The sequence below is a fragment of the Scardinius erythrophthalmus genome, assembly GCF_964197995.2.
Source record: "Scardinius erythrophthalmus genome assembly, chromosome: 6".
NCBI lineage: Eukaryota > Metazoa > Chordata > Actinopteri > Cypriniformes > Leuciscidae > Scardinius > Scardinius erythrophthalmus.
In genome coordinates, this window is record NC_138226.1 from 45,158,129 (window position 1) to 45,282,516 (window position 124,388).

At 42.4% G+C, this 124,388-nt stretch overlaps 15 protein-coding genes across 31 annotated transcripts; all 15 read left to right on the forward strand.

Moving 5' to 3' along the window:
• Positions 1–3,841: 3,841 nt before the first annotated feature.
• LOC308692767 (uncharacterized protein) lies at positions 3,842–6,869 on the forward strand. Of its 2 annotated transcripts, none has more exons than XM_081369121.1 (4): positions 3,842–4,196; positions 5,004–5,135; positions 5,390–5,527; positions 5,783–6,869. In XM_081369121.1, the coding sequence occupies exons 1-4, from the start codon at positions 4,112–4,114 to the stop codon at positions 6,688–6,690; spliced, it is 1,263 nt and encodes a 420-aa protein (XP_081225247.1). In that variant the 5' UTR covers positions 3,842–4,111; the 3' UTR covers positions 6,691–6,869. The 2 variants fall into 2 exon arrangements, with proteins under 2 accessions (XP_081225247.1, XP_081225248.1); XM_081369122.1 differs by having other exon boundaries at positions 3,843–4,196; positions 5,816–6,778.
• Positions 6,870–13,176: 6,307 nt separating this feature from the next.
• LOC308692768 (uncharacterized protein) lies at positions 13,177–16,196 on the forward strand. 2 transcript variants are annotated; one of them, XM_081369123.1, is made up of 4 exons: positions 13,177–13,548; positions 14,352–14,483; positions 14,753–14,890; positions 15,146–16,196. In XM_081369123.1, the coding sequence occupies exons 1-4, from the start codon at positions 13,464–13,466 to the stop codon at positions 16,027–16,029; spliced, it is 1,239 nt and encodes a 412-aa protein (XP_081225249.1). In that variant the 5' UTR covers positions 13,177–13,463; the 3' UTR covers positions 16,030–16,196. The 2 variants fall into 2 exon arrangements, with proteins under 2 accessions (XP_081225249.1, XP_081225250.1); XM_081369124.1 differs by having other exon boundaries at positions 13,196–13,548; positions 15,278–16,117.
• A 4,081-nt stretch (positions 16,197–20,277) lies between these two features.
• LOC308692769 (uncharacterized protein) lies at positions 20,278–23,353 on the forward strand. Its single transcript, XM_081369125.1, has 4 exons — positions 20,278–20,639; positions 21,448–21,579; positions 21,847–21,984; positions 22,240–23,353. Exons 1-4 carry the CDS (start codon positions 20,555–20,557, stop codon positions 23,067–23,069), a joined length of 1,185 nt encoding a protein of 394 aa, XP_081225251.1. The 5' UTR covers positions 20,278–20,554; the 3' UTR covers positions 23,070–23,353.
• Positions 23,354–29,369: 6,016 nt separating this feature from the next.
• Positions 29,370–31,056, forward strand: LOC308692770 (uncharacterized protein). The gene is made up of 3 exons (XM_081369126.1): positions 29,370–29,501; positions 29,771–29,906; positions 30,162–31,056. Exons 2-3 carry the CDS (start codon positions 29,891–29,893, stop codon positions 30,968–30,970), a joined length of 825 nt encoding a protein of 274 aa, XP_081225252.1. The 5' UTR covers positions 29,370–29,501; positions 29,771–29,890; the 3' UTR covers positions 30,971–31,056.
• Positions 31,057–35,230: 4,174 nt separating this feature from the next.
• LOC308692772 (uncharacterized protein) lies at positions 35,231–38,220 on the forward strand. 2 transcript variants are annotated; one of them, XM_081369130.1, is made up of 4 exons: positions 35,231–35,580; positions 36,389–36,520; positions 36,790–36,927; positions 37,183–38,220. In XM_081369130.1, exons 1-4 carry the CDS (start codon positions 35,496–35,498, stop codon positions 38,055–38,057), a joined length of 1,230 nt encoding a protein of 409 aa, XP_081225256.1. In that variant the 5' UTR covers positions 35,231–35,495; the 3' UTR covers positions 38,058–38,220. The 2 variants fall into 2 exon arrangements, with proteins under 2 accessions (XP_081225256.1, XP_081225257.1); XM_081369131.1 differs by having other exon boundaries at positions 35,261–35,580; positions 37,381–38,145.
• Positions 38,221–42,294: 4,074 nt separating this feature from the next.
• LOC308692773 (uncharacterized protein) lies at positions 42,295–45,457 on the forward strand. Its single transcript, XM_081369132.1, has 4 exons — positions 42,295–42,668; positions 43,491–43,622; positions 43,893–44,030; positions 44,286–45,457. The coding sequence occupies exons 1-4, from the start codon at positions 42,584–42,586 to the stop codon at positions 45,200–45,202; spliced, it is 1,272 nt and encodes a 423-aa protein (XP_081225258.1). The 5' UTR covers positions 42,295–42,583; the 3' UTR covers positions 45,203–45,457.
• Positions 45,458–49,439: 3,982 nt separating this feature from the next.
• On the forward strand, positions 49,440–52,521 carry LOC308692774 (uncharacterized protein). 3 transcript variants are annotated; one of them, XM_081369135.1, is made up of 5 exons: positions 49,494–49,813; positions 50,622–50,753; positions 51,023–51,160; positions 51,416–52,204; positions 52,259–52,399. In XM_081369135.1, exons 1-5 carry the CDS (start codon positions 49,729–49,731, stop codon positions 52,309–52,311), a joined length of 1,197 nt encoding a protein of 398 aa, XP_081225261.1. In that variant the 5' UTR covers positions 49,494–49,728; the 3' UTR covers positions 52,312–52,399. The 3 variants fall into 3 exon arrangements, with proteins under 3 accessions (XP_081225259.1, XP_081225261.1, XP_081225260.1); XM_081369133.1 differs by having other exon boundaries at positions 49,440–49,813; positions 51,416–52,521; XM_081369134.1 differs by having other exon boundaries at positions 51,449–52,399.
• Positions 52,522–56,538: 4,017 nt separating this feature from the next.
• On the forward strand, positions 56,539–59,514 carry LOC308692775 (uncharacterized protein). Its single transcript, XM_081369136.1, has 4 exons — positions 56,539–56,910; positions 57,719–57,850; positions 58,120–58,257; positions 58,513–59,514. Exons 1-4 carry the CDS (start codon positions 56,826–56,828, stop codon positions 59,385–59,387), a joined length of 1,230 nt encoding a protein of 409 aa, XP_081225262.1. The 5' UTR covers positions 56,539–56,825; the 3' UTR covers positions 59,388–59,514.
• A 4,131-nt stretch (positions 59,515–63,645) lies between these two features.
• On the forward strand, positions 63,646–66,695 carry LOC308692776 (uncharacterized protein). Of its 4 annotated transcripts, none has more exons than XM_081369138.1 (4): positions 63,646–63,998; positions 64,821–64,952; positions 65,223–65,360; positions 65,649–66,621. In XM_081369138.1, the coding sequence occupies exons 1-4, from the start codon at positions 63,914–63,916 to the stop codon at positions 66,530–66,532; spliced, it is 1,239 nt and encodes a 412-aa protein (XP_081225264.1). In that variant the 5' UTR covers positions 63,646–63,913; the 3' UTR covers positions 66,533–66,621. The 4 variants fall into 4 exon arrangements, with proteins under 4 accessions (XP_081225264.1, XP_081225263.1, XP_081225265.1 ...); XM_081369137.1 differs by having other exon boundaries at positions 63,649–63,998; positions 65,616–66,695; XM_081369139.1 differs by having other exon boundaries at positions 63,649–63,998; positions 65,715–66,620.
• Positions 66,696–70,766: 4,071 nt separating this feature from the next.
• Positions 70,767–73,917, forward strand: LOC308692948 (uncharacterized protein). 2 transcript variants are annotated; one of them, XM_081369585.1, is made up of 5 exons: positions 70,791–71,140; positions 71,949–72,080; positions 72,350–72,487; positions 72,743–73,531; positions 73,586–73,726. In XM_081369585.1, the coding sequence occupies exons 1-5, from the start codon at positions 71,056–71,058 to the stop codon at positions 73,636–73,638; spliced, it is 1,197 nt and encodes a 398-aa protein (XP_081225711.1). In that variant the 5' UTR covers positions 70,791–71,055; the 3' UTR covers positions 73,639–73,726. The 2 variants fall into 2 exon arrangements, with proteins under 2 accessions (XP_081225710.1, XP_081225711.1); XM_081369584.1 differs by having other exon boundaries at positions 70,767–71,140; positions 72,743–73,917.
• A 3,948-nt stretch (positions 73,918–77,865) lies between these two features.
• LOC308692949 (uncharacterized protein) lies at positions 77,866–80,886 on the forward strand. Of its 6 annotated transcripts, none has more exons than XM_081369586.1 (4): positions 77,866–78,237; positions 79,046–79,177; positions 79,447–79,584; positions 79,840–80,886. In XM_081369586.1, exons 1-4 carry the CDS (start codon positions 78,153–78,155, stop codon positions 80,766–80,768), a joined length of 1,284 nt encoding a protein of 427 aa, XP_081225712.1. In that variant the 5' UTR covers positions 77,866–78,152; the 3' UTR covers positions 80,769–80,886. The 6 variants fall into 6 exon arrangements, with proteins under 6 accessions (XP_081225712.1, XP_081225715.1, XP_081225713.1 ...); XM_081369589.1 differs by having other exon boundaries at positions 77,885–78,237; positions 79,972–80,853; XM_081369587.1 differs by having other exon boundaries at positions 77,918–78,237; positions 79,906–80,853.
• A 4,125-nt stretch (positions 80,887–85,011) lies between these two features.
• On the forward strand, positions 85,012–88,114 carry LOC308692969 (uncharacterized protein). Its single transcript, XM_081369637.1, has 4 exons — positions 85,012–85,379; positions 86,188–86,319; positions 86,589–86,726; positions 86,982–88,114. Exons 1-4 carry the CDS (start codon positions 85,295–85,297, stop codon positions 87,908–87,910), a joined length of 1,284 nt encoding a protein of 427 aa, XP_081225763.1. The 5' UTR covers positions 85,012–85,294; the 3' UTR covers positions 87,911–88,114.
• Positions 88,115–92,147: 4,033 nt separating this feature from the next.
• Positions 92,148–95,340, forward strand: LOC308692378 (uncharacterized protein). 2 transcript variants are annotated; one of them, XM_081368327.1, is made up of 4 exons: positions 92,148–92,521; positions 93,326–93,457; positions 93,728–93,865; positions 94,121–95,340. In XM_081368327.1, exons 1-4 carry the CDS (start codon positions 92,437–92,439, stop codon positions 95,047–95,049), a joined length of 1,284 nt encoding a protein of 427 aa, XP_081224453.1. In that variant the 5' UTR covers positions 92,148–92,436; the 3' UTR covers positions 95,050–95,340. The 2 variants fall into 2 exon arrangements, with proteins under 2 accessions (XP_081224453.1, XP_081224454.1); XM_081368328.1 differs by having other exon boundaries at positions 92,167–92,521; positions 94,154–95,137.
• A 5,468-nt stretch (positions 95,341–100,808) lies between these two features.
• LOC308692777 (uncharacterized protein) lies at positions 100,809–103,676 on the forward strand. The gene is made up of 4 exons (XM_081369141.1): positions 100,809–101,036; positions 101,845–101,976; positions 102,246–102,383; positions 102,639–103,676. Exons 1-4 carry the CDS (start codon positions 100,952–100,954, stop codon positions 103,586–103,588), a joined length of 1,305 nt encoding a protein of 434 aa, XP_081225267.1. The 5' UTR covers positions 100,809–100,951; the 3' UTR covers positions 103,589–103,676.
• Positions 103,677–107,879: 4,203 nt separating this feature from the next.
• Positions 107,880–122,242, forward strand: LOC308692778 (uncharacterized protein). Of its 2 annotated transcripts, XM_081369143.1 has the most exons (5): positions 107,894–108,199; positions 109,008–109,139; positions 109,409–109,546; positions 121,247–121,994; positions 122,081–122,242. In XM_081369143.1, exons 1-5 carry the CDS (start codon positions 108,115–108,117, stop codon positions 122,121–122,123), a joined length of 1,146 nt encoding a protein of 381 aa, XP_081225269.1. In that variant the 5' UTR covers positions 107,894–108,114; the 3' UTR covers positions 122,124–122,242. The 2 variants fall into 2 exon arrangements, with proteins under 2 accessions (XP_081225268.1, XP_081225269.1); XM_081369142.1 differs by having other exon boundaries at positions 107,880–108,199; positions 121,247–122,242.
• Positions 122,243–124,388: the final 2,146 nt, after the last annotated feature.

Genomic DNA, 124,388 nt, shown 5'->3' on the forward strand with positions numbered 1-124,388 from the left:
CCACCTGACTGATGCAGATTCATTTCGGCGTTGATGGTGTTGACATGGAAACGTCTGAATCCAAATGCAATGATTGGACGAACAATTCTATGAATTCTGTGACGTTTCAACCAGTATTGTCTATTGACCAATAGTCTTCTGCATTCTGAAGCATTTTAGTGAAATTGTCTTCTAGTGGTCGTTTTATTTTAGGAAGTTGCAACTTCAAGCCTATTAACAGATGATCCCTTTAGTTACCTGCAACCAAATGAGTTCTGAATGCCTGTAATGCCGAGTTCACACTGCACAATTTTCAAAGTAGTCGGGTTACTGTTCTTTTCACACTGCACGGCTATCTGGGGTAACGTTCAGTTGCTGCTGTGTGCACGATGCACTGCAGTAGTCGTGGCTGAGAGGTTATGGCGATGGACTTAAAAACCATTGGGGTCTCCCCGCGCAGGTTCGAACCCTGCCGACTGTGTGGCTCTTCGTCTGTTTGCGACAGGAATTGTGACATCTAGGAGCTTTGAACGAGCTGCTTTTTTTTTTCTTCTAACACGGACATTGGGCTCTTTTCAAGCCTGAAGTGGGCATCGTTTCAAAAGGCCCAGATCATATGTGATTTTGGCCATTCTATTCAGGCTGTCGGAGCAATGGCTTTGGCATCCCCCGACAACTTCATGGCCTTCATGTTGTGCAGCTCAAGAGACGCCGCATTATATTTTATGGAGAATCTTGGATATTAGTGTTTTGAAATGTTGCATTCGTTCTCTCTTAGAAAAGTCAAACAGAAACCTACTCATTATGTCCCAATTGCTCTTTTGTCGAAACCACCTTAGAGTTAGCAACATGCCATGAAAAAAACTCCACTCTTTCAATGGCAGTGTTCCTAGCTTTGGAAGGAGCAGCCTATCTCTCTCGTCCCTTTATAAATTGTGGTCTTCATCCTTTAATACCACAAACTTTAAGCTGACAAAGCATGAACACTTTAAGGAGAAAGTGCTGTTATATCCCTGGAGTGGCTGTTCCTTGGCAAAAGCCCAGCTAGCTCAAATGGTAGAGCATCAGACTTTTAATCTGAGGGTCCAGGGTTCAAGGAAACCTTCCCTAATCTCTTGCTGTGCTCTTCCCAGCCTTTGAGAGAGGTGGTCTTCCTCTTCAAGATAAGATGTGCCGGGGTTATTTCCCAGCATTTGGTGGTGTTTTGCCTGCTGTAATGCTTGGTTACTAGGGACTTTAAGCAACAGCTGTGGATTGCCCAACACTGCCGTTCCGGCAATGGCAAAGAGCTAAAGAGCGCAAAGATCACTAAGCGACAGTAAAGAGGACGGCATAGGGGTAATTTAATCATCAGACAAAATACAAAAAAAGGAAGTGATTTTAAAAAGGAAGAGAAGGGTTGCTTTTGGCATTTAATGATATACAGAAACGATTACAATGCCACATAACCTAAAACATAACATTAATATTCTTAATCTGTCACGTAGTAACGACTACGGCAAATCAGCTGTTCTCCCGTGGTAGACGGTCACAGTAGAACGTCGCGAGGTAGCAGTTAATGTCACGCATGCGCAATAGAACGACAGAATGCCGTTCCACCAGAGGCTGTTGCTTAAAGTCCCTACTGTCTAAGCAAGCGGTGGTGGGGGACTTTGAGAGAACTGAGCTGAAGCTTGCCGTTGACTCTGTATGTGCAGGCCCGGGGCAAGTGGAAAGATTGCTTTCTCTGTATAGCATTTAGTACTCTGCGTTTCGTGTAGGTGAAGACGTTGTTGAACTGACGTTGTTGCCAACACAATATTTTCGCCATCCACATTGATAGTTGGCCCCATTGTTCTCTGAGCATGTGACTCACTGGTGGGAGTAGTCGTGGCCGAGAGGTTAAGGCGATGGACTCGAAATCCATTGGGGTCTCCCCGCGCAGGTTCGAACCCTGCCGACTACGTGGCTCCTTGTCACTTTGTCTGTTTGCGACAGGAATTGTGACATCCAGGAGCTTTGTACAAACTCCTTTTTTCTCTAAAACGGAAAATTGGGCAACCCACATCTCTTTTCAAGCCTGAAGTGAGCAGGTTTTTGGTGTAGGCGAAGACGTCGTTAGTTTATAAATCAGTGTTTTGGCACACCTGTCCGAGTGGCGCAACAAATTCTTCTAAAATCTGATTTTATTTCGGGCATGTTAAAGGGGACAAGATGCAAAATGAATTTCTGATGTCCCCAGAGTGTGTATGTGAAGTTTTAGCTCAAAATACCCAACAGATCCTTTTTTAACAGCATGTTTAAATTGTCACTTTTTGGTGTGTGCCCTTTAAATGCAAATAAGCTGCTGCTGCACGGCAAAGGGGGCGGAGCTTCATGAGCTCGCGCTCAGTCTCAGGACAATTTCATCTCACGGAATGATGATAATATCAGAAACTCTCAGTAACGGTGTTCATTTCGACTCGGAGTCGGACAATAATGCCTACAGAGTCAGAGTGCTGTATGGAGATGGAACAGGTATAGTTTAGTTTAATTACGGTTATAACGTATTTGTCATCTGCTTGTATGCATCCACTACATACTAACTTACATACCACTGTAAAGTATGCTGTTTCGGACCAGGTCCGAATGATGATCAAAAATATACAGATGAGTGTAGTAAAGTTTATTGTACATCACACAAAAGATGAAGCGTCAGTTTTACTCCAGAAAATCACTGTAAGAGCTGAGTAAACACAGCATAAGATGTGCGTAAGGACATAAACGAATTTCGGTAGAGTTGAGGGAGCATTTTCTTTGAAAACAAAATAATTCCACCACGTCTTCAGCGTCTGCCTCAGATGTCGGGAGTAAATAGAGAGAGAGCTATGTGGATTAATACATCCAGCCACACAACACCTACAACGCTTAGGAGACATTCTCGTCAGTGCAGCAATGGCGGATGTGTACAACTCGCTGTGAACTCGATCAGGGCGGGTCTATGTTAAAACTGCAGTGTCTGTCAACACTCGTGGGCGGGGCCTGTGGCTTTAGTGACGTCACTAAAGTCGCAATCTGAAAACAGGTCGTTGGGAGACACTGCTGATGATTTATGGGGATTAATAAAAAAGGAGTGAGTGGATTTTTATCACTATTGGGTGGTTGTGTACACACACTGCCAACACACATTTATGTCCAAACAGCATGCAAAAGTGAATTTTGCATAATAGGCCCCCTTTAAATTAGCATTCGACAAACGCGAACAAACTTTTACTTATGTACACTCACAATAACAATTAAATGTTGTGCTTTTGTAAAATAAAGAAAACAAACAGGGTGCGCTTTCTGCCGTCTCGGTCTCCGTCACAGAAATGAACCAAAACTCTGTAGGCTACTTGCCTCGGTCACGATAAGAAATATGTCTATAGAAAGCTTGAGTGAACAAATATTATCTGATTATGCAATCCATACGAAACCATCCAATATTAAATTGGCTATGATATAACCATGGCTGTGTATTCCACTATATTCACTACAGTGGCTGGAAACATTGTTTTCATTCATAATTACTTGCATGGATTTACATGGCAAGTCAATCAGCAATTGAAAAATTCAGATTCAAATTCTAGACATGCCCCTTTGTCTCTTGATGTTCAATGCAGATTTATGCCCGTCTCCAGTAGAGATCCATTTCCTGGAGAGTTTAGGTGTAGGAGTTTAGTCTTAATTACAACTTGTAACTTGTGGTAGAACTCCGACTTGTACCACGTGATCGCTGTACCACCTGACCACTGCAGATTCATTTGCCGTTGATAGTGTTGCCATAAAAACAATCAATCATCTCCTAATTACGGTAATTATTACGACGTCCAACCCTAATCAAACACACCTGAACAAGCTAATCAAGGTCTTCAAGATTAGGCTATATTAGAAAGCTGCAGGCAAGTGATTTTCATTAGGGTTAGAGTTACCCAGACCCCCTTTAAAAATGTATTTTCAAAAAGTGTTTTAAACTCTTTTGGTAGCGTTTGTTGTGGGTTTCAGCTGATATTTTGATGCAGCAACAGGGGTCTTTCTTTGTAGTTTTGTGGTCCTTGCTGTCCGCCCCTCCTGACTCACTAATTCAGTGCATCTTCCAGCAGCAGAGTTGATTTTGAGATTGCAGGTCGAGAGGATGACAGCTCAAGTGTACTGCTCGTTTAGTGCTGTTTTATTGTGTCTGTCTGCTTGTTTAAGCACAACAGACGCTGGAGTCCTAGGTGAGAAGTTCTTTTAGCTTCATTACGCAGCCCGAAGAAGTGCATAAATAAAGTGCCTTACAAAATTTGATTTCCGACACATCTGCTTGCAAAAATACAGTACAGACGTCAAGTGGAAGTTCATCTTTGTATGTTGGTTTAGTTTTAATAAGCAAAGTATAAATATGCAAACTGTCATAAGTTTATGCATTTTTCATTGTACAAGTAAAACCCACATAATCACTAATGGGCACTTTTGTTTACTATTAAGCACGCACATTAGTCTTATAATATGGCTGCAAAATTGTTACCGGACTGTATCAATCCTGAGTTTAAACTTTTGCCTAAAGTCTTTTTTGGTTTGTTTTAAGAAATGCATAAGCCTACAATATAACGTGGGGAGCTAATTATAGCCGATAACTCTGCATTTTACATATATAGTGGGTTTTTATATTTGTTCTGTTTTCTGTTGAGTAGCTTATTAAAATGCTTAAACGGAAATGAGGGTGGTCATGGGGATGGCATCATTTTTGAAGATGTACACCAGTAAATTTGTATACAACAAATTAACTGATGTCAATGCTTTCTATCAGCATTGCACTATTACTCCCTCTACTACAGTGGGGTAGGTTGTAACTTCACTCTCAGTCTTTGAAACTGATTGATGCGGTTTAGTGAAAAATGGTAGATTTCTAAGCTACTTGACTTGAAGCAGATAAATGTGTGAATATTACAAAGTTTGAGACTTATTGCAAAACCCCTGACTTGCAAATGCTGAAGCAAACTATTACAGCACTCATGGTCTCCCCTAATGATCCTCTTCTGTAGTGTCTGGTCAGTGTCCGGCGATGCTGACGGTCGTGCCCTCCCGACGAGATTGCACTTCTGATAGAGACTGCTCTGGAGGACACAAATGCTGTCAATTTCCCTGTGGGTCCGCGTGTGTGCCGCCTGTTTTCAGTGAGTTTTAATTATTGATGCATGCTATACGTCTTCCAGGAAAAAAACCCTGAAAAAGTTTTCACTCAGGAATTGCTAGCAAGTTTCACAAATAATTGCAAAGAAACAGCGAGTAACACAAACTATGAAGTAGATGGACTGAATATTCCGGTAAATCCTCCTACGATCATCTATTTTTTTATTTTCTTTCATACAGTGTATGAGACATTCAGTATTCAGTGATGTGGTTTCTCTGTCATGTGTCTCTATAACAGCAAAGGCAGGGGAGTGTCCAAGCACAAAGTCTGGAGCAGGAATGTGTGCAGAGTTGTGTTACTATGACAGTGACTGTCCGAACAATGAGAAATGCTGCAGCAATGGATGTGGACATCAGTGTATGGATCCATTTGCAGGTATTTGTTATTATATTAGGGTTTGGGTCAGCTTCCTCATTTCAGTTTGTCTTGTTTTATAATTAATCGTTCTCAATGTAAAAAGTATTCAGCCAATAGCACAGGATGGCTTTACAAAATTAATTCATATGATTAATAATACGATCATGATTAATAATTAAGAGGTGTAAAACTTGGTATTTGGGTTTTGTGCTGTATCTGAGACTGAATGCCTCTAAACGGACTGACTGAAGTTGACGATCTGTATCTATCCAGTGAAGCCTGCAGCCGAACCGCCGAGGCCTCCAGGAAAGCCTGCAGCCGAACCGCCGAGGCCTCCAGTGAAGCCTGCAGTTGAACCTCCAAAGCCTCCAGGGAAGCCTGCAGCCGAACCTCCAAAGCCTCCAGGGAAGCCTGCAGCCGAACCTCCAAAGCCTCCAGGGAAGCCTGCAGCCGAACCTCCAAAGCCTCCAGGGAAGCCTGCAGCCGAACCTCCAAAGCCTCCAGGGAAGCCTGCAGCCGAACCTCCAAAGCCTCCAGGAAAGCCTGCAGCCGAACCTCCAAAGCCTCCAGGAAAGCCTGCAGCTGAACCTCCAAAGCCTCCAGGAAAGCCTGCAGCTGAACCTCCAAAGCCTTCAGTGGAGCCTTCTACCGAAGAGCCGGAGCCTTCTACCGAAGAGCCGGAGCCTTCTACCGAAGAGCCGGAGCCTTCTAACGAACTGCCGGAGCCTTCTGCTGAACTGCCGGAGCCTTCTACCGAACCTTCGGAGCCTTTAGACGAACTGCCAGTGACGCCTGCAGTGGAACCCCCGAAGCCTCCAGTGAAGCCTGCAGCCGAACCCCCGAAGCCTCCAATGAAGCCTGCGGCCGAACCCCCGAAGCCTCCAATGAAGCCTGCGGCCGAACCCCCGAAGCCTCCAATGAAGCCTGCGGCCGAACCCCCGAAGCCTCCAATGAAGCCTGTGGCCGAACCCCCGAAGCCTCCAATGAAGCCTGTGGCTGAACCGCCCAAGCCTCCAATGAAGCCTGTGGCTGAACCGCCCAAGCCTCCAATGAAGCCTGCAGGCGAACCCCCGAAGCCTCCTGTGAAGCCTGTGGCCGAACCGCCCAAGCCTCCAATGAAGCCTGCAGGCGAACCTCCCAAGCCAACTGACCCTTATGGCCAATGTCCTGGCCATAATTAATGTGTCTATGCATGCAGTGCTGATTTAACCATTGGATGTATGTTGTTTTCCCTGTTTATCACCAAATAAATCTCACACTTGTAAGACCATTTCCTTTCTTTTTCTTTTTTCTTTTTTTTAAAGTGGGAAAACAAGGAATTAGATTTTTGTATTCCAGTGTTAGTTTGGCTGTTCTCTCACATAATGGCTCATTGGAATCAATGCGTGAGATCCAACTCTCCAAAGCCACGCCTCTTTCAAAATGCTTGAACGCACACAGTAGAGTCTGTAACGTGTCACAGGTTGAAAGACTGCACTAAATTGCCTCATGTCTAAAATGCATAACATTACAGTGATAATGAACGTAAACAACTTGCAGTGCTCTAGTTGTACCACCTGACTGATGCAGATTCATTTCGGCGTTGATGGTGTTGACATGGAAACGTCTGAATCCAAATGCAATGATTGGACGAACAATTCTATGAATTCTGTGACGTTTCAACCAGTATTGTCTATTGACCAATAGTCTTCTGCATTCTGAAGCATTTTAGTGAAATTGTCTTCTAGTGGTCGTTTTATTTTAGGAAGTTGCAACTTCAAGCCTATTAACAGATGATCCCTTTAGTTACCTGCGACCAAATGAGTTCTGAATGCCTGTAATGCCGAGTTCACACTGCACAATTTTCAAAGTAGTCGGGTCACTGTTCTTTTCACACTGCACGGCTATCTGGGGTAACGTTCAGTTGCTGCTGTGTGCACAATGCACTGCAGTAGTCGTGGCTGAGAGGTTATGGCGATGGACTTGAAATCCATTGGGGTCTCCCTGCGCAGGTTCGAACCCTGCCGACTGTGTGGCTCTTCGTCTGTTTGCGACAGGAATTGTGACATCTAGGAGCTTCGTACGAGCTGCTTTTTTTTTCTTCTAACACGGACATTGGGCTCTTTTCAAGCCTGAAGTGGGCATCGTTTCAAAAGGCCCAGATCATATGTGATTTTGCCCATTCTATTCAGGCTGTCGGAACAATGGCTTTGGCATCCCCCGACAACTTCATGGCCTTCATGTTGTGCAGCTCAAGAGACGCCGCATTATATTTTATGGAGAATCTTGGATATTAGTGTTTTGAAATGTTGCATTCGTTCTCTCTTAGAAAAGTCAAACAGAAACCTACTCATTATGTCCCAATTGCTCTTTTGTCGAAACCACCTTAGAGTTAGCAACATGCCATGAAAAAAACTCCACTCTTTCAATGGCAGTGTTCCTAGCTTTGGAAGGAGCAGCCTATCTCTCTCGTCCCTTTATAAATTGTGGTCTTCATCCTTTAATACCACAAACTTTAAGCTGACAAAGCATGAACACTTTAAGGAGAAAGTGCTGTTATATCCCTGGAGTGGCTGTTCCCTGGCAAAAGCCCAGCTAGCTCAAATGGTAGAGCATCAGACTTTTAATCTGAGGGTCCAGGGTTCAAGGAAACCTTCCCTAATCTCTTGCTGTGCTCTTCCCAGCCTTTGAGAGAGGTGGTCTTCCTCTTCAAGATAAGATGTGCCGGGGTTATTTCCCAGCATTTGGTGGTGTTTTGCCTGCTGTAATGCTTGGTTACTAGGGACTTTAAGCAACAGCTGTGGATTGCCCAACACTGCCGTTCCGGCAATGGCAAAGAGCTAAAGAGCGCAAAGATCACTAAGCGACAGTAAAGAGGACGGCATAGGGGTAATTTAATCATCAGACAAAATACAAAAAAAGGAAGTGATTTTAAAAAGAAAGAGAAGGGTTGCTTTTGGCATTTAATGATATACAGAAACGATTACAATGCCACATAACCTAAAACATAACATTAATATTCTTAATCTGTCACGTAGTAACGACTACGGCAAATCAGCTGTTCTCCCGTGGTAGACGGTTACAGTAGAACGTCGTGAGGTAGCAGTTAATGTCACGCATGCGCAATAGAACGACAGAATGCCGTTCCACCAGAGGCTGTTGCTTAAAGTCCCTACTGTCTAAGCAAGCGGTGGTGGGGGACTTTGAGAGAACTGAGCTGAAGCTTGCCGTTGACTCTGTATGTGCAGGCCCGGGGCAAGTGGAAAGATTGCTTTCTCTGTATAGCATTTAGTACTCTGCGTTGTGCCCGCAGCATCCCCAGTCCAAATCCGGATGATGGCATCTTTTCGTGTAGGTGAAGACGTTGTTGAACTGACGTTGTTGCCAACACAATATTTTCGCCATCCACATTGATAGTTGGCCCCGGTGTTCTCTGAGCATGTGACTCACTGGTGGGAGTAGTCGTGGCCGAGAGGTTAAGGCGATGGACTCGAAATCCATTGGGGTCTCCCCGCGCAGGTTCGAACCCTGCCGACTACGTGGCTCCTTGTCACTTTGTCTGTTTGCGACAGGAATTGTGACATCCAGGAGCTTTGTACAAACTCCTTTTTTCTCTAAAACGGAAAATTGGGCAACCCACATCTCTTTTCAAGCCTGAAGTGAGCAGGTTTTTGGTGTAGGCGAAGACGTCGTTAGTTTATAAATCAGTGTTTTGGCACACCTGTCCGAGTGGCGCAACAAATTCTTCTAAAATCTGATTTTATTTCGGGCATGTTAAAGGGGACAAGATGCAAAATGAATTTCTGATGTCCCCAGAGTGTGTATGTGAAGTTTTAGCTCAAAATACCCAACAGATCCTTTTTTAACAGCATGTTTAAATTGTCACTTTTTGGTGTGTGCCCTTTAAATGCAAATAAGCTGCTGCTGCACGGCAAAGGGGGCGGAGCTTCATGAGCTCGCGCTCAGTCTCAGGACAATTTCATCTCACGGAATGATGATAATATCAGAAACTCTCAGTAACGGTGTTCATTTCGACTCGGTGTCGGACAATAATGCCTACAGAGTCAGAGTGCTGTATGGAGATGGAACAGGTATAGTTTAGTTTAATTACGGTTATAACGTATTTGTCATCTGCTTGTATGCATCCACTACATACTAACTTACATACCACTGTAAAGTATGCTGTTTCGGACCAGGTCCGAATGATGATCAAAAATATACAGATGAGTGTAGTAAAGTTTATTGTACATCACACAAAAGATGAAGCGTCAGTTTTACTCCAGAAAATCACCGTAAGAGCTGAGTAAACACAGCATAAGATGTGCGTAAGGACATAAACAAATTTCGGTAGAGTTGAGGGAGCATTTTCTTTGAAAACAAAATAATTCCACCACGTCTTCAGCGTCTGCCTCAGATGTCGGGAGTAAATAGAGAGAGAGCTATGTGGATTAATACATCCAGCCACACAACACCTACAACGCTTAGGAGACATTCTCGTCAGTGCAGCAATGGCGGATGTGTACAACTCGCTGTGAACTCGATCAGGGCGGGTCTATGTTAAAACTGCAGTGTCTGTCAACACTCGTGGGCGGGGCCTGTGGCTTTAGTGACGTCACTAAAGTCGCAATCTGAAAACAGGTCGTTGGGAGACACTGCTGATGATTTATGGGGATTAATAAAAAAGGAGTGAGTGGATTTTTATCACTATTGGGTGGTTGTGTACACACACTGCCAACACACATTTATGTCCAAACAGCATGCAAAAGTGAATTTTGCATAATAGGCCCCCTTTAAATTAGCATTCGACAAACGCGAACAAACTTTTACTTATGTACACTCACAATAACAATTAAATGTTGTGCTTTTGTAAAATAAAGAAAACAAACAGGGTGCGCTTTCTGCCGTCTCGGTCTCCGTCACAGAAATGAACCAAAACTCTGTAGGCTACTTGCCTCGGTCACGATAAGAAATATGTCTATAGAAAGCTTGAGTGAACAAATATTATCTGATTATGCAATCCATACGAAACCATCCAATATTAAATTGGCTATGATATAACCATGGCTGAGTATTCCACTATATTCACTACAGTGGCTGGAAACATTGTTTTCATTCATAATTACTTGCATGGATTTACATGGCAAGTCAATCAGCAATTGAAAAATTCAGATTCAAATTCTAGACATGCCCCTTTGTCTCTTGATGTTCAATGCAGATTTATGCCTGTCTCCAGTAGAGATCCATTTCCTGGAGAGTTTAGGTGTAGGAGTTTAGTCTTAACCCTCAGAGGTCGGAGATCACGCCGGCGTGATCTGCTCGCTTTTTTCCTTATGAGTTGAATTGAGACCCAAAATACTCTTTTGACTTTGATTTTACAAAACAAGTTTCATACATCAATCGATTCTGTTAAATGTGTATTATTTTTGTGTATACTCACAATAAAAACATAGTGTTGTGCTTTTCGACAAATAAAGAAAAATAAACGTGATGCGAGTTCTGCCTTCTATCTGCCAGTGTCGTCCATTCTGAAACGCGTCCGAAAATGAACAATAACTCAGCGAATACTCAGTCAAACAGGCAAACAGACATACAGGCATGAAGCTTGAATTCTCTTCTCTTAAATGAAGTAATTTATATAAAAAACAAATATTCTCATGTTGTGAAATCTGTATTAAAAGAGAGCGATTCCAGTCGACCTCATTAGAGCTAATGTGACTCCGCCTACGGAGAGCGCGCACTATTCAAACGCAAATGAATGAGGCAATCCAAGCAAACCTGTGAACGCCCACATATCAGTTTATTCAGATCATTACTTTAACACCGTCTCAGCAGCGCTGTGAGCAATAACAATAATGAAAAAAGTACCTCAGAAGTGCGGGTATATCGAGGAGCGAGCTGAGGAATACTGTAAGTTTTTTTTTCTTCTCACGTGAATCGGGTTTCTGTTTTTGATGAATGAACGGATGCGCGCTGTTTACCACAGCTCGCAAAAAGACAGTTTAAATTTAAATCGCGTGTGTGAATGAATGAGGATGTTTTAGCAAACTGTATTACTATGAGTAAAAATCGACTGAAATATGTTGAAATAAAATGTAGGCTATTTGTACGTATTTGTACGTAGCAATACGTATTAAACTGCAATTTTATATGCCCTAATATTTCATAAAAACAACGTTACAGTCAGGCGAAATATGAAAGACAACATTTTGTTGACTAGATTTGAGTACAGTTTTTACTGTAGAATATACTGCCACATAAGCTTTTGATGAAAAAAGTAGCCTACCTCAGAAGTGCGGGTATATCGAGGAGCGAGCTGAGGAATAGCCTACTGTAAGTTTTTTTTTCTTCTCACGTGAATCGGGTTTCTGTTTTTGATGAATGAACGGCAGAGATGCGCGCTGTTTACCACAGCTCGCAAAAAGACAGTTTAAATTTAAATCGCGTGTGTGAATGAATGAGGATGTTTTAGCAAACTGTATTACTATACTGAGATGAGTAAAAATCGACTGAAATATGTTGAAATAAAATGTAGGCTATTTGTATAAGCAATACGTATTAAACTGCAAATTAACATTTATATGCCCTAATATTTCATAAAAACAACGTTACAATCAGGCGAAATATGAAAGACAACATTTTGTTGACTAGATTTGAGTACAGTTTTTACTGTAGAATATACTGAATATATATATCAAATAAGCTTTTGTTTAGCAATTTTTATATATATATAAAATAAAGTCATCAACTAAGATGTTAGCTGTTCCAATTTTGGCTATATTCAAACTAATGAATACATAGATAGGCCTAAAATGTAGGCCTATAATCTTTTTTTTTTTTTACAAAGAAAGAGTACACTTGAAATATTGTTGAAATTTTAATTATTGTTGTAATTGTAACCTTTTTAATAAAATAGCAAAACATATTTACAAGATAGATGTAAGCAAAATCTTAAATGGTCAATATAAGTCTTCTTCTAATTTTGTGTCCTTGCATTGTGGCTCAGTCAGTCAGAGTCACACCTGAATGAATGGCTAATTATATAGAGTCATTATGCATAATGGGTGGGACATTTTGTATTCCAAGGTGTAAACCACTCCTCGTTCACGCCCACTCGCATAATGGCTTTCCAAGCAAAAACCTGTTTTACATCAATTTAAATCAATGTATTGTTTTATCTGAACGATAAAGCAAGACTATTTTCACATAATTTTGAAGCCAGAACTCGAAGGAAGAACATCCATTTCTCAAAAGTCTTATTCATGCACATTTATTATGAGTTTTGAGGTCTTCTTTCAGCAACTTTCATTTTTAATTTTTTCAATAACCACGCATAAGCATTATTCTCTTAAAAATAAAAAAATATACATGCATGGTGATCACATATTTTGGTAGCCCTGTTTGTGCTATATAGAGTGAATTTACACCTTTGCCACTAACATGTTTATAAATAACTGAAAAAAGCACAAATGTCAGAGCATGTTAGAACACCTCCAGTGCCCAGAAAACACCTCAGACTCCAGAGGGTTAATTACAACTTGTAACTTGTGGTAGAACTCCGACTTGTACCACGTGATCGCTGTACCACCTGACCACTGCAGATTCATTTGCCGTTGATAGTGTTGCCATAAAAACAATCAATCATCTCCTAATTACGGTAATTATTATGACGTCCAACCCTAATCAAACACACCTGAACAAGCTAATCAAGGTCTTCAAGATTAGGCTATATTAGAAAGCTGCAGGCAAGTGATTTTCATTAGGGTTAGAGTTACCCAGACCCCCTTTAAAAATGTATTTTCAAAAAGTGTTTTAAACTCTTTTGGTAGCGTTTGTTGTGGGTTTCAGCTGATATTTTGATGCAGCAACAGGGGTCTTTCTTTGTAGTTTTGTGGTCCTTGCTGTCCGCCCCTCCTGACTCACTAATTCAGTGCATCTTCCAGCAGCAGAGTTGATTTTGAGATTGCAGGTCGAGAGGATGACAGCTCAAGTGTACTGCTCGTTTAGTGCTGTTTTATTGTGTCTGTCTGCTTGTTTAAGCACAACAGACGCTGGAGTCCTAGGTGAGAAGTTCTTTTAGCTTCATTACGCAGCCCGAAGAAGTGCATAAATAAAGTGCCTTACAAAATTTGATTTCCGACACATCTGCTTGCAAAAATACAGTACAGACGTCAAGTGGAAGTTCATCTTTGTATGTTGGTTTAGTTTTAATAAGCAAAGTATAAATATGCAAACTGTCATAAGTTTATGCATTTTTCATTGTACAAGTAAAACCCACATAATCACTAATGGGCACTTTTGTTTACTGTTAAGCACGCACATTAGTCTTATAATATGGCTGCAAAATTGTTACCGGACTGTATCAATCCTGAGTTTAAACTTTTGCCTAAAGTCTTTTTTGGTTTGTTTTAAGAAATGCATAAGCCTACAATATAACGTGGGGAGCTAATTATAGCCGATAACTCTGCATTTTACATATATAGTGGGTTTTTATATTTGTTCTGTTTTCTGTTGAGTAGCTTATTAAAATGCTTAAACGGAAATGAGGGTGGTCATGGGGATGGCATCATTTTTGAAGATGTACACCAGTAAATTTGTATACAACAAATTAACTGATGTCAATGCTTTCTATCAGCATTGCACTATTACTCCCTCTACTACAGTGGGGTAGGTTGTAACTTCACTCTCAGTCTTTGAAACTGATTGATGCGGTTTAGTGAAAAATGGTAGATTTCTAAGCTACTTGAAGCAGATAAATGTGTGAATATTACAAAGTTTGAGACTTATTGCAAAACCCCTGACTTGCAAATGCTGAAGCAAACTATTACAGCACTTCCTGGTCTCCCCTAATGATCCTCTTCTGTAGTGTCTGGTCAGTGTCCGGCGATGCTGACGGTCGTGCCCTCCCGACGAGATTGCACTTCTGATAGAGACTGCTCTGGAGGACACAAATGCTGTCAATTTCCCTGTGGGTCCGCGTGTGTGCCGCCTGTTTTCAGTGAGTTTTAATTATTGATGCATGCTATACGTCTTCCAGGAAAAAAACCCTGAAAAAGTTTTCACTCAGGAATTGCTAGCAAGTTTCACAAATAATTGCAAAGAAACAGCGAGTAACATATTGAACTAAACGTGAAACTATGAAGTAGATGGACTGAATATTCCGGTAAATCCTCCTACGATCATCTATTTTTTTATTTTCTTTCATACAGTGTATGAGACATTCAGTATTCAGTGATGTGGTTTCTCTGTCATGTGTCTCTATAACAGCAAAGGCAGGGGAGTGTCCAAGCACAAAGTCTGGAGCAGGAATGTGTGCAGAGTTGTGTTACTATGACAGTGACTGTCCGAACAATGAGAAATGCTGCAGCAATGGATGTGGACATCAGTGTATGGATCCATTTGCAGGTATTTGTTATTATATTAGGGTTTGGGTCAGCTTCCTCATTTCAGTTTGTCTTGTTTTATAATTAATCGTTCTCAATGTAAAAAGTATTCAGCCAATAGCACAGGATGGCTTTACAAAATTAATTCATATGATTAATAATACGATCATGATTAATAATTAAGAGGTGTAAAACTTGGTATTTGGGTTTTGTGCTGTATCTGAGACTGAATGCCTCTAAACGGACTGACTGAAGTTGACGATCTGTATCTATCCAGTGAAGCCTGCAGCCGAACCGCCGAGGCCTCCAGGAAAGCCTGCAGCCGAACCGCCGAGGCCTCCAGTGAAGCCTGCAGTTGAACCTCCAAAGCCTCCAGGGAAGCCTGCAGCCGAGCCTCCAAAGCCTCCAGGGAAGCCTGCAGCCGAACCTCCAAAGCCTCCAGGGAAGCCTGCAGCCGAACCTCCAAAGCCTCCAGGGAAGCCTGCAGCCGAACCTCCAAAGCCTCCAGGAAAGCCTGCAGCCGAACCTCCAAAGCCTCCAGGAAAGCCTGCAGCCGAACCTCCAAAGCCTCCAGGAAAGCCTGCAGCTGAACCTCCAAAGCCTCCAGGAAAGCCTGCAGCTGAACCTCCAAAGCCTCCAGCGGAGCCTTCTACCGAAGAGCCGGAGCCTTCTACCGAAGAGCCGGAGCCTTCTACCGAAGAGCCGGAGCCTTCTACCGAAGAGCCGGAGCCTTCTAACGAACTGCCGGAGCCTTCTGCTGAACTGCCGGAGCCTTCTACCGAACCTTCGGAGCCTTTAGACGAACTGCCAGTGACGCCCGCAGTGGAACCCCCGAAGCCTCCAGTGAAGCCTGCGGCCGAACCCCCGAAGCCTCCAATGAAGCCTGCGGCCGAACCCCCGAAGCCTCCAATGAAGCCTGCGGCCGAACCCCCGAAGCCTCCAATGAAGCCTGTGGCTGAACCGCCCAAGCCTCCAATGAAGCCTGCAGGCGAACCCCCGAAGCCTCCTGTGAAGCCTGTGGCCGAACCGCCCAAGCCTCCAATGAAGCCTGCAGGCGAACCCCCGAAGCCTCCTGTGAAGCCTGCAGCGCCTCCAATGAAGCCTGCAGCCGAACCTCCCAAGCCAACTGACCCTTATGGCCAATGTCCTGGCCATAATTAATGTGTCTATGCATGCAGTGCTGATTTAACCATTGGATGTATGTTGTTTTCCCTGTTTATCACCAAATAAATCTCACACTTGTAAGACCATTTCCTTTCTTTTTCTTTTTTCTTTTTTTTAAAGTGGGAAAACAAGGAATTAGATTTTTGTATTCCAGTGTTAGTTTGGCTGTTCTCTCACATAATGGCTCATTGGAATCAATGCGTGAGATCCAACTCTCCAAAGCCACGCCTCTTTCAAAATGCTTGAACGCACACAGTAGAGTCTGTAACGTGTCACAGGTTGAAAGACTGCACTAAATTGCCTCATGTCTAAAATGCATAACATTACAGTGATAATGAACGTAAACAACTTGCAGTGCTCTAGTTGTACCACCTGACTGATGCAGATTCATTTCGGCGTTGATGGTGTTGACATGGAAACGTCTGAATCCAAATGCAATGATTGGACGAACAATTCTATGAATTCTGTGACGTTTCAACCAGTATTGTCTATTGACCAATAGTCTTCTGCATTCTGAAGCATTTTAGTGAAATTGTCTTCTAGTGGTCGTTTTATTTTAGGAAGTTGCAACTTCAAGCCTATTAACAGATGATCCCTTTAGTTACCTGCGACCAAATGAGTTCTGAATGCCTGTAATGCCGAGTTCACACTGCACAATTTTCAAAGTAGTCGGGTCACTGTTCTTTTCACACTGCACGGCTATCTGGGGTAACGTTCAGTTGCTGCTGTGTGCACGATGCACTGCAGTAGTCGTGGCTGAGAGGTTATGGCGATGGACTTGAAATCCATTGGGGTCTCCCCGCGCAGGTTCGAACCCTGCCGACTGTGTGGCTCTTCGTCTGTTTGCGACAGGAATTGTGACATCTAGGAGCTTTGTACGAGCTGCTTTTTTTTTTCTTCTAACACGGACATTGGGCTCTTTTCAAGCCTGAAGTGGGCATCGTTTAAAAGGCCCAGATCATATGTGATTTTGCCCATTCTATTCAGGCTGTCGGAACAATGGCTTTGGCATCCCCCGACAACTTCATGGCCTTCATGTTGTGCAGCTCAAGAGACGCCGCATTATATTTTATGGAGAATCTTGGATATTAGTGTTTTGAAATGTTGCATTCGTTCTCTCTTAGAAAAGTCAAACAGAAACCTACTCATTATGTCCCAATTGCTCTTTTGTCGAAACCACCTTAGAGTTAGCAACATGCCATGAAAAAAACTCCACTCTTTCAATGGCAGTGTTCCTAGCTTTGGAAGGAGCAGCCTATCTCTCTCGTCCCTTTATAAATTGTGGTCTTCATCCTTTAATACCACAAACTTTAAGCTGACAAAGCATGAACACTTTAAGGAGAAAGTGCTGTTATATCCCTGGAGTGGCTGTTCCCTGGCAAAAGCCCAGCTAGCTCAAATGGTAGAGCATCAGACTTTTAATCTGAGGGTCCAGGGTTCAAGGAAACCTTCCCTAATCTCTTGCTGTGCTCTTCCCAGCCTTTGAGAGAGGTGGTCTTCCTCTTCAAGATAAGATGTGCCGGGGTTATTTCCCAGCATTTGGTGGTGTTTTGCCTGCTGTAATGCTTGGTTACTAGGGACTTTAAGCAACAGCTGTGGATTGCCCAACACTGCCGTTCCGGCAATGGCAAAGAGCTAAAGAGCGCAAAGATCACTAAGCGACAGTAAAGAGGACGGCATAGGGGTAATTTAATCATCAGACAAAATACAAAAAAAGGAAGTGATTTTAAAAAGGAAGAGAAGGGTTGCTTTTGGCATTTAATGATATACAGAAACGATTACAATGCCACATAACCTAAAACATAACATTAATATTCTTAATCTGTCACGTAGTAACGACTACGGCAAATCAGCTGTTCTCCCGTGGTAGACGGTTACAGTAGAACGTCGCGAGGTAGCAGTTAATGTCACGCATGCGCAATAGAACGACAGAATGCCGTTCCACCAGAGGCTGTTGCTTAAAGTCCCTACCGTCTAAGCAAGCGGTGGTGGGGGACTTTGAGAGAACTGAGCTGAAGCTTGCCGTTGACTCTGTATGTGCAGGCCCGGGGCAAGTGGAAAGATTGCTTTCTCTGTATAGCATTTAGTACTCTGCGTTGTGCCCGCAGCATCCCCAGTCCAAATCCGGATGATGGCATCTTTTCGTGTAGGTGAAGACGTTGTTGAACTGACGTTGTTGCCAACACAATATTTTCGCCATCCACATTGATAGTTGGCCCCGGTGTTCTCTGAGCATGTGACTCACTGGTGGGAGTAGTCGTGGCCGAGAGGTTAAGGCGATGGACTCGAAATCCATTGGGGTCTCCCCGCGCAGGTTCGAACCCTGCCGACTACGTGGCTCCTTGTCACTTTGTCTGTTTGCGACAGGAATTGTGACATCCAGGAGCTTTGTACAAACTCCTTTTTTCTCTAAAACGGAAAATTGGGCAACCCACATCTCTTTTCAAGCCTGAAGTGAGCAGGTTTTTGGTGTAGGCGAAGACGTCGTTAGTTTATAAATCAGTGTTTTGGCACACCTGTCCGAGTGGCGCAACAAATTCTTCTAAAATCTGATTTTATTTCGGGCATGTTAAAGGGGACAAGATGCAAAATGAATTTCTGATGTCCCCAGAGTGTGTATGTGAAGTTTTAGCTCAAAATACCCAACAGATCCTTTTTTAACAGCATGTTTAAATTGTCACTTTTTGGTGTGTGCCCTTTAAATGCAAATAAGCTGCTGCTGCACGGCAAAGGGGGCGGAGCTTCATGAGCTCGCGCTCAGTCTCAGGACAATTTCATCTCACGGAATGATGATAATATCAGAAACTCTCAGTAACGGTGTTCATTTCGACTCGGAGTCGGACAATAATGCCTACAGAGTCAGAGTGCTGTATGGAGATGGAACAGGTATAGTTTAGTTTAATTACGGTTATAACGTATTTGTCATCTGCTTGTATGCATCCACTACATACTAACTTACATACCACTGTAAAGTATGCTGTTTCGGACCAGGTCCGAATGATGATCAAAAATATACAGATGAGTGTAGTAAAGTTTATTGTACATCACACAAAAGATGAAGCGTCAGTTTTACTCCAGAAAATCACTGTAAGAGCTGAGTAAACACAGCATAAGATGTGCGTAAGGACATAAACGAATTTCGGTAGAGTTGAGGGAGCATTTTCTTTGAAAACAAAATAATTCCACCACGTCTTCAGCGTCTGCCTCAGATGTCGGGAGTAAATAGAGAGAGAGCTATGTGGATTAATACATCCAGCCACACAACACCTACAACGCTTAGGAGACATTCTCGTCAGTGCAGCAATGGCGGATGTGTACAACTCGCTGTGAACTCGATCAGGGCGGGTCTATGTTAAAACTGCAGTGTCTGTCAACACTCGTGGGCGGGGCCTGTGGCTTTAGTGACGTCACTAAAGTCGCAATCTGAAAACAGGTCGTTGGGAGACACTGCTGATGATTTATGGGGATTAATAAAAAAGGAGTGAGTGGATTTTTATCACTATTGGGTGGTTGTGTACACACACTGCCAACACACATTTATGTCCAAACAGCATGCAAAAGTGAATTTTGCATAATAGGCCCCCTTTAAATTAGCATTCGACAAACGCGAACAAACTTTTACTTATGTACACTCACAATAACAATTAAATGTTGTGCTTTTGTAAAATAAAGAAAACAAACAGGGTGCGCTTTCTGCCGTCTCGGTCTCCGTCACAGAAATGAACCAAAACTCTGTAGGCTACTTGCCTCGGTCACGATAAGAAATATGTCTATAGAAAGCTTGAGTGAACAAATATTATCTGATTATGCAATCCATACGAAACCATCCAATATTAAATTGGCTATGATATAACCATGGCTGTGTATTCCACTATATTCACTACAGTGGCTGGAAACATTGTTTTCATTCATAATTACTTGCATGGATTTACATGGCAAGTCAATCAGCAATTGAAAAATTCAGATTCAAATTCTAGACATGCCCCTTTGTCTCTTGATGTTCAATGCAGATTTATGCCCGTCTCCAGTAGAGATCCATTTCCTGGAGAGTTTAGGTGTAGGAGTTTAGTCTTAATTACAACTTGTAACTTGTGGTAGAACTCCGACTTGTACCACGTGATCGCTGTACCACCTGACCACTGCAGATTCATTTGCCGTTGATAGTGTTGCCATAAAAACAATCAATCATCTCCTAATTACGGTAATTATTACGACGTCCAACCCTAATCAAACACACCTGAACAAGCTAATCAAGGTCTTCAAGATTAGGCTATATTAGAAAGCTGCAGGCAAGTGATTTTCATTAGGGTTAGAGTTACCCAGACCCCCTTTAAAAATGTATTTTCAAAAAGTGTTTTAAACTCTTTTGGTAGCGTTTGTTGTGGGTTTCAGCTGATATTTTGATGCAGCAACAGGGGTCTTTCTTTGTAGTTTTGTGGTCCTTGCTGTCCGCCCCTCCTGACTCACTAATTCAGTGCATCTTCCAGCAGCAGAGTTGATTTTGAGATTGCAGGTCGAGAGGATGACAGCTCAAGTGTACTGCTCGTTTAGTGCTGTTTTATTGTGTCTGTCTGCTTGTTTAAGCACAACAGACGCTGGAGTCCTAGGTGAGAAGTTCTTTTAGCTTCATTACGCAGCCCGAAGAAGTGCATAAATAAAGTGCCTTACAAAATTTGATTTCCGACACATCTGCTTGCAAAAATACAGTACAGACGTCAAGTGGAAGTTCATCTTTGTATGTTGGTTTAGTTTTAATAAGCAAAGTATAAATATGCAAACTGTCATAAGTTTATGCATTTTTCATTGTACAAGTAAAACCCACATAATCACTAATGGGCACTTTTGTTTACTGTTAAGCACGCACATTAGTCTTATAATATGGCTGCAAAATTGTTACCGGACTGTATCAATCCTGAGTTTAAACTTTTGCCTAAAGTCTTTTTTGGTTTGTTTTAAGAAATGCATAAGCCTACAATATAACGTGGGGAGCTAATTATAGCCGATAACTCTGCATTTTACATATATAGTGGGTTTTTATATTTGTTCTGTTTTCTGTTGAGTAGCTTATTAAAATGCTTAAACGGAAATGAGGGTGGTCATGGGGATGGCATCATTTTTGAAGATGTACACCAGTAAATTTGTATACAACAAATTAACTGATGTCAATGCTTTCTATCAGCATTGCACTATTACTCCCTCTACTACAGTGGGGTAGGTTGTAACTTCACTCTCAGTCTTTGAAACTGATTGATGCGGTTTAGTGAAAAATGGTAGATTTCTAAGCTACTTGACTTGAAGCAGATAAATGTGTGAATATTACAAAGTTTGAGACTTATTGCAAAACCCCTGACTTGCAAATGCTGAAGCAAACTATTACAGCACTTCCTGGTCTCCCCTAATGATCCTCTTCTGTAGTGTCTGGTCAGTGTCCGGCGATGCTGACGGTCGTGCCCTCCCGACGAGATTGCACTTCTGATAGAGACTGCTCTGGAGGACACAAATGCTGTCAATTTCCCTGTGGGTCCGCGTGTGTGCCGCCTGTTTTCAGTGAGTTTTAATTATTGATGCATGCTATACGTCTTCCAGGAAAAAAACCCTGAAAAAGTTCACTCAGGAATTGCTAGCAAGTTTCACAAATAATTGCAAAGAAACAGCGAGTAACACATTGAACTAAACGTGAAACTATGAAGTAGATGGACTGAATATTCCGGTAAATCCTCCTACGATCATCTATTTTTTTATTTTCTTTCATACAGTGTATGAGACATTCAGTATTCAGTGATGTGGTTTCTCTGTCATGTGTCTCTATAACAGCAAAGGCAGGGGAGTGTCCAAGCACAAAGTCTGGAGCAGGAATGTGTGCAGAGTTGTGTTACTATGACAGTGACTGTCCGAACAATGAGAAATGCTGCAGCAATGGATGTGGACATCAGTGTATGGATCCATTTGCAGGTATTTGTTATTATATTAGGGTTTGGGTCAGCTTCCTCATTTCAGTTTGTCTTGTTTTATAATTAATCGTTCTCAATGTAAAAAGTATTCAGCCAATAGCACAGGATGGCTTTACAAAATTAATTCATATGATTAATAATACGATCATGATTAATAATTAAGAGGTGTAAAACTTGGTATTTGGGTTTTGTGCTGTATCTGAGACTGAATGCCTCTAAACGGACTGACTGAAGTTGACGATCTGTATCTATCCAGTGAAGCCTGCAGCCGAACCGCCGAGGCCTCCAGGAAAGCCTGCAGCCGAACCGCCGAGGCCTCCAGTGAAGCCTGCAGTTGAACCTCCAAAGCCTCCAGGGAAGCCTGCAGCCGAACCTCCAAAGCCTCCAGGGAAGCCTGCAGCCGAACCTCCAAAGCCTCCAGGAAAGCCTGCAGCCGAACCTCCAAAGCCTCCAGGAAAGCCTGCAGCCGAACCTCCAAAGCCTCCAGGAAAGCCTGCAGCTGAACCTCCAAAGCCTCCAGGAAAGCCTGCAGCTGAACCTCCAAAGCCTCCAGTGGAGCCTTCTACCGAAGAGCCGGAGCCTTCTACCGAAGAGCCGGAGCCTTCTACCGAACTGCCGGAGCCTTCTACAGAAATGCCGGAGCCTTCTGCTGAACTGCCGGAGCCTTCTACCGAACCTTCGGAGCCTTTAGACGAACTGCCAGTGACGCCTGCAGTGGAACCCCCGAAGCCTCCAGTGAAGCCTGCAGCCGAACCCCCGAAGCCTCCAATGAAGCCTGCGGCCGAACCCCCGAAGCCTCCAATGAAGCCTGCGGCCGAACCCCCGAAGCCTCCAATGAAGCCTGCGGCCGAACCCCCGAAGCCTCCAATGAAGCCTGTGGCTGAACCGCCCAAGCCTCCAATGAAGCCTGCAGGCGAACCCCCGAAGCCTCCTGTGAAGCCTGTGGCCGAACCGCCCAAGCCTCCAATGAAGCCTGCAGGCGAACCCCCGAAGCCTCCTGTGAAGCCTGCAGCGCCTCCAATGAAGCCTGCAGCCGAACCTCCCAAGCCAACTGACCCTTATGGCCAATGTCCTGGCCATAATTAATGTGTCTATGCATGCAGTGCTGATTTAACCATTGGATGTATGTTGTTTTCCCTGTTTATCACCAAATAAATCTCACACTTGTAAGACCATTTCCTTTCTTTTTCTTTTTTCTTTTTTTTTTAAAGTGGGAAAACAAGGAATTAGATTTTTGTATTCCAGTGTTAGTTTGGCTGTTCTCTCACATAATGGCTCATTGGAATCAATGCGTGAGATCCAACTCTCCAAAGCCACGCCTCTTTCAAAATGCTTGAACGCACACAGTAGAGTCTGTAACGTGTCACAGGTTGAAAGACTGCACTAAATTGCCTCATGTCTAAAATGCATAACATTACAGTGATAATGAACGTAAACAACTTGCAGTGCTCTAGTTGTACCACCTGACTGATGCAGATTCATTTCGGCGTTGATGGTGTTGACATGGAAACGTCTGAATCCAAATGCAATGATTGGACGAACAATTCTATGAATTCTGTGACGTTTCAACCAGTATTGTCTATTGACCAATAGTCTTCTGCATTCTGAAGCATTTAGTGAAATTGTCTTCTAGTGGTCGTTTTATTTTAGGAAGTTGCAACTTCAAGCCTATTAACAGATGATCCCTTTAGTTACCTGCGACCAAATGAGTTCTTAATGCCGAGTTCACACTGCACAATTTTCAAAGTAGTCGGGTCACTGTTCTTTTCACACTGCACGGCTATCTGGGGTAACGTTCAGTTGCTGCTGTGTGCACGATGCACTGCAGTAGTCGTGGCTGAGAGGTTATGGCGATGGACTTGAAATCCATTGGGGTCTCCCCGCGCAGGTTCGAACCCTGCCGACTGTGGGGCCTTTCTTCTGTTTGCGACAGGAATTGTGACATCTAGGAGCTTTGTACGAGCTGCTTTTTTTTTTCTTCTAACACGGACATTGGGCTCTTTTCAAGCCTGAAGTGGGCATCGTTTCAAAAGGCCCAGATCATATGTGATTTTGGCCATTCTATTCAGGCTGTCGGAACAATGGCTTTGGCATCCCCCGACAACTTCATGGCCTTCATGTTGTGCAGCTCAAGAGACGCCGCATTATATTTTATGGAGAATCTTGGATATTAGTGTTTTGAAATGTTGCATTCGTTCTCTCTTAGAAAAGTCAAACAGAAACCTACTCATTATGTCCCAATTGCTCTTTTGTCGAAACCACCTTAGAGTTAGCAACATGCCATGAAAAAAACTCCACTCTTTCAATGGCAGTGTTCCTAGCTTTGGAAGGAGCAGCCTATCTCTCTCGTCCCTTTATAAATTGTGGTCTTCATCCTTTAATACCACAAACTTTAAGCTGACAAAGCATGAACACTTTAAGGAGAAAGTGCTGTTATATCCCTGGAGTGGCTGTTCCCTGGCAAAAGCCCAGCTAGCTCAAATGGTAGAGCATCAGACTTTTAATCTGAGGGTCCAGGGTTCAAGGAAACCTTCCCTAATCTCTTGCTGTGCTCTTCCCAGCCTTTGAGAGAGGTGGTCTTCCTCTTCAAGATAAGATGTGCCGGGGTTATTTCCCAGCATTTGGTGGTGTTTTGCCTGCTGTAATGCTTGGTTACTAGGGACTTTAAGCAACAGCTGTGGATTGCCCAACACTGCCGTTCCGGCAATGGCAAAGAGCTAAAGAGCGCAAAGATCACTAAGCGACAGTAAAGAGGACGGCATAGGGGTAATTTAATCATCAGACAAAATACAAAAAAAGGAAGTGATTTTAAAAAGGAAGAGAAGGGTTGCTTTTGGCATTTAATGATATACAGAAACGATTACAATGCCACATAACCTAAAACATAACATTAATATTCTTAATCTGTCACGTAGTAACGACTACGGCAAATCAGCTGTTCTCCCGTGGTAGACGGTTACAGTAGAACGTCGCGAGGTAGCAGTTAATGTCACGCATGCGCAATAGAACGACAGAATGCCGTTCCACCAGAGGCTGTTGCTTAAAGTCCCTACTGTCTAAGCAAGCGGTGGTGGGGGACTTTGAGAGAACTGAGCTGAAGCTTGCCGTTGACTCTGTATGTGCAGGCCCGGGGCAAGTGGAAAGATTGCTTTCTCTGTATAGCATTTAGTACTCTGCGTTGTGCCCGCAGCATCCCCAGTCCAAATCCGGATGATGGCATCTTTTCGTGTAGGTGAAGACGTTGTTGAACTGACGTTGTTGCCAACACAATATTTTCGCCATCCACATTGATAGTTGGCCCCGGTGTTCTCTGAGCATGTGACTCACTGGTGGGAGTAGTCGTGGCCGAGAGGTTAAGGCGATGGACTCGAAATCCATTGGGGTCTCCCCGCGCAGGTTCGAACCCTGCCGACTACGTGGCTCCTTGTCACTTTGTCTGTTTGCGACAGGAATTGTGACATCCAGGAGCTTTGTACAAACTCCTTTTTTCTCTAAAACGGAAAATTGGGCAACCCACATCTCTTTTCAAGCCTGAAGTGAGCAGGTTTTTGGTGTAGGCGAAGACGTCGTTAGTTTATAAATCAGTGTTTTGGCACACCTGTCCGAGTGGCGCAACAAATTCTTCTAAAATCTGATTTTATTTCGGGCATGTTAAAGGGGACAAGATGCAAAATGAATTTCTGATGTCCCCAGAGTGTGTATGTGAAGTTTTAGCTCAAAATACCCAACAGATCCTTTTTTAACAGCATGTTTAAATTGTCACTTTTTGGTGTGTGCCCTTTAAATGCAAATAAGCTGCTGCTGCACGGCAAAGGGGGCGGAGCTTCATGAGCTCGCGCTCAGTCTCAGGACAATTTCATCTCACGGAATGATGATAATATCAGAAACTCTCAGTAACGGTGTTCATTTCGACTCGGAGTCGGACAATAATGCCTACAGAGTCAGAGTGCTGTATGGAGATGGAACAGGTATAGTTTAGTTTAATTACGGTTATAACGTATTTGTCATCTGCTTGTATGCATCCACTACATACTAACTTACATACCACTGTAAAGTATGCTGTTTCGGACCAGGTCCGAATGATGATCAAAAATATACAGATGAGTGTAGTAAAGTTTATTGTACATCACACAAAAGATGAAGCGTCAGTTTTACTCCAGAAAATCACTGTAAGAGCTGAGTAAACACAGCATAAGATGTGCGTAAGGACATAAACGAATTTCGGTAGAGTTGAGGGAGCATTTTCTTTGAAAACAAAATAATTCCACCACGTCTTCAGCGTCTGCCTCAGATGTCGGGAGTAAATAGAGAGAGAGCTATGTGGATTAATACATCCAGCCACACAACACCTACAACGCTTAGGAGACATTCTCGTCAGTGCAGCAATGGCGGATGTGTACAACTCGCTGTGAACTCGATCAGGGCGGGTCTATGTTAAAACTGCAGTGTCTGTCAACACTCGTGGGCGGGGCCTGTGGCTTTAGTGACGTCACTAAAGTCGCAATCTGAAAACAGGTCGTTGGGAGACACTGCTGATGATTTATGGGGATTAATAAAAAAGGAGTGAGTGGATTTTTATCACTATTGGGTGGTTGTGTACACACACTGCCAACACACATTTATGTCCAAACAGCATGCAAAAGTGAATTTTGCATAATAGGCCCCCTTTAAATTAGCATTCGACAAACGCGAACAAACTTTTACTTATGTACACTCACAATAACAATTAAATGTTGTGCTTTTGTAAAATAAAGAAAACAAACAGGGTGCGCTTTCTGCCGTCTCGGTCTCCGTCACAGAAATGAACCAAAACTCTGTAGGCTACTTGCCTCGGTCACGATAAGAAATATGTCTATAGAAAGCTTGAGTGAACAAATATTATCTGATTATGCAATCCATACGAAACCATCCAATATTAAATTGGCTATGATATAACCATGGCTGTGTATTCCACTATATTCACTACAGTGGCTGGAAACATTGTTTTCATTCATAATTACTTGCATGGATTTACATGGCAAGTCAATCAGCAATTGAAAAATTCAGATTCAAATTCTAGACATGCCCCTTTGTCTCTTGATGTTCAATGCAGATTTATGCCCGTCTCCAGTAGAGATCCATTTCCTGGAGAGTTTAGGTGTAGGAGTTTAGTCTTAATTACAACTTGTAACTTGTGGTAGAACTCCGACTTGTACCACGTGATCGCTGTACCACCTGACCACTGCAGATTCATTTGCCGTTGATAGTGTTGCCATAAAAACAATCAATCATCTCCTAATTACGGTAATTATTACGACGTCCAACCCTAATCAAACACACCTGAACAAGCTAATCAAGGTCTTCAAGATTAGGCTATATTAGAAAGCTGCAGGCAAGTGATTTTCATTAGGGTTAGAGTTACCCAGACCCCCTTTAAAAATGTATTTTCAAAAAGTGTTTTAAACTCTTTTGGTAGCGTTTGTTGTGGGTTTCAGCTGATATTTTGATGCAGCAACAGGGGTCTTTCTTTGTAGTTTTGTGGTCCTTGCTGTCCGCCCCTCCTGACTCACTAATTCAGTGCATCTTCCAGCAGCAGAGTTGATTTTGAGATTGCAGGTCGAGAGGATGACTATGGAAGCTTGTTTCCGCCACAAAATAAAAAAAATAAAAGATAATTGCGACTTTTTATCTCACAATTGCGAGTTTACATCTCGCAATTCTGACTTTATTTCTCAGAATTGCGAGATATAAAGTCAGAATTGCGTGATATAAAGTCAGAATTCTGAGATATAAAGTCAGAATTGCATGAAATAAAGTCAGAATTCTGAGATATAAAGTCAGAATTGCGAGATATAAAGTCCAATTATAAGGGGGAAAAAAGACGGACTTTTTTTTTTTTTACCTCAGAATAGTTTATATCTCACAATTCTGACTTTATAACACGCAATTGCGACTTTATATCATGCAATTCTGACTTTATATCTCCCAATTGCGTGATATAAAGTCAGAATTCTGAGATATAAAGTCAGAATTCTGAGATATAAAGTCAGAATTGCGTGATATAAAGTCGCAATTGCGAGAAAAAAAGTCAGAATTCTGACTTTATAACACGCAATTCTGACTTTATATCTCACAATTCTGACTTTATAACACGCAATTGCGACTTTATATCATGCAATTCTGACTTTATATCTCCCAATTGCGTGATATAAAGTCAGAATTCTGAGATATAAAGTCAGAATGCTGAGATATAAAGTCAGAATTGCGTGATATAAAGTCACAATTGCGAGAAAAAAAGTCAGAATTCTGACTTTATAACACGCAATTCTGACTTTATATCTCAGAATTCTGACTTTATAACACGCAATTGCGACTTTAAAACACGCAATTCTGACTTTATATCTCGCAATTCTGAGAAATAAAGTCAGAATTGCGAGATGTAAACTCGCAATTGTGAGATAAAAAGTCGCAATTATCTTTTTTTATTATTATTTTGTGGCGGAAACAAGCTTCCATAGATGACAGCTCAAGTGTACTGCTCGTTTAGTGCTGTTTTATTGTGTCTGTCTGCTTGTTTAAGCACAACAGACGCTGGAGTCCTAGGTGAGAAGTTCTTTTAGCTTCATTACGCAGCCCGAAGAAGTGCATAAATAAAGTGCCTTACAAAATTTGATTTCCGACACATCTGCTTGCAAAAATACAGTACAGACGTCAAGTGGAAGTTCATCTTTGTATGTTGGTTTAGTTTTAATAAGCAAAGTATAAATATGCAAACTGTCATAAGTTTATGCATTTTTCATTGTACAAGTAAAACCCACATAATCACTAATGGGCACTTTTGTTTACTGTTAAGCACGCACATTAGTCTTATAATATGGCTACAAAATTGTTACCGGACTGTATCAATCCTGAGTTTAAACTTTTGCCTAAAGTCTTTTTTGGTTTGTTTTAAGAAATGCATAAGCCTACAATATAACGTGGGGAGCTAATTATAGCCGATAACTCTGCATTTTACATATATAGTGGGTTTTTATATTTGTTCTGTTTTCTGTTGAGTAGCTTATTAAAATGCTTAAACGGAAATGAGGGTGGTCATGGGGATGGCATCATTTTTGAAGATGTACACCAGTAAATTTGTATACAACAAATTAACTGATGTCAATGCTTTCTATCAGCATTGCACTATTACTCCCTCTACTACAGTGGGGTAGGTTGTAACTTCACTCTCAGTCTTTGAAACTGATGCGGTTTAGTGAAAAATGGTAGATTTCTAAGCTACTTGACTTGAAGCAGATAAATGTGTGAATATTACAAAGTTTGAGACTTATTGCAAAACCCCTGACTTGCAAATGCTGAAGCAAACTATTACAGCACTTCCTGGTCTCCCCTAATGATCCTCTTCTGTAGTGTCTGGTCAGTGTCCGGCGATGCTGACGGTCGTGCCCTCCCGACGAGATTGCACTTCTGATAGAGACTGCTCTGGAGGACACAAATGCTGTCAATTTCCCTGTGGGTCCGCGTGTGTGCCGCCTGTTTTCAGTGAGTTTTAATTATTGATGCATGCTATACGTCTTCCAGGAAAAAAACCCTGAAAAAGTTTTCACTCAGGAATTGCTAGCAAGTTTCACAAATAATTGCAAAGAAACAGCGAGTAACACATTGAACTAAACGTGAAACTATGAAGTAGATGGACTGAATATTCCGGTAAATCCTCCTACGATCATCTATTTTTTTATTTTCTTTCATACAGTGTATGAGACATTCAGTATTCAGTGATGTGGTTTCTCTGTCATGTGTCTCTATAACAGCAAAGGCAGGGGAGTGTCCAAGCACAAAGTCTGGAGCAGGAATGTGTGCAGAGTTGTTACTATGACAGTGACTGTCCGAACAATGAGAAATGCTGCAGCAATGGATGTGGACATCAGTGTATGGATCCATTTGCAGGTATTTGTTATTATATTAGGGTTTGGGTCAGCTTCCTCATTTCAGTTTGTCTTGTTTTATAATTAATCGTTCTCAATGTAAAAAGTATTCAGCCAATAGCACAGGATGGCTTTACAAAATTAATTCATATGATTAATAATACGATCATGATTAATAATTAAGAGGTGTAAAACTTGGTATTTGGGTTTTGTGCTGTATCTGAGACTGAATGCCTCTAAACGGACTGACTGAAGTTGACGATCTGTATCTATCCAGTGAAGCCTGCAGCCGAACCGCCGAGGCCTCCAGGAAAGCCTGCAGCCGAACCGCCGAGGCCTCCAGTGAAGCCTGCAGTTGAACCTCCAAAGCCTCCAGGGAAGCCTGCAGCCGAGCCTCCAAAGGCTCCAGGGAAGCCTGCAGCCGAGCCTCCAAAGCCTCCAGGGAAGCCTGCAGCCGAACCTCCAAAGCCTCTAGGGAAGCCTGCAGCCGAACCTCCAAAGCCTCCAGGAAAGCCTGCAGCCGAACCTCCAAAGCCTCCAGGAAAGCCTGCAGCCGAACCTCCAAAGCCTCCAGGAAAGCCTGCAGCTGAACCTCCAAAGCCTCCAGGAAAGCCTGCAGCTGAACATCCAAAGCCTCCAGTGGAGCCTTCTACCGAAGAGCCGGAGCCTTCTACCGAACTGCCGGAGCCTTCTACAGAAATGCCGGAGCCTTCTGCTGAACTGCCGGAGCCTTCTACCGAACCTTCGGAGCCTTTAGACGAACTGCCAGTGACGCCTGCAGTGGAACCCCCGAAGCCTCCAGTGAAGCCTGCGGCCGAACCCCCGAAGCCTCCAATGAAGCCTGCGGCCGAACCCCCGAAGCCTCCAATGAAGCCTGTGGCTGAACCGCCCAAGCCTCCAATGAAGCCTGCAGGCGAACCCCCGAAGCCTCCTGTGAAGCCTGTGGCCGAACCGCCCAAGCCTCCAATGAAGCCTGCAGGCGAACCCCCGAAGCCTCCTGTGAAGCCTGCAGCGCCTCCAATGAAGCCTGCAGCCGAACCTCCCAAGCCAACTGACCCTTATGGCCAATGTCCTGGCCATAATTAATGTCTATGCATGCAGTGCTGATTTAACCATTGGATGTATGTTGTTTTCCCTGTTTATCACTAAATAAATCTCACACTTGTAAGACCATTTCCTTTCTTTTTCTCTTTTCTTTTTTTTTAAAGTGGGAAAACAAGGAATTAGATTTTTGTATTCCAGTGTTAGTTTGGCTGTTCTCTCACATAATGGCTCATTGGAATCAATGCGTGAGATCCAACTCTCCAAAGCCACGCCTCTTTCAAAATGCTTGAACGCACACAGTAGAGTCTGTAACGTGTCACAGGTTGAAAGACTGCACTAAATTGCCTCATGTCTAAAATGCATAACATTACAGTGATAATGAACGTAAACAACTTGCAGTGCTCTAGTTGTACCACCTGACTGATGCAGATTCATTTCGGCGTTGATGGTGTTGACATGGAAACGTCTGAATCCAAATGCAATGATTGGACGAACAATTCTATGAATTCTGTGACGTTTCAACCAGTATTGTCTATTGACCAATAGTCTTCTGCATTCTGAAGCATTTTAGTGAAATTGTCTTCTAGTGGTCGTTTTATTTTAGGAAGTTGCAACTTCAAGCCTATTAACAGATGATCCCTTTAGTTACCTGCGACCAAATGAGTTCTGAATGCCTGTAATGCCGAGTTCACACTGCACAATTTTCAAAGTAGTCGGGTCACTGTTCTTTTCACACTGCACGGCTATCTGGGGTAACGTTCAGTTGCTGCTGTGTGCACGATGCACTGCAGTAGTCGTGGCTGAGAGGTTATGGCGATGGACTTGAAATCCATTGGGGTCTCCCCGCGCAGGTTCGAACCCTGCCGACTGTGTGGCTCTTCGTCTGTTTGCGACAGGAATTGTGACATCTAGGAGCTTTGTACGAGCTGCTTTTTTTTTTCTTCTAACACGGACATTGGGCTCTTTTCAAGCCTGAAGTGGGCATCGTTTCAAAAGGCCCAGATCATATGTGATTTTGGCCATTCTATTCAGGCTGTCGGAACAATGGCTTTGGCATCCCCCGACAACTTCATGGCCTTCATGTTGTGCAGCTCAAGAGACGCCGCATTACATTTTATGGAGAATCTTGGATATTAGTGTTTTGAAATGTTGCATTCGTTCTCTCTTAGAAAAGTCAAACAGAAACCTACTCATTATGTCCCAATTGCTCTTTTGTCGAAACCACCTTAGAGTTAGCAACATGCCATGAAAAAAACTCCACTCTTTCAATGGCAGTGTTCCTAGCTTTGGAAGGAGCAGCCTATCTCTCTCGTCCCTTTATAAATTGTGGTCTTCATCCTTTAATACCACAAACTTTAAGCTGACAAAGCATGAACACTTTAAGGAGAAAGTGCTGTTATATCCCTGGAGTGGCTGTTCCCTGGCAAAAGCCCAGCTAGCTCAAATGGTAGAGCATCAGACTTTTAATCTGAGGGTCCAGGGTTCAAGGAAACCTTCCCTAATCTCTTGCTGTGCTCTTCCCAGCCTTTGAGAGAGGTGGTCTTCCTCTTCAAGATAAGATGTGCCGGGGTTATTTCCCAGCATTTGGTGGTGTTTTGCCTGCTGTAATGCTTGGTTACTAGGGACTTTAAGCAACAGCTGTGGATTGCCCAACACTGCCGTTCCGGCAATGGCAAAGAGCTAAAGAGCGCAAAGATCACTAAGCGACAGTAAAGAGGACGGCATAGGGGTAATTTAATCATCAGACAAAATACAAAAAAAGGAAGTGATTTTAAAAAGGAAGAGAAGGGTTGCTTTTGGCATTTAATGATATACAGAAACGATTACAATGCCACATAACCTAAAACATAACATTAATATTCTTAATCTGTCACGTAGTAACGACTACGGCAAATCAGCTGTTCTCCCGTGGTAGACGGTTACAGTAGAACGTCGCGAGGTAGCAGTTAATGTCACGCATGCGCAATAGAACGACAGAATGCCGTTCCACCAGAGGCTGTTGCTTAAAGTCCCTACTGTCTAAGCAAGCGGTGGTGGGGGACTTTGAGAGAACTGAGCTGAAGCTTGCCGTTGACTCTGTATGTGCAGGCCCGGGGCAAGTGGAAAGATTGCTTTCTCTGTATAGCATTTAGTACTCTGCGTTGTGCCCGCAGCATCCCCAGTCCAAATCCGGATGATGGCATCTTTTCGTGTAGGTGAAGACGTTGTTGAACTGACGTTGTTGCCAACACAATATTTTCGCCATCCACATTGATAGTTGGCCCCGGTGTTCTCTGAGCATGTGACTCACTGGTGGGAGTAGTCGTGGCCGAGAGGTTAAGGCGATGGACTCGAAATCCATTGGGGTCTCCCCGCGCAGGTTCGAACCCTGCCGACTACGTGGCTCCTTGTCACTTTGTCTGTTTGCGACAGGAATTGTGACATCCAGGAGCTTTGTACAAACTCCTTTTTTCTCTAAAACGGAAAATTGGGCAACCCACATCTCTTTTCAAGCCTGAAGTGAGCAGGTTTTTGGTGTAGGCGAAGACGTCGTTAGTTTATAAATCAGTGTTTTGGCACACCTGTCCGAGTGGCGCAACAAATTCTTCTAAAATCTGATTTTATTTCGGGCATGTTAAAGGGGACAAGATGCAAAATGAATTTCTGATGTCCCCAGAGTGTGTATGTGAAGTTTTAGCTCAAAATACCCAACAGATCCTTTTTTAACAGCATGTTTAAATTGTCACTTTTTGGTGTGTGCCCTTTAAATGCAAATAAGCTGCTGCTGCACGGCAAAGGGGGCGGAGCTTCATGAGCTCGCGCTCAGTCTCAGGACAATTTCATCTCACGGAATGATGATAATATCAGAAACTCTCAGTAACGGTGTTCATTTCGACTCGGAGTCGGACAATAATGCCTACAGAGTCAGAGTGCTGTATGGAGATGGAACAGGTATAGTTTAGTTTAATTACGGTTATAACGTATTTGTCATCTGCTTGTATGCATCCACTACATACTAACTTACATACCACTGTAAAGTATGCTGTTTCGGACCAGGTCCGAATGATGATCAAAAATATACAGATGAGTGTAGTAAAGTTTATTGTACATCACACAAAAGATGAAGCGTCAGTTTTACTCCAGAAAATCACTGTAAGAGCTGAGTAAACACAGCATAAGATGTGCGTAAGGACATAAACGAATTTCGGTAGAGTTGAGGGAGCATTTTCTTTGAAAACAAAATAATTCCACCACGTCTTCAGCGTCTGCCTCAGATGTCGGGAGTAAATAGAGAGAGAGCTATGTGGATTAATACATCCAGCCACACAACACCTACAACGCTTAGGAGACATTCTCGTCAGTGCAGCAATGGCGGATGTGTACAACTCGCTGTGAACTCGATCAGGGCGGGTCTATGTTAAAACTGCAGTGTCTGTCAACACTCGTGGGCGGGGCCTGTGGCTTTAGTGACGTCACTAAAGTCGCAATCTGAAAACAGGTCGTTGGGAGACACTGCTGATGATTTATGGGGATTAATAAAAAAGGAGTGAGTGGATTTTTATCACTATTGGGTGGTTGTGTACACACACTGCCAACACACATTTATGTCCAAACAGCATGCAAAAGTGAATTTTGCATAATAGGCCCCCTTTAAATTAGCATTCGACAAACGCGAACAAACTTTTACTTATGTACACTCACAATAACAATTAAATGTTGTGCTTTTGTAAAATAAAGAAAACAAACAGGGTGCGCTTTCTGCCGTCTCGGTCTCCGTCACAGAAATGAACCAAAACTCTGTAGGCTACTTGCCTCGGTCACGATAAGAAATATGTCTATAGAAAGCTTGAGTGAACAAATATTATCTGATTATGCAATCCATACGAAACCATCCAATATTAAATTGGCTATGATATAACCATGGCTGTGTATTCCACTATATTCACTACAGTGGCTGGAAACATTGTTTTCATTCATAATTACTTGCATGGATTTACATGGCAAGTCAATCAGCAATTGAAAAATTCAGATTCAAATTCTAGACATGCCCCTTTGTCTCTTGATGTTCAATGCAGATTTATGCCCGTCTCCAGTAGAGATCCATTTCCTGGAGAGTTTAGGTGTAGGAGTTTAGTCTTAATTACAACTTGTAACTTGTGGTAGAACTCCGACTTGTACCACGTGATCGCTGTACCACCTGACCACTGCAGATTCATTTGCCGTTGATAGTGTTGCCATAAAAACAATCAATCATCTTCTAATTACGGTAATTATTACGACGTCCAACCCTAATCAAACACACCTGAACAAGCTAATCAAGGTCTTCAAGATTAGGCTATATTAGAAAGCTGCAGGCAAGTGATTTTCATTAGGGTTAGAGTTACCCAGACCCCCTTTAAAAATGTATTTTCAAAAAGTGTTTTAAACTCTTTTGGTAGCGTTTGTTGTGGGTTTCAGCTGATATTTTGATGCAGCAACAGGGGTCTTTCTTTGTAGTTTTGTGGTCCTTGCTGTCCGCCCCTCCTGACTCACTAATTCAGTGCATCTTCCAGCAGCAGAGTTGATTTTGAGATTGCAGGTCGAGAGGATGACAGCTCAAGTGTACTGCTCGTTTAGTGCTGTTTTATTGTGTCTGTCTGCTTGTTTAAGCACAACAGACGCTGGAGTCCTAGGTGAGAAGTTCTTTTAGCTTCATTACGCAGCCCGAAGAAGTGCATAAATAAAGTGCCTTACAAAATTTGATTTCCGACACATCTGCTTGCAAAAATACAGTACAGACGTCAAGTGGAAGTTCATCTTTGTATGTTGGTTTAGTTTTAATAAGCAAAGTATAAATATGCAAACTGTCATAAGTTTATGCATTTTTCATTGTACAAGTAAAACCCACATAATCACTAATGGGCACTTTTGTTTACTGTTAAGCACGCACATTAGTCTTATAATATGGCTGCAAAATTGTTACCGGACTGTATCAATCCTGAGTTTAAACTTTTGCCTAAAGTCTTTTTTGGTTTGTTTTAAGAAATGCATAAGCCTACAATATAACGTGGGGAGCTAATTATAGCCGATAACTCTGCATTTTACATATATAGTGGGTTTTTATATTTGTTCTGTTTTCTGTTGAGTAGCTTATTAAAATGCTTAAACGGAAATGAGGGTGGTCATGGGGATGGCATCATTTTTGAAGATGTACACCAGTAAATTTGTATACAACAAATTAACTGATGTCAATGCTTTCTATCAGCATTGCACTATTACTCCCTCTACTACAGTGGGGTAGGTTGTAACTTCACTCTCAGTCTTTGAAACTGATTGATGCGGTTTAGTGAAAAATGGTAGATTTCTAAGCTACTTGACTTGAAGCAGATAAATGTGTGAATATTACAAAGTTTGAGACTTATTGCAAAACCCCTGACTTGCAAATGCTGAAGCAAACTATTACAGCACTTCCTGGTCTCCCCTAATGATCCTCTTCTGTAGTGTCTGGTCAGTGTCCGGCGATGCTGACGGTCGTGCCCTCCCGACGAGATTGCACTTCTGATAGAGACTGCTCTGGAGGACACAAATGCTGTCAATTTCCCTGTGGGTCCGCGTGTGTGCCGCCTGTTTTCAGTGAGTTTTAATTATTGATGCATGCTATACGTCTTCCAGGAAAAAAACCCTGAAAAAGTTTTCACTCAGGAATTGCTAGCAAGTTTCACAAATAATTGCAAAGAAACAGCGAGTAACATATTGAACTAAACGTGAAACTATGAAGTAGATGGACTGAATATTCCGGTAAATCCTCCTACGATCATCTATTTTTTTATTTTCTTTCATACAGTGTATGAGACATTCAGTATTCAGTGATGTGGTTTCTCTGTCATGTGTCTCTATAACAGCAAAGGCAGGGGAGTGTCCAAGCACAAAGTCTGGAGCAGGAATGTGTGCAGAGTTGTGTTACTATGACAGTGACTGTCCGAACAATGAGAAATGCTGCAGCAATGGATGTGGACATCAGTGTATGGATCCATTTGCAGGTATTTGTTATTATATTAGGGTTTGGGTCAGCTTCCTCATTTCAGTTTGTCTTGTTTTATAATTAATCGTTCTCAATGTAAAAAGTATTCAGCCAATAGCACAGGATGGCTTTACAAAATTAATTCATATGATTAATAATACGATCATGATTAATAATTAAGAGGTGTAAAACTTGGTATTTGGGTTTTGTGCTGTATCTGAGACTGAATGCCTCTAAACGGACTGACTGAAGTTGACGATCTGTATCTATCCAGTGAAGCCTGCAGCCGAACCGTCGAGGCCTCCAGGAAAGCCTGCAGCCGAACCGCCGAGGCCTCCAGTGAAGCCTGCAGTTGAACCTCCAAAGCCTCCAGGGAAGCCTGCAGCCGAGCCTCCAAAGCCTCCAGGGAAGCCTGCAGCCGAGCCTCCAAAGCCTCCAGGGAAGCCTGCAGCCGAACCTCCAAAGCCTCTAGGGAAGCCTGCAGCCGAACCTCCAAAGCCTCCAGGAAAGCCTGCAGCCGAACCTCCAAAGCCTCCAGGAAAGCCTGCAGCCGAACCTCCAAAGCCTCCAGGAAAGCCTGCAGCCGAACCTCCAAAGCCTCCAGGAAAGCCTGCAGCTGAACATCCAAAGCCTCCAGTGGAGCCTTCTACCGAAGAGCCGGAGCCTTCTACCGAACTGCCGGAGCCTTCTACAGAAATGCCGGAGCCTTCTGCTGAACTGCCGGAGCCTTCTACCGAACCTTCGGAGCCTTTAGACGAACTGCCAGTGACGCCTGCAGTGGAACCCCCGAAGCCTCCAGTGAAGCCTGCAGCCGAACCCCCGAAGCCTCCAATGAAGCCTGCAGCCGAACCCCCGAAGCCTCCAATGAAGCCTGCGGCCGAACCCCCGAAGCCTCCAATGAAGCCTGCGGCCGAACCCCCGAAGCCTCCAATGAAGCCTGTGGCTGAACCGCCCAAGCCTCCAATGAAGCCTGCGGCCGAACCCCCGAAGCCTCCTGTGAAGCCTGTGGCCGAACCGCCCAAGCCTCCAATGAAGCCTGCAGGCGAACCCCCGAAGCCTCCTGTGAAGCCTGCAGCGCCTCCAATGAAGCCTGCAGCCGAACCTCCCAAGCCAACTGACCCTTATGGCCAATGTCCTGGCCATAATTAATGTGTCTATGCATGCAGTGCTGATTTAACCATTGGATGTATGTTGTTTTCCCTGTTTATCACCAAATAAATCTCACACTTGTAAGACCATTTCCTTTCTTTTTCTTTTTTCTTTTTTTTAAAGTGGGAAAACAAGGAATTAGATTTTTGTATTCCAGTGTTAGTTTGGCTGTTCTCTCACATAATGGCTCATTGGAATCAATGCGTGAGATCCAACTCTCCAAAGCCACGCCTCTTTCAAAATGCTTGAACGCACACAGTAGAGTCTGTAACGTGTCACAGGTTGAAAGACTGCACTAAATTGCCTCATGTCTAAAATGCATAACATTACAGTGATAATGAACGTAAACAACTTGCAGTGCTCTAGTTGTACCACCTGACTGATGCATATTCATTTCGGCGTTGATGGTGTTGACATGGAAACGTCTGAATCCAAATGCAATGATTGGACGAACAATTCTATGAATTCTGTGACGTTTCAACCAGTATTGTCTATTGACCAATAGTCTTCTGCATTCTGAAGCATTTTAGTGAAATTGTCTTCTAGTGGTCGCTTTATTTTAGGAAGTTGCAACTTCAAGCCTATTAACAGATGATCCCTTTAGTTACCTGCGACCAAATGAGTTCTGAATGCCTGTAATGCCGAGTTCACACTGCACAATTTTCAAAGTAGTCGGGTCACTGTTCTTTTCACACTGCACGGCTATCTGGGGTAACGTTCAGTTGCTGCTGTGTGCACGATGCACTGCAGTAGTCGTGGCTGAGAGGTTATGGCGATGGACTTGAAATCCATTGGGGTCTCCCCGCGCAGGTTCGAACCCTGCCGACTGTGTGGCTCTTCGTCTGTTTGCGACAGGAATTGTGACATCTAGGAGCTTTGTACGAGCTGCTTTTTTTTTTTTTCTAACACGGACATTGGGCTCTTTTCAAGCCTGAAGTGGGCATCGTTTCAAAAGGCCCAGATCATATGTGATTTTGGCCATTCTATTCAGGCTGTCGGAACAATGGCTTTGGCATCCCCCGACAACTTCATGGCCTTCATGTTGTGCAGCTCAAGAGACGCCGCATTATATTTTATGGAGAATCTTGGATATTAGTGTTTTGAAATGTTGCATTCGTTCTCTCTTAGAAAAGTCAAACAGAAACCTACTCATTATGTCCCAATTGCTCTTTTGTCGAAACCACCTTAGAGTTAGCAACATGCCATGAAAAAAACTCCACTCTTTCAATGGCAGTGTTCCTAGCTTTGGAAGGAGCAGCCTATCTCTCTCGTCCCTTTATAAATTGTGGTCTTCATCCTTTAATACCACAAACTTTAAGCTGACAAAGCATGAACACTTTAAGGAGAAAGTGCTGTTATATCCCTGGAGTGGCTGTTCCCTGGCAAAAGCCCAGCTAGCTCAAATGGTAGAGCATCAGACTTTTAATCTGAGGGTCCAGGGTTCAAGGAAACCTTCCCTAATCTCTTGCTGTGCTCTTCCCAGCCTTTGAGAGAGGTGGTCTTCCTCTTCAAGATAAGATGTGCCGGGGTTATTTCCCAGCATTTGGTGGTGTTTTGCCTGCTGTAATGCTTGGTTACTAGGGACTTTAAGCAACAGCTGTGGATTGCCCAACACTACCGTTCCGGCAATGGCAAAGAGCTAAAGAGCGCAAAGATCACTAAGCGACAGTAAAGAGGATGGCATAGGGGTAATTTAATCATCAGACATAATACAAAAAAAGGAAGTGATTTTAAAAAGGAAGAGAAGGGTTGCTTTTGGCATTTAATGATATACAGAAACGATTACAATGCCACATAACCTAAAACATAACATTAATATTCTTAATCTGTCACGTAGTAACGACTACGGCAAATCAGCTGTTCTCCCGTGGTAGACGGTTACAGTAGAACGTCGCGAGGTAGCAGTTAATGTCACGCATGCGCAATAGAACGACAGAATGCCGTTCCACCAGAGGCTGTTGCTTAAAGTCCCTACTGTCTAAGCAAGCGGTGGTGGGGGACTTTGAGAGAACTGAGCTGAAGCTTGCCGTTGACTCTGTATGTGCAGGCCCGGGGCAAGTGGAAAGATTGCTTTCTCTGTATAGCATTTAGTACTCTGCGTTGTGCCCGCAGCATCCCCAGTCCAAATCCGGATGATGGCATCTTTTCGTGTAGGTGAAGACGTTGTTGAACTGACGTTGTTGCCAACACAATATTTTCGCCATCCACATTGATAGTTGGCCCCGGTGTTCTCTGAGCATGTGACTCACTGGTGGGAGTAGTCGTGGCCGAGAGGTTAAGGCGATGGACTTGAAATCCATTGGGGTCTCCCCGCGCAGGTTCGAACCCTGCCGACTACGTGGCTCCTTGTCACTTTGTCTGTTTGCGACAGGAATTGTGACATCCAGGAGCTTTGTACAAACTCCTTTTTTCTCTAAAACGGAAAATTGGGCAACCCACATCTCTTTTCAAGCCTGAAGTGAGCAGGTTTTTGGTGTAGGCGAAGACGTCGTTAGTTTATAAATCAGTGTTTTGGCACACCTGTCCGAGTGGCGCAACAAATTCTTCTAAAATCTGATTTTATTTCGGGCATGTTAAAGGGGACAAGATGCAAAATGAATTTCTGATGTCCCCAGAGTGTGTATGTGAAGTTTTAGCTCAAAATACCCAACAGATCCTTTTTTAACAGCATGTTTAAATTGTCACTTTTTGGTGTGTGCCCTTTAAATGCAAATAAGCTGCTGCTGCACGGCAAAGGGGGCGGAGCTTCATGAGCTCGCGCTCAGTCTCAGGACAATTTCATCTCACGGAATGATGATAATATCAGAAACTCTCAGTAACGGTGTTCATTTCGACTCGGAGTCGGACAATAATGCCTACAGAGTCAGAGTGCTGTATGGAGATGGAACAGGTATAGTTTAGTTTCATTACGGTTATAACGTATTTGTCATCTGCTTGTATGCATCCACTACATACTAACTTACATACCACTGTAAAGTATGCTGTTTCGGACCAGGTCCGAATGATGATCAAAAATATACAGATGAGTGTAGTAAAGTTTATTGTACATCACACAAAAGATGAAGCGTCAGTTTTACTCCAGAAAATCACTGTAAGAGCTGAGTAAACACAGCATAAGATGTGCGTAAGGACATAAACGAATATCGGTAGAGTTGAGGGAGCATTTTCTTTGAAAACAAAATAATTCCACCACGTCTTCAGCGTCTGCCTCAGATGTCGGGAGTAAATAGAGAGAGAGCTATGTGGATTAATACATCCAGCCACACAACACCTACAACGCTTAGGAGACATTCTCGTCAGTGCAGCAATGGCGGATGTGTACAACTCGCTGTGAACTCGATCAGGGCGGGTCTATGTTAAAACTGCAGTGTCTGTCAACACTCGTGGGCGGGGCCTGTGGCTTTAGTGACGTCACTAAAGTCGCAATCTGAAAACAGGTCGTTGGGAGACACTGCTGATGATTTATGGGGATTAATAAAAAAGGAGTGAGTGGATTTTTATCACTATTGGGTGGTTGTGTACACACACTGCCAACACACATTTATGTCCAAACAGCATGCAAAAGTGAATTTTGCATAATAGGCCCCCTTTAAATTAGCATTCGACAAACGCGAACAAACTTTTACTTATGTACACTCACAATAACAATTAAATGTTGTGCTTTTGTAAAATAAAGAAAACAAACAGGGTGCGCTTTCTGCCGTCTCGGTCTCCGTCACAGAAATGAACCAAAACTCTGTAGGCTACTTGCCTCGGTCACGATAAGAAATATGTCTATAGAAAGCTTGAGTGAACAAATATTATCTGATTATGCAATCCATACGAAACCATCCAATATTAAATTGGCTATGATATAACCATGGCTGTGTATTCCACTATATTCACTACAGTGGCTGGAAACATTGTTTTCATTCATAATTACTTGCATGGATTTACATGGCAAGTCAATCAGCAATTGAAAAATTCAGATTCAAATTCTAGACATGCCCCTTTGTCTCTTGATGTTCAATGCAGATTTATGCCCGTCTCCAGTAGAGATCCATTTCCTGGAGAGTTTAGGTGTAGGAGTTTAGTCTTAATTACAACTTGTAACTTGTGGTAGAACTCCGACTTGTACCACGTGATCGCTGTACCACCTGACCACTGCAGATTCATTTGCCGTTGATAGTGTTGCCATAAAAACAATCAATCATCTCCTAATTACGGTAATTATTACGACGTCCAACCCTAATCAAACACACCTGAACAAGCTAATCAAGGTCTTCAAGATTAGGCTATATTAGAAAGCTGCAGGCAAGTGATTTTCATTAGGGTTAGAGTTACCCAGACCCCCTTTAAAAATGTATTTTCAAAAAGTGTTTTAAACTCTTTTGGTAGCGTTTGTTGTGGGTTTCAGCTGATATTTTGATGCAGCAACAGGGGTCTTTCTTTGTAGTTTTGTGGTCCTTGCTGTCCGCCCCTCCTGACTCACTAATTCAGTGCATCTTCCAGCAGCAGAGTTGATTTTGAGATTGCAGGTCGAGAGGATGACAGCTCAAGTGTACTGCTCGTTTAGTGCTGTTTTATTGTGTCTGTCTGCTTGTTTAAGCACAACAGACGCTGGAGTCCTAGGTGAGAAGTTCTTTTAGCTTCATTACACAGCCCGAAGAAGTGCATAAATAAAGTGCCTTACAAAATTTGATTTCCGACACATCTGCTTGCAAAAATACAGTACAGACGTCAAGTGGAAGTTCATCTTTGTATGTTGGTTTAGTTTTAATAAGCAAAGTATAAATATGCAAACTGTCATAAGTTTATACATTTTTCATTGTACAAGTAAAACCCACATAATCACTAATGGGCACTTTTGTTTACTGTTAAGCACGCACATTAGTCTTATAATATGGCTGCAAAATTGTTACCGGACTGTATCAATCCTGAGTTTAAACTTTTGCCTAAAGTCTTTTTTGGTTTGTTTTAAGAAATGCATAAGCCTACAATATAACGTGGGGAGCTAATTATAGCCGATAACTCTGCATTTTACATATATAGTGGGTTTTTATATTTGTTCTGTTTTCTGTTGAGTAGCTTATTAAAATGCTTAAACGGAAATGAGGGTGGTCATGGGGATGGCATCATTTTTGGGGATGGCATCATTTTTGAAGATGTACACCAGTAAATTTGTATACAACAAATTAACTGATGTCAATGCTTTCTATCAGCATTGCACTATTACTCCCTCTACTACAGTGGGGTAGGTTGTAACTTCACTCTCAGTCTTTGAAACTGATGCGGTTTAGTGAAAAATGGTAGATTTCTAAGCTACTTGACTTGAAGCAGATAAATGTGTGAATATTACAAAGTTTGAGACTTATTGCAAAACCCCTGACTTGCAAATGCTGAAGCAAACTATTACAGCACTTCCTGGTCTCCCCTAATGATCCTCTTCTGTAGTGTCTGGTCAGTGTCCGGCGATGCTGACGGTCGTGCCCTCCCGACGAGATTGCACTTCTGATAGAGACTGCTCTGGAGGACACAAATGCTGTCAATTTCCCTGTGGGTCCGCGTGTGTGCCGCCTGTTTTCAGTGAGTTTTAATTATTGATGCATGCTATACGTCTTCCAGGAAAAAAAACCCTGAAAAAGTTTTCACTCAGGAATTGCTAGCAAGTTTCACAAATAATTGCAAAGAAACAGCGAGTAACATATTGAACTAAACGTGAAACTATGAAGTAGATGGACTGAATATTCCGGTAAATCCTCCTACGATCATCTATTTTTTTATTTTCTTTCATACAGTGTATGAGACATTCAGTATTCAGTGATGTGGTTTCTCTGTCATGTGTCTCTATAACAGCAAAGGCAGGGGAGTGTCCAAGCACAAAGTCTGGAGCAGGAATGTGTGCAGAGTTGTGTTACTATGACAGTGACTGTCCGAACAATGAGAAATGCTGCAGCAATGGATGTGGACATCAGTGTATGGATCCATTTGCAGGTATTTGTTATTATATTAGGGTTTGGGTCAGCTTCCTCATTTCAGTTTGTCTTGTTTTATAATTAATCGTTCTCAATGTAAAAAGTATTCAGCCAATAGCACAGGATGGCTTTACAAAATTAATTCATATGATTAATAATACGATCATGATTAATAATTAAGAGGTGTAAAACTTGGTATTTGGGTTTTGTGCTGTATCTGAGACTGAATGCCTCTAAACGGACTGACTGAAGTTGACGATCTGTATCTATCCAGTGAAGCCTGCAGCCGAACCGCCGAGGCCTCCAGGAAAGCCTGCAGCCGAACCGCCGAGGCCTCCAGTGAAGCCTGCAGTTGAACCTCCAAAGCCTCCAGGGAAGCCTGCAGCCGAGCCTCCAAAGCCTCCAGGGAAGCCTGCAGCCGAACCTCCAAAGCCTCCAGGGAAGCCTGCAGCCGAACCTCCAAAGCCTCCAGGGAAGCCTGCATCCGAACCTCCAAAGCCTCCAGGAAAGCCTGCAGCCGAACCTCCAAAGCCTCCAGGAAAGCCTGCAGCCGAACCTCCAAAGCCTCCAGGAAAGCCTGCAGCTGAACCTCCAAAGCCTCCAGGAAAGCCTGCAGCTGAACCTCCAAAGCCTCCAGTGGAGCCTTCTACCGAAGAGCCGGAGCCTTCTACCGAAGAGCCGGAGCCTTCTACCGAAGAGCCGGAGCCTTCTACCGAAGAGCCGGAGCCTTCTACCGAACTGCCGGAGCCTTCTACAGAAATGCCGGAGCCTTCTACCGAACCTTCGGAGCCTTTAGACGAACTGCCAGTGACGCCTGCAGTGGAACCCCCGAAGCCTCCAGTGAAGCCTGCAGCCGAACCCTCGAAGCCTCCAATGAAGCCTGCGGCCGAACCCCCGAAGCCTCCAATGAAGCCTGCGGCCGAACCCCCGAAGCCTCCAATGAAGCCTGCGGCCGAACCCCCGAAGCCTCCAATGAAGCCTGTGGCTGAACCGCCCAAGCCTCCAATGAAGCCTGCAGGCGAACCCCCGAAGCCTCCTGTGAAGCCTGTGGCTGAACCGCCCAAGCCTCCAATGAAGCCTGCAGGCGAACCCCCGAAGCCTCCTGTGAAGCCTGCAGCGCCTCCAATGAAGCCTGCAGCCGAACCTCCCAAGCCAACTGACCCTTATGGCCAATGTCCTGGCCATAATTAATGTGTCTATGCATGCAGTGCTGATTTAACCATTGGATGTATGTTGTTTTCCCTGTTTATCACCAAATAAATCTCACACTTGTAAGACCATTTCCTTTCTTTTTCTTTTTTCTTTTTTTTAAAGTGGGAAAACAAGGAATTAGATTTTTGTATTCCAGTGTTAGTTTGGCTGTTCTCTCACATAATGGCTCATTGGAATCAATGCGTGAGATCCAACTCTCCAAAGCCACGCCTCTTTCAAAATGCTTGAACGCACACAGTAGAGTCTGTAACGTGTCACAGGTTGAAAGACTGCACTAAATTGCCTCATGTCTAAAATGCATAACATTACAGTGATAATGAACGTAAACAACTTGCAGTGCTCTAGTTGTACCACCTGACTGATGCAGATTCATTTCGGCGTTGATGGTGTTGACATGGAAACGTCTGAATCCAAATGCAATGATTGGACGAACAATTCTATGAATTCTGTGACGTTTCAACCAGTATTGTCTATTGACCAATAGTCTTCTGCATTCTGAAGCATTTTAGTGAAATTGTCTTCTAGTGGTCGTTTTATTTTAGGAAGTTGCAACTTCAAGCCTATTAACAGATGATCCCTTTAGTTACCTGCGACCAAATGAGTTCTGAATGCCTGTAATGCCGAGTTCACACTGCACAATTTTCAAAGTAGTCGGGTCACTGTTCTTTTCACACTGCACGGCTATCTGGGGTAACGTTCAGTTGCTGCTGTGTGCACGATGCACTGCAGTAGTCGTGGCTGAGAGGTTATGGCGATGGACTTGAAATCCATTGGGGTCTCCCCGCGCAGGTTTGAACCCTGCCGACTGTGTGGCTCTTCGTCTGTTTGCGACAGGAATTGTGACATCTAGGAGCTTTGAACGAGCTGCTTTTTTTTTTCTTCTAACACGGACATTGGGCTCTTTTCAAGCCTGAAGTGGGCATCGTTTCAAAAGGCCCAGATCATATGTGATTTTGGCCATTCTATTCAGGCTGTCGGAACAATGGCTTTGGCATCCCCCGACAACTTCATGGCCTTCATGTTGTGCAGCTCAAGAGACGCCGCATTACATTTTATGGAGAATCTTGGATATTAGTGTTTTGAAATGTTGCATTCGTTCTCTCTTAGAAAAGTCAAACAGAAACCTACTCATTATGTCCCAATTGCTCTTTTGTCGAAACCACCTTAGAGTTAGCAACATGCCATGAAAAAAACTCCACTCTTTCAATGGCAGTGTTCCTAGCTTTGGAAGGAGCAGCCTATCTCTCTCGTCCCTTTATAAATTGTGGTCTTCATCCTTAAATACCACAAACTTTAAGCTGACAAAGCATGAACACTTTAAGGAGAAAGTGCTGTTATATCCCTGGAGTGGCTGTTCCCTGGCAAAAGCCCAGCTAGCTCAAATGGTAGAGCATCAGACTTTTAATCTGAGGGTCCAGGGTTCAAGGAAACCTTCCCTAATCTCTTGCTGTGCTCTTCCCAGCCTTTGAGAGAGGTGGTCTTCCTCTTCAAGATAAGATGTGCCGGGGTTATTTCCCAGCATTTGGTGGTGTTTTGCCTGCTGTAATGCTTGGTTACTAGGGACTTTAAGCAACAGCTGTGGATTGCCCAACACTGCCGTTCCGGCAATGGCAAAGAGCTAAAGAGCGCAAAGATCACTAAGCGACAGTAAAGAGGACGGCATAGGGGTAATTTAATCATCAGACAAAATACAAAAAAAGGAAGTGATTTTAAAAAGGAAGAGAAGGGTTGCTTTTGGCATTTAATGATATACAGAAACGATTACAATGCCACATAACCTAAAACATAACATTAATATTCTTAATCTGTCACGTAGTAACGACTACGGCAAATCAGCTGTTCTCCCGTGGTAGACGGTTACAGTAGAACGTCGCGAGGTAGCAGTTAATGTCACGCATGCGCAATAGAACGACAGAATGCCGTTCCACCAGAGGCTGTTGCTTAAAGTCCCTACTGTCTAAGCAAGCGGTGGTGGGGGACTTTGAGAGAACTGAGCTGAAGCTTGCCGTTGACTCTGTATGTGCAGGCCCGGGGCAAGTGGAAAGATTGCTTTCTCTGTATAGCATTTAGTACTCTGCGTTGTGCCCGCAGCATCCCCAGTCCAAATCCGGATGATGGCATCTTTTCGTGTAGGTGAAGACGTTGTTGAACTGACGTTGTTGCCAACACAATATTTTCGCCATCCACATTGATAGTTGGCCCCGGTGTTCTCTGAGCATGTGACTCACTGGTGGGAGTAGTCGTGGCCGAGAGGTTAAGGCGATGGACTCGAAATCCATTGGGGTCTCCCCGCGCAGGTTCGAACCCTGCCGACTACGTGGCTCCTTGTCACTTTGTCTGTTTGCGACAGGAATTGTGACATCCAGGAGCTTTGTACAAACTCCTTTTTTCTCTAAAACGGAAAATTGGGCAACCCACATCTCTTTTCAAGCCTGAAGTGAGCAGGTTTTTGGTGTAGGCGAAGACGTCGTTAGTTTATAAATCAGTGTTTTGGCACACCTGTCCGAGTGGCGCAACAAATTCTTCTAAAATCTGATTTTATTTCGGGCATGTTAAAGGGGACAAGATGCAAAATGAATTTCTGATGTCCCCAGAGTGTGTATGTGAAGTTTTAGCTCAAAATACCCAACAGATCCTTTTTTAACAGCATGTTTAAATTGTCACTTTTTGGTGTGTGCCCTTTAAATGCAAATAAGCTGCTGCTGCACGGCAAAGGGGGCGGAGCTTCATGAGCTCGCGCTCAGTCTCAGGACAATTTCATCTCACGGAATGATGATAATATCAGAAACTCTCAGTAACGGTGTTCATTTCGACTCGGAGTCGGACAATAATGCCTACAGAGTCAGAGTGCTGTATGGAGATGGAACAGGTATAGTTTAGTTTAATTACGGTTATAACGTATTTGTCATCTGCTTGTATGCATCCACTACATACTAACTTACATACCACTGTAAAGTATGCTGTTTCGGACCAGGTCCGAATGATGATCAAAAATATACAGATGAGTGTAGTAAAGTTTATTGTACATCACACAAAAGATGAAGCGTCAGTTTTACTCCAGAAAATCACTGTAAGAGCTGAGTAAACACAGCATAAGATGTGCGTAAGGACATAAACGAATTTCGGTAGAGTTGAGGGAGCATTTTCTTTGAAAACAAAATAATTCCACCACGTCTTCAGCGTCTGCCTCAGATGTCGGGAGTAAATAGAGAGAGAGCTATGTGGATTAATACATCCAGCCACACAACACCTACAACGCTTAGGAGACATTCTCGTCAGTGCAGCAATGGCGGATGTGTACAACTCGCTGTGAACTCGATCAGGGCGGGTCTATGTTAAAACTGCAGTGTCTGTCAACACTCGTGGGCGGGGCCTGTGGCTTTAGTGATGTCACTAAAGTCGCAATCTGAAAACAGGTCGTTGGGAGACACTGCTGATGATTTATGGGGATTAATAAAAAAGGAGTGAGTGGATTTTTATCACTATTGGGTGGTTGTGTACACACACTGCCAACACACATTTATGTCCAAACAGCATGCAAAAGTGAATTTTGCATAATAGGCCCCCTTTAAATTAGCATTCGACAAACGCGAACAAACTTTTACTTATGTACACTCACAATAACAATTAAATGTTGTGCTTTTGTAAAATAAAGAAAACAAACAGGGTGCGCTTTCTGCCGTCTCGGTCTCCGTCACAGAAATGAACCAAAACTCTGTAGGCTACTTGCCTCGGTCACGATAAGAAATATGTCTATAGAAAGCTTGAGTGAACAAATATTATCTGATTATGCAATCCATACGAAACCATCCAATATTAAATTGGCTATGATATAACCATGGCTGTGTATTCCACTATATTCACTACAGTGGCTGGAAACATTGTTTTCATTCATAATTACTTGCATGGATTTACATGGCAAGTCAATCAGCAATTGAAAAATTCAGATTCAAATTCTAGACATGCCCCTTTGTCTCTTGATGTTCAATGCAGATTTATGCCCGTCTCCAGTAGAGATCCATTTCCTGGAGAGTTTAGGTGTAGGAGTTTAGTCTTAATTACAACTTGTAACTTGTGGTAGAACTCCGACTTGTACCACGTGATCGCTGTACCACCTGACCACTGCAGATTCATTTGCCGTTGATAGTGTTGCCATAAAAACAATCAATCATCTCCTAATTACGGTAATTATTACGACGTCCAACCCTAATCAAACACACCTGAACAAGCTAATCAAGGTCTTCAAGATTAGGCTATATTAGAAAGCTGCAGGCAAGTGATTTTCATTAGGGTTAGAGTTACCCAGACCCCCTTTAAAAATGTATTTTCAAAAAGTGTTTTAAACTCTTTTGGTAGCGTTTGTTGTGGGTTTCAGCTGATATTTTGATGCAGCAACAGGGGTCTTTCTTTGTAGTTTTGTGGTCCTTGCTGTCCGCCCCTCCTGACTCACTAATTCAGTGCATCTTCCAGCAGCAGAGTTGATTTTGAGATTGCAGGTCGAGAGGATGACAGCTCAAGTGTACTGCTCGTTTAGTGCTGTTTTATTGTGTCTGTCTGCTTGTTTAAGCACAACAGACGCTGGAGTCCTAGGTGAGAAGTTCTTTTAGCTTCATTACACAGCCCGAAGAAGTGCATAAATAAAGTGCCTTACAAAATTTGATTTCCGACACATCTGCTTGCAAAAATACAGTACAGACGTCAAGTGGAAGTTCATCTTTGTATGTTGGTTTAGTTTTAATAAGCAAAGTATAAATATGCAAACTGTCATAAGTTTATACATTTTTCATTGTACAAGTAAAACCCACATAATCACTAATGGGCACTTTTGTTTACTGTTAAGCACGCACATTAGTCTTATAATATGGCTGCAAAATTGTTACCGGACTGTATCAATCCTGAGTTTAAACTTTTGCCTAAAGTCTTTTTTGGTTTGTTTTAAGAAATGCATAAGCCTACAATATAACGTGGGGAGCTAATTATAGCCGATAACTCTGCATTTTACATATATAGTGGGTTTTTATATTTGTTCTGTTTTCTGTTGAGTAGCTTATTAAAATGCTTAAACGGAAATGAGGGTGGTCATGGGGATGGCATCATTTTTGAAGATGTACACCAGTAAATTTGTATACAACAAATTAACTGATGTCAATGCTTTCTATCAGCATTGCACTATTACTCCCTCTACTACAGTGGGGTAGGTTGTAACTTCACTCTCAGTCTTTGAAACTGATTGATGCGGTTTAGTGAAAAATGGTAGATTTCTAAGCTACTTGACTTGAAGCAGATAAATGTGTGAATATTACAAAGTTTGAGACTTATTGCAAAACCCCTGACTTGCAAATGCTGAAGCAAACTATTACAGCACTTCCTGGTCTCCCCTAATGATCCTCTTCTGTAGTGTCTGGTCAGTGTCCGGCGATGCTGACGGTCGTGCCCTCCCGACGAGATTGCACTTCTGATAGAGACTGCTCTGGAGGACACAAATGCTGTCAATTTCCCTGTGGGTCCGCGTGTGTGCCGCCTGTTTTCAGTGAGTTTTAATTATTGATGCATGCTATACGTCTTCCAGGAAAAAAACCCTGAAAAAGTTTTCACTCAGGAATTGCTAGCAAGTTTCACAAATAATTGCAAAGAAACAGCGAGTAACACATTGAACTAAACGTGAAACTATGAAGTAGATGGACTGAATATTCCGGTAAATCCTCCTACGATCATCTATTTTTTTATTTTCTTTCATACAGTGTATGAGACATTCAGTATTCAGTGATGTGGTTTCTCTGTCATGTGTCTCTATAACAGCAAAGGCAGGGGAGTGTCCAAGCACAAAGTCTGGAGCAGGAATGTGTGCAGAGTTGTGTTACTATGACAGTGACTGTCCGAACAATGAGAAATGCTGCAGCAATGGATGTGGACATCAGTGTATGGATCCATTTGCAGGTATTTGTTATTATATTAGGGTTTGGGTCAGCTTCCTCATTTCAGTTTGTCTTGTTTTATAATTAATCGTTCTCAATGTAAAAAGTATTCAGCCAATAGCACAGGATGGCTTTACAAAATTAATTCATATGATTAATAATACGATCATGATTAATAATTAAGAGGTGTAAAACTTGGTATTTGGGTTTTGTGCTGTATCTGAGACTGAATGCCTCTAAACGGACTGACTGAAGTTGACGATCTGTATCTATCCAGTGAAGCCTGCAGCCGAACCGCCGAGGCCTCCAGGAAAGCCTGCAGCCGAACCGCCGAGGCCTCCAGTGAAGCCTGCAGTTGAACCTCCAAAGCCTCCAGGGAAGCCTGCAGCCGAGCCTCCAAAGCCTCCAGGGAAGCCTGCAGCCGAGCCTCCAAAGCCTCCAGGGAAGCCTGCAGCCGAACCTCCAAAGCCTCCAGGGAAGCCTGCAGCCGAACCTCCAAAGCCTCCAGGAAAGCCTGCAGCCGAACCTCCAAAGCCTCCAGGAAAGCCTGCAGCCGAACCTCCAAAGCCTCCAGGAAAGCCTGCAGCTGAACCTCCAAAGCCTCCAGGAAAGCCTGCAGCTGAACCTCCAAAGCCTCCAGTGGAGCCTTCTACCGAAGAGCCGGAGCCTTCTACCGAAGAGCCGGAGCCTTCTACCGAACTGCCGGAGCCTTCTACAGAAATGCCGGAGCCTTCTGCTGAACTGCCGGAGCCTTCTACCGAACCTTCGGAGCCTTTAGACGAACTGCCAGTGACGCCTGCAGTGGAACCCCCGAAGCCTCCAGTGAAGCCTGCAGCCGAACCCCCGAAGCCTCCAATGAAGCCTGCAGCCGAACCCCCGAAGCCTCCAATGAAGCCTGCGGCCGAACCCCCGAAGCCTCCAATGAAGCCTGCGGCCGAACCCCCGAAGCCTCCAATGAAGCCTGTGGCTGAACCGCCCAAGCCTCCAATGAAGCCTGCAGGCGAACCCCCGAAGCCTCCTGTGAAGCCTGTGGCCGAACCGCCCAAGCCTCCAATGAAGCCTGCAGGCGAACCCCCGAAGCCTCCTGTGAAGCCTGCAGCGCCTCCAATGAAGCCTGCAGCCGAACCTCCCAAGCCAACTGACCCTTATGGCCAATGTCCTGGCCATAATTAATGTGTCTATGCATGCAGTGCTGATTTAACCATTGGATGTATGTTGTTTTCCCTGTTTATCACCAAATAAATCTCACACTTGTAAGACCACTTCCTTTTTCTTTTTTCTTTTTTTTTAAAGTGGGAAAACAAGGAATTAGATTTTTGTATTCCAGTGTTAGTTTGGCTGTTCTCTCACATAATGGCTCATTGGAATCAATGCGTGAGATCCAACTCTCCAAAGCCACGCCTCTTTCAAAGTGCTTGAACGCACACAGTAGAGTCTGTAACGTGTCACAGGTTGAAAGACTGCACTAAATTGCCTCATGTCTAAAATGCATAACATTACAGTGATAATGAACGTAAACAACTTGCAGTGCTCTAGTTGTACCACCTGACTGATGCAGATTCATTTCGGCGTTGATGGTGTTGACATGGAAACGTCTGAATCCAAATGCAATGATTGGACGAACAATTCTATGAATTCTGTGACGTTTCAACCAGTATTGTCTATTGACCAATAGTCTTCTGCATTCTGAAGCATTTAGTGAAATTGTCTTCTAGTGGTCGTTTTATTTTAGGAAGTTGCAACTTCAAGCCTATTAACAGATGATCCCTTTAGTTACCTGCGACCAAATGAGTTCTTAATGCCGAGTTCACACTGCACAATTTTCAAAGTAGTCGGGTCACTGTTCTTTTCACACTGCACGGCTATCTGGGGTAACGTTCAGTTGCTGCTGTGTGCACGATGCACTGCAGTAGTCGTGGCTGAGAGGTTATGGCGATGGACTTGAAATCCATTGGGGTCTCCCCGCGCAGGTTCGAACCCTGCCGACTGTGTGGCTCTTCGTCTGTTTGCGACAGGAATTGTGACATCTAGGAGCTTTGTACGAGCTGCTTTTTTTTTTTCTTCTAACACGGACATTGGGCTCTTTTCAAGCCTGAAGTGGGCATCGTTTCAAAAGGCCCAGATCATATGTGATTTTGGCCATTCTATTCAGGCTGTCGGAACAATGGCTTTGGCATCCCCCGACAACTTCATGGCCTTCATGTTGTGCAGCTCAAGAGACGCCGCATTATATTTTATGGAGAATCTTGGATATTAGTGTTTTGAAATGTTGCATTCGTTCTCTCTTAGAAAAGTCAAACAGAAACCTACTCATTATGTCCCAATTGCTCTTTTGTCGAAACCACCTTAGAGTTAGCAACATGCCATGAAAAAAACTCCACTCTTTCAATGGCAGTGTTCCTAGCTTTGGAAGGAGCAGCCTATCTCTCTCGTCCCTTTATAAATTGTGGTCTTCATCCTTTAATACCACAAACTTTAAGCTGACAAAGCATGAACACTTTAAGGAGAAAGTGCTGTTATATCCCTGGAGTGGCTGTTCCCTGGCAAAAGCCCAGCTAGCTCAAATGGTAGAGCATCAGACTTTTAATCTGAGGGTCCAGGGTTCAAGGAAACCTTCCCTAATCTCTTGCTGTGCTCTTCCCAGCCTTTGAGAGAGGTGGTCTTCCTCTTCAAGATAAGATGTGCCGGGGTTATTTCCCAGCATTTGGTGGTGTTTTGCCTGCTGTAATGCTTGGTTACTAGGGACTTTAAGCAACAGCTGTGGATTGCCCAACACTGCCGTTCCGGCAATGGCAAAGAGCTAAAGAGCGCAAAGATCACTAAGCGACAGTAAAGAGGACGGCATAGGGGTAATTTAATCATCAGACAAAATACAAAAAAAGGAAGTGATTTTAAAAAGGAAGAGAAGGGTTGCTTTTGGCATTTAATGATATACAGAAACGATTACAATGCCACATAACCTAAAACATAACATTAATATTCTTAATCTGTCACGTAGTAACGACTACGGCAAATCAGCTGTTCTCCCGTGGTAGACGGTTACAGTAGAACGTCGCGAGGTAGCAGTTAATATCACGCATGCGCAATAGAACGACAGAATGCCGTTCCACCAGAGGCTGTTGCTTAAAGTCCCTACTGTCTAAGCAAGCGGTGGTGGGGGACTTTGAGAGAACTGAGCTGAAGCTTGCCGTTGACTCTGTATGTGCAGGCCCGGGGCAAGTGGAAAGATTGCTTTCTCTGTATAGCATTTAGTACTCTGCGTTGTGCCCGCAGCATCCCCAGTCCAAATCCGGATGATGGCATCTTTTCGTGTAGGTGAAGACGTTGTTGAACTGACGTTGTTGCCAACACAATATTTTCGCCATCCACATTGATAGTTGGCCCCGGTGTTCTCTGAGCATGTGACTCACTGGTGGGAGTAGTCGTGGCCGAGAGGTTAAGGCGATGGACTCGAAATCCATTGGGGTCTCCCCGCGCAGGTTCGAACCCTGCCGACTACGTGGCTCCTTGTCACTTTGTCTGTTTGCGACAGGAATTGTGACATCCAGGAGCTTTGTACAAACTCCTTTTTTCTCCAAAACGGAAAATTGGGCAACCCACATCTCTTTTCAAGCCTGAAGTGAGCAGGTTTTTGGTGTAGGCGAAGACGTCGTTAGTTTATAAATCAGTGTTTTGGCACACCTGTCCGAGTGGCGCAACAAATTCTTCTAAAATCTGATTTTATTTCGGGCATGTTAAAGGGGACAAGATGCAAAATGAATTTCTGATGTCCCCAGAGTGTGTATGTGAAGTTTTAGCTCAAAATACCCAACAGATCCTTTTTTAACAGCATGTTTAAATTGTCACTTTTTGGTGTGTGCCCTTTAAATGCAAATAAGCTGCTGCTGCACGGCAAAGGGGGCGGAGCTTCATGAGCTCGCGCTCAGTCTCAGGACAATTTCATCTCACGGAATGATGATAATATCAGAAACTCTCAGTAACGGTGTTCATTTCGACTCGGAGTCGGACAATAATGCCTACAGAGTCAGAGTGCTGTATGGAGATGGAACAGGTATAGTTTAGTTTAATTACGGTTATAACGTATTTGTCATCTGCTTGTATGCATCCACTACATACTAACTTACATACCACTGTAAAGTATGCTGTTTCGGACCAGGTCCGAATGATGATCAAAAATATACAGATGAGTGTAGTAAAGTTTATTGTACATCACACAAAAGATGAAGCGTCAGTTTTACTCCAGAAAATCACTGTAAGAGCTGAGTAAACACAGCATAAGATGTGCGTAAGGACATAAACGAATTTCGGTAGAGTTGAGGGAGCATTTTCTTTGAAAACAAAATAATTCCACCACGTCTTCAGCGTCTGCCTCAGATGTCGGGAGTAAATAGAGAGAGAGCTATGTGGATTAATACATCCAGCCACACAACACCTACAACGCTTAGGAGACATTCTCGTCAGTGCAGCAATGGCGGATGTGTACAACTCGCTGTGAACTCGATCAGGGCGGGTCTATGTTAAAACTGCAGTGTCTGTCAACACTCGTGGGCGGGGCCTGTGGCTTTAGTGACGTCACTAAAGTCGCAATCTGAAAACAGGTCGTTGGGAGACACTGCTGATGATTTATGGGGATTAATAAAAAAGGAGTGAGTGGATTTTTATCACTATTGGGTGGTTGTGTACACACACTGCCAACACACATTTATGTCCAAACAGCATGCAAAAGTGAATTTTGCATAATAGGCCCCCTTTAAATTAGCATTCGACAAACGCGAACAAACTTTTACTTATGTACACTCACAATAACAATTAAATGTTGTGCTTTTGTAAAATAAAGAAAACAAACAGGGTGCGCTTTCTGCCGTCTCGGTCTCCGTCACAGAAATGAACCAAAACTCTGTAGGCTACTTGCCTCGGTCACGATAAGAAATATGTCTATAGAAAGCTTGAGTGAACAAATATTATCTGATTATGCAATCCATACGAAACCATCCAATATTAAATTGGCTATGATATAACCATGGCTGTGTATTCCACTATATTCACTACAGTGGCTGGAAACATTGTTTTCATTCATAATTACTTGCATGGATTTACATGGCAAGTCAATCAGCAATTGAAAAATTCAGATTCAAATTCTAGACATGCCCCTTTGTCTCTTGATGTTCAATGCAGATTTATGCCCGTCTCCAGTAGAGATCCATTTCCTGGAGAGTTTAGGTGTAGGAGTTTAGTCTTAATTACAACTTGTAACTTGTGGTAGAACTCCGACTTGTACCACGTGATCGCTGTACCACCTGACCACTGCAGATTCATTTGCCGTTGATAGTGTTGCCATAAAAACAATCAATCATCTCCTAATTACGGTAATTATTACGACGTCCAACCCTAATCAAACACACCTGAACAAGCTAATCAAGGTCTTCAAGATTAGGCTATATTAGAAAGCTGCAGGCAAGTGATTTTCATTAGGGTTAGAGTTACCCAGACCCCCTTTAAAAATGTATTTTCAAAAAGTGTTTTAAACTCTTTTGGTAGCGTTTGTTGTGGGTTTCAGCTGATATTTTGATGCAGCAACAGGGGTCTTTCTTTGTAGTTTTGTGGTCCTTGCTGTCCGCCCCTCCTGACTCACTAATTCAGTGCATCTTCCAGCAGCAGAGTTGATTTTGAGATTGCAGGTCGAGAGGATGACAGCTCAAGTGTACTGCTCGTTTAGTGCTGTTTTATTGTGTCTGTCTGCTTGTTTAAGCACAACAGACGCTGGAGTCCTAGGTGAGAAGTTCTTTTAGCTTCATTACGCAGCCCGAAGAAGTGCATAAATAAAGTGCCTTACAAAATTTGATTTCCGACACATCTGCTTGCAAAAATACAGTACAGACGTCAAGTGGAAGTTCATCTTTGTATGTTGGTTTAGTTTTAATAAGCAAAGTATAAATATGCAAACTGTCATAAGTTTATGCATTTTTCATTGTACAAGTAAAACCCACATAATCACTAATGGGCACTTTTGTTTACTGTTAAGCACGCACATTAGTCTTATAATATGGCTGCAAAATTGTTACCGGACTGTATCAATCCTGAGTTTAAACTTTTGCCTAAAGTCTTTTTTGGTTTGTTTTAAGAAATGCATAAGCCTACAATATAACGTGGGGAGCTAATTATAGCCGATAACTCTGCATTTTACATATATAGTGGGTTTTTATATTTGTTCTGTTTTCTGTTGAGTAGCTTATTAAAATGCTTAAACGGAAATGAGGGTGGTCATGGGGATGGCATCATTTTTGAAGATGTACACCAGTAAATTTGTATACAACAAATTAACTGATGTCAATGCTTTCTATCAGCATTGCACTATTACTCCCTCTACTACAGTGGGGTAGGTTGTAACTTCACTCTCAGTCTTTGAAACTGATTGATGCGGTTTAGTGAAAAATGGTAGATTTCTAAGCTACTTGACTTGAAGCAGATAAATGTGTGAATATTACAAAGTTTGAGACTTATTGCAAAACCCCTGACTTGCAAATGCTGAAGCAAACTATTACAGCACTTCCTGGTCTCCCCTAATGATCCTCTTCTGTAGTGTCTGGTCAGTGTCCGGCGATGCTGACAGTCGTGCCCTCCCGACGAGATTGCACTTCTGATAGAGACTGCTCTGGAGGACACAAATGCTGTCAATTTCCCTGTGGGTCCGCGTGTGTGCCGCCTGTTTTCAGTGAGTTTTAATTATTGATGCATGCTATACGTCTTCCAGGAAAAAAACCCTGAAAAAGTTTTCACTCAGGAATTGCTAGCAAGTTTCACAAATAATTGCAAAGAAACAGCGAGTAACATATTGAACTAAACGTGAAACTATGAAGTAGATGGACTGAATATTCCGGTAAATCCTCCTACGATCATCTATTTTTTTATTTTCTTTCATACAGTGTATGAGACATTCAGTATTCAGTGATGTGGTTTCTCTGTCATGTGTCTCTATAACAGCAAAGGCAGGGGAGTGTCCAAGCACAAAGTCTGGAGCAGGAATGTGTGCAGAGTTGTGTTACTATGACAGTGACTGTCCGAACAATGAGAAATGCTGCAGCAATGGATGTGGACATCAGTGTATGGATCCATTTGCAGGTATTTGTTATTATATTAGGGTTTGGGTCAGCTTCCTCATTTCAGTTTGTCTTGTTTTATAATTAATCGTTCTCAATGTAAAAAGTATTCAGCCAATAGCACAGGATGGCTTTACAAAATTAATTCATATGATTAATAATACGATCATGATTAATAATTAAGAGGTGTAAAACTTGGTATTTGGGTTTTGTGCTGTATCTGAGACTGAATGCCTCTAAACGGACTGACTGAAGTTGACGATCTGTATCTATCCAGTGAAGCCTGCAGCCGAACCGTCGAGGCCTCCAGGAAAGCCTGCAGCCGAACCGCCGAGGCCTCCAGTGAAGCCTGCAGTTGAACCTCCAAAGCCTCCAGGGAAGCCTGCAGCCGAGCCTCCAAAGCCTCCAGGGAAGCCTGCAGCCGAGCCTCCAAAGCCTCCAGGGAAGCCTGCAGCCGAACCTCCAAAGCCTCTAGGGAAGCCTGCAGCCGAACCTCCAAAGCCTCCAGGAAAGCCTGCAGCCGAACCTCCAAAGCCTCCAGGAAAGCCTGCAGCCGAACCTCCAAAGCCTCCAGGAAAGCCTGCAGCTGAACCTCCAAAGCCTCCAGGAAAGCCTGCAGCTGAACATCCAAAGCCTCCAGTGGAGCCTTCTACCGAAGAGCCGGAGCCTTCTACCGAACTGCCGGAGCCTTCTACAGAAATGCCGGAGCCTTCTGCTGAACTGCCGGAGCCTTCTACCGAACCTTCGGAGCCTTTAGACGAACTGCCAGTGACGCCTGCAGTGGAACCCCCGAAGCCTCCAGTGAAGCCTGCAGCCGAACCCCCGAAGCCTCCAATGAAGCCTGCGGCCGAACCCCCGAAGCCTCCAATGAAGCCTGCGGCCGAACCCCCGAAGCCTCCAATGAAGCCTGCGGCCGAACCCCCGAAGCCTCCAATGAAGCCTGTGGCTGAACCGCCCAAGCCTCCAATGAAGCCTGCGGCCGAACCCCCGAAGCCTCCTGTGAAGCCTGTGGCCGAACCGCCCAAGCCTCCAATGAAGCCTGCAGGCGAACCCCCGAAGCCTCCTGTGAAGCCTGCAGCGCCTCCAATGAAGCCTGCAGCCGAACCTCCCAAGCCAACTGACCCTTATGGCCAATGTCCTGGCCATAATTAATGTGTCTATGCATGCAGTGCTGATTTAACCATTGGATGTATGTTGTTTTCCCTGTTTATCACCAAATAAATCTCACACTTGTAAGACCATTTCCTTTCTTTTTCTTTTTTCTTTTTTTTAAAGTGGGAAAACAAGGAATTAGATTTTTGTATTCCAGTGTTAGTTTGGCTGTTCTCTCACATAATGGCTCATTGGAATCAATGCGTGAGATCCAACTCTCCAAAGCCACGCCTCTTTCAAAATGCTTGAACGCACACAGTAGAGTCTGTAACGTGTCACAGGTTGAAAGACTGCACTAAATTGCCTCATGTCTAAAATGCATAACATTACAGTGATAATGAACGTAAACAACTTGCAGTGCTCTAGTTGTACCACCTGACTGATGCATATTCATTTCGGCGTTGATGGTGTTGACATGGAAACGTCTGAATCCAAATGCAATGATTGGACGAACAATTCTATGAATTCTGTGACGTTTCAACCAGTATTGTCTATTGACCAATAGTCTTCTGCATTCTGAAGCATTTTAGTGAAATTGTCTTCTAGTGGTCGCTTTATTTTAGGAAGTTGCAACTTCAAGCCTATTAACAGATGATCCCTTTAGTTACCTGCGACCAAATGAGTTCTGAATGCCTGTAATGCCGAGTTCACACTGCACAATTTTCAAAGTAGTCGGGTCACTGTTCTTTTCACACTGCACGGCTATCTGGGGTAACGTTCAGTTGCTGCTGTGTGCACGATGCACTGCAGTAGTCGTGGCTGAGAGGTTATGGCGATGGACTTGAAATCCATTGGGGTCTCCCCGCGCAGGTTCGAACCCTGCCGACTGTGTGGCTCTTCGTCTGTTTGCGACAGGAATTGTGACATCTAGGAGCTTTGTACGAGCTGCTTTTTTTTTTCTTCTAACACGGACATTGGGCTCTTTTCAAGCCTGAAGTGGGCATCGTTTCAAAAGGCCCAGATCATATGTGATTTTGGCCATTCTATTCAGGCTGTCGGAACAATGGCTTTGGCATCCCCCGACAACTTCATGGCCTTCATGTTGTGCAGCTCAAGAGACGCCGCATTATATTTTATGGAGAATCTTGGATATTAGTGTTTTGAAATGTTGCATTCGTTCTCTCTTAGAAAAGTCAAACAGAAACCTACTCATTATGTCCCAATTGCTCTTTTGTCGAAACCACCTTAGAGTTAGCAACATGCCATGAAAAAAACTCCACTCTTTCAATGGCAGTGTTCCTAGCTTTGGAAGGAGCAGCCTATCTCTCTCGTCCCTTTATAAATTGTGGTCTTCATCCTTTAATACCACAAACTTTAAGCTGACAAAGCATGAACACTTTAAGGAGAAAGTGCTGTTATATCCCTGGAGTGGCTGTTCCCTGGCAAAAGCCCAGCTAGCTCAAATGGTAGAGCATCAGACTTTTAATCTGAGGGTCCAGGGTTCAAGGAAACCTTCCCTAATCTCTTGCTGTGCTCTTCCCAGCCTTTGAGAGAGGTGGTCTTCCTCTTCAAGATAAGATGTGCCGGGGTTATTTCCCAGCATTTGGTGGTGTTTTGCCTGCTGTAATGCTTGGTTACTAGGGACTTTAAGCAACAGCTGTGGATTGCCCAACACTACCGTTCCGGCAATGGCAAAGAGCTAAAGAGCGCAAAGATCACTAAGCGACAGTAAAGAGGATGGCATAGGGGTAATTTAATCATCAGACATAATACAAAAAAAGGAAGTGATTTTAAAAAGGAAGAGAAGGGTTGCTTTTGGCATTTAATGATATACAGAAACGATTACAATGCCACATAACCTAAAACATAACATTAATATTCTTAATCTGTCACGTAGTAACGACTACGGCAAATCAGCTGTTCTCCCGTGGTAGACGGTTACAGTAGAACGTCGCGAGGTAGCAGTTAATGTCACGCATGCGCAATAGAACGACAGAATGCCGTTCCACCAGAGGCTGTTGCTTAAAGTCCCTACTGTCTAAGCAAGCGGTGGTGGGGGACTTTGAGAGAACTGAGCTGAAGCTTGCCGTTGACTCTGTATGTGCAGGCCCGGGGCAAGTGGAAAGATTGCTTTCTCTGTATAGCATTTAGTACTCTGCGTTGTGCCCGCAGCATCCCCAGTCCAAATCCGGATGATGGCATCTTTTCGTGTAGGTGAAGACGTTGTTGAACTGACGTTGTTGCCAACACAATATTTTCGCCATCCACATTGATAGTTGGCCCCGGTGTTCTCTGAGCATGTGACTCACTGGTGGGAGTAGTCGTGGCCGAGAGGTTAAGGCGATGGACTTGAAATCCATTGGGGTCTCCCCGCGCAGGTTCGAACCCTGCCGACTACGTGGCTCCTTGTCACTTTGTCTGTTTGCGACAGGAATTGTGACATCCAGGAGCTTTGTACAAACTCCTTTTTTCTCTAAAACGGAAAATTGGGCAACCCACATCTCTTTTCAAGCCTGAAGTGAGCAGGTTTTTGGTGTAGGCGAAGACGTCGTTAGTTTATAAATCAGTGTTTTGGCACACCTGTCCGAGTGGCGCAACAAATTCTTCTAAAATCTGATTTTATTTCGGGCATGTTAAAGGGGACAAGATGCAAAATGAATTTCTGATGTCCCCAGAGTGTGTATGTGAAGTTTTAGCTCAAAATACCCAACAGATCCTTTTTTAACAGCATGTTTAAATTGTCACTTTTTGGTGTGTGCCCTTTAAATGCAAATAAGCTGCTGCTGCACGGCAAAGGGGGCGGAGCTTCATGAGCTCGCGCTCAGTCTCAGGACAATTTCATCTCACGGAATGATGATAATATCAGAAACTCTCAGTAACGGTGTTCATTTCGACTCGGAGTCGGACAATAATGCCTACAGAGTCAGAGTGCTGTATGGAGATGGAACAGGTATAGTTTAGTTTAATTACGGTTATAACGTATTTGTCATCTGCTTGTATGCATCCACTACATACTAACTTACATACCACTGTAAAGTATGCTGTTTCGGACCAGGTCCGAATGATGATCAAAAATATACAGATGAGTGTAGTAAAGTTTATTGTACATCACACAAAAGATGAAGCGTCAGTTTTACTCCAGAAAATCACTGTAAGAGCTGAGTAAACACAGCATAAGATGTGCGTAAGGACATAAACGAATATCGGTAGAGTTGAGGGAGCATTTTCTTTGAAAACAAAATAATTCCACCACGTCTTCAGCGTCTGCCTCAGATGTCGGGAGTAAATAGAGAGAGAGCTATGTGGATTAATACATCCAGCCACACAACACCTACAACGCTTAGGAGACATTCTCGTCAGTGCAGCAATGGCGGATGTGTACAACTCGCTGTGAACTCGATCAGGGCGGGTCTATGTTAAAACTGCAGTGTCTGTCAACACTCGTGGGCGGGGCCTGTGGCTTTAGTGACGTCACTAAAGTCGCAATCTGAAAACAGGTCGTTGGGAGACACTGCTGATGATTTATGGGGATTAATAAAAAAGGAGTGAGTGGATTTTTATCACTATTGGGTGGTTGTGTACACACACTGCCAACACACATTTATGTCCAAACAGCATGCAAAAGTGAATTTTGCATAATAGGCCCCCTTTAAATTAGCATTCGACAAACGCGAACAAACTTTTACTTATGTACACTCACAATAACAATTAAATGTTGTGCTTTTGTAAAATAAAGAAAACAAACAGGGTGCGCTTTCTGCCGTCTCGGTCTCCGTCACAGAAATGAACCAAAACTCTGTAGGCTACTTGCCTCGGTCACGATAAGAAATATGTCTATAGAAAGCTTGAGTGAACAAATATTATCTGATTATGCAATCCATACGAAACCATCCAATATTAAATTGGCTATGATATAACCATGGCTGTGTATTCCACTATATTCACTACAGTGGCTGGAAACATTGTTTTCATTCATAATTACTTGCATGGATTTACATGGCAAGTCAATCAGCAATTGAAAAATTCAGATTCAAATTCTAGACATGCCCCTTTGTCTCTTGATGTTCAATGCAGATTTATGCCCGTCTCCAGTAGAGATCCATTTCCTGGAGAGTTTAGGTGTAGGAGTTTAGTCTTAATTACAACTTGTAACTTGTGGTAGAACTCCGACTTGTACCACGTGATCGCTGTACCACCTGACCACTGCAGATTCATTTGCCGTTGATAGTGTTGCCATAAAAACAATCAATCATCTCCTAATTACGGTAATTATTACGACGTCCAACCCTAATCAAACACACCTGAACAAGCTAATCAAGGTCTTCAAGATTAGGCTATATTAGAAAGCTGCAGGCAAGTGATTTTCATTAGGGTTAGAGTTACCCAGACCCCCTTTAAAAATGTATTTTCAAAAAGTGTTTTAAACTCTTTTGGTAGCGTTTGTTGTGGGTTTCAGCTGATATTTTGATGCAGCAACAGGGGTCTTTCTTTGTAGTTTTGTGGTCCTTGCTGTCCGCCCCTCCTGACTCACTAATTCAGTGCATCTTCCAGCAGCAGAGTTGATTTTGAGATTGCAGGTCGAGAGGATGACAGCTCAAGTGTACTGCTCGTTTAGTGCTGTTTTATTGTGTCTGTCTGCTTGTTTAAGCACAACAGACGCTGGAGTCCTAGGTGAGAAGTTCTTTTAGCTTCATTACGCAGCCCGAAGAAGTGCATAAATAAAGTGCCTTACAAAATTTGATTTCCGACACATCTGCTTGCAAAAATACAGTACAGACGTCAAGTGGAAGTTCATCTTTGTATGTTGGTTTAGTTTTAATAAGCAAAGTATAAATATGCAAACTGTCATAAGTTTATACATTTTTCATTGTACAAGTAAAACCCACATAATCACTAATGGGCACTTTTGTTTACTGTTAAGCACGCACATTAGTCTTATAATATGGCTGCAAAATTGTTACCGGACTGTATCAATCCTGAGTTTAAACTTTTGCCTAAAGTCTTTTTTGGTTTGTTTTAAGAAATGCATAAGCCTACAATATAACGTGGGGAGCTAATTATAGCCGATAACTCTGCATTTTACATATATAGTGGGTTTTTATATTTGTTCTGTTTTCTGTTGAGTAGCTTATTAAAATGCTTAAACGGAAATGAGGGTGGTCATGGGGATGGCATCATTTTTGGGGATGGCATCATTTTTGAAGATGTACACCAGTAAATTTGTATACAACAAATTAACTGATGTCAATGCTTTCTATCAGCATTGCACTATTACTCCCTCTACTACAGTGGGGTAGGTTGTAACTTCACTCTCAGTCTTTGAAACTGATGCGGTTTAGTGAAAAATGGTAGATTTCTAAGCTACTTGACTTGAAGCAGATAAATGTGTGAATATTACAAAGTTTGAGACTTATTGCAAAACCCCTGACTTGCAAATGCTGAAGCAAACTATTACAGCACTTCCTGGTCTCCCCTAATGATCCTCTTCTGTAGTGTCTGGTCAGTGTCCGGCGATGCTGACGGTCGTGCCCTCCCGACGAGATTGCACTTCTGATAGAGACTGCTCTGGAGGACACAAATGCTGTCAATTTCCCTGTGGGTCCGCGTGTGTGCCGCCTGTTTTCAGTGAGTTTTAATTATTGATGCATGCTATACGTCTTCCAGGAAAAAAAACCCTGAAAAAGTTTTCACTCAGGAATTGCTAGCAAGTTTCACAAATAATTGCAAAGAAACAGCGAGTAACATATTGAACTAAACGTGAAACTATGAAGTAGATGGACTGAATATTCCGGTAAATCCTCCTACGATCATCTATTTTTTTATTTTCTTTCATACAGTGTATGAGACATTCAGTATTCAGTGATGTGGTTTCTCTGTCATGTGTCTCTATAACAGCAAAGGCAGGGGAGTGTCCAAGCACAAAGTCTGGAGCAGGAATGTGTGCAGAGTTGTGTTACTATGACAGTGACTGTCCGAACAATGAGAAATGCTGCAGCAATGGATGTGGACATCAGTGTATGGATCCATTTGCAGGTATTTGTTATTATATTAGGGTTTGGGTCAGCTTCCTCATTTCAGTTTGTCTTGTTTTATAATTAATCGTTCTCAATGTAAAAAGTATTCAGCCAATAGCACAGGATGGCTTTACAAAATTAATTCATATGATTAATAATACGATCATGATTAATAATTAAGAGGTGTAAAACTTGGTATTTGGGTTTTGTGCTGTATCTGAGACTGAATGCCTCTAAACGGACTGACTGAAGTTGACGATCTGTATCTATCCAGTGAAGCCTGCAGCCGAACCGCCGAGGCCTCCAGGAAAGCCTGCAGCCGAACCGCCGAGGCCTCCAGTGAAGCCTGCAGTTGAACCTCCAAAGCCTCCAGGGAAGCCTGCAGCCGAACCTCCAAAGCCTCCAGGGAAGCCTGCAGCCGAACCTCCAAAGCCTCCAGGGAAGCCTGCAGCCGAACCTCCAAAGCCTCCAGGGAAGCCTGCAGCCGAACCTCCAAAGCCTCCAGGAAAGCCTGCAGCCGAACCTCCAAAGCCTCCAGGAAAGCCTGCAGCCGAACCTCCAAAGCCTCCAGGAAAGCCTGCAGCTGAACCTCCAAAGCCTCCAGGAAAGCCTGCAGCTGAACCTCCAAAGCCTCCAGTGGAGCCTTCTACCGAAGAGCCGGAGCCTTCTACCGAAGAGCCGGAGCCTTCTACCGAAGAGCCGGAGCCTTCTACCGAAGAGCCGGAGCCTTCTACCGAACTGCCGGAGCCTTCTACAGAAATGCCGGAGCCTTCTACCGAACCTTCGGAGCCTTTAGACGAACTGCCAGTGACGCCTGCAGTGGAACCCCCGAAGCCTCCAGTGAAGCCTGCAGCCGAACCCTCGAAGCCTCCAATGAAGCCTGCGGCCGAACCCCCGAAGCCTCCAATGAAGCCTGCGGCCGAACCCCCGAAGCCTCCAATGAAGCCTGCGGCCGAACCCCCGAAGCCTCCAATGAAGCCTGTGGCTGAACCGCCCAAGCCTCCAATGAAGCCTGCAGGCGAACCCCCGAAGCCTCCTGTGAAGCCTGTGGCTGAACCGCCCAAGCCTCCAATGAAGCCTGCAGGCGAACCCCCGAAGCCTCCTGTGAAGCCTGCAGCGCCTCCAATGAAGCCTGCAGCCGAACCTCCCAAGCCAACTGACCCTTATGGCCAATGTCCTGGCCATAATTAATGTGTCTATGCATGCAGTGCTGATTTAACCATTGGATGTATGTTGTTTTCCCTGTTTATCACCAAATAAATCTCACACTTGTAAGACCATTTCCTTTCTTTTTCTTTTTTCTTTTTTTTAAAGTGGGAAAACAAGGAATTAGATTTTTGTATTCCAGTGTTAGTTTGGCTGTTCTCTCACATAATGGCTCATTGGAATCAATGCGTGAGATCCAACTCTCCAAAGCCACGCCTCTTTCAAAATGCTTGAACGCACACAGTAGAGTCTGTAACGTGTCACAGGTTGAAAGACTGCACTAAATTGCCTCATGTCTAAAATGCATAACATTTCAGTGATAATGAACGTAAACAACTTGCAGTGCTCTAGTTGTACCACCTGACTGATGCAGATTCATTTCGGCGTTGGTGTTGACATGGAAACGTCTGAATCCAAATGCAATGATTGGAAGAACAATTCTATGAATTCTGTGACGTTTCAACCAGTATTGTCTATTGACCAATAGTCTTCTGCATTCTGAAGCATTTTAGTGAAATTGTCTTCTAGTGGTCGTTTTATTTTAGGAAGTTGCAACTTCAAGCCTATTAACAGATGATCCCTTTAGTTACCTGCGACCAAATGAGTTCTGAATGCCTGTAATGCCGAGTTCACACTGCACAATTTTCAAAGTAGTCGGGTCACTGTTCTTTTCACACTGCACGGCTATCTGGGGTAACGTTCAGTTGCTGCTGTGTGCACGATGCACTGCAGTAGTCGTGGCTGAGAGGTTATGGCGATGGACTTGAAATCCATTGGGGTCTCCCCGCGCAGGTTTGAACCCTGCCGACTGTGTGGCTCTTCGTCTGTTTGCGACAGGAATTGTGACATCTAGGAGCTTTGAACGAGCTGCTTTTTTTTTTCTTCTAACACGGACATTGGGCTCTTTTCAAGCCTGAAGTGGGCATCGTTTCAAAAGGCCCAGATCATATGTGATTTTGGCCATTCTATTCAGGCTGTCGGAACAATGGCTTTGGCATCCCCCGACAACTTCATGGCCTTCATGTTGTGCAGCTCAAGAGACGCCGCATTACATTTTATGGAGAATCTTGGATATTAGTGTTTTGAAATGTTGCATTCGTTCTCTCTTAGAAAAGTCAAACAGAAACCTACTCATTATGTCCCAATTGCTCTTTTGTCGAAACCACCTTAGAGTTAGCAACATGCCATGAAAAAAACTCCACTCTTTCAATGGCAGTGTTCCTAGCTTTGGAAGGAGCAGCCTATCTCTCTCGTCCCTTTATAAATTGTGGTCTTCATCCTTAAATACCACAAACTTTAAGCTGACAAAGCATGAACACTTTAAGGAGAAAGTGCTGTTATATCCCTGGAGTGGCTGTTCCCTGGCAAAAGCCCAGCTAGCTCAAATGGTAGAGCATCAGACTTTTAATCTGAGGGTCCAGGGTTCAAGGAAACCTTCCCTAATCTCTTGCTGTGCTCTTCCCAGCCTTTGAGAGAGGTGGTCTTCCTCTTCAAGATAAGATGTGCCGGGGTTATTTCCCAGCATTTGGTGGTGTTTTGCCTGCTGTAATGCTTGGTTACTAGGGACTTTAAGCAACAGCTGTGGATTGCCCAACACTGCCGTTCCGGCAATGGCAAAGAGCTAAAGAGCGCAAAGATCACTAAGCGACAGTAAAGAGGACGGCATAGGGGTAATTTAATCATCAGACAAAATACAAAAAAAGGAAGTGATTTTAAAAAGGAAGAGAAGGGTTGCTTTTGGCATTTAATGATATACAGAAACGATTACAATGCCACATAACCTAAAACATAACATTAATATTCTTAATCTGTCACGTAGTAACGACTACGGCAAATCAGCTGTTCTCCCGTGGTAGACGGTTACAGTAGAACGTCGCGAGGTAGCAGTTAATGTCACGCATGCGCAATAGAACGACAGAATGCCGTTCCACCAGAGGCTGTTGCTTAAAGTCCCTACTGTCTAAGCAAGCGGTGGTGGGGGACTTTGAGAGAACTGAGCTGAAGCTTGCCGTTGACTCTGTATGTGCAGGCCCGGGGCAAGTGGAAAGATTGCTTTCTCTGTATAGCATTTAGTACTCTGCGTTGTGCCCGCAGCATCCCCAGTCCAAATCCGGATGATGGCATCTTTTCGTGTAGGTGAAGACGTTGTTGAACTGACGTTGTTGCCAACACAATATTTTCGCCATCCACATTGATAGTTGGCCCCGGTGTTCTCTGAGCATGTGACTCACTGGTGGGAGTAGTCGTGGCCGAGAGGTTAAGGCGATGGACTCGAAATCCATTGGGGTCTCCCCGCGCAGGTTCGAACCCTGCCGACTACGTGGCTCCTTGTCACTTTGTCTGTTTGCGACAGGAATTGTGACATCCAGGAGCTTTGTACAAACTCCTTTTTTCTCTAAAACGGAAAATTGGGCAACCCACATCTCTTTTCAAGCCTGAAGTGAGCAGGTTTTTGGTGTAGGCGAAGACGTCGTTAGTTTATAAATCAGTGTTTTGGCACACCTGTCCGAGTGGCGCAACAAATTCTTCTAAAATCTGATTTTATTTCGGGCATGTTAAAGGGGACAAGATGCAAAATGAATTTCTGATGTCCCCAGAGTGTGTATGTGAAGTTTTAGCTCAAAATACCCAACAGATCCTTTTTTAACAGCATGTTTAAATTGTCACTTTTTGGTGTGTGCCCTTTAAATGCAAATAAGCTGCTGCTGCACGGCAAAGGGGGCGGAGCTTCATGAGCTCGCGCTCAGTCTCAGGACAATTTCATCTCACGGAATGATGATAATATCAGAAACTCTCAGTAACGGTGTTCATTTCGACTCGGAGTCGGACAATAATGCCTACAGAGTCAGAGTGCTGTATGGAGATGGAACAGGTATAGTTTAGTTTAATTACGGTTATAACGTATTTGTCATCTGCTTGTATGCATCCACTACATACTAACTTACATACCACTGTAAAGTATGCTGTTTCGGACCAGGTCCGAATGATGATCAAAAATATACAGATGAGTGTAGTAAAGTTTATTGTACATCACACAAAAGATGAAGCGTCAGTTTTACTCCAGAAAATCACTGTAAGAGCTGAGTAAACACAGCATAAGATGTGCGTAAGGACATAAACGAATTTCGGTAGAGTTGAGGGAGCATTTTCTTTGAAAACAAAATAATTCCACCACGTCTTCAGCGTCTGCCTCAGATGTCGGGAGTAAATAGAGAGAGAGCTATGTGGATTAATACATCCAGCCACACAACACCTACAACGCTTAGGAGACATTCTCGTCAGTGCAGCAATGGCGGATGTGTACAACTCGCTGTGAACTCGATCAGGGCGGGTCTATGTTAAAACTGCAGTGTCTGTCAACACTCGTGGGCGGGGCCTGTGGCTTTAGTGATGTCACTAAAGTCGCAATCTGAAAACAGGTCGTTGGGAGACACTGCTGATGATTTATGGGGATTAATAAAAAAGGAGTGAGTGGATTTTTATCACTATTGGGTGGTTGTGTACACACACTGCCAACACACATTTATGTCCAAACAGCATGCAAAAGTGAATTTTGCATAATAGGCCCCCTTTAAATTAGCATTCGACAAACGCGAACAAACTTTTACTTATGTACACTCACAATAACAATTAAATGTTGTGCTTTTGTAAAATAAAGAAAACAAACAGGGTGCGCTTTCTGCCGTCTCGGTCTCCGTCACAGAAATGAACCAAAACTCTGTAGGCTACTTGCCTCGGTCACGATAAGAAATATGTCTATAGAAAGCTTGAGTGAACAAATATTATCTGATTATGCAATCCATACGAAACCATCCAATATTAAATTGGCTATGATATAACCATGGCTGTGTATTCCACTATATTCACTACAGTGGCTGGAAACATTGTTTTCATTCATAATTACTTGCATGGATTTACATGGCAAGTCAATCAGCAATTGAAAAATTCAGATTCAAATTCTAGACATGCCCCTTTGTCTCTTGATGTTCAATGCAGATTTATGCCCGTCTCCAGTAGAGATCCATTTCCTGGAGAGTTTAGGTGTAGGAGTTTAGTCTTAATTACAACTTGTAACTTGTGGTAGAACTCCGACTTGTACCACGTGATCGCTGTACCACCTGACCACTGCAGATTCATTTGCCGTTGATAGTGTTGCCATAAAAACAATCAATCATCTCCTAATTACGGTAATTATTACGACGTCCAACCCTAATCAAACACACCTGAACAAGCTAATCAAGGTCTTCAAGATTAGGCTAAATTAGAAAGCTGCAGGCAAGTGATTTTCATTAGGGTTAGAGTTACCCAGACCCCCTTTAAAAATGTATTTTCAAAAAGTGTTTTAAACTCTTTTGGTAGCGTTTGTTGTGGGTTTCAGCTGATATTTTGATGCAGCAACAGGGGTCTTTCTTTGTAGTTTTGTGGTCCTTGCTGTCCGCCCCTCCTGACTCACTAATTCAGTGCATCTTCCAGCAGCAGAGTTGATTTTGAGATTGCAGGTCGAGAGGATGACAGCTCAAGTGTACTGCTCGTTTAGTGCTGTTTTATTGTGTCTGTCTGCTTGTTTAAGCACAACAGACGCTGGAGTCCTAGGTGAGAAGTTCTTTTAGCTTCATTACGCAGCCCGAAGAAGTGCATAAATAAAGTGCCTTACAAAATTTGATTTCCGACACATCTGCTTGCAAAAATACAGTACAGACGTCAAGTGGAAGTTCATCTTTGTATGTTGGTTTAGTTTTAATAAGCAAAGTATAAATATGCAAACTGTCATAAGTTTATGCATTTTTCATTGTACAAGTAAAACCCACATAATCACTAATGGGCACTTTTGTTTACTGTTAAGCACGCACATTAGTCTTATAATATGGCTGCAAAATTGTTACCGGACTGTATCAATCCTGAGTTTAAACTTTTGCCTAAAGTCTTTTTTGGTTTGTTTTAAGAAATGCATAAGCCTACAATATAACGTGGGGAGCTAATTATAGCCGATAACTCTGCATTTTACATATATAGTGGGTTTTTATATTTGTTCTGTTTTCTGTTGAGTAGCTTATTAAAATGCTTAAACGGAAATGAGGGTGGTCATGGGGATGGCATCATTTTTGAAGATGTACACCAGTAAATTTGTATACAACAAATTAACTGATGTCAATGCTTTCTATCAGCATTGCACTATTACTCCCTCTACTACAGTGGGGTAGGTTGTAACTTCACTCTCAGTCTTTGAAACTGATTGATGCGGTTTAGTGAAAAATGGTAGATTTCTAAGCTACTTGACTTGAAGCAGATAAATGTGTGAATATTACAAAGTTTGAGACTTATTGCAAAACCCCTGACTTGCAAATGCTGAAGCAAACTATTACAGCACTTCCTGGTCTCCCCTAATGATCCTCTTCTGTAGTGTCTGGTCAGTGTCCGGCGATGCTGACGGTCGTGCCCTCCCGACGAGATTGCACTTCTGATAGAGACTGCTCTGGAGGACACAAATGCTGTCAATTTCCCTGTGGGTCCGCGTGTGTGCCGCCTGTTTTCCGTGAGTTTTAATTATTGATGCATGCTATACGTCTTCCAGGAAAAAAACCCTGAAAAAGTTTTCACTCAGGAATTGCTAGCAAGTTTCACAAATAATTGCAAAGAAACAGCGAGTAACACATTGAACTAAACGTGAAACTATGAAGTAGATGGACTGAATATTCCGGTAAATCCTCCTACGATCATCTATTTTTTTATTTTCTTTCATACAGTGTATGAGACATTCAGTATTCAGTGATGTGGTTTCTCTGTCATGTGTCTCTATAACAGCAAAGGCAGGGGAGTGTCCAAGCACAAAGTCTGGAGCAGGAATGTGTGCAGAGTTGTGTTACTATGACAGTGACTGTCCGAACAATGAGAAATGCTGCAGCAATGGATGTGGACATCAGTGTATGGATCCATTTGCAGGTATTTGTTATTATATTAGGGTTTGGGTCAGCTTCCTCATTTCAGTTTGTCTTGTTTTATAATTAATCGTTCTCAATGTAAAAAGTATTCAGCCAATAGCACAGGATGGCTTTACAAAATTAATTCATATGATTAATAATACGATCATGATTAATAATTAAGAGGTGTAAAACTTGGTATTTGGGTTTTGTGCTGTATCTGAGACTGAATGCCTCTAAACGGACTGACTGAAGTTGACGATCTGTATCTATCCAGTGAAGCCTGCAGCCGAACCGCCGAGGCCTCCAGGAAAGCCTGCAGCCGAACCGCCGAGGCCTCCAGTGAAGCCTGCAGTTGAACCTCCAAAGCCTCCAGGGAAGCCTGCAGCCGAGCCTCCAAAGCCTCCAGGGAAGCCTGCAGCCGAGCCTCCAAAGCCTCCAGGGAAGCCTGCAGCCGAACCTCCAAAGCCTCCAGGGAAGCCTGCAGCCGAACCTCCAAAGCCTCCAGGAAAGCCTGCAGCCGAACCTCCAAAGCCTCCAGGAAAGCCTGCAGCCGAACCTCCAAAGCCTCCAGGAAAGCCTGCAGCTGAACCTCCAAAGCCTCCAGGAAAGCCTGCAGCTGAACCTCCAAAGCCTCCAGTGGAGCCTTCTACCGAAGAGCCGGAGCCTTCTACCGAAGAGCTGGAGCCTTCTACCGAACTGCCGGAGCCTTCTACAGAAATGCCGGAGCCTTCTGCTGAACTGCCGGAGCCTTCTACCGAACCTTCGGAGCCTTTAGACGAACTGCCAGTGACGCCTGCAGTGGAACCCCCGAAGCCTCCAGTGAAGCCTGCAGCCGAACCCCCGAAGCCTCCAATGAAGCCTGCAGCCGAACCCCCGAAGCCTCCAATGAAGCCTGCGGCCGAACCCCCGAAGCCTCCAATGAAGCCTGCGGCCGAACCCCCGAAGCCTCCAATGAAGCCTGTGGCTGAACCGCCCAAGCCTCCAATGAAGCCTGCAGGCGAACCCCCGAAGCCTCCTGTGAAGCCTGTGGCCGAACCGCCCAAGCCTCCAATGAAGCCTGCAGGCGAACCCCCGAAGCCTCCTGTGAAGCCTGCAGCGCCTCCAATGAAGCCTGCAGCCGAACCTCCCAAGCCAACTGACCCTTATGGCCAATGTCCTGGCCATAATTAATGTGTCTATGCATGCAGTGCTGATTTAACCATTGGATATATGTTGTTTTCCCTGTTTATCACCAAATAAATCTCACACTTGTAAGACCACTTCCTTTTTCTTTTTTCTTTTTTTTTAAAGTGGGAAAACAAGGAATTAGATTTTTGTATTCCAGTGTTAGTTTGGCTGTTCTCTCACATAATGGCTCATTGGAATCAATGCGTGAGATCCAACTCTCCAAAGCCACGCCTCTTTCAAAGTGCTTGAACGCACACAGTAGAGTCTGTAACGTGTCACAGGTTGAAAGACTGCACTAAATTGCCTCATGTCTAAAATGCATAACATTACAGTGATAATGAACGTAAACAACTTGCAGTGCTCTAGTTGTACCACCTGACTGATGCAGATTCATTTCGGCGTTGATGGTGTTGACATGGAAACGTCTGAATCCAAATGCAATGATTGGACGAACAATTCTATGAATTCTGTGACGTTTCAACCAGTATTGTCTATTGACCAATAGTCTTCTGCATTCTGAAGCATTTAGTGAAATTGTCTTCTAGTGGTCGTTTTATTTTAGGAAGTTGCAACTTCAAGCCTATTAACAGATGATCCCTTTAGTTACCTGCGACCAAATGAGTTCTTAATGCCGAGTTCACACTGCACAATTTTCAAAGTAGTCGGGTCACTGTTCTTTTCACACTGCACGGCTATCTGGGGTAACGTTCAGTTGCTGCTGTGTGCACGATGCACTGCAGTAGTCGTGGCTGAGAGGTTATGGCGATGGACTTGAAATCCATTGGGGTCTCCCCGCGCAGGTTCGAACCCTGCCGACTGTGTGGCTCTTCGTCTGTTTGCGACAGGAATTGTGACATCTAGGAGCTTTGTACGAGCTGCTTTTTTTTTTTCTTCTAACACGGACATTGGGCTCTTTTCAAGCCTGAAGTGGGCATCGTTTCAAAAGGCCCAGATCATATGTGATTTTGGCCATTCTATTCAGGCTGTCGGAACAATGGCTTTGGCATCCCCCGACAACTTCATGGCCTTCATGTTGTGCAGCTCAAGAGACGCCGCATTATATTTTATGGAGAATCTTGGATATTAGTGTTTTGAAATGTTGCATTCGTTCTCTCTTAGAAAAGTCAAACAGAAACCTACTCATTATGTCCCAATTGCTCTTTTGTCGAAACCACCTTAGAGTTAGCAACATGCCATGAAAAAAACTCCACTCTTTCAATGGCAGTGTTCCTAGCTTTGGAAGGAGCAGCCTATCTCTCTCGTCCCTTTATAAATTGTGGTCTTCATCCTTTAATACCACAAACTTTAAGCTGACAAAGCATGAACACTTTAAGGAGAAAGTGCTGTTATATCCCTGGAGTGGCTGTTCCCTGGCAAAAGCCCAGCTAGCTCAAATGGTAGAGCATCAGACTTTTAATCTGAGGGTCCAGGGTTCAAGGAAACCTTCCCTAATCTCTTGCTGTGCTCTTCCCAGCCTTTGAGAGAGGTGGTCTTCCTCTTCAAGATAAGATGTGCCGGGGTTATTTCCCAGCATTTGGTGGTGTTTTGCCTGCTGTAATGCTTGGTTACTAGGGACTTTAAGCAACAGCTGTGGATTGCCCAACACTGCCGTTCCGGCAATGGCAAAGAGCTAAAGAGCGCAAAGATCACTAAGCGACAGTAAAGAGGACGGCATAGGGGTAATTTAATCATCAGACAAAATACAAAAAAAGGAAGTGATTTTAAAAAGGAAGAGAAGGGTTGCTTTTGGCATTTAATGATATACAGAAACGATTACAATGCCACATAACCTAAAACATAACATTAATATTCTTAATCTGTCACGTAGTAACGACTACGGCAAATCAGCTGTTCTCCCGTGGTAGACGGTTACAGTAGAACGTCGCGAGGTAGCAGTTAATATCACGCATGCGCAATAGAACGACAGAATGCCGTTCCACCAGAGGCTGTTGCTTAAAGTCCCTACTGTCTAAGCAAGCGGTGGTGGGGGACTTTGAGAGAACTGAGCTGAAGCTTGCCGTTGACTCTGTATGTGCAGGCCCGGGGCAAGTGGAAAGATTGCTTTCTCTGTATAGCATTTAGTACTCTGCGTTGTGCCCGCAGCATCCCCAGTCCAAATCCGGATGATGGCATCTTTTCGTGTAGGTGAAGACGTTGTTGAACTGACGTTGTTGCCAACACAATATTTTCGCCATCCACATTGATAGTTGGCCCCGGTGTTCTCTGAGCATGTGACTCACTGGTGGGAGTAGTCGTGGCCGAGAGGTTAAGGCGATGGACTCGAAATCCATTGGGGTCTCCCCGCGCAGGTTCGAACCCTGCCGACTACGTGGCTCCTTGTCACTTTGTCTGTTTGCGACAGGAATTGTGACATCCAGGAGCTTTGTACAAACTCCTTTTTTCTCTAAAACGGAAAATTGGGCAACCCACATCTCTTTTCAAGCCTGAAGTGAGCAGGTTTTTGGTGTAGGCGAAGACGTCGTTAGTTTATAAATCAGTGTTTTGGCACACCTGTCCGAGTGGCGCAACAAATTCTTCTAAAATCTGATTTTATTTCGGGCATGTTAAAGGGGACAAGATGCAAAATGAATTTCTGATGTCCCCAGAGTGTGTATGTGAAGTTTTAGCTCAAAATACCCAACAGATCCTTTTTTAACAGCATGTTTAAATTGTCACTTTTTGGTGTGTGCCCTTTAAATGCAAATAAGCTGCTGCTGCACGGCAAAGGGGGCGGAGCTTCATGAGCTCGCGCTCAGTCTCAGGACAATTTCATCTCACGGAATGATGATAATATCAGAAACTCTCAGTAACGGTGTTCATTTCGACTCGGAGTCGGACAATAATGCCTACAGAGTCAGAGTGCTGTATGGAGATGGAACAGGTATAGTTTAGTTTAATTACGGTTATAACGTATTTGTCATCTGCTTGTATGCATCCACTACATACTAACTTACATACCACTGTAAAGTATGCTGTTTCGGACCAGGTCCGAATGATGATCAAAAATATACAGATGAGTGTAGTAAAGTTTATTGTACATCACACAAAAGATGAAGCGTCAGTTTTACTCCAGAAAATCACTGTAAGAGCTGAGTAAACACAGCATAAGATGTGCGTAAGGACATAAACGAATTTCGGTAGAGTTGAGGGAGCATTTTCTTTGAAAACAAAATAATTCCACCACGTCTTCAGCGTCTGCCTCAGATGTCGGGAGTAAATAGAGAGAGAGCTATGTGGATTAATACATCCAGCCACACAACACCTACAACGCTTAGGAGACATTCTCGTCAGTGCAGCAATGGCGGATGTGTACAACTCGCTGTGAACTCGATCAGGGCGGGTCTATGTTAAAACTGCAGTGTCTGTCAACACTCGTGGGCGGGGCCTGTGGCTTTAGTGACGTCACTAAAGTCGCAATCTGAAAACAGGTCGTTGGGAGACACTGCTGATGATTTATGGGGATTAATAAAAAAGGAGTGAGTGGATTTTTATCACTATTGGGTGGTTGTGTACACACACTGCCAACACACATTTATGTCCAAACAGCATGCAAAAGTGAATTTTGCATAATAGGCCCCCTTTAAATTAGCATTCGACAAACGCGAACAAACTTTTACTTATGTACACTCACAATAACAATTAAATGTTGTGCTTTTGTAAAATAAAGAAAACAAACAGGGTGCGCTTTCTGCCGTCTCGGTCTCCGTCACAGAAATGAACCAAAACTCTGTAGGCTACTTGCCTCGGTCACGATAAGAAATATGTCTATAGAAAGCTTGAGTGAACAAATATTATCTGATTATGCAATCCATACGAAACCATCCAATATTAAATTGGCTATGATATAACCATGGCTGTGTATTCCACTATATTCACTACAGTGGCTGGAAACATTGTTTTCATTCATAATTACTTGCATGGATTTACATGGCAAGTCAATCAGCAATTGAAAAATTCAGATTCAAATTCTAGACATGCCCCTTTGTCTCTTGATGTTCAATGCAGATTTATGCCCGTCTCCAGTAGAGATCCATTTCCTGGAGAGTTTAGGTGTAGGAGTTTAGTCTTAATTACAACTTGTAACTTGTGGTAGAACTCCGACTTGTACCACGTGATCGCTGTACCACCTGACCACTGCAGATTCATTTGCCGTTGATAGTGTTGCCATAAAAACAATCAATCATCTCCTAATTACGGTAATTATTACGACGTCCAACCCTAATCAAACACACCTGAACAAGCTAATCAAGGTCTTCAAGATTAGGCTATATTAGAAAGCTGCAGGCAAGTGATTTTCATTAGGGTTAGAGTTACCCAGACCCCCTTTAAAAATGTATTTTCAAAAAGTGTTTTAAACTCTTTTGGTAGCGTTTGTTGTGGGTTTCAGCTGATATTTTGATGCAGCAACAGGGGTCTTTCTTTGTAGTTTTGTGGTCCTTGCTGTCCGCCCCTCCTGACTCACTAATTCAGTGCATCTTCCAGCAGCAGAGTTGATTTTGAGATTGCAGGTCGAGAGGATGACAGCTCAAGTGTACTGCTCGTTTAGTGCTGTTTTATTGTGTCTGTCTGCTTGTTTAAGCACAACAGACGCTGGAGTCCTAGGTGAGAAGTTCTTTTAGCTTCATTACGCAGCCCGAAGAAGTGCATAAATAAAGTGCCTTACAAAATTTGATTTCCGACACATCTGCTTGCAAAAATACAGTACAGACGTCAAGTGGAAGTTCATCTTTGTATGTTGGTTTAGTTTTAATAAGCAAAGTATAAATATGCAAACTGTCATAAGTTTATGCATTTTTCATTGTACAAGTAAAACCCACATAATCACTAATGGGCACTTTTGTTTACTGTTAAGCACGCACATTAGTCTTATAATATGGCTGCAAAATTGTTACCGGACTGTATCAATCCTGAGTTTAAACTTTTGCCTAAAGTCTTTTTTGGTTTGTTTTAAGAAATGCATAAGCCTACAATATAACGTGGGGAGCTAATTATAGCCGATAACTCTGCATTTTACATATATAGTGGGTTTTTATATTTGTTCTGTTTTCTGTTGAGTAGCTTATTAAAATGCTTAAACGGAAATGAGGGTGGTCATGGGGATGGCATCATTTTTGAAGATGTACACCAGTAAATTTGTATACAACAAATTAACTGATGTCAATGCTTTCTATCAGCATTGCACTATTACTCCCTCTACTACAGTGGGGTAGGTTGTAACTTCACTCTCAGTCTTTGAAACTGATTGATGCGGTTTAGTGAAAAATGGTAGATTTCTAAGCTACTTGACTTGAAGCAGATAAATGTGTGAATATTACAAAGTTTGAGACTTATTGCAAAACCCCTGACTTGCAAATGCTGAAGCAAACTATTACAGCACTTCCTGGTCTCCCCTAATGATCCTCTTCTGTAGTGTCTGGTCAGTGTCCGGCGATGCTGACGGTCGTGCCCTCCCGACGAGATTGCACTTCTGATAGAGACTGCTCTGGAGGACACAAATGCTGTCAATTTCCCTGTGGGTCCGCGTGTGTGCCGCCTGTTTTCAGTGAGTTTTAATTATTGATGCATGCTATACGTCTTCCAGGAAAAAAACCCTGAAAAAGTTTTCACTCAGGAATTGCTAGCAAGTTTCACAAATAATTGCAAAGAAACAGCGAGTAACACATTGAACTAAACGTGAAACTATGAAGTAGATGGACTGAATATTCCGGTAAATCCTCCTACGATCATCTATTTTTTTATTTTCTTTCATACAGTGTATGAGACATTCAGTATTCAGTGATGTGGTTTCTCTGTCATGTGTCTCTATAACAGCAAAGGCAGGGGAGTGTCCAAGCACAAAGTCTGGAGCAGGAATGTGTGCAGAGTTGTGTTACTATGACAGTGACTGTCCGAACAATGAGAAATGCTGCAGCAATGGATGTGGACATCAGTGTATGGATCCATTTGCAGGTATTTGTTATTATATTAGGGTTTGGGTCAGCTTCCTCATTTCAGTTTGTCTTGTTTTATAATTAATCGTTCTCAATGTAAAAAGTATTCAGCCAATAGCACAGGATGGCTTTACAAAATTAATTCATATGATTAATAATACGATCATGATTAATAATTAAGAGGTGTAAAACTTGGTATTTGGGTTTTGTGCTGTATCTGAGACTGAATGCCTCTAAACGGACTGACTGAAGTTGACGATCTGTATCTATCCAGTGAAGCCTGCAGCCGAACCGCCGAGGCCTCCAGTGAAGCCTGCAGTTGAACCTCCAAAGCCTCCAGGGAAGCCTGCAGCCGAGCCTTCAAAGCCTCCAGGGAAGCCTGCAGCCGAGCCTCCAAAGCCTCCAGGGAAGCCTGCAGCCGAACCTCCAAAGCCTCCAGGGAAGCCTGCAGCCGAACCTCCAAAGCCTCCAGGAAAGCCTGCAGCCGAACCTCCAAAGCCTCCAGGAAAGCCTGCAGCCGAACCTCCAAAGCCTCCAGGAAAGCCTGCAGCCGAACCTCCAAAGCCTCCAGGAAAGCCTGCAGCTGAACCTCCAAAGCCTCCAGGAAAGCCTGCAGCTGAACCTCCAAAGCCTCCAGTGGAGCCTTCTACCGAAGAGCCGGAGCCTTCTACCGAAGAGCCGGAGCCTTCTACCGAACTGCCGGAGCCTTCTACAGAAATGCCGGAGCCTTCTGCTGAACTGCCGGAGCCTTCTACCGAACCTTCGGAGCCTTTAGACGAACTGCCAGTGACGCCTGCAGTGGAACCCCCGAAGCCTCCAGTGAAGCCTGCGGCCGAACCCCCGAAGCCTCCAATGAAGCCTGCGGCCGAACCCCCGAAGCCTCCAATGAAGCCTGTGGCTGAACCGCCCAAGCCTCCAATGAAGCCTGCAGGCGAACCCCCGAAGCCTCCTGTGAAGCCTGTGGCCGAACCGCCCAAGCCTCCAATGAAGCCTGTGGCTGAACCGCCCAAGCCTCCAATGAAGCCTGCAGGCGAACCCCCGAAGCCTCCTGTGAAGCCTGTGGCCGAACCGCCCAAGCCTCCAATGAAGCCTGCAGGCGAACCCCCGAAGCCTCCTGTGAAGCCTGCAGCGCCTCCAATGAAGCCTGCAGCCGAACCTCCCAAGCCAACTGACCCTTATGGCCAATGTCCTGGCCATAATTAATGTGTCTATGCATGCAGTGCTGATTTAACCATTGGATGTATGTTGTTTTCCCTGTTTATCACCAAATAAATCTCACACTTGTAAGACCATTTCCTTTCTTTTTCTTTTTTCTTTTTTTTAAAGTGGGAAAACAAGGAATTCGATTTTTGTATTCCAGTGTTAGTTTGGCTGTTCTCTCACATAATGGCTCATTGGAATCAATGCGTGAGATCCAACTCTCCAAAGCCACGCCTCTTTCAAAATGCTTGAACGCACACAGTAGAGTCTGTAACGTGTCACAGGTTGAAAGACTGCACTAAATTGCCTCATGTCTAAAATGCATAACATTACAGTGATAATGAACGTAAACAACTTGCAGTGCTCTAGTTGTACCACCTGACTGATGCAGATTCATTTCGGCGTTGATGGTGTTGACATGGAAACGTCTGAATCCAAATGCAATGATTGGACGAACAATTCTATGAATTCTGTGACGTTTCAACCAGTATTGTCTATTGACCAATAGTCTTCTGCATTCTGAAGCATTTTAGTGAAATTGTCTTCTAGTGGTCGTTTTATTTTAGGAAGTTGCAACTTCAAGCCTATTAACAGATGATCCCTTTAGTTACCTGCGACCAAATGAGTTCTGAATGCCTGTAATGCCGAGTTCACACTGCACAATTTTCAAAGTAGTTGGGTCACTGTTCTTTTCACACTGCACGGCTATCTGGGGTAACGTTCAGTTGCTGCTGTGTGCACGATGCACTGCAGTAGTCGTGGCTGAGAGGTTATGGCGATGGACTTGAAATCCATTGGGGTCTCCCCGCGCAGGTTTGAACCCTGCCGACTGTGTGGCTCTTCGTCTGTTTGCGACAGGAATTGTGACATCTAGGAGCTTTGAACGAGCTGCTTTTTTTTTTCTTCTAACACGGACATTGGGCTCTTTTCAAGCCTGAAGTGGGCATCGTTTCAAAAGGCCCAGATCATATGTGATTTTGGCCATTCTATTCAGGCTGTCGGAACAATGGCTTTGGCATCCCCCGACAACTTCATGGCCTTCATGTTGTGCAGCTCAAGAGACGCCGCATTACATTTTATGGAGAATCTTGGATATTAGTGTTTTGAAATGTTGCATTCGTTCTCTCTTAGAAAAGTCAAACAGAAACCTACTCATTATGTCCCAATTGCTCTTTTGTCGAAACCACCTTAGAGTTAGCAACATGCCATGAAAAAAACTCCACTCTTTCAATGGCAGTGTTCCTAGCTTTGGAAGGAGCAGCCTATCTCTCTCGTCCCTTTATAAATTGTGGTCTTCATCCTTTAATACCACAAACTTTAAGCTGACAAAGCATGAACACTTTAAGGAGAAAGTGCTGTTATATCCCTGGAGTGGCTGTTCCCTGGCAAAAGCCCAGCTAGCTCAAATGGTAGAGCATCAGACTTTTAATCTGAGGGTCCAGGGTTCAAGGAAACCTTCCCTAATCTCTTGCTGTGCTCTTCCCAGCCTTTGAGAGAGGTGGTCTTCCTCTTCAAGATAAGATGTGCCGGGGTTATTTCCCAGCATTTGGTGGTGTTTTGCCTGCTGTAATGCTTGGTTACTAGGGACTTTAAGCAACAGCTGTGGATTGCCCAACACTGCCGTTCCGGCAATGGCAAAGAGCTAAAGAGCGCAAAGATCACTAAGCGACAGTAAAGAGGATGGCATAGGGGTAATTTAATCATCAGACATAATACAAAAAAAGGAAGTGATTTTAAAAAGGAAGAGAAGGGTTGCTTTTGGCATTTAATGATATACAGAAACGATTACAATGCCACATAACCTAAAACATAACATTAATATTCTTAATCTGTCACGTAGTAACGACTACGGCAAATCAGCTGTTCTCCCGTGGTAGACGGTTACAGTAGAACGTCGCGAGGTAGCAGTTAATGTCACGCATGCGCAATAGAACGACAGAATGCCGTTCCACCAGAGGCTGTTGCTTAAAGTCCCTACTGTCTAAGCAAGCGGTGGTGGGGGACTTTGAGAGAACTGAGCTGAAGCTTGCCGTTGACTCTGTATGTGCAGGCCCGGGGCAAGTGGAAAGATTGCTTTCTCTGTATAGCATTTAGTACTCTGCGTTGTGCCCGCAGCATCCCCAGTCCAAATCCGGATGATGGCATCTTTTCGTGTAGGTGAAGACGTTGTTGAACTGACGTTGTTGCCAACACAATATTTTCGCCATCCACATTGATAGTTGGCCCCGGTGTTCTCTGAGCATGTGACTCACTGGTGGGAGTAGTCGTGGCCGAGAGGTTAAGGCGATGGACTTGAAATCCATTGGGGTCTCCCCGCGCAGGTTCGAACCCTGCCGACTACGTGGCTCCTTGTCACTTTGTCTGTTTGCGACAGGAATTGTGACATCCAGGAGCTTTGTACAAACTCCTTTTTTCTCTAAAACGGAAAATTGGGCAACCCACATCTCTTTTCAAGCCTGAAGTGAGCAGGTTTTTGGTGTAGGCGAAGACGTCGTTAGTTTATAAATCAGTGTTTTGGCACACCTGTCCGAGTGGCGCAACAAATTCTTCTAAAATCTGATTTTATTTCGGGCATGTTAAAGGGGACAAGATGCAAAATGAATTTCTGATGTCCCCAGAGTGTGTATGTGAAGTTTTAGCTCAAAATACCCAACAGATCCTTTTTTAACAGCATGTTTAAATTGTCACTTTTTGGTGTGTGCCCTTTAAATGCAAATAAGCTGCTGCTGCACGGCAAAGGGGGCGGAGCTTCATGAGCTCGCGCTCAGTCTCAGGACAATTTCATCTCACGGAATGATGATAATATCAGAAACTCTCAGTAACGGTGTTCATTTCGACTCGGAGTCGGACAATAATGCCTACAGAGTCAGAGTGCTGTATGGAGATGGAACAGGTATAGTTTAGTTTAATTACGGTTATAACGTATTTGTCATCTGCTTGTATGCATCCACTACATACTAACTTACATACCACTGTAAAGTATGCTGTTTCGGACCAGGTCCGAATGATGATCAAAAATATACAGATGAGTGTAGTAAAGTTTATTGTACATCACACAAAAGATGAAGCGTCAGTTTTACTCCAGAAAATCACTGTAAGAGCTGAGTAAACACAGCATAAGATGTGCGTAAGGACATAAACGAATATCGGTAGAGTTGAGGGAGCATTTTCTTTGAAAACAAAATAATTCCACCACGTCTTCAGCGTCTGCCTCAGATGTCGGGAGTAAATAGAGAGAGAGCTATGTGGATTAATACATCCAGCCACACAACACCTACAACGCTTAGGAGACATTCTCGTCAGTGCAGCAATGGCGGATGTGTACAACTCGCTGTGAACTCGATCAGGGCGGGTCTATGTTAAAACTGCAGTGTCTGTCAACACTCGTGGGCGGGGCCTGTGGCTTTAGTGACGTCACTAAAGTCGCAATCTGAAAACAGGTCGTTGGGAGACACTGCTGATGATTTATGGGGATTAATAAAAAAGGAGTGAGTGGATTTTTATCACTATTGGGTGGTTGTGTACACACACTGCCAACACACATTTATGTCCAAACAGCATGCAAAAGTGAATTTTGCATAATAGGCCCCCTTTAAATTAGCATTCGACAAACGCGAACAAACTTTTACTTATGTACACTCACAATAACAATTAAATGTTGTGCTTTTGTAAAATAAAGAAAACAAACAGGGTGCGCTTTCTGCCGTCTCGGTCTCCGTCACAGAAATGAACCAAAACTCTGTAGGCTACTTGCCTCGGTCACGATAAGAAATATGTCTATAGAAAGCTTGAGTGAACAAATATTATCTGATTATGCAATCCATACGAAACCATCCAATATTAAATTGGCTATGATATAACCATGGCTGTGTATTCCACTATATTCACTACAGTGGCTGGAAACATTGTTTTCATTCATAATTACTTGCATGGATTTACATGGCAAGTCAATCAGCAATTGAAAAATTCAGATTCAAATTCTAGACATGCCCCTTTGTCTCTTGATGTTCAATGCAGATTTATGCCCGTCTCCAGTAGAGATCCATTTCCTGGAGAGTTTAGGTGTAGGAGTTTAGTCTTAATTACAACTTGTAACTTGTGGTAGAACTCCGACTTGTACCACGTGATCGCTGTACCACCTGACCACTGCAGATTCATTTGCCGTTGATAGTGTTGCCATAAAAACAATCAATCATCTCCTAATTACGGTAATTATTACGACGTCCAACCCTAATCAAACACACCTGAACAAGCTAATCAAGGTCTTCAAGATTAGGCTATATTAGAAAGCTGCAGGCAAGTGATTTTCATTAGGGTTAGAGTTACCCAGACCCCCTTTAAAAATGTATTTTCAAAAAGTGTTTTAAACTCTTTTGGTAGCGTTTGTTGTGGGTTTCAGCTGATATTTTGATGCAGCAACAGGGGTCTTTCTTTGTAGTTTTGTGGTCCTTGCTGTCCGCCCCTCCTGACTCACTAATTCAGTGCATCTTCCAGCAGCAGAGTTGATTTTGAGATTGCAGGTCGAGAGGATGACAGCTCAAGTGTACTGCTCGTTTAGTGCTGTTTTATTGTGTCTGTCTGCTTGTTTAAGCACAACAGACGCTGGAGTCCTAGGTGAGAAGTTCTTTTAGCTTCATTACGCAGCCCGAAGAAGTGCATAAATAAAGTGCCTTACAAAATTTGATTTCCGACACATCTGCTTGCAAAAATACAGTACAGACGTCAAGTGGAAGTTCATCTTTGTATGTTGGTTTAGTTTTAATAAGCAAAGTATAAATATGCAAACTGTCATAAGTTTATGCATTTTTCATTGTACAAGTAAAACCCACATAATCACTAATGGGCACTTTTGTTTACTGTTAAGCACGCACATTAGTCTTATAATATGGCTGCAAAATTGTTACCGGACTGTATCAATCCTGAGTTTAAACTTTTGCCTAAAGTCTTTTTTGGTTTGTTTTAAGAAATGCATAAGCCTACAATATAACGTGGGGAGCTAATTATAGCCGATAACTCTGCATTTTACATATATAGTGGGTTTTTATATTTGTTCTGTTTTCTGTTGAGTAGCTTATTAAAATGCTTAAACGGAAATGAGGGTGGTCATGGGGATGGCATCATTTTTGAAGATGTACACCAGTAAATTTGTATACAACAAATTAACTGATGTCAATGCTTTCTATCAGCATTGCACTATTACTCCCTCTACTACAGTGGGGTAGGTTGTAACTTCACTCTCAGTCTTTGAAACTGATTGATGCGGTTTAGTGAAAAATGGTAGATTTCTAAGCTACTTGACTTGAAGCAGATAAATGTGTGAATATTACAAAGTTTGAGACTTATTGCAAAACCCCTGACTTGCAAATGCTGAAGCAAACTATTACAGCACTTCCTGGTCTCCCCTAATGATCCTCTTCTGTAGTGTCTGGTCAGTGTCCGGCGATGCTGACGGTCGTGCCCTCCCGACGAGATTGCACTTCTGATAGAGACTGCTCTGGAGGACACAAATGCTGTCAATTTCCCTGTGGGTCCGCGTGTGTGCCGCCTGTTTTCAGTGAGTTTTAATTATTGATGCATGCTATACGTCTTCCAGGAAAAAAACCCTGAAAAAGTTTTCACTCAGGAATTGCTAGCAAGTTTCACAAATAATTGCAAAGAAACAGCGAGTAACATATTGAACTAAACGTGAAACTATGAAGTAGATGGACTGAATATTCCGGTAAATCCTCCTACGATCATCTATTTTTTTATTTTCTTTCATGCAGTGTATGAGACATTCAGTATTCAGTGATGTGGTTTCTCTGTCATGTGTCTCTATAACAGCAAAGGCAGGGGAGTGTCCAAGCACAAAGTCTGGAGCAGGAATGTGTACAGAGTTGTGTTACTATGACAGTGACTGTCCGAACAATGAGAAATGCTGCAGCAATGGATGTGGACATCAGTGTATGGATCCATTTGCAGGTATTTGTTATTATATTAGGGTTTGGGTCAGCTTCCTCATTTCAGTTTGTCTTGTTTTATAATTAATCGTTCTCAATGTAAAAAGTATTCAGCCAATAGCACAGGATGGCTTTACAAAATTAATTCATATGATTAATAATACGATCATGATTAATAATTAAGAGGTGTAAAACTTGGTATTTGGGTTTTGTGCTGTATCTGAGACTGAATGCCTCTAAACGGACTGACTGAAGTTGACGATCTGTATCTATCCAGTGAAGCCTGCAGCCGAACCGCCGAGGCCTCCAGGAAAGCCTGCAGCCGAACCGCCGAGGCCTCCAGTGAAGCCTGCAGTTGAACCTCCAAAGCCTCCAGGGAAGCCTGCAGCCGAGCCTCCAAAGCCTCCAGGGAAGCCTGCAGCCGAACCTCCAAAGCCTCCAGGGAAGCCTGCAGCCGAACCTCCAAAGCCTCCAGGGAAGCCTGCAGCCGAACCTCCAAAGCCTCCAGGAAAGCCTGCAGCCGAACCTCCAAAGCCTCCAGGAAAGCCTGCAGCCGAACCTCCAAAGCCTCCAGGAAAGCCTGCAGCTGAACCTCCAAAGCCTCCAGGAAAGCCTGCAGCTGAACCTCCAAAGCCTCCAGTGGAGCCTTCTACCGAAGAGCCGGAGCCTTTTACCGAAGAGCCGGAGCCTTCTACCGAACTGCCGGAGCCTTCTACAGAAATGCCGGAGCCTTCTGCTGAACTGCCGGAGCCTTCTACCGAACCTTCGGAGCCTTTAGACGAACTGCCAGTGACGCCTGCAGTGGAACCCCCGAAGCCTCCAGTGAAGCCTGCGGCCGAACCCCCGAAGCCTCCAATGAAGCCTGCGGCCGAACCCCCGAAGCCTCCAATGAAGCCTGTGGCTGAACCGCCCAAGCCTCCAATGAAGCCTGCAGGCGAACCCCCGAAGCCTCCTGTGAAGCCTGTGGCCGAACCGCCCAAGCCTCCAATGAAGCCTGTGGCTGAACCGCCCAAGCCTCCAATGAAGCCTGCAGGCGAACCCCCGAAGCCTCCTGTGAAGCCTGTGGCCGAACCGCCCAAGCCTCCAATGAAGCCTGCAGGCGAACCCCCGAAGCCTCCTGTGAAGCCTGCAGCGCCTCCAATGAAGCCTGCAGCCGAACCTCCCAAGCCAACTGACCCTTATGGCCAATGTCCTGGCCATAATTAATGTGTCTATGCATGCAGTGCTGATTTAACCATTGGATGTATGTTGTTTTCCCTGTTTATCACCAAATAAATCTCACACTTGTAAGACCATTTCCTTTCTTTTTCTTTTTTCTTTTTTTTAAAGTGGGAAAACAAGGAATTCGATTTTTGTATTCCAGTGTTAGTTTGGCTGTTCTCTCACATAATGGCTCATTGGAATCAATGCGTGAGATCCAACTCTCCAAAGCCACGCCTCTTTCAAAATGCTTGAACGCACACAGTAGAGTCTGTAACGTGTCACAGGTTGAAAGACTGCACTAAATTGCCTCATGTCTAAAATGCATAACATTACAGTGATAATGAACGTAAACAACTTGCAGTGCTCTAGTTGTACCACCTGACTGATGCAGATTCATTTCGGCGTTGATGGTGTTGACATGGAAACGTCTGAATCCAAATGCAATGATTGGACGAACAATTCTATGAATTCTGTGACGTTTCAACCAGTATTGTCTATTGACCAATAGTCTTCTGCATTCTGAAGCATTTTAGTGAAATTGTCTTCTAGTGGTCGTTTTATTTTAGGAAGTTGCAACTTCAAGCCTATTAACAGATGATCCCTTTAGTTACCTGCGACCAAATGAGTTCTGAATGCCTGTAATGCCGAGTTCACACTGCACAATTTTCAAAGTAGTCGGGTCACTGTTCTTTTCACACTGCACGGCTATCTGGGGTAACGTTCAGTTGCTGCTGTGTGCACGATGCACTGCAGTAGTCGTGGCTGAGAGGTTATGGCGATGGACTTGAAATCCATTGGGGTCTCCCCGCGCAGGTTTGAACCCTGCCGACTGTGTGGCTCTTCGTCTGTTTGCGACAGGAATTGTGACATCTAGGAGCTTTGAACGAGCTGCTTTTTTTTTTCTTCTAACACGGACATTGGGCTCTTTTCAAGCCTGAAGTGGGCATCGTTTCAAAAGGCCCAGATCATATGTGATTTTGGCCATTCTATTCAGGCTGTCGGAACAATGGCTTTGGCATCCCCCGACAACTTCATGGCCTTCATGTTGTGCAGCTCAAGAGACGCCGCATTACATTTTATGGAGAATCTTGGATATTAGTGTTTTGAAATGTTGCATTCGTTCTCTCTTAGAAAAGTCAAACAGAAACCTACTCATTATGTCCCAATTGCTCTTTTGTCGAAACCACCTTAGAGTTAGCAACATGCCATGAAAAAAACTCCACTCTTTCAATGGCAGTGTTCCTAGCTTTGGAAGGAGCAGCCTATCTCTCTCGTCCCTTTATAAATTGTGGTCTTCATCCTTTAATACCACAAACTTTAAGCTGACAAAGCATGAACACTTTAAGGAGAAAGTGCTGTTATATCCCTGGAGTGGCTGTTCCCTGGCAAAAGCCCAGCTAGCTCAAATGGTAGAGCATCAGACTTTTAATCTGAGGGTCCAGGGTTCAAGGAAACCTTCCCTAATCTCTTGCTGTGCTCTTCCCAGCCTTTGAGAGAGGTGGTCTTCCTCTTCAAGATAAGATGTGCCGGGGTTATTTCCCAGCATTTGGTGGTGTTTTGCCTGCTGTAATGCTTGGTTACTAGGGACTTTAAGCAACAGCTGTGGATTGCCCAACACTACCGTTCCGGCAATGGCAAAGAGCTAAAGAGCGCAAAGATCACTAAGCGACAGTAAAGAGGATGGCATAGGGGTAATTTAATCATCAGACATAATACAAAAAAAGGAAGTGATTTTAAAAAGGAAGAGAAGGGTTGCTTTTGGCATTTAATGATATACAGAAACGATTACAATGCCACATAACCTAAAACATAACATTAATATTCTTAATCTGTCACGTAGTAACGACTACGGCAAATCAGCTGTTCTCCCGTGGTAGACGGTTACAGTAGAACGTCGCGAGGTAGCAGTTAATGTCACGCATGCGCAATAGAACGACAGAATGCCGTTCCACCAGAGGCTGTTGCTTAAAGTCCCTACTGTCTAAGCAAGCGGTGGTGGGGGACTTTGAGAGAACTGAGCTGAAGCTTGCCGTTGACTCTGTATGTGCAGGCCCGGGGCAAGTGGAAAGATTGCTTTCTCTGTATAGCATTTAGTACTCTGCGTTGTGCCCGCAGCATCCCCAGTCCAAATCCGGATGATGGCATCTTTTCGTGTAGGTGAAGACGTTGTTGAACTGACGTTGTTGCCAACACAATATTTTCGCCATCCACATTGATAGTTGGCCCCGGTGTTCTCTGAGCATGTGACTCACTGGTGGGAGTAGTCGTGGCCGAGAGGTTAAGGCGATGGACTTGAAATCCATTGGGGTCTCCCCGCGCAGGTTCGAACCCTGCCGACTACGTGGCTCCTTGTCACTTTGTCTGTTTGCGACAGGAATTGTGACATCCAGGAGCTTTGTACAAACTCCTTTTTTCTCTAAAACGGAAAATTGGGCAACCCACATCTCTTTTCAAGCCTGAAGTGAGCAGGTTTTTGGTGTAGGCGAAGACGTCGTTAGTTTATAAATCAGTGTTTTGGCACACCTGTCCGAGTGGCGCAACAAATTCTTCTAAAATCTGATTTTATTTCGGGCATGTTAAAGGGGACAAGATGCAAAATGAATTTCTGATGTCCCCAGAGTGTGTATGTGAAGTTTTAGCTCAAAATACCCAACAGATCCTTTTTTAACAGCATGTTTAAATTGTCACTTTTTGGTGTGTGCCCTTTAAATGCAAATAAGCTGCTGCTGCACGGCAAAGGGGGCGGAGCTTCATGAGCTCGCGCTCAGTCTCAGGACAATTTCATCTCACGGAATGATGATAATATCAGAAACTCTCAGTAACGGTGTTCATTTCGACTCGGAGTCGGACAATAATGCCTACAGAGTCAGAGTGCTGTATGGAGATGGAACAGGTATAGTTTAGTTTAATTACGGTTATAACGTATTTGTCATCTGCTTGTATGCATCCACTACATACTAACTTACATACCACTGTAAAGTATGCTGTTTCGGACCAGGTCCGAATGATGATCAAAAATATACAGATGAGTGTAGTAAAGTTTATTGTACATCACACAAAAGATGAAGCGTCAGTTTTACTCCAGAAAATCACTGTAAGAGCTGAGTAAACACAGCATAAGATGTGCGTAAGGACATAAACGAATATCGGTAGAGTTGAGGGAGCATTTTCTTTGAAAACAAAATAATTCCACCACGTCTTCAGCGTCTGCCTCAGATGTCGGGAGTAAATAGAGAGAGAGCTATGTGGATTAATACATCCAGCCACACAACACCTACAACGCTTAGGAGACATTCTCGTCAGTGCAGCAATGGCGGATGTGTACAACTCGCTGTGAACTCGATCAGGGCGGGTCTATGTTAAAACTGCAGTGTCTGTCAACACTCGTGGGCGGGGCCTGTGGCTTTAGTGACGTCACTAAAGTCGCAATCTGAAAACAGGTCGTTGGGAGACACTGCTGATGATTTATGGGGATTAATAAAAAAGGAGTGAGTGGATTTTTATCACTATTGGGTGGTTGTGTACACACACTGCCAACACACATTTATGTCCAAACAGCATGCAAAAGTGAATTTTGCATAATAGGCCCCCTTTAAATTAGCATTCGACAAACGCGAACAAACTTTTACTTATGTACACTCACAATAACAATTAAATGTTGTGCTTTTGTAAAATAAAGAAAACAAACAGGGTGCGCTTTCTGCCGTCTCGGTCTCCGTCACAGAAATGAACCAAAACTCTGTAGGCTACTTGCCTCGGTCACGATAAGAAATATGTCTATAGAAAGCTTGAGTGAACAAATATTATCTGATTATGCAATCCATACGAAACCATCCAATATTAAATTGGCTATGATATAACCATGGCTGTGTATTCCACTATATTCACTACAGTGGCTGGAAACATTGTTTTCATTCATAATTACTTGCATGGATTTACATGGCAAGTCAATCAGCAATTGAAAAATTCAGATTCAAATTCTAGACATGCCCCTTTGTCTCTTGATGTTCAATGCAGATTTATGCCCGTCTCCAGTAGAGATCCATTTCCTGGAGAGTTTAGGTGTAGGAGTTTAGTCTTAATTACAACTTGTAACTTGTGGTAGAACTCCGACTTGTACCACGTGATCGCTGTACCACCTGACCACTGCAGATTCATTTGCCGTTGATAGTGTTGCCATAAAAACAATCAATCATCTCCTAATTACGGTAATTATTACGACGTCCAACCCTAATCAAACACACCTGAACAAGCTAATCAAGGTCTTCAAGATTAGGCTATATTAGAAAGCTGCAGGCAAGTGATTTTCATTAGGGTTAGAGTTACCCAGACCCCCTTTAAAAATGTATTTTCAAAAAGTGTTTTAAACTCTTTTGGTAGCGTTTGTTGTGGGTTTCAGCTGATATTTTGATGCAGCAACAGGGGTCTTTCTTTGTAGTTTTGTGGTCCTTGCTGTCCGCCCCTCCTGACTCACTAATTCAGTGCATCTTCCAGCAGCAGAGTTGATTTTGAGATTGCAGGTCGAGAGGATGACAGCTCAAGTGTACTGCTCGTTTAGTGCTGTTTTATTGTGTCTGTCTGCTTGTTTAAGCACAACAGACGCTGGAGTCCTAGGTGAGAAGTTCTTTTAGCTTCATTACGCAGCCCGAAGAAGTGCATAAATAAAGTGCCTTACAAAATTTGATTTCCGACACATCTGCTTGCAAAAATACAGTACAGACGTCAAGTGGAAGTTCATCTTTGTATGTTGGTTTAGTTTTAATAAGCAAAGTATAAATATGCAAACTGTCATAAGTTTATACATTTTTCATTGTACAAGTAAAACCCACATAATCACTAATGGGCACTTTTGTTTACTGTTAAGCACGCACATTAGTCTTATAATATGGCTGCAAAATTGTTAACGGACTGTATCAATCCTGAGTTTAAACTTTTGCCTAAAGTCTTTTTTGGTTTGTTTTAAGAAATGCATAAGCCTACAATATAACGTGGGGAGCTAATTATAGCCGATAACTCTGCATTTTACATATATAGTGGGTTTTTATATTTGTTCTGTTTTCTGTTGAGTAGCTTATTAAAATGCTTAAACGGAAATGAGGGTGGTCATGGGGATGGCATCATTTTTGAAGATGTACACCAGTAAATTTGTATACAACAAATTAACTGATGTCAATGCTTTCTATCAGCATTGCACTATTACTCCCTCTACTACAGTGGGGTAGGTTGTAACTTCACTCTCAGTCTTTGAAACTGATGCGGTTTAGTGAAAAATGGTAGATTTCTAAGCTACTTGACTTGAAGCAGATAAATGTGTGAATATTACAAAGTTTGAGACTTATTGCAAAACCCCTGACTTGCAAATGCTGAAGCAAACTATTACAGCACTTCCTGGTCTCCCCTAATGATCCTCTTCTGTAGTGTCTGGTCAGTGTCCGGCGATGCTGACGGTCGTGCCCTCCCGACGAGATTGCACTTCTGATAGAGACTGCTCTGGAGGACACAAATGCTGTCAATTTCCCTGTGGGTCCGCGTGTGTGCCGCCTGTTTTCAGTGAGTTTTAATTATTGATGCATGCTATACGTCTTCCAGGAAAAAAAACCCTGAAAAAGTTTTCACTCAGGAATTGCTAGCAAGTTTCACAAATAATTGCAAAGAAACAGCGAGTAACATATTGAACTAAACGTGAAACTATGAAGTAGATGGACTGAATATTCCGGTAAATCCTCCTACGATCATCTATTTTTTTATTTTCTTTCATACAGTGTATGAGACATTCAGTATTCAGTGATGTGGTTTCTCTGTCATGTGTCTCTATAACAGCAAAGGCAGGGGAGTGTCCAAGCACAAAGTCTGGAGCAGGAATGTGTGCAGAGTTGTGTTACTATGACAGTGACTGTCCGAACAATGAGAAATGCTGCAGCAATGGATGTGGACATCAGTGTATGGATCCATTTGCAGGTATTTGTTATTATATTAGGGTTTGGGTCAGCTTCCTCATTTCAGTTTGTCTTGTTTTATAATTAATCGTTCTCAATGTAAAAAGTATTCAGCCAATAGCACAGGATGGCTTTACAAAATTAATTCATATGATTAATAATACGATCATGATTAATAATTAAGAGGTGTAAAACTTGGTATTTGGGTTTTGTGCTGTATCTGAGACTGAATGCCTCTAAACGGACTGACTGAAGTTGACGATCTGTATCTATCCAGTGAAGCCTGCAGCCGAACCGCCGAGGCCTCCAGGAAAGCCTGCAGCCGAACCGCCGAGGCCTCCAGTGAAGCCTGCAGTTGAACCTCCAAAGCCTCCAGGGAAGCCTGCAGCCGAGCCTCCAAAGCCTCCAGGGAAGCCTGCAGCCGAACCTCCAAAGCCTCCAGGGAAGCCTGCAGCCGAACCTCCAAAGCCTCCAGGGAAGCCTGCAGCCGAACCTCCAAAGCCTCCAGGAAAGCCTGCAGCCGAACCTCCAAAGCCTCCAGGAAAGCCTGCAGCCGAACCTCCAAAGCCTCCAGGAAAGCCTGCAGCTGAACCTCCAAAGCCTCCAGGAAAGCCTGCAGCTGAACCTCCAAAGCCTCCAGTGGAGCCTTCTACCGAAGAGCCGGAGCCTTCTACCGAAGAGCCGGAGCCTTCTACCGAACTGCCGGAGCCTTCTACAGAAATGCCGGAGCCTTCTGCTGAACTGCCGGAGCCTTCTACCGAACCTTCGGAGCCTTTAGACGAACTGCCAGTGACGCCTGCAGTGGAACCCCCGAAGCCTCCAGTGAAGCCTGCGGCCGAACCCCCGAAGCCTCCAATGAAGCCTGCGGCCGAACCCCCGAAGCCTCCAATGAAGCCTGTGGCTGAACCGCCCAAGCCTCCAATGAAGCCTGCAGGCGAACCCCCGAAGCCTCCTGTGAAGCCTGTGGCCGAACCGCCCAAGCCTCCAATGAAGCCTGTGGCTGAACCGCCCAAGCCTCCAATGAAGCCTGCAGGCGAACCCCCGAAGCCTCCTGTGAAGCCTGTGGCCGAACCGCCCAAGCCTCCAATGAAGCCTGCAGGCGAACCCCCGAAGCCTCCTGTGAAGCCTGCAGCGCCTCCAATGAAGCCTGCAGCCGAACCTCCCAAGCCAACTGACCCTTATGGCCAATGTCCTGGCCATAATTAATGTGTCTATGCATGCAGTGCTGATTTAACCATTGGATGTATGTTGTTTTCCCTGTTTATCACCAAATAAATCTCACACTTGTAAGACCATTTCCTTTCTTTTTCTTTTTTCTTTTTTTTAAAGTGGGAAAACAAGGAATTAGATTTTTGTATTCCAGTGTTAGTTTGGCTGTTCTCTCACATAATGGCTCATTGGAATCAATGCGTGAGATCCAACTCTCCAAAGCCACGCCTCTTTCAAAATGCTTGAACGCACACAGTAGAGTCTGTAACGTCACAGGTTGAAAGACTGCACTAAATTGCCTCATGTCTAAAATGCATAACATTACAGTGATAATGAACGTAAACAACTTGCAGTGCTCTAGTTGTACCACCTGACTGATGCAGATTCATTTCGGCGTTGATGGTGTTGACATGGAAACGTCTGAATCCAAATGCAATGATTGGACGAACAATTCTATGAATTCTGTGACGTTTCAACCAGTATTGTCTATTGACCAATAGTCTTCTGCATTCTGAAGCATTTTAGTGAAATTGTCTTCTAGTGGTCGTTTTATTTTAGGAAGTTGCAACTTCAAGCCTATTAACAGATGATCCCTTTAGTTACCTGCGACCAAATGAGTTCTGAATGCCTGTAATGCCGAGTTCACACTGCACAATTTTCAAAGTAGTCGGGTCACTGTTCTTTTCACACTGCACGGCTATCTGGGGTAACGTTCAGTTGCTGCTGTGTGCACGATGCACTGCAGTAGTCGTGGCTGAGAGGTTATGGCGATGGACTTGAAATCCATTGGGGTCTCCCCGCGCAGGTTTGAACCCTGCCGACTGTGTGGCTCTTCGTCTGTTTGCGACAGGAATTGTGACATCTAGGAGCTTTGAACGAGCTGCTTTTTTTTTTCTTCTAACACGGACATTGGGCTCTTTTCAAGCCTGAAGTGGGCATCGTTTCAAAAGGCCCAGATCATATGTGATTTTGGCCATTCTATTCAGGCTGTCGGAACAATGGCTTTGGCATCCCCCGACAACTTCATGGCCTTCATGTTGTGCAGCTCAAGAGACGCCGCATTACATTTTATGGAGAATCTTGGATATTAGTGTTTTGAAATGTTGCATTCGTTCTCTCTTAGAAAAGTCAAACAGAAACCTACTCATTATGTCCCAATTGCTCTTTTGTCGAAACCACCTTAGAGTTAGCAACATGCCATGAAAAAAACTCCACTCTTTCAATGGCAGTGTTCCTAGCTTTGGAAGGAGCAGCCTATCTCTCTCGTCCCTTTATAAATTGTGGTCTTCATCCTTTAATACCACAAACTTTAAGCTGACAAAGCATGAACACTTTAAGGAGAAAGTGCTGTTATATCCCTGGAGTGGCTGTTCCCTGGCAAAAGCCCAGCTAGCTCAAATGGTAGAGCATCAGACTTTTAATCTGAGGGTCCAGGGTTCAAGGAAACCTTCCCTAATCTCTTGCTGTGCTCTTCCCAGCCTTTGAGAGAGGTGGTCTTCCTCTTCAAGATAAGATGTGCCGGGGTTATTTCCCAGCATTTGGTGGTGTTTTGCCTGCTGTAATGCTTGGTTACTAGGGACTTTAAGCAACAGCTGTGGATTGCCCAACACTGCCGTTCCGGCAATGGCAAAGAGCTAAAGAGCGCAAAGATCACTAAGCGACAGTAAAGAGGACGGCATAGGGGTAATTTAATCATCAGACAAAATACAAAAAAAGGAAGTGATTTTAAAAAGGAAGAGAAGGGTTGCTTTTGGCATTTAATGATATACAGAAACGATTACAATGCCACATAACCTGAAACATAACATTAATATTCTTAATCTGTCACGTAGTAACGACTACGGCAAATCAGCTGTTCTCCCGTGGTAGACGGTTACAGTAGAACGTCGCGAGGTAGCAGTTAATGTCACGCATGCGCAATAGAACGACAGAATGCCGTTCCACCAGAGGCTGTTGCTTAAAGTCCCTACTGTCTAAGCAAGCGGTGGTGGGGGACTTTGAGAGAACTGAGCTGAAGCTTGCCGTTGACTCTGTATGTGCAGGCCCGGGGCAAGTGGAAAGATTGCTTTCTCTGTATAGCATTTAGTACTCTGCGTTGTGCCCGCAGCATCCCCAGTCCAAATCCGGATGATGGCATCTTTTCGTGTAGGTGAAGACGTTGTTGAACTGACGTTGTTGCCAACACAATATTTTCGCCATCCACATTGATAGTTGGCCCCGGTGTTCTCTGAGCATGTGACTCACTGGTGGGAGTAGTCGTGGCCGAGAGGTTAAGGCGATGGACTCGAAATCCATTGGGGTCTCCCCGCGCAGGTTCGAACCCTGCCGACTACGTGGCTCCTTGTCACTTTGTCTGTTTGCGACAGGAATTGTGACATCCAGGAGCTTTGTACAAACTCCTTTTTTCTCTAAAACGGAAAATTGGGCAACCCACATCTCTTTTCAAGCCTGAAGTGAGCAGGTTTTTGGTGTAGGCGAAGACGTCGTTAGTTTATAAATCAGTGTTTTGGCACACCTGTCCGAGTGGCGCAACAAATTCTTCTAAAATCTGATTTTATTTCGGGCATGTTAAAGGGGACAAGATGCAAAATGAATTTCTGATGTCCCCAGAGTGTGTATGTGAAGTTTTAGCTCAAAATACCCAACAGATCCTTTTTTAACAGCATGTTTAAATTGTCACTTTTTGGTGTGTGCCCTTTAAATGCAAATAAGCTGCTGCTGCACGGCAAAGGGGGCGGAGCTTCATGAGCTCGCGCTCAGTCTCAGGACAATTTCATCTCACGGAATGATGATAATATCAGAAACTCTCAGTAACGGTGTTCATTTCGACTCGGAGTCGGACAATAATGCCTACAGAGTCAGAGTGCTGTATGGAGATGGAACAGGTATAGTTTAGTTTAATTACGGTTATAACGTATTTGTCATCTGCTTGTATGCATCCACTACATACTAACTTACATACCACTGTAAAGTATGCTGTTTCGGACCAGGTCCGAATGATGATCAAAAATATACAGATGAGTGTAGTAAAGTTTATTGTACATCACACAAAAGATGAAGCGTCAGTTTTACTCCAGAAAATCACTGTAAGAGCTGAGTAAACACAGCATAAGATGTGCGTAAGGACATAAACGAATTTCGGTAGAGTTGAGGGAGCATTTTCTTTGAAAACAAAATAATTCCACCACGTCTTCAGCGTCTGCCTCAGATGTCGGGAGTAAATAGAGAGAGAGCTATGTGGATTAATACATCCAGCCACACAACACCTACAACGCTTAGGAGACATTCTCGTCAGTGCAGCAATGGCGGATGTGTACAACTCGCTGTGAACTCGATCAGGGCGGGTCTATGTTAAAACTGCAGTGTCTGTCAACACTCGTGGGCGGGGCCTGTGGCTTTAGTGACGTCACTAAAGTCGCAATCTGAAAACAGGTCGTTGGGAGACACTGCTGATGATTTATGGGGATTAATAAAAAAGGAGTGAGTGGATTTTTATCACTATTGGGTGGTTGTGTACACACTGCCAACACACATTTATGTCCAAACAGCATGCAAAAGTGAATTTTGCATAATAGGCCCCCTTTAAATTAGCATTCGACAAACGCGAACAAACTTTTACTTATGTACACTCACAATAACAATTAAATGTTGTGCTTTTGTAAAATAAAGAAAACAAACAGGGTGCGCTTTCTGCCGTCTCGGTCTCCGTCACAGAAATGAACCAAAACTCTGTAGGCTACTTGCCTCGGTCACGATAAGAAATATGTCTATAGAAAGCTTGAGTGAACAAATATTATCTGATTATGCAATCCATACGAAACCATCCAATATTAAATTGGCTATGATATAACCATGGCTGTGTATTCCACTATATTCACTACAGTGGCTGGAAACATTGTTTTCATTCATAATTACTTGCATGGATTTACATGGCAAGTCAATCAGCAATTGAAAAATTCAGATTCAAATTCTAGACATGCCCCTTTGTCTCTTGATGTTCAATGCAGATTTATGCCCGTCTCCAGTAGAGATCCATTTCCTGGAGAGTTTAGGTGTAGGAGTTTAGTCTTAATTACAACTTGTAACTTGTGGTAGAACTCCGACTTGTACCACGTGATCGCTGTACCACCTGACCACTGCAGATTCATTTGCCGTTGATAGTGTTGCCATAAAAACAATCAATCATCTCCTAATTACGGTAATTATTACGACGTCCAACCCTAATCAAACACACCTGAACAAGCTAATCAAGGTCTTCAAGATTAGGCTATATTAGAAAGCTGCAGGCAAGTGATTTTCATTAGGGTTAGAGTTACCCAGACCCCCTTTAAAAATGTATTTTCAAAAAGTGTTTTAAACTCTTTTGGTAGCGTTTGTTGTGGGTAGTGATGGCAAAATGAGGCTTCCTGAACCACTGAGACCTCGCAGGCCATTGCTTCAGCCAAAGGTTCATTACTCGAAGCTTCATTCAGCATTGCTCACTAGTGACACCTAGCTACTGTGCAAAGAAATAGCAGACAAATTAATTCATTCTGAACCAGTGTCGCGCCCTCGCTCCCTCCCTCCCTCCCTCCCTAATTTTATAAAAAAAAATTATTTTTTTATAAATTTTTTTACATTTTATAAAAATGCTTTTATAAATAAAAATATTTATTTGTAATGTAAATATATTTATATTTAAATGTATATTTTATAAAAATATTTGTATAAATAAAAAATATTTATTTATTTTGTACTCACTGTTGATGTTTGTAACCTTTCATTTGCAATAATAAAAGACATGATCAGACATTTGTCCATTACTGTGTATAATATAAAATATGTATCTTTCTCTGTCTGAATTTACTTGTCCAGAGTAACAAACACAGTTCATTAATTATTCATAAATTGTTTGGATAGGGACAGTATGAACAACAACAGTGACACTGTTGAGTGCAGTGCTTATGTTAGAGGGAGTGTAATTTATTAATTTAACAGATTATAGATAACAGATTAAAGTAAACTGCAACAGAATAGTCCGGAAGGAAGGAACATAAAAATAGTTTTTTTTTTATTGAGAAACATAATTATTTCAAGTGTGTTGTGGTTTAGATGATTCCTCTTCTTGGACAAAATCTCTCTAGCCTGGGAAAAGATCCTTTCACAAGAAACAGAGGATGAAGGGGAACGTAAAAATGGCAGTGGTTCAAGTGGTTCACTGATGTTTCTGTTGAGCCCAGACAGGGGAGGATTCCCTCTTTCTTGCTGGCTCCATTACCAGGAAAAAGGAAGAGTCACAAAAAGCAAACAAATCCAAAAGGGCAATCCAAATCAAAAAGCAGTCCAGTCCAGATCCAAAAATCCAGAGCAATCCAAATAATCTTATCTAATTAATATAACAAGACTATAATATAGGCCTACTATGATAATAATAAACTATAACTATTCTAACCTGATAATGTAATAATATACAGCCCTCACATATGACACAATAACGACAATGACAATGATAGTTTTCTAACTCTCTGACACTACTACAACTGCTTCTACTACTGCTGACAACTCCCACAAGGTGGCGCGAGTTTCGAACCGTCTTTAATCCGGTAGCGACACTCAGACCGAACCGATGACGTAGCCACACAAACCGAGGCCTCGTTTGTCATTAGTCACGTGATTTTCACGTTAACAACACAAGCCTCGAATCGCGGCTTCATCTGGCACGCCCACTTTTTCTCGACACACGCTCCGACGCCTCGGTTCAAATGTCACATCACTAGTTGTGGGTTTCAGCTGATATTTTGATGCAGCAACAGGGGTCTTTCTTTGTAGTTTTGTGGTCCTTGCTGTCCGCCCCTCCTGACTCACTAATTCAGTGCATCTTCCAGCAGCAGAGTTGATTTTGAGATTGCAGGTCGAGAGGATGACAGCTCAAGTGTACTGCTCGTTTAGTGCTGTTTTATTGTGTCTGTCTGCTTGTTTAAGCACAACAGACGCTGGAGTCCTAGGTGAGAAGTTCTTTTAGCTTCATTACGCAGCCCGAAGAAGTGCATAAATAAAGTGCCTTACAAAATTTGATTTCCGACACATCTGCTTGCAAAAATACAGTACAGACGTCAAGTGGAAGTTCATCTTTGTATGTTGGTTTAGTTTTAATAAGCAAAGTATAAATATGCAAACTGTCATAAGTTTATACATTTTTCATTGTACAAGTAAAACCCACATAATCACTAATGGGCACTTTTGTTTACTGTTAAGCACGCACATTAGTCTTATAATATGGCTGCAAAATTGTTACCGGACTGTATCAATCCTGAGTTTAAACTTTTGCCTAAAGTCTTTTTTGGTTTGTTTTAAGAAATGCATAAGCCTACAATATAACGTGGGGAGCTAATTATAGCCGATAACTCTGCATTTTACATATATAGTGGGTTTTTATATTTGTTCTGTTTTCTGTTGAGTAGCTTATTAAAATGCTTAAACGGAAATGAGGGTGGTCATGGGGATGGCATCATTTTTGAAGATGTACACCAGTAAATTTGTATACAACAAATTAACTGATGTCAATGCTTTCTATCAGCATTGCACTATTACTCCCTCTACTACAGTGGGGTAGGTTGTAACTTCACTCTCAGTCTTTGAAACTGATTGATGCGGTTTAGTGAAAAATGGTAGATTTCTAAGCTACTTGACTTGAAGCAGATAAATGTGTGAATATTACAAAGTTTGAGACTTATTGCAAAACCCCTGACTTGCAAATGCTGAAGCAAACTATTACAGCACTTCCTGGTCTCCCCTAATGATCCTCTTCTGTAGTGTCTGGTCAGTGTCCGGCGATGCTGACGGTCGTGCCCTCCCGACGAGATTGCACTTCTGATAGAGACTGCTCTGGAGGACACAAATGCTGTCAATTTCCCTGTGGGTCCGCGTGTGTGCCGCCTGTTTTCAGTGAGTTTTAATTATTGATGCATGCTATACGTCTTCCAGGAAAAAAACCCTGAAAAAGTTTTCACTCAGGAATTGCTAGCAAGTTTCACAAATAATTGCAAAGAAACAGCGAGTAACATATTGAACTAAACGTGAAACTATGAAGTAGATGGACTGAATATTCCGGTAAATCCTCCTACGATCATCTATTTTTTTATTTTCTTTCATACAGTGTATGAGACATTCAGTATTCAGTGATGTGGTTTCTCTGTCATGTGTCTCTATAACAGCAAAGGCAGGGGAGTGTCCAAGCACAAAGTCTGGAGCAGGAATGTGTGCAGAGTTGTGTTACTATGACAGTGACTGTCCGAACAATGAGAAATGCTGCAGCAATGGATGTGGACATCAGTGTATGGATCCATTTGCAGGTATTTGTTATTATATTAGGGTTTGGGTCAGCTTCCTCATTTCAGTTTGTCTTGTTTTATAATTAATCGTTCTCAATGTAAAAAGTATTCAGCCAATAGCACAGGATGGCTTTACAAAATTAATTCATATGATTAATAATACGATCATGATTAATAATTAAGAGGTGTAAAACTTGGTATTTGGGTTTTGTGCTGTATCTGAGACTGAATGCCTCTAAACGGACTGACTGAAGTTGACGATCTGTATCTATCCAGTGAAGCCTGCAGCCGAACCGCCGAGGCCTCCAGGAAAGCCTGCAGCCGAACCGCCGAGGCCTCCAGTGAAGCCTGCAGTTGAACCTCCAAAGCCTCCAGGGAAGCCTGCAGCCGAGCCTCCAAAGCCTCCAGGGAAGCCTGCAGCCGAGCCTCCAAAGCCTCCAGGGAAGCCTGCAGCCGAACCTCCAAAGCCTCCAGGGAAGCCTGCAGCCGAACCTCCAAAGCCTCCAGGAAAGCCTGCAGCCGAACCTCCAAAGCCTCCAGGAAAGCCTGCAGCCGAACCTCCAAAGCCTCCAAGAAAGCCTGCAGCTGAACCTCCAAAGCCTCCAGGAAAGCCTGCAGCTGAACCTCCAAAGCCTCCAGTGGAGCCTTCTACCGAAGAGCCGGAGCCTTCTACCGAAGAGCCGGAGCCTTCTACCGAAGAGCCGGAGCCTTCTACCGAACTGCCGGAGCCTTCTACAGAAATGCCGGAGCCTTCTGCTGAACTGCCGGAGCCTTCTACCGAACCTTCGGAGCCTTTAGACGAACTGCCAGTGACGCCTGCAGTGGAACCCCCGAAGCCTCCAGTGAAGCCTGCGGCCGAACCCCCGAAGCCTCCAATGAAGCCTGCGGCCGAACCCCCGAAGCCTCCAATGAAGCCTGTGGCTGAACCGCCCAAGCCTCCAATGAAGCCTGCAGGCGAACCCCCGAAGCCTCCTGTGAAGCCTGTGGCCGAACCGCCCAAGCCTCCAATGAAGCCTGTGGCTGAACCGCCCAAGCCTCCAATGAAGCCTGCAGGCGAACCCCCGAAGCCTCCTGTGAAGCCTGTGGCCGAACCGCCCAAGCCTCCAATGAAGCCTGCAGGCGAACCCCCGAAGCCTCCTGTGAAGCCTGCAGCGCCTCCAATGAAGCCTGCAGCCGAACCTCCCAAGCCAACTGACCCTTATGGCCAATGTCCTGGCCATAATTAATGTGTCTATGCATGCAGTGCTGATTTAACCATTGGATGTATGTTGTTTTCCCTGTTTATCACCAAATAAATCTCACACTTTTAAGACCATTTCCTTTCTTTTTCTTTTTTCTTTTTTTTAAAGTGGGAAAACAAGGAATTAGATTTTTGTATTCCAGTGTTAGTTTGGCTGTTCTCTCACATAATGGCTCATTGGAATCAATGCGTGAGATCCAACTCTCCAAAGCCACGCCTCTTTCAAAATGCTTGAACGCACACAGTAGAGTCTGTAACGTGTCACAGGTTGAAAGACTGCACTAAATTGCCTCATGTCTAAAATGCATAACATTACAGTGATAATGAACGTAAACAACTTGCAGTGCTCTAGTTGTACCACCTGACTGATGCAGATTCATTTCGGCGTTGATGGTGTTGACATGGAAACGTCTGAATCCAAATGCAATGATTGGACGAACAATTCTATGAATTCTGTGACGTTTCAACCAGTATTGTCTATTGACCAATAGTCTTCTGCATTCTGAAGCATTTTAGTGAAATTGTCTTCTAGTGGTCGTTTTATTTTAGGAAGTTGCAACTTCAAGCCTATTAACAGATGATCCCTTTAGTTACCTGCGACCAAATGAGTTCTGAATGCCTGTAATGCCGAGTTCACACTGCACAATTTTCAAAGTAGTCGGGTCACTGTTCTTTTCACACTGCACGGCTATCTGGGGTAACGTTCAGTTGCTGCTGTGTGCACGATGCACTGCAGTAGTCGTGGCTGAGAGGTTATGGCGATGGACTTGAAATCCATTGGGGTCTCCCCGCGCAGGTTCGAACCCTGCCGACTGTGTGGCTCTTCGTCTGTTTGCGACAGGAATTGTGACATCTAGGAGCTTTGTACGAGCTGCTTTTTTTTTTCTTCTAACACGGACATTGGGCTCTTTTCAAGCCTGAAGTGGGCATCGTTTCAAAAGGCCCAGATCATATGTGATTTTGGCCATTCTATTCAGGCTGTCGGAACAATGGCTTTGGCATCCCCTGACAACTTCATGGCCTTCATGTTGTGCAGCTCAAGAGACGCTGCATTATATTTTATGGAGAATCTTGGATATTAGTGTTTTGAAATGTTGCATTCGTTCTCTCTTAGAAAAGTCAAACAGAAACCTACTCATTATGTCCCAATTGCTCTTTTGTCGAAACCACCTTAGAGTTAGCAACATGCCATGAAAAAAACTCCACTCTTTCAATGGCAGTGTTCCTAGCTTTGGAAGGAGCAGCCTATCTCTCTCGTCCCTTTATAAATTGTGGTCTTCATCCTTTAATACCACAAACTTTAAGCTGACAAAGCATGAACACTTTAAGGAGAAAGTGCTGTTATATCCCTGGAGTGGCTGTTCCCTGGCAAAAGCCCAGCTAGCTCAAATGGTAGAGCATCAGACTTTTAATCTGAGGGTCCAGGGTTCAAGGAAACCTTCCCTAATCTCTTGCTGTGCTCTTCCCAGCCTTTGAGAGAGGTGGTCTTCCTCTTCAAGATAAGATGTGCCGGGGTTATTTCCCAGCATTTGGTGGTGTTTTGCCTGCTGTAATGCTTGGTTACTAGGGACTTTAAGCAACAGCTGTGGATTGCCCAACACTGCCGTTCCGGCAATGGCAAAGAGCTAAAGAGCGCAAAGATCACTAAGCGACAGTAAAGAGGACGGCATAGGGGTAATTTAATCATCAGACAAAATACAAAAAAAGGAAGTGATTTTAAAAAGGAAGAGAAGGGTTGCTTTTGGCATTTAATGATATACAGAAACGATTACAATGCCACATAACCTAAAACATAACATTAATATTCTTAATCTGTCACGTAGTAACGACTACGGCAAATCAGCTGTTCTCCCGTGGTAGACGGTTACAGTAGAACGTCGCGAGGTAGCAGTTAATGTCACGCATGCGCAATAGAATGACAGAATGCCGTTCCACCAGAGGCTGTTGCTTAAAGTCCCTACTGTCTAAGCAAGCGGTGGTGGGGGACTTTGAGAGAACTGAGCTGAAGCTTGCCGTTGACTCTGTATGTGCAGGCCCGGGGCAAGTGGAAAGATTGCTTTCTCTGTATAGCATTTAGTACTCTGCGTTGTGCCCGCAGCATCCCCAGTCCAAATCCGGATGATGGCATCTTTTCGTGTAGGTGAAGACGTTGTTGAACTGACGTTGTTGCCAACACAATATTTTCGCCATCCACATTGATAGTTGGCCCCGGTGTTCTCTGAGCATGTGACTCACTGGTGGGAGTAGTCGTGGCCGAGAGGTTAAGGCGATGGACTCGAAATCCATTGGGGTCTCCCCGCGCAGGTTCGAACCCTGCCGACTACGTGGCTCCTTGTCACTTTGTCTGTTTGCGACAGGAATTGTGACATCCAGGAGCTTTGTACAAACTCCTTTTTTCTCTAAAACGGAAAATTGGGCAACCCACATCTCTTTTCAAGCCTGAAGTGAGCAGGTTTTTGGTGTAGGCGAAGACGTCGTTAGTTTATAAATCAGTGTTTTGGCACACCTGTCCGAGTGGCGCAACAAATTCTTCTAAAATCTGATTTTATTTCGGGCATGTTAAAGGGGACAAGATGCAAAATGAATTTCTGATGTCCCCAGAGTGTGTATGTGAAGTTTTAGCTCAAAATACCCAACAGATCCTTTTTTAACAGCATGTTTAAATTGTCACTTTTTGGTGTGTGCCCTTTAAATGCAAATAAGCTGCTGCTGCACGGCAAAGGGGGCGGAGCTTCATGAGCTCGCGCTCAGTCTCAGGACAATTTCATCTCACGGAATGATGATAATATCAGAAACTCTCAGTAACGGTGTTCATTTCGACTCGGAGTCGGACAATAATGCCTACAGAGTCAGAGTGCTGTATGGAGATGGAACAGGTATAGTTTAGTTTAATTACGGTTATAACGTATTTGTCATCTGCTTGTATGCATCCACTACATACTAACTTACATACCACTGTAAAGTATGCTGTTTCGGACCAGGTCCGAATGATGATCAAAAATATACAGATGAGTGTAGTAAAGTTTATTGTACATCACACAAAAGATGAAGCGTCAGTTTTACTCCAGAAAATCACTGTAAGAGCTGAGTAAACACAGCATAAGATGTGCGTAAGGACATAAACGAATTTCGGTAGAGTTGAGGGAGCATTTTCTTTGAAAACAAAATAATTCCACCACGTCTTCAGCGTCTGCCTCAGATGTCGGGAGTAAATAGAGAGAGAGCTATGTGGATTAATACATCCAGCCACACAACACCTACAACGCTTAGGAGACATTCTCGTCAGTGCAGCAATGGCGGATGTGTACAACTCGCTGTGAACTCGATCAGGGCGGGTCTATGTTAAAACTGCAGTGTCTGTCAACACTCGTGGGCGGGGCCTGTGGCTTTAGTGACGTCACTAAAGTCGCAATCTGAAAACAGGTCGTTGGGAGACACTGCTGATGATTTATGGGGATTAATAAAAAAGGAGTGAGTGGATTTTTATCACTATTGGGTGGTTGTGTACACACACTGCCAACACACATTTATGTCCAAACAGCATGCAAAAGTGAATTTTGCATAATAGGCCCCCTTTAAATTAGCATTCGACAAACGCGAACAAACTTTTACTTATGTACACTCACAATAACAATTAAATGTTGTGCTTTTGTAAAATAAAGAAAACAAACAGGGTGCGCTTTCTGCCGTCTCGGTCTCCGTCACAGAAATGAACCAAAACTCTGTAGGCTACTTGCCTCGGTCACGATAAGAAATATGTCTATAGAAAGCTTGAGTGAACAAATATTATCTGATTATGCAATCCATACGAAACCATCCAATATTAAATTGGCTATGATATAACCATGGCTGTGTATTCCACTATATTCACTACAGTGGCTGGAAACATTGTTTTCATTCATAATTACTTGCATGGATTTACATGGCAAGTCAATCAGCAATTGAAAAATTCAGATTCAAATTCTAGACATGCCCCTTTGTCTCTTGATGTTCAATGCAGATTTATGCCCGTCTCCAGTAGAGATCCATTTCCTGGAGAGTTTAGGTGTAGGAGTTTAGTCTTAATTACAACTTGTAACTTGTGGTAGAACTCCGACTTGTACCACGTGATCGCTGTACCACCTGACCACTGCAGATTCATTTGCCGTTGATAGTGTTGCCATAAAAACAATCAATCATCTCCTAATTACGGTAATTATTACGACGTCCAACCCTAATCAAACACACCTGAACAAGCTAATCAAGGTCTTCAAGATTAGGCTATATTAGAAAGCTGCAGGCAAGTGATTTTCATTAGGGTTAGAGTTACCCAGACCCCCTTTAAAAATGTATTTTCAAAAAGTGTTTTAAACTCTTTTGGTAGCGTTTGTTGTGGGTTTCAGCTGATATTTTGATGCAGCAACAGGGGTCTTTCTTTGTAGTTTTGTGGTCCTTGCTGTCCGCCCCTCCTGACTCACTAATTCAGTGCATCTTCCAGCAGCAGAGTTGATTTTGAGATTGCAGGTCGAGAGGATGACAGCTCAAGTGTACTGCTCGTTTAGTGCTGTTTTATTGTGTCTGTCTGCTTGTTTAAGCACAACAGACGCTGGAGTCCTAGGTGAGAAGTTCTTTTAGCTTCATTACGCAGCCCGAAGAAGTGCATAAATAAAGTGCCTTACAAAATTTGATTTCCGACACATCTGCTTGCAAAAATACAGTACAGACGTCAAGTGGAAGTTCATCTTTGTATGTTGGTTTAGTTTTAATAAGCAAAGTATAAATATGCAAACTGTCATAAGTTTATGCATTTTTCATTGTACAAGTAAAACCCACATAATCACTAATGGGCACTTTTGTTTACTGTTAAGCACGCACATTAGTCTTATAATATGGCTGCAAAATTGTTACCGGACTGTATCAATCCTGAGTTTAAACTTTTGCCTAAAGTCTTTTTTGGTTTGTTTTAAGAAATGCATAAGCCTACAATATAACGTGGGGAGCTAATTATAGCCGATAACTCTGCATTTTACATATATAGTGGGTTTTTATATTTGTTCTGTTTTCTGTTGAGTAGCTTATTAAAATGCTTAAACGGAAATGAGGGTGGTCATGGGGATGGCATCATTTTTGAAGATGTACACCAGTAAATTTGTATACAACAAATTAACTGATGTCAATGCTTTCTATCAGCATTGCACTATTACTCCCTCTACTACAGTGGGGTAGGTTGTAACTTCACTCTCAGTCTTTGAAACTGATTGATGCGGTTTAGTGAAAAATGGTAGATTTCTAAGCTACTTGACTTGAAGCAGATAAATGTGTGAATATTACAAAGTTTGAGACTTATTGCAAAACCCCTGACTTGCAAATGCTGAAGCAAACTATTACAGCACTTCCTGGTCTCCCCTAATGATCCTCTTCTGTAGTGTCTGGTCAGTGTCCGGCGATGCTGACAGTCGTGCCCTCCCGACGAGATTGCACTTCTGATAGAGACTGCTCTGGAGGACACAAATGCTGTCAATTTCCCTGTGGGTCCGCGTGTGTGCCGCCTGTTTTCAGTGAGTTTTAATTATTGATGCATGCTATACGTCTTCCAGGAAAAAAACCCTGAAAAAGTTTTCACTCAGGAATTGCTAGCAAGTTTCACAAATAATTGCAAAGAAACAGCGAGTAACACATTGAACTAAACGTGAAACTATGAAGTAGATGGACTGAATATTCCGGTAAATCCTCCTACGATCATCTATTTTTTTATTTTCTTTCATACAGTGTATGAGACATTCAGTATTCAGTGATGTGGTTTCTCTGTCATGTGTCTCTATAACAGCAAAGGCAGGGGAGTGTCCAAGCACAAAGTCTGGAGCAGGAATGTGTACAGAGTTGTGTTACTATGACAGTGACTGTCCGAACAATGAGAAATGCTGCAGCAATGGATGTGGACATCAGTGTATGGATCCATTTGCAGGTATTTGTTATTATATTAGGGTTTGGGTCAGCTTCCTCATTTCAGTTTGTCTTGTTTTATAATTAATCGTTCTCAATGTAAAAAGTATTCAGCCAATAGCACAGGATGGCTTTACAAAATTAATTCATATGATTAATAATACGATCATGATTAATAATTAAGAGGTGTAAAACTTGGTATTTGGGTTTTGTGCTGTATCTGAGACTGAATGCCTCTAAACGGACTGACTGAAGTTGACGATCTGTATCTATTGTTGTGTGAAACATGCAATTTGTTCTTTTATACCTCATAATATATAGGCTTCTAATAGGGTATTAAGTATAATTGTAACTTTGTGTAAGAAAAGTGTTGTATAAGAAAAACACTTTATAAGGTTTTTATAAGAAACCTTATTATATGAAAACACTGTATAGGGTTTTTATAAGAAACCTTATTTATGGAAACACTGTATAAGGTTTTTATAAGAAACCTTATTTATGGAAACACTGTATAAGGTTTTTATAAGAAACCTTATTTATGGAAACACTGTATAAGGTTTTTATAAGAAACCTTATTTATGGAAACACTGTATAAGGTTTTTATAAGAAACCTTAATTATGGAAACACTGTATAAGGTTTTTATAAGAAACCTTATTGTTAAGAAAAACACTTCAAAGAGTTTTTATAAGAAACTCTTGAATCTGGTCTAAAGAAAAAAGACACTGAGACATGTTTTTATAATTTGTTTTATTGGTTTATATAAAAGACACTGAGACATGTTTTGATAAATTGTTTTATTGGTTTATAGAAAAGACACCACAACTGTTGTTTGTAAAGTCATTTATTGAGAAAATGGTTTATAAAAAAAGAACAGACCACACTGAATGTTATAAGCATTTATTAAGCATATGGCAAAGTAGAGAGGAATTGAAAATGTATTAGAAAGAGCTTTACCAAAGAAAGAAGAAAAATGAAAATATTACCGTCTATGTGTTGCGGACGATACAGAAGATACAGCGATGAAGAAAAGGTCGAGGATGGAGAGACGAAGGCTTTATAACCAAGTCCTAGGGGGTTTCCAGGAGAAGATGACCAATGAACAAGTTTTAGGGAGTTTCCAGGAGGAGATTTCTAAAGATGTCCAAAAGTTGATGGACTTTAAAAGAGCTGGGATGGCATGTCCAGTCAGACGCTGATTCACCAAGGACGGCCTCTCCGGTGTTAGATGCCTTGCCATTGCGCCTCATGAAGATGAAAGCTTGTAAATTATTTGGTTTGGATTTGCTTTTATTTTTATTTTATATATTAGTACCTTTTATGTAAACTAGTTAACCTGTATTTAATAAAAAAAAAATACATATAATTAAAATTAAGAAGCTCGCCTGCCTTAACTTTCTGTTTTACAAAATATTGAGCTGAACTAAACCACAGAGCAGTCTTTCGACTGGATTGTAAGTATGGAAATTTATATACTTATTGTTTAGAACGAATTCGACTGACTTTACCTAACCTGAGAATAAACAAAATAAGGTAGAAGGTGTCTATATTTAAGACCCAAACAAGGGGTTAAATTAAGCACCATAAAACATGGCGCCCAACTTTAAGGGGCAGATTGTTTATTGATTTCTGGCCAAAATCAATAAAACAATTGCTCGAAAAACTAAGACCGTCGTGTAAATTACATGATAAAAAGCGAGCTTAGGAAGAAGTAAGGAAAAAATCCTAAAGAAAATAATTTGAAGCAAATTATTGTAAGAAACCCAAGGGAAGGGTTATAGAAAAAAGTAGTGTTATTATCTCAAAAGAATGAGATAGTTCTAAAAAGGAGAAGAAAATCCTATAGACGGGAAAAAATAATTCACCGTAGAATTATTAAAATAACCTGGTCAGGGTTATAAGTGCATGCACAACACTACTATAATCTCTACAGTGTTAAGTTTAAATAGAGAAAAAAAACTTAATAGAGAAAATAATTCAAGAATGAATTATTAAAGCAACCTAAAGGAAAGGTTGGATATGCATGAGTTGTAGAGATTAGCTAAGTCTGAAGAAGAAAAGGACTTGGTGTGAGCTGTATAACTGTTCAGTGGGGGACGCTTCACTGGATGGCCACGACAGCACACAGACCCACATAAAACTATATATTTGGAGTGATCTTAGTGTATTTGTGTGGGAAAAGAAAGCTTTAAGAGCAAATAGATCGGCGATAGAAATAGAGTCAGATCTATTAGTGCGTTGGTTTTCATCCAGAGACCACTTGAAAATAGGAAAATTTAATGAGACAAAAGTAGCCTTAGCAGTAATGCAGTGAGCACACGATATAGAGACTACCAGAGACAGTTCTGTATACAGTGTAATGATACAGAAGTTGAAAGTATATTGTTGAAAAGTCCAGAAGAGAGAACATAACAATATATGATAAAAAACTAGACAGAATGCCAGGTGAATAGGCAGAAGAGGAAAAATTAAGAAATATGAAGAAGAAATAATTAAATTTTAAAAATACTAAGAAGAGCTTTTCCAAGCTGAGATAGAATAAGAGAACAATTAATGATCAATTAAAGAACAAAAAATAATAATTACAAATTATTGAAAGTAAAAATAACAATGTTATGATCTAAAGTTAAGGCTATATAGAGAATGGTTGTTTTTAATAGAAATAAACAAATGATAATTGTTGGGACTGCAGTGCAGTTTTAACCTGTTAGAAATACAGACGTTAAAGAGATAAAAGATGTAAAAGGGAGATTAAAAGTCTAATCCAGTAAGAATAACTTGGAATTGAGTAGCATAAGCTATGATGGAAGATTGTAACACTATGGTGTACTACTAAATGCTTTGCGTAAAAAGCTGAAATAATAATATTGTCCTTAATTCAAAAGGAAATAAGTGGAAAGGTTATAATAATGAATTTAAACCTTAATGGGGACAGGACAGATTGGAAATTAAGTAACAAATGTGATTAATGGAAGAATAATAGAGAATTCAGAAGAAGAATCTCTTAACATAGACATGTTGAATAATAGAATTGAAGAAGAGTTTAAAGAAATGTATGATAAGATAGAAGTAGCAGCAATGATTGCCGTAACAGCAGTCTTGAAGTTCCAGGGAGACAGACACGGGTCCAGGGACATCTGAAAATAGCTCAGACGGAGAGCAGGAAAATGATGAATTGTATTCATCAATAAATAATACAAAAAGTGAAAATACTGAAACAAAGTTAGGAATATGACAAAACTATGAGGAAAAAAAGTATATTGCTGTTGAAAAGAATAACTAAACAAATTGAGGAATAAGTTAAAGGGATTAAATAGGAATCTTAGCAGGGAAAAGAGTGCTGATAAAAAAACGGGGAAATCCTGATAGAGACTTGACTTATGGGCAAGAGAAACAGCCGAATACCTCCAGCTTAAAAAAAAAAAATAGTTAAAGAAAAGGGATTGTGAAAGTCAGGAGAACAGAATAACGTGATATAATTATGTTTTAGGTTTTGAATTTAACAGAAGAATAGTGAGAGAAATGTAAAGAGTTATAAAAACATTAAAACATCTGAAATACAGAGACTAAAGAGAATGTGGGAAACAATAAAAAGGTCCGCATGCTATAAAGCCCTTAAACTCAGAGATATCTGGGAACTAAAAGAGTGTAGACGCAAAGCAGAGAGAGGATGATAGAAGGGGACCTTTGACCTCTTATAGGAGAGGAATCCAGTCAGACAACTGAAATTTAAAAACCCAAATAAATGTGTAGGAGAAAAGTTTTTGAAGCTGTAGTTAAAAGATGCGGTCAGAAAACAGATAGAATTAAAATGTTTAAGAGAAGACCACAACGCTTATACAGATTGTTAAAACATCTAAAAATGTGGATTTAAATGGAGAAGATATAACACTGATTAAGTCAATAACAAAAGCAAGAAGCTATTGACAAAATGAGAAGTTTACCAGGGACAGAAGTGAAATAATGGCAATGAAAGGAGATGTTAGTTAATGCATCTAAAGACCACATTACACCATTAAGTGTATGGTTCTCAAAGAGGATGAAATACGTAAAACAGATAAAGTAAGATAAATAAGAGAAGTAGGAAATATCAAATAGATACAAATTAGTAACAATTTTAAATACTGTAACTGAAAAACAAATAGAGGAAAATATAGCTGAGTATGATTTAAGCTCTCAGCATGTGAGAATAGTGAAGAAAAAGCAGCCTCCAAATAAATGAATATAGAAACAACAGAAAAAGTATATCTTTTGATAGCACAAAATGTTATATAAATAAAGATGACTTGAATTAATATATATAAGAATAGAATACAAGAGCCTGGCAGAAAATTATACAGGAATTTGTGAGGATGAAAATAAAAATGGTATACAATAAACAAGTTATGTCTAATGAGAAATGGAAATAGATAACCCTAGAACAAAAAATATGTGATGAGTAAAATAGAAAAATCAAGTATAAAAAGACTTGAACAGAATAAATTGTCAATAGAAAAGGAAATACAGCTCAATGAATAAAAATAGCTATGGATAAAAAGAAGGATAGGATACATTGAAAATGAAACAGGTGTGACCAAAGAGTGTAATAAAAATAAAAACTGTTTTGTTAATTAAATAGGTTAAATAAATTGAATTTATATTAGACAAAGCTGCTCAGGTGTCCTCAACAGCAGAGCTAATTCTATTTACAGATGAAAATTTGTATTCAATAAAAGAATAGAAAGTACATAAGTAGGAGAAGAATTCGGCATTAAAATTATAGAAAGTGCATACAATTTACATGGAGGAAGAGACTTAAATAAAGTTTTGAGATTAAAAGTAAATATTGAACAAGAATATAAATGAAAATGGAATGAATTGATAATATTAAGAATTAAAAGAAAAATTACTATGGGTTTTACTAGAAATTCCCTATTCAAGAAAATATAAAAGCAATTGTGGAAGAAAGTCTATTAGTAATTAATGAAGCATATACTCATAAAAAACTGAGTAAGATACGTAAATTAAAAATATAATATCCGATTAATATGATGGATAAAGAAAAAATAAATAAGGCAAGAGATAAGCCAAAATAAGATGAGACTTAGTAACAAATTATAAAGCACTAATTAGAGTAATAAAGTCAAATAGGCATTATGGTATTAATGCTAGTAATACGATTGAACAATCAAGGAATGGCAAATTTCTCTTAAAACTGGATTTGGCTAATGATTTTTAATCAATTCCATTAACAGAGATTAGTTAAGAAAATAAAAACAGGTCTAAGAAACCCAGAGAGCATTAGAAATACAAAAAGAGGAAAGGGGCTCATGAATCATATGAGAAATATAATGCCTGAATTTATTCAGAAAGATAGACAAATGAATGATACAATAAAAGGCAATACGTTGTATTGTAGTGAAGAGGCAGAATAAATATTTCTAGAGTGAAAAAAGCCATTTTTAGCTCCTAGAAGGGAGAGATGAGGAGAGGTTGATCTATATAGATAGATTTAACTGCTTATTAATTTATAGCAACGAGGAAAACAAAAACAAAACAATATACCAATATGTAGGCTATATTAGAGCGTGTTAAAGTGTTAAGCTGGGAAAATCCCCAAAATACATTTCTTTCTGCAGAGAAGAAATTAGTAAGATATGCAGAATTACAAAGTCTTGTAAGAGAAACCAAGTTAAATAAATAATTAAAAGGATAGATTAATCAGTACCGATAAAACAGTGAAAAGACATTAAACTAAAGATAATTATAAAGTGAAAAAATGATAAAATTATTTGGGCAACAGTAGGATAATACATGCTTAGATGCAAAAGGTGAGGATATTAAATAAAGAGTGTAAGCTGTGACATAAGAAATATAAAAGAAATTAAAGGCAAGATAGATAAATTAAAAACTCTTGAAGAAATAAGAGACCAGGGAATAGTCCTGGGTATAGCTCAATATGTAGAAGTTACAGCTGTATTAATTTAAGAGCACTAGAAGGGCTAAAAGAAAGAAAAGCTACACAAGTTATTATTATAACGGATAACAAAAAGGTTGAGACAAGTTTAAATGAAAACTTAGACATTTAACAACAGAATAGGTGCGCTAAGTTTAACAGAAAAAGAATATGCTGAATTAGGGACGAAGATTAATGAGCGAGTTAGGAATTTAGACCTAGCAGTGATTTATCAGAGTCAAAGTAAAACACAGAGATAGCTTTAAGAAATAAATAAATAAATAAAATAAATAAGCAAAAATAACACGAAGAATTATAATTAAAGGAAATTAAACTAAAAGTGATAATACAAATAAGGATATTAGTATTTCTTATTTGAGGAATGAATAGAGACAAGTTCGAGTAAAGTGTTGAAATTGTGTTAGAAGGGGAAGAATAAAATTTAAAAAAGTGATTATGTTAGAATCACACCAGAAAGAATCGACCAAGGGTGTTGATTGGAAATAGCTGGAACTTTAAGTACTTGGTTAAAGTTTAAAAATAAATATATATTAGTAGCAGTAGATAGTCTTTGAACAAATATTGTTAAAAACACTATTGTAAATACCTTTATAAAAGCAATTGAGTTACTGACAGTATGAGTTAGACTCGAGAATATTAGGGTTAATAAAACAATATATTTTGAGGAAAGTTATGATTATATGGAAAACGTACAGTTTTGCACAAAGCTTTGCAGAATGGACCAGAAAGCAGTGTAATGTGCAGTAGAAACTTTACAACGTGTATTTAGAGAAAATCATAAGAACATAAGGTCGAATGAAAAGAGTGAGGAGTCATTATATTGGCTATCTAAGTATGAAATAATTGTTCTATACTATTGTTGTAAAGCGTCCTTGAGCTTGGAAGAGGCGCTATATAAATTAAGCATTATTATCAGCTAAACCTTTTAAGGATTTAATTACTACGAAAAAAAAAAAAATATTAAAAAAGTTGACAATAAACTTATTAGAAACTAAGTACTGGATTAAGAAAAAATTGAGTTTGATGAAATAAGAAAGGAAGGAAAGACAGATACTCTTACCAACAGTGTAGAATAACTTATTGAGGAAAAGAAAGGAATAAAAGAGAAAAGAAGAGTATGAATTACCTCTAACATGCTCTGGTGTGTAAAAAGAAAGTAAAACAATATAAAGATATAGGTTTCTTACCTATAGTTGTGATAACTGCGATAAAAATCCTAAAATGGAACAGAACAGAACAGACTCATTCTAGCGTGTCATTGTGTGTGGGAGACAGCAAGAATGCAGATTAATGGAGTAATAAAACTACTGATAGCGTGTCTCTGGATGGAGCCAGTTAAAGTTAAGGAACACAATAAGCAAAGCTACACAGGATTAAAACCGGTTAATAACATGATATGAATGAAATAAAGCTAAAATAAACAAGAGGCTGTATATGGCAGAGCAGGTAAATGAGGCTGTAAACAAATACTGTAAATTTGTTGGTAATGGCTTGGACATCTGACACCGTAAGTATACAAACTAAGACAATCCTTGACAGAAGGGGAATATGTGTTAGTAGATTTCTAGAAGGGGAATGAAGCTCAATTTAAAGTGAAAAATCTTCTAACACATAAAGCAAGAACTTGTAATCTTAAGAACTTGGAACTTTAGAAGTGAATACTGAAGAGTGACTAAGAAGAAGCTGAATGATTAATGACTGAGAGATGTCTTACAGAAAGCTCAACTTTATGTTATATCTTTCAGGAAAGGGAGAATCGAGATGTTGGACTAACAGATATGTTCCAGAATAACACAGTGATAAGAGAAAGGCTTGTTTAAATCAAGTGTTATGGTAACATTGATAAAAACGTAGCAGTAGTTGTGTTAGTATTCTGGGTTATAGTAACATTTAATAAGATAAATTAGGACTAATAAATTAAGACACTGAAAAAAAAGTGAGATATACCAGAATATATAGGTCCTGATTACAAAAAAAATGTGAATACATTTTAGTAACAATGGAGAGGAGTAGTATACAATAGTAGTATGCAGAGATTAAGAAATCTAATTTATAATTTAAAATGGTATAGTGAAACCAATAAAAGCTGAAGTAACCTTAAGAAAGTGAAAAGTATTCAGTAAGGAAGAAATAAGTTTTTAAAGATTGCATTACTTTAGATGACTAAAGTTATAACTCTAGATGACAATCATAATGAGTGTGCTAAAGATGCAATAGGAAATCACATATAAGGTGTAGTAGTAAGATAGTGAGAAAGATTAAGCAATCAAGTAAAAATCAAACTTGAAAAGCTGGAGAGATGAAACTGTATATGGGTAGGAAACTGGAAATGTGAAAATAACTTTAATGAAAATAACAAATATAAAGATGAATGTTTAAGGCTAACATTTTCAGAGGAAAATGAAATTAAGACTCAAAGAGTGAGAACTAAAATAAAGTTGAAGCAATTACAAATGTAGAGAAATTGAATAACAGAGATTATACAGTATTGATCAGATGATAATACAGTTTAGACTGTTTAATGTGCTGGAAGATGTAATGCACAAGTATGGAAAAATAATTACAATAAAACTTAAGGGTCTGATAAAAGGCTCAAAGTTAGGGCATTATAGTAAGAATACAGTATAATAATACAAAATGGGTAAAATAGTAGCACATACCTACAGTCTTGATGAGATGAAGTAATAACTATGAAGTAATAATTAACTGGGAGATTCCTAAAGGAATCACAAAATATTATGTAAAAGACAAAATATGCCACAACAAGCATATACATGGGATTTTAGTGGTAATTTGGTAGAGGATGAGGAATTGCTCAATTTGAATAAATTCTTGACTGTAAAGTATTTTGGAGGAGTGAATCAAAGCATATATACGAATTGGCATCAGACTTGGATAGTAATAATAGAAGGAATGATATAAAATAAGGCATTGTTTAATGATGAAGCAAGAAAAATCCTTTTGCTAATTAAATAAGAAAAATAAAAAATATATAGAACACTGAAGTGGATAGTAAATAATACTGGAATGAAATTAAATATAGTTACAATAGTTTTTTGATTATTATTGAGTTGTCTGGTTTAGGGAGGATTTTAAGAATATTTTGTTTATCTGGAATATGTAATTTGTTAAAGGAAAGAAAAAGGGGTATAAATAAATCCTATGACAGTGACTTACGTACGGGTATACCATCACATAAGAGAATAGGTGTTGTGAGACTGTATAAAGCAACAAATGTTTAATAACATAGACAGAGAACTAGAGACTTGAGATATCAGCACATCTCAACTTGATATACAGCAGACTGACCTCTACAAAACCTTTTAGAGGCCTGGAGGAACATGCCATGTTCAACACTGGTAGATATACATTTATTATATCTAGAAAAATATAACTTTATGCAGTAATGACAATTGAACATGGTAAATGATGAGAAGAAGAAGTAGTATTGGAAGTTATGAAATGACACAATACTTTGGACTATAATGTGTTTATAGGAACTTAGGAGAACGTCTACTGGACAAGTGTTATCCAAAAATCAGAGTTTTTGGTTTTTAGTTAGAAATGATGAATGTATGAAATGTCATGAAATATTGTGGGAGAAAGAGTTTGCATTGTCAATGGGAAGTATTTGTAACACCTGTTTTGAAATAACAAATATAGTAATTTGGTATACTGAACGAGGCGAAATTGAATATTGTGTAAATGTGTTTTGACTTAGTGGAACACATTAATGTGGAAATAGTGGACAAATTTAAATATATGTTCAAGGTGCTCCAGCCAGAGGCCTGAAAAATATATAGTGATTTATCGGCTCATAAAGTCTGGAGGAAGGAAGACCAGTTGTTTGTACATAGATTACGTGCTAGACGTGCAGAGAACGATATAGAAGTAATAAAATTTGATGGAATATTTTATATTGTAGTTCAAAACGATGGATCCTCAAGTGAGAGAGGGGTAGACTCGCCCGATCCAATGGGCTCACCAGCACTTCATGAAGGGGTCAAGCGGCCGATGGGAAGGTAGAGATACCGAAAGCCCAAATTCCAACTATCAATTTCTGCAGGAAATGTTTGATTGATGGACGTAGCCGCACCTTTATCTGTGAAACCCCTGGTGGACAATTGGTCGGAGCTTGTTTGCATGAGATTACACATGGCAAACTAATGCGAGCTAAATATGGATGTTATTTGGTTATATTAAAACAAAGTACAGAAATCTGGCCTTCCGGAAGTCCGGTACAGGGAAAAATTATTGAAAGCAAATTAATGAAACCAAAGAATAAGAGACCTTGGGTGGAGCACTATATGAAAATTTTTCAGATGAATGTCATTACTAAGACAGGCCAAGTATATGCTAAATTGTCAAAATATGACAAAAAGAGAGGGTGTTACATGACTTATTTGACTTTGGAAATAAAAGAATAAATTTGCATAAAGGGGCGTGTTGTGTGAAACATGCAATTTGTTCTTTTATGCCTCATAATATATAGGCTTCTAATAGGGTATTAAGTATAATTGTAACTTTGTGTAAGAAAAGTGTTGTATAAGAAAAACACTTTATAAGGTTTTTATAAGAAACCTTATTATATGAAAACACTGTATAGGGTTTTTATAAGAAACCTTATTTATGGAAACACTGTATAAGGTTTTTATAAGAAACCTTATTTATGGAAACACTGTATAAGGTTTTTATAAGAAACCTTATTTATGGAAACACTGTATAAGGTTTTTATAAGAAACCTTATTTATGGAAACACTGTATAAGGTTTTTATAAGAAACCTTAATTATGGAAACACTGTATAAGGTTTTTATAAGAAACCTTATTGTTAAGAAAAACACTTCAAAGAGTTTTTATAAGAAACTCTTGAATCTGGTCTAAAGAAAAAAGACACTGAGACATGTTTTTATAATTTGTTTTATTGGTTTATATAAAAGACACTGAGACATGTTTTGATAAATTGTTTTATTGGTTTATAGAAAAGACACCACAACTGTTGTTTGTAAAGTCATTTATTGAGAAAATGGTTTATAAAAAAAGAACAGACCACACTGAATGTTATAAGCATTTATTAAGCATATGGCAAAGTAGAGAGGAATTGAAAATGTATTAGAAAGAGCTTTACCAAAGAAAGAAGAAAAATGCAAATATTACCGTCTATGTGTTGCGGACGATACAGAAGATACAGCGATGAAGAAAAGGTCGAGGATGGAGAGACGAAGGCTTTATAACCAAGTCCTAGGGGGTTTCCAGGAGAAGATGACCAATGAACAAGTTTTAGGGAGTTTCCAGGAGGAGATTTCTAAAGATGTCCAAAAGTTGATGGACTTTAAAAGAGCTGGGATGGCATGTCCAGTCAGACGCTGATTCACCAAGGACGGCCTCTCCGGTGTTAGATGCCTTGCCATTGCGCCTCATGAAGATGAAAGCTTGTAAATTATTTGGTTTGGATTTGCTTTTATTTTTATTTTATATATTAGTACCTTTTATGTAAACTAGTTAACCTGTATTTAATAAAAAAAAAATACATATAATTAAAATTAAGAAGCTCGCCTGCCTTAACTTTCTGTTTTACAAAATATTGAGCTGAACTAAACCACAGAGCAGTCTTTCGACTGGATTGTAAGTATGGAAATTTATATACTTATTGTTTAGAACGAATTCGACTGACTTTACCTAACCTGAGAATAAACAAAATAAGGTAGAAGGTGTCTATATTTAAGACCCAAACAAGGGGTTAAATTAAGCACCATAAAACACTATCCAGTGAAGCCTGCAGCCGAACCGCCGAGGCCTCCAGGAAAGCCTGCAGCCGAACCGCCGAGGCCTCCAGTGAAGCCTGCAGTTGAACCTCCAAAGCCTCCAGGGAAGCCTGCAGCCGAGCCTCCAAAGCCTCCAGGGAAGCCTGCAGCCGAACCTCCAAAGCCTCCAGGGAAGCCTGCAGCCGAACCTCCAAAGCCTCCAGGGAAGCCTGCAGCCGAACCTCCAAAGCCTCCAGGAAAGCCTGCAGCCGAACCTCCAAAGCCTCCAGGAAAGCCTGCAGCCGAACCTCCAAAGCCTCCAGGAAAGCCTGCAGCTGAACCTCCAAAGCCTCCAGGAAAGCCTGCAGCTGAACCTCCAAAGCCTCCAGTGGAGCCTTCTACCGAAGAGCCGGAGCCTTCTACCGAACTGCCGGAGCCTTCTACAGAAATGCCGGAGCCTTCTGCTGAACTGCCGGAGCCTTCTACCGAACCTTCGGAGCCTTTAGACGAACTGCCAGTGACGCCTGCAGTGGAACCCCCGAAGCCTCCAGTGAAGCCTGCAGCCGAACCCCCGAAGCCTCCAATGAAGCCTGCGGCCGAACCCCCGAAGCCTCCAATGAAGCCTGCGGCCGAACCCCCGAAGCCTCCAATGAAGCCTGCGGCCGAACCCCCGAAGCCTCCAATGAAGCCTGCGGCCGAACCCCCGAAGCCTCCAATGAAGCCTGTGGCCGAACCGCCCAAGCCTCCAATGAAGCCTGCAGGCGAACCCCCGAAGCCTCCTGTGAAGCCTGTGGCCGAACCGCCCAAGCCTCCAATGAAGCCTGCAGGCGAACCCCCGAAGCCTCCTGTGAAGCCTGCAGCGCCTCCAATGAAGCCTGCAGCCGAACCTCCCAAGCCAACTGACCCTTATGGCCAATGTCCTGGCCATAATTAATGTGTCTATGCATGCAGTGCTGATTTAACCATTGGATGTATGTTGTTTTCCCTGTTTATCACCAAATAAATCTCACACTTGTAAGACCATTTCCTTTCTTTTTCTTTTTTCTTTTTTTTAAAGTGGGAAAACAAGGAATTAGATTTTTGTATTCCAGTGTTAGTTTGGCTGTTCTCTCACATAATGGCTCATTGGAATCAATGCGTGAGATCCAACTCTCCAAAGCCACGCCTCTTTCAAAATGCTTGAACGCACACAGTAGAGTCTGTAACGTGTCACAGGTTGAAAGACTGCACTAAATTGCCTCATGTCTAAAATGCATAACATTACAGTGATAATGAACGTAAACAACTTGCAGTGCTCTAGTTGTACCACCTGACTGATGCAGATTCATTTCGGCGTTGATGGTGTTGACATGGAAACGTCTGAATCCAAATGCAATGATTGGACGAACAATTCTATGAATTCTGTGACGTTTCAACCAGTATTGTCTATTGACCAATAGTCTTCTGCATTCTGAAGCATTTTAGTGAAATTGTCTTCTAGTGGTCGTTTTATTTTAGGAAGTTGCAACTTCAAGCCTATTAACAGATGATCCCTTTAGTTACCTGCGACCAAATGAGTTCTGAATGCCTGTAATGCCGAGTTCACACTGCACAATTTTCAAAGTAGTCGGGTCACTGTTCTTTTCACACTGCACGGCTATCTGGGGTAACGTTCAGTTGCTGCTGTGTGCACGATGCACTGCAGTAGTCGTGGCTGAGAGGTTATGGCGATGGACTTGAAATCCATTGGGGTCTCCCCGCGCAGGTTCGAACCCTGCCGACTGTGTGGCTCTTCGTCTGTTTGCGACAGGAATTGTGACATCTAGGAGCTTTGTACGAGCTGCTTTTTTTTTTCTTCTAACACGGACATTGGGCTCTTTTCAAGCCTGAAGTGGGCATCGTTTCAAAAGGCCCAGATCATATGTGATTTTGCCCATTCTATTCAGGCTGTCGGAACAATGGCTTTGGCATCCCCCGACAACTTCATGGCCTTCATGTTGTGCAGCTCAAGAGACGCCGCATTATATTTTATGGAGAATCTTGGATATTAGTGTTTTGAAATGTTGCATTCGTTCTCTCTTAGAAAAGTCAAACAGAAACCTACTCATTATGTCCCAATTGCTCTTTTGTCGAAACCACCTTAGAGTTAGCAACATGCCATGAAAAAAACTCCACTCTTTCAATGGCAGTGTTCCTAGCTTTGGAAGGAGCAGCCTATCTCTCTCGTCCCTTTATAAATTGTGGTCTTCATCCTTTAATACCACAAACTTTAAGCTGACAAAGCATGAACACTTTAAGGAGAAAGTGCTGTTATATCCCTGGAGTGGCTGTTCCCTGGCAAAAGCCCAGCTAGCTCAAATGGTAGAGCATCAGACTTTTAATCTGAGGGTCCAGGGTTCAAGGAAACCTTCCCTAATCTCTTGCTGTGCTCTTCCCAGCCTTTGAGAGAGGTGGTCTTCCTCTTCAAGATAAGATGTGCCGGGGTTATTTCCCAGCATTTGGTGGTGTTTTGCCTGCTGTAATGCTTGGTTACTAGGGACTTTAAGCAACAGCTGTGGATTGCCCATCACTGCCGTTCCGGCAATGGCAAAGAGCTAAAGAGCGCAAAGATCACTAAGCGACAGTAAAGAGGACGGCATAGGGGTAATTTAATCATCAGACAAAATACAAAAAAAGGAAGTGATTTTAAAAAGGAAGAGAAGGGTTGCTTTTGGCATTTAATGATATACAGAAACGATTACAATGCCACATAACCTAAAACATAACATTAATATTCTTAATCTGTCACGTAGTAACGACTACGGCAAATCAGCTGTTCTCCCGTGGTAGACGGTTACAGTAGAACGTCGCGAGGTAGCAGTTAATGTCACGCATGCGCAATAGAACGACAGAATGCCGTTCCACCAGAGGCTGTTGCTTAAAGTCCCTACTGTCTAAGCAAGCGGTGGTGGGGGACTTTGAGAGAACTGAGCTGAAGCTTGCCGTTGACTCTGTATGTGCAGGCCCGGGGCAAGTGGAAAGATTGCTTTCTCTGTATAGCATTTAGTACTCTGCGTTGTGCCCGCAGCATCCCCAGTCCAAATCCGGATGATGGCATCTTTTCGTGTAGGTGAAGACGTTGTTGAACTGACGTTGTTGCCAACACAATATTTTCGCCATCCACATTGATAGTTGGCCCCGGTGTTCTCT

What these genes read in the sequence shown, in the direction of transcription:
- LOC308692767 (XM_081369121.1), top strand. Translation starts at nt 4,112, where the DNA reads ATGACAGCTCAAGTGTACTGCTCGTTTAGTGCTGTTTTATTGTGTCTG. An exon ending in AACAGACGCTGGAGTCCTAG is followed by an intron (nt 4,197 to 5,003) that starts GTGAGAAGTTCT and finishes CCTCTTCTGTAG; the next exon opens with TGTCTGGTCAGTGTCCGGCG. An exon ending in GTGTGTGCCGCCTGTTTTCA is followed by an intron (nt 5,136 to 5,389) that starts GTGAGTTTTAAT and finishes TCTCTATAACAG; the next exon opens with CAAAGGCAGGGGAGTGTCCA.
- LOC308692768 (XM_081369123.1), top strand. Translation starts at nt 13,464, where the DNA reads ATGACAGCTCAAGTGTACTGCTCGTTTAGTGCTGTTTTATTGTGTCTG. An exon ending in GTGTGTGCCGCCTGTTTTCA is followed by an intron (nt 14,484 to 14,752) that starts GTGAGTTTTAAT and finishes TCTCTATAACAG; the next exon opens with CAAAGGCAGGGGAGTGTCCA. An exon ending in GTGTATGGATCCATTTGCAG is followed by an intron (nt 14,891 to 15,145) that starts GTATTTGTTATT and finishes GTATCTATCCAG; the next exon opens with TGAAGCCTGCAGCCGAACCG.
- LOC308692769 (XM_081369125.1), top strand. Translation starts at nt 20,555, where the DNA reads ATGACAGCTCAAGTGTACTGCTCGTTTAGTGCTGTTTTATTGTGTCTG. An exon ending in GTGTGTGCCGCCTGTTTTCA is followed by an intron (nt 21,580 to 21,846) that starts GTGAGTTTTAAT and finishes TCTCTATAACAG; the next exon opens with CAAAGGCAGGGGAGTGTCCA. An exon ending in GTGTATGGATCCATTTGCAG is followed by an intron (nt 21,985 to 22,239) that starts GTATTTGTTATT and finishes GTATCTATCCAG; the next exon opens with TGAAGCCTGCAGCCGAACCG.
- LOC308692772 (XM_081369130.1), top strand. Translation starts at nt 35,496, where the DNA reads ATGACAGCTCAAGTGTACTGCTCGTTTAGTGCTGTTTTATTGTGTCTG. An exon ending in GTGTGTGCCGCCTGTTTTCA is followed by an intron (nt 36,521 to 36,789) that starts GTGAGTTTTAAT and finishes TCTCTATAACAG; the next exon opens with CAAAGGCAGGGGAGTGTCCA. An exon ending in GTGTATGGATCCATTTGCAG is followed by an intron (nt 36,928 to 37,182) that starts GTATTTGTTATT and finishes GTATCTATCCAG; the next exon opens with TGAAGCCTGCAGCCGAACCG.
- LOC308692773 (XM_081369132.1), top strand. Translation starts at nt 42,584, where the DNA reads ATGACAGCTCAAGTGTACTGCTCGTTTAGTGCTGTTTTATTGTGTCTG. An exon ending in AACAGACGCTGGAGTCCTAG is followed by an intron (nt 42,669 to 43,490) that starts GTGAGAAGTTCT and finishes CCTCTTCTGTAG; the next exon opens with TGTCTGGTCAGTGTCCGGCG. An exon ending in GTGTATGGATCCATTTGCAG is followed by an intron (nt 44,031 to 44,285) that starts GTATTTGTTATT and finishes GTATCTATCCAG; the next exon opens with TGAAGCCTGCAGCCGAACCG.
- LOC308692774 (XM_081369133.1), top strand. Translation starts at nt 49,729, where the DNA reads ATGACAGCTCAAGTGTACTGCTCGTTTAGTGCTGTTTTATTGTGTCTG. An exon ending in GTGTGTGCCGCCTGTTTTCA is followed by an intron (nt 50,754 to 51,022) that starts GTGAGTTTTAAT and finishes TCTCTATAACAG; the next exon opens with CAAAGGCAGGGGAGTGTCCA. An exon ending in GTGTATGGATCCATTTGCAG is followed by an intron (nt 51,161 to 51,415) that starts GTATTTGTTATT and finishes GTATCTATCCAG; the next exon opens with TGAAGCCTGCAGCCGAACCG.
- LOC308692775 (XM_081369136.1), top strand. Translation starts at nt 56,826, where the DNA reads ATGACAGCTCAAGTGTACTGCTCGTTTAGTGCTGTTTTATTGTGTCTG. An exon ending in AACAGACGCTGGAGTCCTAG is followed by an intron (nt 56,911 to 57,718) that starts GTGAGAAGTTCT and finishes CCTCTTCTGTAG; the next exon opens with TGTCTGGTCAGTGTCCGGCG. An exon ending in GTGTGTGCCGCCTGTTTTCA is followed by an intron (nt 57,851 to 58,119) that starts GTGAGTTTTAAT and finishes TCTCTATAACAG; the next exon opens with CAAAGGCAGGGGAGTGTCCA.
- LOC308692776 (XM_081369137.1), top strand. Translation starts at nt 63,914, where the DNA reads ATGACAGCTCAAGTGTACTGCTCGTTTAGTGCTGTTTTATTGTGTCTG. An exon ending in AACAGACGCTGGAGTCCTAG is followed by an intron (nt 63,999 to 64,820) that starts GTGAGAAGTTCT and finishes CCTCTTCTGTAG; the next exon opens with TGTCTGGTCAGTGTCCGGCG. An exon ending in GTGTATGGATCCATTTGCAG is followed by an intron (nt 65,361 to 65,615) that starts GTATTTGTTATT and finishes GTATCTATCCAG; the next exon opens with TGAAGCCTGCAGCCGAACCG.
- LOC308692948 (XM_081369584.1), top strand. Translation starts at nt 71,056, where the DNA reads ATGACAGCTCAAGTGTACTGCTCGTTTAGTGCTGTTTTATTGTGTCTG. An exon ending in GTGTGTGCCGCCTGTTTTCC is followed by an intron (nt 72,081 to 72,349) that starts GTGAGTTTTAAT and finishes TCTCTATAACAG; the next exon opens with CAAAGGCAGGGGAGTGTCCA. An exon ending in GTGTATGGATCCATTTGCAG is followed by an intron (nt 72,488 to 72,742) that starts GTATTTGTTATT and finishes GTATCTATCCAG; the next exon opens with TGAAGCCTGCAGCCGAACCG.
- LOC308692949 (XM_081369586.1), top strand. Translation starts at nt 78,153, where the DNA reads ATGACAGCTCAAGTGTACTGCTCGTTTAGTGCTGTTTTATTGTGTCTG. An exon ending in GTGTGTGCCGCCTGTTTTCA is followed by an intron (nt 79,178 to 79,446) that starts GTGAGTTTTAAT and finishes TCTCTATAACAG; the next exon opens with CAAAGGCAGGGGAGTGTCCA. An exon ending in GTGTATGGATCCATTTGCAG is followed by an intron (nt 79,585 to 79,839) that starts GTATTTGTTATT and finishes GTATCTATCCAG; the next exon opens with TGAAGCCTGCAGCCGAACCG.
- LOC308692969 (XM_081369637.1), top strand. Translation starts at nt 85,295, where the DNA reads ATGACAGCTCAAGTGTACTGCTCGTTTAGTGCTGTTTTATTGTGTCTG. An exon ending in GTGTGTGCCGCCTGTTTTCA is followed by an intron (nt 86,320 to 86,588) that starts GTGAGTTTTAAT and finishes TCTCTATAACAG; the next exon opens with CAAAGGCAGGGGAGTGTCCA. An exon ending in GTGTATGGATCCATTTGCAG is followed by an intron (nt 86,727 to 86,981) that starts GTATTTGTTATT and finishes GTATCTATCCAG; the next exon opens with TGAAGCCTGCAGCCGAACCG.
- LOC308692378 (XM_081368327.1), top strand. Translation starts at nt 92,437, where the DNA reads ATGACAGCTCAAGTGTACTGCTCGTTTAGTGCTGTTTTATTGTGTCTG. An exon ending in AACAGACGCTGGAGTCCTAG is followed by an intron (nt 92,522 to 93,325) that starts GTGAGAAGTTCT and finishes CCTCTTCTGTAG; the next exon opens with TGTCTGGTCAGTGTCCGGCG. An exon ending in GTGTGTGCCGCCTGTTTTCA is followed by an intron (nt 93,458 to 93,727) that starts GTGAGTTTTAAT and finishes TCTCTATAACAG; the next exon opens with CAAAGGCAGGGGAGTGTCCA.
- LOC308692777 (XM_081369141.1), top strand. Translation starts at nt 100,952, where the DNA reads ATGACAGCTCAAGTGTACTGCTCGTTTAGTGCTGTTTTATTGTGTCTG. An exon ending in AACAGACGCTGGAGTCCTAG is followed by an intron (nt 101,037 to 101,844) that starts GTGAGAAGTTCT and finishes CCTCTTCTGTAG; the next exon opens with TGTCTGGTCAGTGTCCGGCG. An exon ending in GTGTATGGATCCATTTGCAG is followed by an intron (nt 102,384 to 102,638) that starts GTATTTGTTATT and finishes GTATCTATCCAG; the next exon opens with TGAAGCCTGCAGCCGAACCG.
- LOC308692778 (XM_081369142.1), top strand. Translation starts at nt 108,115, where the DNA reads ATGACAGCTCAAGTGTACTGCTCGTTTAGTGCTGTTTTATTGTGTCTG. An exon ending in GTGTGTGCCGCCTGTTTTCA is followed by an intron (nt 109,140 to 109,408) that starts GTGAGTTTTAAT and finishes TCTCTATAACAG; the next exon opens with CAAAGGCAGGGGAGTGTCCA. An exon ending in GTGTATGGATCCATTTGCAG is followed by an intron (nt 109,547 to 121,246) that starts GTATTTGTTATT and finishes AACACTATCCAG; the next exon opens with TGAAGCCTGCAGCCGAACCG.